The sequence below is a fragment of the Coregonus lavaretus genome, assembly GCF_964263955.1.
Source record: "Coregonus lavaretus genome assembly, contig: HAP1_SCAFFOLD_355, whole genome shotgun sequence".
NCBI classification, from domain to species: Eukaryota; Metazoa; Chordata; class Actinopteri; order Salmoniformes; family Salmonidae; genus Coregonus; species Coregonus lavaretus.
The window spans coordinates 1-124,571 of NW_028156546.1; the positions used below are offsets into that span (position 1 = coordinate 1).

The 124,571-nt window shown below is 44.8% G+C and overlaps 6 protein-coding genes across 7 annotated transcripts; 4 read left to right on the forward strand and 2 right to left on the reverse strand.

Moving 5' to 3' along the window:
* Nucleotides 1-2,488: 2,488 nt before the first annotated feature.
* Nucleotides 2,489-4,386, forward strand: LOC311126242 (acyl-CoA desaturase-like; the record flags this gene model as incomplete). The annotated part of the gene is made up of 3 exons (XM_084200260.1): nt 2,489-2,694; nt 3,477-3,709; nt 4,181-4,386. Coding segments are annotated over 3 exons (645 nt in total), but the record flags the coding sequence as incomplete, so codon positions are not given.
* Nucleotides 4,387-11,266: 6,880 nt separating this feature from the next.
* On the forward strand, nt 11,267-28,720 carry LOC311126244 (dnaJ homolog subfamily B member 12-like). Its single transcript, XM_084200262.1, has 10 exons — nt 11,267-11,458; nt 11,978-12,149; nt 12,511-12,656; nt 12,912-13,085; nt 13,284-13,351; nt 15,413-15,522; nt 24,160-24,332; nt 26,113-26,267; nt 27,894-28,154; nt 28,252-28,720. Exons 1-8 carry the CDS (start codon nt 11,326-11,328, stop codon nt 26,232-26,234), a joined length of 1,098 nt encoding a protein of 365 aa, XP_084056388.1. The 5' UTR covers nt 11,267-11,325; the 3' UTR covers nt 26,235-26,267; nt 27,894-28,154; nt 28,252-28,720.
* A 1,093-nt stretch (nt 28,721-29,813) lies between these two features.
* LOC311126245 (DNA damage-inducible transcript 4 protein-like) lies at nt 29,814-32,032 on the reverse strand. Its single transcript, XM_084200263.1, has 3 exons — nt 31,873-32,032; nt 31,318-31,588; nt 29,814-31,128 (listed from the first exon to the last, which is right to left on the reverse strand). The coding sequence occupies exons 2-3, from the start codon at nt 31,520-31,522 to the stop codon at nt 30,623-30,625; spliced, it is 711 nt and encodes a 236-aa protein (XP_084056389.1). The 5' UTR covers nt 31,523-31,588; nt 31,873-32,032; the 3' UTR covers nt 29,814-30,622.
* Nucleotides 32,033-50,199: 18,167 nt separating this feature from the next.
* LOC311126238 (anaphase-promoting complex subunit 16) lies at nt 50,200-53,886 on the reverse strand. The gene is made up of 4 exons (XM_084200254.1): nt 53,839-53,886; nt 53,357-53,503; nt 51,496-51,570; nt 50,200-51,228 (listed from the first exon to the last, which is right to left on the reverse strand). Exons 2-4 carry the CDS (start codon nt 53,496-53,498, stop codon nt 51,119-51,121), a joined length of 327 nt encoding a protein of 108 aa, XP_084056380.1. The 5' UTR covers nt 53,499-53,503; nt 53,839-53,886; the 3' UTR covers nt 50,200-51,118.
* Nucleotides 53,887-54,046: 160 nt separating this feature from the next.
* Nucleotides 54,047-94,190, forward strand: LOC311126239 (activating signal cointegrator 1 complex subunit 1-like). Of its 2 annotated transcripts, XM_084200255.1 has the most exons (10): nt 54,049-54,256; nt 54,546-54,651; nt 56,813-56,910; nt 57,419-57,597; nt 58,262-58,395; nt 58,738-58,857; nt 59,161-59,285; nt 66,011-66,078; nt 69,574-69,716; nt 93,726-94,190. In XM_084200255.1, the coding sequence occupies exons 1-9, from the start codon at nt 54,136-54,138 to the stop codon at nt 69,688-69,690; spliced, it is 1,068 nt and encodes a 355-aa protein (XP_084056381.1). In that variant the 5' UTR covers nt 54,049-54,135; the 3' UTR covers nt 69,691-69,716; nt 93,726-94,190. The 2 variants fall into 2 exon arrangements, with proteins under 2 accessions (XP_084056382.1, XP_084056381.1); XM_084200256.1 differs by lacking the exons at nt 69,574-69,716; nt 93,726-94,190 and adding an exon at nt 67,189-67,637 and having other exon boundaries at nt 54,047-54,256.
* An 8,085-nt stretch (nt 94,191-102,275) lies between these two features.
* LOC311126225 (NLR family CARD domain-containing protein 3-like) lies at nt 102,276-111,031 on the forward strand. The gene is made up of 7 exons (XM_084200237.1): nt 102,276-102,330; nt 102,471-102,699; nt 105,563-107,372; nt 107,609-107,782; nt 109,324-109,497; nt 110,253-110,299; nt 110,482-111,031. The coding sequence occupies exons 2-7, from the start codon at nt 102,663-102,665 to the stop codon at nt 111,021-111,023; spliced, it is 2,784 nt and encodes a 927-aa protein (XP_084056363.1). The 5' UTR covers nt 102,276-102,330; nt 102,471-102,662; the 3' UTR covers nt 111,024-111,031.
* The last annotated feature ends 13,540 nt before the right edge of the window (nt 111,032-124,571 follow it).

Below are 124,571 nucleotides of genomic sequence, written 5' to 3' on the forward strand. Positions count from 1 at the left end.
ACTTTTATTTAACCGGGTTAAACATCAGATGACAGATAGTATCGGTATACACACAAAACGTCTTCGTTTGATATGATGAACAAACTTTCCCCAAAGTATCATTCTGTTAGCCTGGTCAAGCAGACGGCTGCATGCGCTCAGAATGTGAGCTATCGCGAGATCAGGCTGTAATGTAGAATGTTCATTCAAATTATGCTAACTTACAGTGATGGGAAAAAAGTATTTGATCCCCTGCTGATTTTGTACGTTTGCCCACTGACAAAGAAATGATCAGTCTATAATTTTAATGGTAGGTTTATTTGAACAGTGAGAGACAGAATAACAACAAAAAAATCCAGAAAAACGCATGTTAAAAATGTTATAAATTCATTTGCATTTTAATGAGGGAAATAAGTATTTGACCCCCTCTCAATCAGAAAGATTTCTGGCTCCCAGGTGTCTTTTATACAGGTAACGAGCTGAGATTAGGAGCACACTCTTAAAGGGAGTGCTCCTAATCTCAGCTTGTTACCTGTATAAAAGACACCTGTCCACAGAAGCAATCAATCAATCAGATTCCAAACTCTCCACCATGGCCAAGACCAAAGAGCTCTCCAAGGATGTCAGGGACAAGATTGTAGACCTACACAAGGCTGGAATAGGCTACAAGACCATCGCCAAGCAGCTTGGTGAGAAGGTGAAAACAGTTGGTGTGATTATTCGCAAATGGAAGAAACACAAAATAACTGTCAATCTCCCTCGGCCTGGGGCTCCATGCAAGATCTCACCTCGTGGAGTTGCAATGATCATGAGAACGGCAAGGAATCAGCCCAGAACTACATGGGAGGATCTCAAGGCAGCTGGGACCATAGTCACCAAGAAAACAATTGGTAGCACACTACGCTGTGAAGGACTGAAATCCTGCAGTGCCCGCAAGGTCCCCCTGCTCAAAAAAGCACATATACATGCCCGTCTGAAGTTTGCCAATGAACATCTGAATGATTCAGAGAACTGGGTGAAAGTGTTGTGGTCAGATGAGACCAAAATGGAGCTCTTTGGCATCAACTCAACTCGCCGTGTTTGGAGGAGGAGGAATGCTGCCTATGACCCCAAGAACACCATCCCCACCGTCAAACATGGAGGTGGAAACATTATGCTTTGGGGGTGTTTTTCTGCTAAGGGGACAGGACAACTTCACCGCATCAAAGGGACGATGGACAGGGCCATGTACTGTCAAATCTTGGGTGAGAACCACCTTCCCTAAGCCAGGGCATTGAAAATGGGTCGTGGATGGGTTTTCCAGCATGACAATGACCCAAAACACATGGCCAAGGCAACAAAGGAGTGGCTCAAGAAGAAGCACATTAAGGTCCTGGAGTGGCCTAGCCAGTCTCCAGACCTTAATCCCATAGAAAATCTGTGGAGGGAGCTGAAGGTTCGAGTTGCCAAACGTCAACCTCAAAACCTTAATGACTTGGAGTAGATCTGCAAAGAGGAGTGGGACAAAATCCCTCCTGAGATGTGTGCAAACCTGGTGGCCAACTACATGAAACGTCTGACCTCTGTGATTGCCGACAAGGGTTTTGCCACCCAGTACTAAGTCATGTTTTGCAGAGGGGTCAAATACTTATTTCCCTCATTAAAATGCAAATCAATTCATAACATTTCTGACATGTGTTTTTCTGGATTTTTTTGTTGTTATTCTGTCTCTCACTGTTCAAATAAACCTACCATTAAAATTATAGACTGATCATGTCTTAGTCAGTGGGCAAACGTACAAAATCAGCAGGGGATCAAATACTTTTTTCCCCCTCACTGTATATGGCTCATGCAATGGGATGTATTTTCTGTAATGTCATTTGAGTTGACAACACAGCAAAGACTGAAGGCTACACTTCCTGCTTTTATTTCCTGGCATGCGTCTAGTTAGAAGATAACAAAGTTTATGCCAACGTAATAATTCCATGCAGAAGCGTTTGAAAAGAAACAAATTCATTGGACTAGCGCCGTTGCTGATTCTACAGGATTAGTGAGTAAAAATGACTGGAAGGGAATGTTAGCAGTACTGAAAGTTCGCCATGAAAGTGGAAAATAAACAAAATCGTAGTTAATTTCAGCTAACTACTCAGTAAGCACATAGAATAACTGTTGTACTGTCATTCTGGTCATTTCAACGTTTTCCAAATGATCTACATCCACTTTATTAGTTGGCGTTCCGACCGCTGGTCACGTTTTCAATGCTAATCCTGTAGAATCAGCAACGGCGTTGGTCCAATCAATTTGTTTCTTTTCGAATGCTCCGCATGGAATTATTCCGCTGTCTTGACCTGTATATTAACGACCTAGGCATGGGTACACTCAAAATGGCTGTATATTAACGACCTAGGCATGGGTACACTCAAAATGGCTGCCAGTCCACCCATTATGCCATCATTGACTTGAATGGGGAGGCCCATTCTATGGATTCTATTTCTGTGTATAAATCTTAGTCTTTGTGTCCCCATTACAGAATGACATCTTTGAATGGGCTCGGGACCACAGAGTTCACCACAAGTTTTCAGAGACCGATGCCGACCCCCACAACGCCATCCGAGGGTTCTTCTTCTCCCACATCGGTTGGCTCCTGGTGCGTAAACACCCAGACGTCATTGAGAAAGGGAAGAAGCTGGAGCTCAGTGACTTGAAGGCCGACAAAGTTGTCATGTTCCAGAGGAAGTATGTATTCCTTCCTGATGATCAATTCATACAGTATTGGTTGCATTTTCTCTTCCATAAATATTTCTGTTCACTCCATACTCTGTGATGGCACTAAACCTAGCTTAGTCATAGTTAGATCATCAATATGGCTCATAAGGTTTGAGAAGCTTCTTAACAATGGTAATTCCTAGTTTTTTAATGAAGATCAGGAACATCCATAACCTCATGGCATGTTATGTATTTGTAACTGAATAATGTGATAATCTGTCAAAGAAGAGCCTGCCAGCCGAGACCGTGTTGCTGTGTTGGGAGCTGTACAGATGGGTCTCTTAAACTGACAGTTTGAATAGACCTTTATCTTCTGTGCTGCCTCCATATGATGGGTATTTCAACATATCATGGAGGATATGTCTGTTCTCTTGTCTTCTCCACAGGTATTACAACATGTCATGGAGGATATGTCTGTTCTCTTGTCTTCTCCACAGGTATTTCAACATGTCATGGAGGATATGTCTGTTCTCTTGTCTTCTCCACAGGTATTACAACATATCATGGAGGATATGTCTGTTCTATTGTCTTCTCCACAGGTATTATAACATATCATGGAGGATATGTCTGTTCTCTTGTCTTCTCCACAGGTATTACAACATGTCATGGAGGATATGTCTGTTCTCTTGTCTTCTCCACAGGTATTACAACATGTCATGGAGGATATGTCTGTTCTCTTGTCTTCTCCACAGGTATTACAACATGTCATGGAGGATATGTCTCTGTACTATTGTTTTTTTTTTTATCCACAGGTATTACAAGATGTCAGTGCTGCTGATGTGTTTCGCAGTCCCCATGTTTGTTCCTTGGTGCCTGTGGGGAGAGAGCCTGTGGCTGGGCTACTTTGTGCCAGGCCTGCTGAGGTACACCCTGGTACTGAACGCTACCTGGCTGGTCAACAGTGCTGCCCACATGTGGGGCAACCGGCCCTACGACGCCAACATCAACCCCAGAGAGAACAAGTTTGTCACCCTTAGTGCCATAGGTATGTTACCTACCTCTTGCCATTTTAAAAGATCTTAAAACGTCATTAAGTTGCCCCCTTTTTATAACATTTAATTATATCGTAAAATGACTCTATACTCCACAGTTATCGCAGAACAGTAGCATTACATAACAAGCTTTGCCTTCTGTGCTTGTAATTACCTTCCTGAGTGATGCTGCACATGTTTAATATGTTTTACATGGTGTCCGTTTGCTTTGATTGCACCTGTTTGGGGGAAGAGATCAAAAGGGGATTGGTTATGCAATCATTGTAGAGAAGAGCAAGTTCATGCGGACCATGAATTTTAGGTTTCAGTTCCCAACTCTGTGCTCGACAGAAAATAATATGTGTATAGTAGCTCTTCTCAAACCATGTGTGGGCGTTCACATCTTACAAGATATCTTGAATATATTTATTATGTGTAAATGATGGTCACCCGTTACCCTAACGACGGTTTCCTGTCACTTTCAGGCGAAGGGTTCCATAACTATCACCACACCTTCCCTTATGATTACGCAACAAGTGAGTTTGGCTGTAAGCTGAACCTGACCACCTGTTTCATCGACTTGATGTGTTTCCTCGGCCTGGCAAAGGACTGCAAGAGAGTGTCCCCTGAAATAGTCCTGGCCCGGGCCCAGCGCACTGGGGATGGAAGCACCCGCAACCGGAGTGGCTAGGAGGTTTTCCCCCAATCTCAAAAAAGCTCCAAAACAAAACCAATGTAAAAAAAATATATAGATATATATAAAACCGACAAAAGTTTAGTTTGCAGTGTAATTTTGAGAGGCACTTCTCTATCTTGTAGCTACAATCACGGCGTCACTCTTCTCCCCTTTTGTGAGCTATACATTTCCTAAAGAGTTCTTAAAGATGAATGTTAGCTTTTGAAAAAGGGACTTTGATCACCTTGTTATGTTTTTACTGTTTCATTTCATCTTCGCTGCAGCCACTAGTCTGTTGTGTGGAATGGTCCAAATATGTCTGTTGCCAAAGCTGAATGCTGCCATTGGTCAAGTCTCCCTCAGTAGGCCGGATGAGGTATTCCTGAGCTGCGAATGCTTTTTTTCTGCTGCAGTGGTACATTTTGATGTTGCATAGGCAATCAATCAAGAGTTTCTTAAACTGCAGTCAAAGTATTAAAGGAGAGATTTGAAAAATACGGAAGCTGAAATGACATTTTAAACTGTTGTTGTGACACCTTTTTTAAATCTACATCTTGAAGTGAAGCTGTCAGTTTTGTCCGTAGATTTCATGTAATGTGGGTCATGTGACCAAAACAGATACTTTTCTATTTTTAAAGTAACTGTCCAGTGAAAATCAAACTTTTAAAAGTTCATATTCTGTTAACTCATACCCAAATAATCTTGCGAACTCGTCCTATACTCGTATTTGTGGCCAAAGCATAAATTGGAGAAAAAAAACCACTTCAAACAAAAATGCTTGCTCATAGATTATGATGTGCTGGCCAATCAGTGGTCTACTCGCATTAATATTTTTAATGACTGGTAAACGCCCACACCATTCCAACACAGAAAAGCTGCTTTTTAACATACTTAATTAAAAAAATTTGGAAGGAAAACTATTTCACTCATATTGTAATTAATTATAAGTCATATTTCATAAAAATCTGGAAACAGTGGACAATTACTTTCATGATTACTGGATATTAATAAGGAATAGAGTCCTGAAATGTGGAAAACCATGTTCCATTTCATAGAGTATATGTATTAGGTTTCAGCTGACTTGGTTCTTATTCAACGTTGTTACAGTTTACAGCAAATTGTTTAAAGTATACAGAAGGACTGTTGCTTTATTGAGAGGAATTGCAGGGGAACTGAATAAAGCACAGATATGACAGTACTGTCACAAACTGTTAAGAGATTAAATATTTTATACATTTTAGAAAACCAAATTGAGAATACATGCTCCCCCTCCCCAAAATGCCTTCATTTTCAACCAGGTTATAATAATTGTTACTTTTGGAAAATATAATAATAAATATGTTTAAATGTGCTAATGTTTCTTAAAAAAACCAGGGCCGGCTAACCGCATTTGGGGCCCTGGGCAAGAATATTTTGGAGGCCCCCCCCCCTCATGGCGGTGGAGCAAAAACATTTTTTTTAAAGCTAACTTCCTGCAATTCTACACATTTTGCCATGGGGCAGAGAGGAAAAATGTGCCGTCTTAAAGCTCAATTCCCAGTTGGTAATCCGGCCATGAATAGAGGCATATCAAGCCTCACATCAGTTAGGCCTATTTTCTCCAAATGGAAGCATTTCCCCTGTGAATCAGTTCTCTGCCCTATGCCTTGGGCATTATACCGTAGGCTGTGTGCACCCTTTCAAGCTATTTGTAGTCTACAGCCCTTTTTAATTGAATTGACAAAAAGACAACTCAATAAAAATGATTAGTTGATTTAAAGTAAACTAGTAAAAGGTCCATGTAAATGTAGTTGTTAGGATTATGGCCATGAAATGTACTTCTGAATCCCGTCTACCCTTGAAGAGGAACCTGCAGTATCATCATATTTTACTTATTTCTAACATGGTTATATAAGGAGTTAATACAAATTCAGTTTCAAACATTCGCCAACTACCATATGTTGTATTTCATCTCTGCCATAGCATGACAATGTGAGTAGATTTTCTCGTAGTATTTGATGATAAATCTATCTAAAGTTAACTGCCAAAAATAATTACACTTGAGTAAATGAGGGATGCAAAAGTGTATTGAAAGCAGGTGCTTCCACACAGGTGTGAATCCTGAGTTTAATTAAGCAATTAACATCCCATTATGCTTAGGGTCAAATGCTGGGCAGGTCATTATTTTGGCTACCATGGCTATGCCCCCATAGGATGACAATGCCACCCATCCCCAGGGCACGAGTGGTCACTGAATGGTTTGATGAGCATGAAAACGATGTAAACCATAAGCCATGGCCGTCTGTCACCAGACCTCAACCCAATTGAACGCTTATGGTAGATTCTGGAGCGGCACCGAGACAGCGTATTACACCTCGCCAACAAAACACCAAATTATGGATTTTTCTCCAGGAATAATGGTGTCACATCCCTCCAACAGAGTTCCAGAATCTATACCAAGGGGAAGCCGTTCTGGCTCGTGGTGGCCCTACGCCCTATTAAGACTATGTAGAATATATACCAAGGGGAAGCTGTTCTGGCTCGTGGTGGCCCTACGCCCTATTAAGACTATGTAGAATCTATACCAAGGGGAAGCCGTTCTGGCTCGTGGTGGCCCTACGCCCTATTAAGACTATGTAGAATCTATACCAAGGGGAAGCTGTTCTGGCTCGTGGTGGCCCTACGCCCTATTAAGACTATGTAGAATCTATACCAAGGGGAAGCTGTTCTGGCTCGTGGTGGCCCTACGCCCTATTAAGACTATGTAGAATCTATACCAAGGGGAAGCTGTTCTGGCTCGTGGTGGCCCTACGCCCTATTAAGACTATGTAGAATCTATACCAAGGGGAAGCTGTTCTGGCTCGTGGTGGCCCTACGCCCTATTAAGACTATGTAGAATCTATACCAAGGGGAAGCTGTTCTGGCTCGTGGTGGCCCTACGCCCTATTAAGACTATGTAGAATCTATATCAAGGGGAAGCTGTTCTGGCTCGTGGTGGCCCTACGCCCTATTAAGACTATGTTGGTGTTACTTTTATTTTGGCAGTTACCTCTATGTACCCATAATGTGCCATTTGATTGGACATGTCTAGTGCAGCCATACCATAGAGCCATTATTAGCCCGTTGTAGCAGGATAATGCTGTTTAGCAAGCTACTTAGGTCATAAGATTGTACAAGATTTTAAAACATTGAAACATTTTAGACATTTAGCGGACGCTCTCATCCAGAGCGACTTACAGGAGCAATTAGGGTTGAGTGCCTTGCTCAAGGGCACACCGACAGATTTTTCACCTAGTCAGCTCTGGGATTTGAACCAGTGACCTTTCGGTTACTGGGCCAACGCTTAAAAGTGTGGTCTTTGTCATAACCTAAACAACTGCCCTGATTTCCCTGACACTAGCTAAATTATGTCAGTTGTTACCTGAGACAGTCGTAAAGCACGCAAAAGATAACATTGACACTGAGGCAATCTTGTTGATATGTTTTCCTCAGTAAAGTAGTAACACATGCAGTAGACTCAGGTGTTATTTGGTCAATATAAGGTCCAGGGGCCTTTGGATGATCTACAGAGGCTCAGATTGTGACTTAGAGGAGATTGTTCAATAGGGGAGTTACTTTTTATTCAACTTGAAAGATTCTGTTTGTACGTTAACTTGACAAAATGTTCTGTATGCATTTATTGTCTTTTTTTTTTTGCCATTGTGGTTTTCATTTACTTGAAAAAAAATGTCATGAAAAAGTGTTGCTTCTAGTACTTTTTTCCTTTGGCAATTGCACAGGACTTCTAAAATGGACAGAATTATTAGGGCACCTTTTTTAAATGATTTTAAAAGTCCAATGCAGCTGTTTTTATAGAAATATCTAGCATTTTCTGGGTAACAATTAAGTACCTTACTGTGATTGTTTTCAATTAAAATGGCCAAAAAATAAACAAAAATAGCTTTGTAGCAAAGGGCAATTTCTCAAACAAGAATTTAGCTAGGACTGTCTGGGAGTGGTCTGACTGGGGAGGGGAGGAGGGGGAACTGAAAACTAGCTGTTATTGGCAGAGGGGTTTGGAACCCTCTTTCTTATTTATATATTAACTAATTTACCGCCTGGTGATGTCACCATGCAAGGCCAAAACTCCCTCGCCCAAAACAGGCTGACATTTCAGGCTCTTTTCAAACAGCTCTTACACTAAAAGGGAATTATCATAATTTTCTCAATTTCACAGTATTAGTCCAACGTCCATAGTGTGGAAATATGTAAAACACAGGAATCACATTTTCGACTGCACTGGGCCTTTTAAAAAGAGAATTTGAGCCAGGATACTCTACTACTGCCCAATGCCTTACGACTACTTACATTCATTCCTGATCCTTTTCTGTGTTCACATCACCATTCAGTTTTGTTGTTAAAAAGTGAAAGGCAGAAATGACACGTACCACAATGCAGATCTAAGTGTTTCAGTTCCTTCAGAGAGGAATCCATTGGTTGTTTTACTGCGCTTTAGTAGACAATGGCCTTGTGAGTCCGATAGACATGCCAACCTGTAGGAGGTACAGACACAGGACATGGCATCTGCATGGAACTTTTGAACAAAAAGGTGCTTTAACGTTAGCCTGGTCCCAGTCCCGGATCGGTTTGTGCTGTATATCAAAACAACTGCAGGAGTTGGCTATACAGCACACATTGATCTGGGAAACAGGCTACTTTAATGTGCAATGCTAGTGAGAGCTAATCATAGAGTTTACTGAACTCCTAATTATTACAACAAGTCATTTAAATACTTCCCTTGCTGTATTATTCAATGATCCCCAAATAAATATTGTTCATTCTGTCATGTTGAGGGAAGCGAAACCGTTATCATTCTTATGTTCTGGTATATGTAAAATATGAAATATATTCTGAAGTAAAATTCAGATATTTTCAATTAAACGTATAATTAAATGAATTGTTGTTGCTCTACCGTTTGCAGTGCAGTAATTTTTTCCAGTATTCTTGAAATGCCTTAGCAACAGTCTGACACATTTTGCGAGGAATGTTGTAATGCACTGTAAATAGAAGATTTTCTACAGGTGGGAAATATGCTGTGTTGAAGATACTGTATGTTCCTGCATTTAAATGCAACGTTGATTTGAATTAATATATTGTTCAAATGCCCAATCAAATAAAAATATATTGTACCCTTTGTTTAATCTATAAGTAAAGTTGTAAATATGATATAATAATACCAATAATAACAGAACTGATAATAAGCCAAAGCACAGTCAACACTTCAAAGATGAGGGTAAGTGAACTGGGTAGAACTGGGTCGTGTATTCATCAGTGCGCACTGTTTCAAAACCTTTTTTAACGAAAAAGGAAAACACGTTTCTTATTGGACAAGTTAAGGTAGATGATCCCTACCTGTTTCAGCACAACGTTAGGCAACGGTATCTAGGATTTCATAACAAGTCTCTGTTAGCTATCCCACCAGACTTTTCTCATCGGACCCGGGATTCGATCCTGCAACCCCTTATTATTTTATTAAGGTAATAATAAGGGATGCCGGTTCGAATCCCTGGACAAAGATACAGGTCAGTGTGCTGTCTCAGGTCAGATACAGGTCAGTGTGCTAATCTCGCCCTCGACATCTACAAAACGAAGGAGCTGATCGTGGACTACAGGAGATAGCAGAGAGACCAGGTCATGAGATCAGGAAAAACTCCAGGCCCCAGAAAGACACCTAAGAATTTTGCCACAACACTTTTGAACACGTGGTGCCACCTTTGGCTTGTTCTGATGTCTTAATATCTTGTTCTTTATTCTTTATTTATGTACTTTTGGATGATGTGTTGTTATTTGTATCGCTAGATATTGCTGCACTGTTGGAACTAGATACAGAAGCATTTCGCTGGACCTGCGATAAAATTGTGTACGCGACCAATAAACTTCGATTTGATTTGATTCCACTCAAAACATCATCTGGCTCCATCATGGGGCCCCATAAGGGCTATTCAATTCAATTCAAAGGGCTTTATTGTCATGGGAAACATATGTTAACATTGCCAAAGCAAGTGAAGTAGATAATAAATAAAAGGGAAATAAACAATGAACAGTAAACATTACACTCACAAACGTTCCAAAAGAATAGAGACATTTCAAATGTCATATTATGTCTATATACAGTGTTGTAACAATGTGCAAATAGTTAAAGTACAAAAGGAAAAATAAATAAACATAAATATGGGTTGTGTTTACACTGCTGTTTGTTCTTCACTGGTTGCCCTTTTCTTGTGGCAACAGGTCACAGATCTTGCTGCTGTGATGGCACACTGTGGTTTTTCACCCAGTACATATTGGTGTTTATCAAAATTGGATTGGTTTTCGAATTCTTTGTGGGTCTGTGTAATCTGAGGGAGATATGTGTCACTAATAATACATTTGGCAGGAGGTTAGGAAGTGCAGCTCAGTTTCCTCATTTTGTGGGCAGTGTACACATAGCCTGTCTTCTCCTGAGAGCCAGGTCTGCCTACGGCGGCCTTTCTCAATAGCAAGGCTATGCTCACTGAGTCTGTACATAGTCAAAGCTTTCCTTAAGTTTGGGTCAGTCACAGTGGTCAGGTATTCTGCCAATGTGTACTCTCTGTTTAGGGCCAAATAGCATTCTTGTTTGCTCTGTTTTTTTGTTAATTCTTTCCAATGTGACAAGTACTTATATTTTTGTTTTCTCATGATTTGGTTGAGTCTAATTGTGTTGCTGTCCTGGGGCTCTGTGGGCTCTGTTTGTGTTTGTGAACAGAGCCCCAGGACCAGCTTGCTTAGTGGACTCTTCTCCAGGTTCATCTCTCTGTAGGTGATGGCTTTGTTATGGAAGGTTTGGCTCTATCTAGTGGGCAACACCAGCATGACCCCACCACTTCTTCCAGACTTTAAACGTGACGTCATTAGAAAGCGCCGTACACGGCTATTAGCATAGTTTTTTTTATTTACCTCAAGCTGCGTTCCGCAATGGAAGTAAATAGAGACGAAGCAGAGCGTTGCATTGACATCGCAACTGCTGCATTAACAAACAATCAAGCAGAGAAGGCCGTCAGATTTCTAGAAAAGGCACAGAAACTTTTTCCGACGGATAAGGCGAGAGGTAAAGACCGCCGCTTGAGAAGCGACATGAATGCCAGCTAGCATCCAGGCTATCTTATCTTGGGAAATTGAGGGCCCGCTATAGTTGCAAAAATACGTTACCCATCTCACTGCTAGCTAGCTAATTATCGTAGATTTTTCATATAAAACAGTTAATCTTCCTCAATTTTGCATTGTCACTGTTGTATTTGGAAGTAGTTGAAGTAGACACAGTCCATTGCATTCATTGGATGCTGCTAGGTAAATTAGCTAGCTAGTTAGATACCTAACGTTAGCTATGTAGTCTGTGCATTCAGTTGCACCCAATCTCATATTGCTAGCTAAATACAAACTGTGTAGCTACATAGCTAACGGTCTTTGACGCTATTACTCAGAATAACTCACTCCAGGTGCTTCTGACTGCACAAGAGGGAGATGTCATCAGAGATTTGCCCCGATGAGCCTGCTCAGTGGGGACGTTTCTGGGGGAAACTACTATACTCTAATGTTGCTCTAAATGTTACTCTATCTGTATTTCCAGCACTGCTGGACTTGATTGCAAAAAATGGTTTCACCCCTGGTCATGGCAACCAGTCACGAAGCAGTGATGGCACTGGACCAAGGCAGCGAAGACCTGGGGAGGAGGACCAAGGAGAGAAAGCCTCCCAGACAGCCAAATCCTACACCTCAGACCAGCTGGACGCTGTCAAGAAGTAGGATGCGTCGATTTTAGTATCACTGCAATTATTATCATATAAAATGTAATTGGAAGGAAAAGGATACTTAGTCATTTGCACAACTGAGTACATTCAACCAAAATGTGTCTTCCGCATTTAACACGGGGAGGCTGCCTTAATTGTTGTTGTTGATAAAAGCGTCTGCTAAATGGCATGTTATATTGAAACTGCTTCAAAGGTTATAAAACATTAACATCAAACATCTGTCTAACTCCCACTCTCCACAATTAATCTTCCCTATCAGAACATTTGCCATGACTTGAAAATATCCTTATGTTCCTGAAACAATTTACTGTTTTCGATGGTTCTGTCTTATAGATGAAATCTTTATTTGCAGAATAAAACAGTGTAAAGACTACTATGAGATTCTTGGAGTGAAAAAAGATGCATCTGAAGATGATCTTAAAAAGTCATATAGAAAATTAGCTTTGAAATTCCATCCCGACAAAAACCATGCACCGGGTGCGACTGAGGCATTTAAAGGTAAACAGAAACCATACATATTTTCTTATGCCTATTTGAACGTGATAATGATTTCTTAAGAGTCAAGGGGCCGGTTTCCCAGACACAGATGTAGCCTAATCCTGGACTAAAAAGCGTGTTCAATGGAGAATCCCAATGGAGAATGCTTTCTGGTCCAGGATTAGGCTTAATCTGTCTCTGGGAAACCGCTCCAATTAATTGTATATCATTTAATGCCATTTGAAGGTACAAAAAAAGGTGTTTGTTTTCCCCCAGCTATTGGAAATGCTTATGCCTGCCTGAGTAATGCTGACAAGAGGAGACAGTATGACCAGTGTGGTGAGGAGAAGAGACATCCGTCAAGACAGGGCCAGACCAACGGAGACTTCCAGGCTGATATTTCACCAGAGGACCTCTTCAATATGTTCTTCGGAGGGGGTTTTCCAGCAAGTGAGTGACACACACACACACACACACACACACACACACACACACACACACACACACACACACACACACACACACAGTCATTAGAAACCATTGCATCTACATCTCTTTTACTTCATCAATGTGTATCATTGTACTGCTAAATACTGACAACTCCACTGCTAATGCTCTATCTATTGGTTGTCTGTTTTGCTTCTCAAGGCAATGTTCATGTATACAGAAATGGGCGGAATCAGAGGCCAGCAGGACAGCAGGGACAACAGAGAGAGGTATGCCAGGGATGTTTCTTCATTGCACATTTTGCAGTTCAGGTCATTAAGTAGATCAATTTAGCTACCATGATCTTCAGGGAGTCAGTCAAAACTAATTAATTATCCAATGTGCTGCATGGGCATTTTCTTAATTATTTTCTAGTGTACTTTGGCCTGCTGTACAGCAGGGGGAGTCCTTGAGTCGTTTTTGCGCTTAAAACTGAGAATGGCTTACTTGGGAGGGACTGTATTGTTAACCAACATGACCAGAAGTATGTGGACACCTGCTCATCGAACATCTCATTCCAAAATCATGGGCATTAATATGGAGTTGGTCCCCCTTTTGCTGCTAAAACAGCCTCTACTCTTCTGGGAAGGCTTTCCACTAGATGTTGGAACATTGCTGCGGGGAAATGCTTCCATTCAGCCAAGAGTATTAGTGAGGTTGGGCACTGATGTTGGGTGATTAGGCCTGGCTCGCAGTCGGCGTTCCAATTAATCCCAAAGGTGTTCGATGGGGTTGAGGTCAGGGCTCTGCAGGCCAGTCAAGTTCTTCCACACCGATCTTGACAAACCATTTCTGTATGGATCTCGCTTTGTGCACAGGGGCATTGTCATGCTGAAACAGGAAAGGGCCTTCCCCAAACTGTTGCCACAAGTCGGAAGCACAGAATCGTCTAGAATGTCATTGTATGCTGTAGCGTTAGGATTTCCCTTCACTTGAACTAAGGGGCCTAGCCCGAACCATGAAAAACAGCCCCAGACCATTATTCCTCCTCCACCAAACTTTACAGTTGGCACTATGCATTGGGGCAGGTAGCGTTATCCTGGCATCTACCAAAACCAGATTAGTCCGTCGGACTGCCAGATGGTGAAGCGTGATTCATCACTTCAGAGAACGCGTTTCCACTTCTCCAGAGTCCAATGGCGGCGAGTTTTACACCACTCCAGCCGCCGCTTGGCATTGCGCATGGTGATCTTAGGCTTATGTGCGGCAGCTTGGCCATGGAAACCAGTTTCATGAAGCTCCCGACGAACAGTTCTTGTGCTGACGTTTCTTCCCGAGTGGCGCAGTGGTCTAAGGCACTGCATCGCAGTGCTAGCTGTGCCACTAGAGATCCTGGTTCGAATCCAGGCTCTGTCGTAGCTGGCCGTGACCGGGAGACCCATGGGGCGGCGCACAATTGGCCCAGCGTCGTCTAGGGGAGGGAATGGCCAGCAGGGATGTAGTTCAGTTGGTAGAGCATGGCGTTTGCAACGCCAGGGTTGTGGGTTCGATTCCCACGGGGGGCCAGTATGAAAAATAAAAAAATAAAAAAACCAAGGTATGCACTCACTAACTGTAAGTCGCTCTGGATAAGAGCGTCTGCTAAATGACTAAAATGTAAATGTAGAGGCAGTTTGGAACACGGTAGTGAGTGTTGCAACCGAGGACAGACGATTCATCACCCAGTGGTCCCGTTCTGTGAGCTTGTGTGGTCTACCACTTTGCGGCTGAGCCGTTGTTGCTCATAGACATTTCCACTTCACAATAACAGCACTTACAGTTGACCGGGGCAGCTCTAGCAGGTTAGAAATTTGACGAACTGACTTGTTGGAAAGGTGGCATCCTATGATGGTGCCATGTTGAAAGTCACTGAGCTCTTCAGTAAGGCTATTGTAATGCCAATGTTTGTCTATGGAGATTGCATGGCTGTGTGCTCGGTTTTATACACCTGTCAGCAACGGGTGTGGCTGAAATAGCCGAATCCACTAATTTGATGGGATGTCCACATGCTTTTGTATATATATATATATATCAGTGTTATCAGTTAACTCACACAAACCTGTATAGTCTACCCTATCAGTTTGTCATTGTTGTGTCTAACAAACCTGTATAGTCTACCCGATCAGTTTGTTATTGTTGTGTCTAACAAACCTGTATAGTCTACCCGATCAGTTTGTCATTGTTGTGTCTAACACACCTGTATAGTCTACCCGATCAGTTTGTTATTGTTGTGTCTAACAAACCTGTATAGTCTACCCGATCAGTTTGTCATTGTTGTGTCTAACAAACCTGTGTGTTTTTGTGATTTGCAGGGAGGCTTTGCGCTCTTCGTCCAGCTGCTGCCCATCGTCATCCTGGTGGTTGTGTCAGCTCTCAGTCAGATGATGGTCTCCACTGCCCCCTACAGCCTCAGCTTCAGGCCGTGAGTCTGACCCCTGACCCCCCCCTCCACCTGGATCATAACCTCGTGGAGAAGCCAGGTCCTATGCTTCTGCTCTCCTGATTCTGGGAATGTTCCAACCAGGATTTCTGGAAACATTTTGAATTTCTTGATATTTGGAAAAGTTACCGGAATTTTGCAACCCTAGTTATGCTGTCTTAAACTCATATAGTCATATATTTGACTATGATATATTATGAAGCACCTTCCCCCAAAATAATGCAATCATTTTATGGTTCTTCTTTCCTTGTATTACAAAATGCTGAACTGCCTTTGATGGGACGGATTATTCCCCAATTGCACACTTATCCTGCTATGACAAAGTATTTCACAATTTGGTAATCCTCTAGTAATGATTATTTCTGGAAATTGTTTGGAAATGTGGTTTTCAGCAGTTTCTTTGTGTTGCTAGCTGCATTAGTTTGACTGAGGTGGAGAGATGGTCATCTACTGTGTCCCAAATGGCACCCTATTCCCTATATAGTACACTATTCCCTATTGGCCCTGGTCAAAAGTAGTACACTAAATAGGGAATAGGGTGCCATTTGGGAGGCATCCTGGTAGTCTTTAGGGAGGGTACAGGTCATAGATTGACTTTAGGGGAAAGTAGTCATAAGGGGTCTTTGGTCCATCGTTAAGACCTGATGAGGGTCGGTCCATGGTTAAGACCTGATGAGGATCGGTCCATGGTTAAGACCTGATGAGGGTCGGTCCATGGTTAAGACCTGATGAGGGTTGGTCCATGGTTAAGACCTGATGAGGGTTGGTCCATGGTTAAGACCTGATGAGGGTTGGTCCATGGTTAAGACCTGATGAGGGTCGGTCCATGGTTAAGACCTGATGAGGGTTGGTCCATGGTTAAGACCTGATGAGGGTTGGTCCATGGTTAAGACCTGATGATGGTTGGTCCATGGTTAAGACCTGATGAGGGTTGGTCCATGGTTAAGACCTGATGAGGGTCGGTCCATGGTTAAGACCTGATGAGGGTCGGTCCATGGTTAAGACCTGATGAGGGTCGGTCCATGGTTAAGACCTGATGAGGGTCGGTCCATGGTTAAGACCTGATGAGGGTCGGTCCATGCTTAAGACCTGATGAGGGTCGGTCCATGCTTAAGACCTGATGAGGGTTGGTCCATGGTTAAGACATGATGAGGGTTGGTCCATGGTTAAGACATGATGAGGGTTGGTCCATGGTTAAGATCTGATGAGGGTTGGTTCATGGTTAAGACATGATGAGGGTCGGTCCATGGTTAAGACATGATGAGGGTTGGTTCATGGTTAAGACATGATGATGGTTGGTCCATGGTTAGGACATGATGATGGTTGGTTCATGGTTAAGACCTGATGAGGGTTGGTCCATGGTTAAGACATGATGATGGTTGGTAGGCTTGGGCGGTATACCAGGGTATTTGAAAAAGCTACAGGATGTTTTTTCAATACCGTCAACTATTTATTTGTAATTTTTCAATAAATGTGAATATTTGTAGCTACCTATTAAGTTAATACCTGCAGTCAACTTGTGCAATGCATTGGGGGATAAAGCAGATTGCGTTCTTCATTTCACCTGTCACATTATTTTACATTATGAAGCTTACCATAGTTCCCCAGAACAGTTGAGCCAGTCACATGTTTGTTTGTAAATAGCACAATGAGAGAAAGTGGGAGCTGGTGAGTCCATAGCGTTCTATACTATCGGCAAGTCTCTGTTGTGCAGCACATGAGGTGATGAAGTTACACTTGTGCGCAATTCACTACTAAATGTTTGTCATCAGATATCTTATAATGGCTTTCTGCCAGAAGTCAGAGAGCTCTGGATGAGTTCTGGACAGTGGCCATTTTGTCCCTGTGCTTCCTACTAGCGTTTCTTTCCTCCTCTGTTCTTCTCCCCTCTGCTCCGTGTTCACATGTTGTTCTTCTCCCCTCTGCTCCGTGTTCACATGTTGTTCTTCTCCCCTCTGCTCCGTGTTCACATGTTGTTCTTCTCCCCTCTGCTCCGTGTTCACATGTTGTTCTTCTCCCCTCTGCTCCGTGTTCACATGTTGTTCTTCTCCCCTCTGCTCCGTGTTCACATGTTGTTCTTCTCCCCTCTGCTCCGTGTTCACATGTTGTTCTTCTCCCCTCTGCTCCGTGTTCACATGTTGTTCTTCTCCCCTCTGCTCCGTGTTCACATGTTGTTCTTCTCCCCTCTGCTCCGTGTTCACATGTTGTTCTTCTCCCCTCTGCTCCGTGTTCACATGTTGTTCTTCTCCCCTCTTCTCCGTGTTCACATGTTGTTCTTCTCCCCTCTGCTCCGTGTTCACATGTTGTTCTTCCTTCAGAAAAGCATGCATCACAACTTTGTTCATTTGCACAATTTCTCTCGTTGACTTTCGCCTGTAAATGGTCCCACTCTCCGAAAAGGACATTCGGTAGCTACTATCTATGCTTGTATAACTTTATGAGCTGGATTTGTCTGTCTTTGCTCGTTAGCATTTAGCTAACAGTGTCTATGTGATTTCGCTATTAGTTTGTGCTAATTTATGCTAATTAAGGCCCAATGGGCTTTTCTTGCATATTTAGCGCCCCATTGTGTGCTATGCCGGTAATACGTAATCCCCCAGATGAGAAAAGGATTGTATGACAATATGAAAATCTGGATACAGCCCAAGCCTAATGGTTGGGACATTAGGTCCATGTTAAGATATGATGATGGTTGGGACATTAGGTCCATGGTTAAGATATGATGATGGTTGGGACATTAGGTCCATGGTTAAGACATGATGATGGTTGGGACATTAGGTCCATGGTTAAGACACGATGATGGTTGGGACATTAGGTCCATAGTTAAGACATGATGATGGTTGGGACATTAGGTCCATGTTAAGATATGATGATGGTTGGGACATTTGGTCCATGTTAAGACATGATGATGGTTGGGACATTTGGTCCATGGTTAAGACGTGATGGTTGGTCCATGGTTAAGACATGGTTGTGACATTTGGTCCATGGTTAAGACGTGATGATGGTTGTGACATTTGGTTTGCCAATCCAGTATTGGCTGATGGGTTCAACCTAGAACAGATAGTAAATAATGCCTTGGCCCAGGGCAGGATTAAGAAATCATAGGCCCCAGGGCTTTGTTTTTTCATAGCCCCCCCCCCATAATATTAGCCAACCATAGAAATATAATCTATAGATGGCAGTTCCCATTCAAGTCAGGACTAGCAGCCATTGCTAGTGTACCCAAGAGTTTAATAGTCAAATTGTCAGGGCTATAGGTTCCAAAGCCCTTCTATGGATTATATGTCTATGGCCACAAGGCAACGGGCTGTAGCCTATAGTTGATACGCATGCTGCCCAAACTGCAGCCTATAGTTGATACGCATGCTGCCCAAACTGCAGCCTATAGTTGATACGCATGCTGCCCAAACTGCAGCCTATAGTTGATACGCATGCTGCCCAAACTGCAGCCTATAGTTGATATGCATGCTGCCCAAACTGCAGCCTATAGTTGATACGCATGCTGCCCAAACTGCAGCCTATAGTTGATACGCATGCTGCCCAAACTGCAGCCTATAGTTGATACGCATGCTGCCCAAACTGCAGCCTATAGTTGATACGCATGCTGCCCAAACTGCAGCCTATAGTTGATACGCATGCTGCCCAAACTGCAGCCTATAGTTGATACGCATGCTGCCCAAACTGCAGCCTATAGTTGATACGCATGCTGCCCAAACTGCAGCCTATAGTTGATACGCATGCTGCCCAAACTGCAGCCTATAGTTGATACGCATGCTGCCCAAACTGCAGCCTATAGTTGATACGCATGCTGCCCAAACTGCAGCCTATAGTTGATACGCATGCTGCCCAAACTGCAGCCTATAGTTGATACGCATGCTGCCCAAACTGCAGCCTATAGTTGATACGCATGCTGCCCAAACTGCAGCCTATAATTGATACGCATGTTGCCCAAACTGCAGCCTTCCAGACGGTTCTACATGAAGCACTGTAAACCCCTGTATTACTCTGGCCCTCTCTACACCTACCATCCTAATCTTGTTCTACTGCTAAAGAGCAGGCTATCAGTTTTCAAGTCACCATAGCCAGGAATAGCAACATTTTCTCATTTCATTTTAACCTTCTACAATATCGTATGTGGCTTGATGTGTGTTTTTGCTTTCTTGATAATACCGTCTTGTTATACAGTGAGGGGAAAAAAGTATTTGATCCCCTGTTGATTTTGTACGTTTGCCCACTGACAAAGACATGATCAGTCTATAATTTTAATGTTAGGTTTATTTGAACAGTGAGAGACAGAATGACAACAAAAAAATCCAGAAAAACGCATGTCAGAAATGTTATGAATTGATTTGCATTTTAATGAGGGAAATAAGTATTTGACCCCCTCTCAATCAGAAAGATTTCTGGCTCCCAGGTGTGACCCCTCTGCAAAACATGACTTAGTACTTGGTGGCAAAACCCTTGTTGGCAATCACAGAGGTCAGACGTTTCTTGTAGTTTGCCACCAGGTTTGCACACATCTCAGGAGGGATTTTGTTCCACTCCTCTTTGCAGATCTTCTCCAAGTCATTAAGGTTTCGAGGCTGACGTTTGGCAACTCTAACCTTCAGCTCCCTCCACAGATTTTCTATGGGATTAAGGTCTGGAGACTGGCTAGGCCACTCCAGGACCTTAATGTGCTTCTTCTTGAGCCACTCCTTTGTTGCCTTGGCCGTGTGTTTTGGGTCATTGTCATGCTGGAAAACCCATCCACGACCCATTTTCAATGCCCTGGCTGAGGGAAGGAGGTTCTCACCCAAGATTTGACGGTACATGGCCCCGTCCATCGTCCCTTTGATGCGGTGAAGTTGTCCTGTTCCCTTAGCAGAAAAACACCCCCAAAGCATAATGTTTCCACCTCCATGTTTGACGGTGGGGATGGTGTTCTTGGGGTCATAGGCAGCATTCCTCCTCCTCCAAACACGGCGTGTTGAGTTAATGCCAAAGAGCTCGATTTTGGTCTCATCTGACCACAACACTTTCACCCAGTTCTCCTCTGAATCATTCAGATGTTCAATGGCAAACTTCAGACGGGCCTGTATATGTGCTTTCTTGAGCAGTGGGACCTTGCAGGCGCTGCAGGATTTCAGTCCTTCACGGCGTACTGTGTTACCAATTGTTTTCTTGGTGACTATGGTCCCAGCTGCCTTGAAATAATTGACAAGATCCTCCCGTGTAGTTCTGGGCTGATTCCTCACCGTTCTCATGATCCTTGCAACTCCACAAGGTGAGATCTTGCAGGGAGCCCCAGGCCGAGGGAGATTGACAGTTATTTTGTGTTTCTTCCATTTGCGAATAATCGCACCAACTGTTGTCACCTTCTCACCAAGCTACTTGGCAATGGTCTTGTAGCCCATTCCAGCCTTGTGTAGGTCTACAATCTTGTCCCTGACATCCTTGGAGAGCTCTTTGGTCTTGGCCATGGTGGAGAGTTTGGAATCTGATTGATTGCTTCTGTGGACAGGTGTCTTTTATACAGGTAACAAGCTGAGATTAGGAGCACTCCCTTTAAGAGTGTGCTCCTAATCTCAGCTCGTTACCTGTATAAAAGACACCTGGGAGCCAGAAATCTTTCTGATTGAGAAGGGGTCAAATACTTATTTCCCTCATTAAAATGCAAATCAATTTATAACATTTTTGACATGCGTTTTTCTGGATTTTGTTGTTGTTATTCTGTCTCTCACTGTTCAAATAAACCTACCATTAAAATTATAGACTGATCATGTCTTTGTCAGTGGGCAAACGTAGAAAATCAGCAGGGGATCAAATACTTTTTTCCCTCACTGTAACTCAAAATCTTATCTTTCTTGATAATACCGTCTTGTTATAACTCAAAATATATATTTTACTGAGCGTGTTACTGCTCCCTCAGAAAACCTTTCTCTATCCCTCTAGTCACGGTGTTGGTTACTAGATGTCTGGCCTCTTATCTCTGAATCCTCATAGAGACACCGCAGGTGGTCGGCTGGCTGGCAGGCAGGAACACAGAGCCCTCTACTTCTGTCTGTCTGTTATCACCACCATTACCCTACTCCTCTGTCTGTCTGTTATCACCACCATTACCCTACTCCTCTGTCTGTCTGTTATCACCACCATTACCCTACTCCTCTGTCTGTCTGTTATCACCACCATTACCCTACTCCTCTGTCTGTCTGTTATCACCACCATTACCCTACTCTTCTGTCTGTCTGTTATCAACACCATTACCCTACTCCTCTGTCTGTCTGTTATCACCACCATTACCCTACTCCTCTGTCTGTCTGTTATCATTACCCTACTCCTCTGTCTGTCTGTTATCATCACCATTACCCTACTCCTCTGTCTGTCTGTCTGTTATCACACCATTACCCTACTCCCCTGTCTGTCTGTTATCACCACCATTACCCTACTCCTCTGTCTGTCTGTTATCACCACCATTACCCTACTCCTCTGTCTGTTATCAACACCATTACCCTACTCCTCTGTCTGTCTGTTATCACCACCATTACCCTACTCCTCTGTCTGTCTGTTATCACCACCATTACCCTACTCCTCTGTCTGTTATCACCACCATTACCCTACTCCTCTGTTTGTCTGTTATCACCACCATTACCCTACTCCTCTGTCTGTCTGTTATCACCACCATTACCCTACTCCTCTGTCTGTCTGATATCACCACCATTACCCTACTCCTCTGTCTGTCTGTTATCACCACCATTACCCTACTCCTCTGTCTGTCTGTTATCACCACCATTACCCTACTCCTCTGTCTGTCTGTCTGTTATCAACACCATTACCCTACTCCTCTGTCTGTCTGTTATCACCACCATTACCCTACTCCTCTGTCTGTCTGTTATCACCACCATTACCCTACTCCTCTGTCTGTCTGTTATCACCACCATTACCCTACTCCTCTGTCTGTCTGTTATCACCACCATTACCCTACTCCTCTGTCTGTCTGTTATCTACACCATTACCCTACTCCTCTGTCTGTCTGTTATCACCACCATTACCCTACTCCTCTGTCTGTCTGTTATCACCACCATTACCCTACTCCTCTGTCTGTCTGTTATCTACACCATTACCCTACTCCTCTGTCTGTCTGTTATCAACACCATTACCCTACTCCTCTGTCTGTCTGTTATCAACACCATTACCCTACTCCTCTGTCTGTCTGTTATCACCACCATTACCCTACTCCTCTGTCTGTCTGTTATCACCACCATTACCCTACTCCTCTGTCTGTCTGTTATCACCACCATTACCCTACTCCTCTTAGTGTTATCACCACCATTACCCTACTCCTCTGAGTGTTATCAACACCATTACCCTACTCCTCTGTCTGTCTGTTATCACCACCATTACCCTACTCCTCTGTCTGTCTGTTATCACCACCATTACCCTACTCTTCTGTCTGTCTGTTATCACCACCATTACCCTACTCCTCTGTCTGTCTGTTATCACCACCATTACCCTACTCCTCTGTCTGTCTGTTATCACCACCATTACCCTACTCCTCTGTCTGTCTGTTATCACCACCATTACACTACTCCTCTGTCTGTCTGTTATCACCACCATTACCCTACTCCACTGTCTGTCTGTTATCACCACCATTACCCTACTCCTCTGTCTGTCTGTTATCAACACCATTACCCTACTCCTCTGTCTGTCTGTTATCACCACCATTACCCTACTCCTCTGTCTGTTATCATCACCATTACCCTACTCCTCTGTCTGTCTGTTATCACCACCATTACCCTACTCCTCTGTCTGTCTGTTATCACCACCATTACCCTACTCCACTGTCTGTCTGTTATCACCACCATTACCCTACTCCTCTGTCTGTCTGTTATCAACACCATTACCCTACTCCTCTGTCTGTCTGTTATCACCACCATTACCCTACTCCTCTGTCTGTTATCACCACCATTACCCTACTCCTCTGAGTGTTATCACCACCATTACCCTACTCCTCTGAGTGTTATCAGCACCATTACCCTACTCCTCTGTCTGTTATCACCACCATTACCCTACTCCTCTGAGTGTTATCACCACCATTACCCTACTCCTCTGTCTGTTATCACCACCATTACCCTACTCCTCTGTCTGTTATCACCACCATTACCCTACTCCTCTGTCTGTCTGTTATCACCACCATTACCCTACTCCTCTGTCTGTCTGTTATCACCACCATTACCCTACTCCTCTGTCTGTCTGTTATCACCACCATTACCCTACTCCTCTGTCTGTCTGTTATCACCACCATTACCCTACTCCTCTGTCTGTCTGTTATCACCACCATTACCCTACTCCTCTGTCTGTTATCACCACCATTACCCTACTCCTCTGTCTGTTATCACCACCATTACCCTACTCCTCTGAGTGTTATCACCACCATTACCCTACTCCTCTGAGTGTTATCACCACTGTTACGGTAGTGTGGGAGACTATACTGATTGTTCCAGAGAGTAGTCCACTGTCATGTCCCACGATAAAGGGATTGGTGTTGGTGGGTTTGATCATGTGAAGCTGCTTCACTCACTGTTCTCTCTCCTTTCTTTTCTCTCTCTTTCTCTCTCTCCCTCCATCCATCAAATTCAGGTCGGTTGGTCACACACACAAGAGGTACACAGAGACCTTGAGGGTGCCGTACTATGTGGGAGACCACTTCTCCAGGGAGTACAACGGACTGAATCTGAAGACTGTGGAGAGGAGTGTGGAGGATGATTACATCTCCAACCTCAGAAACAACTGCTGGAAGGAGAAACAACAGAGTAGGTTCAATTAATAATATGAGAATAACATGGTGATTTAGCAGACACTCCCATCCAAAAACGCTTACAGAACTGTCAGCATTGACAGTGACACCTATTCAGTATGTGGCCCATGTGGGAATCGAACCCGCAACCCTGACGTTGCCGGCATCATACTCATAACTCCAACTGCTGGAAGCAGAAGTAGGTTCACTTTCAAAGAAGCTCTTCTTCGTTGACCTTTGTCTGTCTTTGGATGATGAAGTTGTTCTATTGATTCATCAATATTCTCCACATTAGTCAATTCCAAGTGGCTGGCTACTTTAAAATTTATGTATACTGGAGGAGTGTTTTAATGATTTAGTTTGGACGCTTCAGGTTTTCTGATCCTACCTAAACCGGTTTGTGTTCTGTTTGTCTGGCTGTTTCAAACAGACCGACTGTTTGCTATTACGTAAGATTGATAACACAGTACCAGAAAGTGATATCCTCTGCAAAGAAATAGCACTACTTCACATGCAGAGGAGGCTGTTGAGGGGAGGACGGCTCATAATAATGTCTGGAATGGAATGTAAGGGCCCTATAAAATTAGGTATTTTTTTTTGCATGATTCAGTTTTTTATCAAATTCAATTTTCTCCATTTTGTTTTTCCAGGATTCCATTTCCCCCCAGTTTTCTTTAGGGTTTCGCTCTCAAAATCACACTTTTTAAAATAGATAAAAACAACTAAATGTTCTAAGTCCACTACATCACTTAAACCACACCAGGAGACCACTTTTGAGGTTCTGGGAAAACGGATAAATTAGGAGTTTTTGGGGGGTAGTTACCATTTAATTCCAGTGTACACCTAGCAAGAGGCTGTTTCGAGGTGTTTTTGTAGCACACGTGATGGTAGAGTTTACCAAACAATTACCCACAACAATCACTGTATCGTTCTGCCAGGTTAGCATAGCCTACTATGTAGTTAACATTTCATTGAGAAGGTTTTTGGGAAAGCCTTTCCATATCCAGAAGATTTTTCATTAGCATCGATGCTAACGGCTACATAAAGTGGTAGATGCCAGCACCACACATGCACAGACAGGGAATTCTTGTTGCCTCTTCGGAGAGTTGCAGGAAATACGAATCACTGATGCATTTTGTTCAGGTCTCATGATAAACTTCATTTTCAATGAATTTGGTTGATTTCCCTACTAATAAGTTCAATACATTTTTTGAATATTGTTGAATTCCATTTTTAATGCCAGGATTCCGTGATTCCGTCCTCATTCTCCACATTGCGGATTGTCTAGGGCCCTAGGAATGGTACCATTCCATTTATTCTGTTCCAGACATTACTATGAGCCCGTCCTCCTATTTAAAGTGCCAGCCACCACCGTTTCACATGGCAGGGGAAGGCACATAGCAGTTTTACATTACAACACATTATCATTCAGATGATTGGTTGTCTGGGCAAAATGCAAAGGCTAGGATAAACTATTTTTGGCCTTTCTCTTGTACTTCCTGTTTATCTTATTTAACTTGTATTGTAATGTACAGCCACGCCCAAGTAGGCCCAGTCTGTCTGCTCTACAGGGAAAAGCCATTCTGTTTGCCTTAGGCTTTCGTCACAATTCTGCTCCCTTCTCCCAAAGTGTACACTTGCACACTTTCTTGCATGGATTTAACAACAGTGGAAACTCACTCCAGCCGATGCTTACGACAATCACGTGCTTTTAAATCCACGACAGGGAGTGCACACTTCTGGAAAAGAATGGAGTGTTGTGACTGAGCCATTGTACTTTTGTTGTTGTGTTCCAGAGGAGGGCCTGCTGTATCGAGCTCGGTATTTTGGAGACAATGAGTTGTACCAGAGGGCTCAGAAGATGGGGACACCGAGCTGCTCCAGGCTGTCTGACATCTCTGTTTCCTTAGGAGGTTAAATCAAGGAAGGCTGCTGATCGCCACACTGATAGGTAAGAGCTCAACACTAAAACTGTTGAAACCCAAATGGCACCCTATTCCCTATATAGTGCACTACTTTTGACCAGGGCCTGCAGTGCACTGTGTAGGGAATAGGGTGCCATTTGGGACTCAGTCAGGCACAGTCTCTGTCTCCATATAGGGCTCCATTGTTGTAGTGTACCTATTGGTTTATGGAAGTTATGAAGTCCTGCTGAACTACAGTGCCTTTGGAAAGTATTCAGACCCTTTGACGTTTTCCACATGTTACGTTACAGCCTTATTCTAAAATGGATTACATTTGAATGTTTTTCCTCATCAATCTTCACACAATACCCCATAATGACAAAGCGAAAACAGGTTTTTAGAAATGTTTGCTATGAGACTCGAAATTGAGCTCAGAATGCATCCTGTTTCCATTTAACATCCTTGAGATGTTTCTACAACTTGATTGGAGTCCACCTGTGGTAAACTAAATTGGTTGGACATGATTTGGAAAGGCACACACCTGTCTATAGAAGGTACCACAGTTGACAGTGCATGTCAGAGCAAAAACCAAGCCATGAGGTCGAAGGAATCTGGGGAAGGGTACCAAAAGATTCCTGCAGCATTTGAAGGTCCCCAAGGACACAGTGGCCTCCATCATTCTGAAATGGAAGAAGTTTGGAACCACCAAGACTCTTCCTATAGGTGGCCGCCCGGCCAAACTGAGCAATCGGGGGGAGAAGGGCCTTGGTCAGGGAGGTGACCAAGAACCTGACGGTCACTCTGACAGAGCTCCAGAGTTCACCTTCCAACAGGACAATGACCCTAAGCACAAAGCCAAGACAACGCAGCAGTGGCTTCGGGACAAGTCTCTGAATGTCCTTCAGTGGCCCAGCCAGAGCCCGGACTTGAACCCGATCTAACATCTCTGGAGAGACCTGAAAATAGCTGTGCAGCGACGCTCCCCATACAACCTGACAGAGCTTGAGAGGATCTGCAGAGAAGAATGGGGAGAAACTCCCCAAATACAGGTGTGCCAAGCTTGTAGCGTCATACCCAAGAAGAATCAAGGCTGTAATCACTACCAAAGGTGCTTCAACAAAGTACTGAGTAAAGGGTCTGAATACTTATGTAAATGTGATATTTCCATTTTTTTATTTTAATAAATTGGCAAACATTTCTAAAAACCTGTTTTTGCTTTGTCATTATGGGGTATTGTGTGTAGATTGATGAGGGGGATAAACACCATTTTAGAATAAGGCTGTAATGTAACAAAATGTGGAAAAGTCCCACTGAACTATGTATGTTACGAAGTCCCACTGAACTCTTAGAAAAAACAGAGTGCACATGTTGCCACACGATGTCTCTTTGTAAAAATCTGAGCTGGCCTTTTTTTTACTATTATCAAATGTTATTGGTCACACACACATATTGAGCAGATGTTATTGCGGGTGTAGTGAAATGCTTGTGTTCCTATTTCCACCAACAGTGCAGTAGTATCTAACAATTCACAACAATACACACAAATCGAAAAGTAAAATAATGGAATTAAGAAATATATAAATATTAGGACGAGCAATGCTTTTAACTTCATTATAATGATTCAATCTTTAATCTGTGGATTGAAACTGAATTGTTTTTGCTCTCTCTTTCAGATAATTATCCAAATCCGCAAAAACTATTTTATCGGCTGTAAATATGTACGCTTTTCAACATTCGGGACTGTGACTTCACTGCTCACCAAAAATCAGACAGACTCTCTCCTTGAGTTGGAGACCTCTATGGCGAAGAAGAGGAGGAGAATTACCTAAACTCTTGTTGAGGAAGAATGAATGCCCTCTTTGTTGATCATGGTGATGTCATGAAGTGACTGCTCTGTTTTTAAGCTGACTGTTATGGATACCTGCTTTTACCCTGTACCTCCCAAATGGCACCCTATTTCCTATATAGTGCACTATTTTTACCAGGATCCATATGGCTCTGGTCAAAAGTAGTGCACCATATAGGGAATAGGGTGCCATTTGGGACGAATATCAAGTCAGATTATGTAAGGGCGGTTTTAAAATCAGGAAATACTCCGATCAGAAGTGGTTTATTATAGATGTCCTCCTTTAGCAATTGATACTACTGAGATATTCATTTTATTTCAATATGGTCAAAACATTGAAGAACGGTGAAGACCAATTGAAGCTGATGGCAGTTAGTTTCCTGATTTTACTTTATATGTAGATTATGATTTTTACTATGCAGGGATTATATTTCTATATTCTCCTATCAGAGCCAGTAAGGTAAACATACACCTATCAAGGCATGTACTGAGCAATTTTGATTTTGCAGACCTATGTATTTAAAATGAGTGAACCAGTGACTGAGAAAGTAATTTATTTATTGTTGAAATTCTAAAAATATAAAATGTTTTTATTCAAGATTTCTTCTTCATTAGAACACAACGTCTATCTAATAAAGTAGGTCTTGCTCACGATGACACGTTGTCCATATTATGTTTTTACTCAAACAGGGAAAATAAACATTCTACGTGCCCCATCTGTCCTCCTTTCTCCCTGTGTGTGTGTGTGTGTGTGTGTGAGGGAGGAGGGAGGAGGGAGGAGGAGAGAGTTGGACAAGGGCCCAGACAAGTCGGTGCATTACTCATCAAAAAAATTGGCTTGCACAACAGTGACTAGCTGCAGCAAAGACACGAAGATGTGCACGTTTTCGATGAGATGTGCTGTTGTGCACGTTTTCAGGAACTGCGTCATTCCACAAGACTTTAGTAGCTACGTGACAAAATTACAATATGTATTTAAAACCACAAGCAAATCAGTGGTGGGGAACTAGACGTACTGCTGTAATAATAATAATAATAATGAACATCTACCCTGGGGCTGGTTGGCAGTTTTAGTTGGCACTATCTCACTGATACGCTACAGTCTTCTTTATATGCTTGTTTCAGAACTTCACTGCCCCGTTCGGAACAAAGCTAATAGAACAGATGTCTTCCAAGGAAATCTGTCTGTCAAGGGTGTACTCATATCCAGAGGCCATTGCTTGGGATACTGCAATATATTTATCAGTTTATGGAAACACCTGTAGTTTACTTGCTGTATCGCTAGAGGGCGCTGACTCATGAAAAACCAGTCAGAAAAACAAGTGGTGGAGCTCAGACAAAGGCCCTGCAATGAATGGAAAAAAACTGTGCCTGTGTCGCAAAGAACCCTAGTATCTATAGCTTTGTTGCTTCATGTTCCTTCAGAACTAATCGTGTTACAATTAATCTAATGATTATAAGCCTTTCCCATTCTGGCTGCTTTTACACAATACACTGGCAGCCCAATTTGGATCTTTTTGCACAATTATTGGCAAAGATCTGATCTAATTGGTCAAAAGTCAAGCCCAATCAGTGGGGGGGGGATCTGAATTTTGCTGCCTGTGTGAAACGCAGCCAGCAGTGTGCAACAACATATAGTGACTGACTCAATGAGGTAAAGTGGAGTTTCATTCAGCGCTAGGTATCACAATACACTATACCCACTCATAAGACATTCTGAAAGGTTTGGTCAAAGCAACAATGACAATGAGTTTTGTAAAAAATAATTTATTATCTGAAGTTCCTTAAATGAAAAGTATCAAGACAGTGTGGATATTTGAATATCAAATAAAATGATGCACAGATGAGTATGCAGGAGGACAAACCGGTCTAAACTGGAAATAAAGAATCAAGTAAACTGACCTGTGGTTCACAGAATGGACGCTACAGACGGAGAAGCAAGTGCTGGTAAGTAATCTTGGTCTCTGACCAAACATGTCAATCTGGTCCCCTTACCATGGTGTACAACGAATTGCCATGAAGAAAAAAAATATATATATAAACACAATAGTTTCAAAATGGCCCCATACATTACCATACAGCTAGCTGCCATAGTCTGGTTTCAATAGAAACAGGTAAACATTTTTAGCAATAAAATGGAAAACCAAACCACCCATCTTTTATAAAATGGATATTAGTGGTTTACAATTTGCAAAAGTGCCAGAAACTTCATTTTCAGTGTTTGAGTTAGCTCCATTCTCTTAAGCACAATAAACTTGTCACGTACCATTTACTGTGGGCTCCCCGCTCCATTCTCTTAAGCACAATTGGTGTTCGCTTATAAACTTGTCACGTACCATTTACTGTGGCTCCCCTACACTGGGACACCAATCCGCAAATAATGTAAATGTACATAGCAATGTAATCTTAACAGTTAAGAAAATGTCCTAGAAAATCATACATTTGACTAGAATCCCAAATGTTGATTACTAGGGCTCTGATGAGCGTTGTAGGTAGGACACTTGGTACAACAAGGTTTATTGGAAAAATATCTAAAGAAAGTCTCTTTGGTTTCTTTCAGCACTCTTCGATGAGCAACTCTTCAGAGCTGTACAGTTTCTTCTTGATCACTCTGAAGCCCGTGCTCAGTCTAATCGCCTGTCTCTTTACGGGACTGGATGGAGACTTTGTGGAGAAAAGCCCTTGGATTTTGGGCCACAGTCCTCCAGAATCGAGCCTCAGCACCAGTGTGAGCTGGAAGGTAGGGACGAGGTATGGGTCCACAGCGATCTGTTCCATACTCTGGCACACCTCCCCCTGTTCCACACAGAGGTCTATGAGAGCCCCCCTCAGGCCGCAGGGCTCGCTGGCTGCCAGGTGGAGAAGCTCTTGGCCTATGTGCTCTAGAAGCTTCTCAGGGATGAGTAGTTTGGAACATCTCAGGGCACCATCTTTGGCTTCCCTTAAACTACAGGCAATTAGGTCCACAAGTTCTTTCAGAAGGGTCTCCTCCATTGAGTGGAGATCATCGTATAACACGTTGCCGAAGTCGTCAGATGAGGAGATAGAGGGAAAGTCAAACCCTGGAAGATAGAGGGCGGTTTTAGTCATACAGAACATCAGATAGATCGACCTTGTCAACAGTTGTCAAACTAGCAATAGTAGCATGGTCCCAGATCTGTATGTTTCTATATTGCCAACTCCCATCATCAACAAGACAGCACAAACAGATCCGGGGACCAGGCGAGGTCGAGCTATTGTTAAATATTTACCTGAGTCTGAGAGGTCAGTCCTGCTGCCATTGTCTGAGTCGGAGTCTATGCTGTGACGGCTGGTGTTGCCGGCTCCACTGAAGTCGGTTAACTTCTGCACCAGTTTCCCCCATGACGACCGTCTGGCGGTGGCGTCCATCGGAGAAGGGGGTGAGCTGGAGCAGTCTATGTCAGGGACCATCATGGTTGTAGGAAGTGCAGGCATGATTTCCAGTGGTCAAGTGTTCAACTTTCTTGTAACTTTCAAGTCTCAGGGATCATAGATCAGGTTCTGTTGAGAAACAACGGCAAAGATAAGAACACTGAATTTTAAATGAAGAGAATAGCTAGCTAGCTACAGTAACTAGCTAGACCTTACATCTCAGACAACCTTAACAATACAGCTAGCGATTCAGTGACTGACATAACTAGTTATCTATTCTAGAAAACGTTGATCGAGTCGAGAAAAGTCAGTTGGCTAGCTAGCTAGCTAGCGTTATCGTTTCATTCCCTGTTTAAAGTTGACGCTCGAGACAATACATTGAAATGATAGCCAGTGACAGTAATGATACTTACAAAGATATGTTGCTAACGTGGAAATGTTCTTTCAGTTGTAATCCAGTTAAAGTCAGTGAATTTATTTTTTGCTGAGATTGGAGGACAAAGGCTTCCCAGTCAATCCGAGCCGACTGTGTTTCTACGTGTAGCTTCCCGTTACTCAGCTGCTCAGCTCTGCAGATATTCTGCAACAACAAAGCCGTTTAAATAGCCCTTCTGCAGACTGGAGGAGAGCACGCCCATTTCTCACTTTTCAGCCAATCAGAGGCAGGGGCACGTCATCGACGTTCTATCTTGCCTGGTAACACGCGGCTGTACAGATGGGGTAGAAGGAAGGAATTAAAGAGGGGGGCTGGGACCCCCAAATGTCATTTTCGCTCGGAAAAACACCAGCCACGGTCTTTGTTGCACGTAGTACTAGCCCGGACATAGCCCGAACATCTTAAAACTCCATACACTTGTTCAATTTCCCAAAATAATTGGATGCAATATATTGACAAAGAAAAAAGTGTAACATTACGTCATGGATTTGGAACAATGTATCTGATACAAGCTAAGCGCATTACATTGTAGCAGCAGAGTAGGCATAGTCCACTGTTTCCTACACTAGACATAGTTCTAGACACAACATGCATTTTACCTGATACCCTAAAAAAAAGAACTTACAACAGCAGTGTAATCAATTTGGTGGCGCGTGGTTATGATTTTACTTGCAATAAGAACTGTCGAAAATGTTGTTTTGTCATCCCATATCGCCCCACCCCCCCTTCCAAAGCACAAGCAATAGGCATAGAAACTATTATCCAAAGACAAACAAAAGAGCCGCAGACAATGGGCACACTTCTGGTTATAATATAGCTTGACTTTATATGTTTTTATGTTGCCTTTATATTATGTCAATTCATGAGTTGGTTATAGTAACAGTTCTTTTATGTTATTCGGTGTACTCCAAGTATGATGCAATGTTACAATGTTATATGCTCAGCTGCTGTTAAGAGTACATACTGTATATCGTAACTTTGCATCTTCCACTTCCCACAGGATAGAAGATTCTCTGTTACCATTTATATCGCAAGGAAGAGCATTTACAGGAATACTGATAATTTATCAACAAATCACATTATAAATGTCAGACACATTGCTGAACTGTCTGTAATACCTTATCTGTTTAGATCATGTTGTTGATGTTATCACAAAAGGATAACATGATGACTAATGAGTGTGAGGAACTGTTTCAGGAAGTATGGTAATTGGGTTAGGACATTATCTTCATGTACTGAACAGCATGTTCTGAATGCAGGTAAACAAATGTGTTGGTTTTGTGTTTGGAGGATGCAGGGACACATTTTGCATAGTTCTGTGTTTATTTTATTGTCACACACACACTGGATTAGGTGCAGTGAAAAGTGAAATGTGTTGTTTTACAGGGTCAGCCATAGTAGTATGATAGGTGCAGTGTAATGTGTTGTTTACAGGGTCAGCCATAGTAGTATGATAGGTGCAGTGTAATGTGTTGTTTTACAGGGTCAGCCATAGTAGTATGATAGGTGCAGTGAAATGTGTTGTTTTAAAGGGTCAGCCATAGTAGTATGATAGGTGCAGTGAAATGTGTTGTTTTACAGGGTCAGCCATAGTAGTATGATAGGTGCAGTGTAATGTGTTGTTTTACAGGGTCAGCCATAGTAGTATGATAGGTGCAGTGTAATGTGTTGTTTTACAGGGTCAGCCATAGTAGTATGATAGGTGCAGTGAAATGTGTTGTTTTACAGGGTCAGCCATAGTAGTATGATAGGTGCAGTGTAATGTGTTGTTTTACAGGGTCAGCCATAGTAGTATGATAGGTGCAGTGTAATGTGTTGTTTTACAGGGTCAGCCATAGTAGTATGATAGGTGCAGTGAAATGTGTTGTTTTACAGGGTCAGCCATAGTAGTATGATAGGTGCAGTGAAATGTGTTGTTTTACAGGGTCAGCCATAGTAGTATGATAGGTGCAGTGTAATGTGTTGTTTTACAGGGTCAGCCATAGTAGTATGATAGGTGCAGTGTAATGTGTTGTTTTACAGGGTCAGCCATAGTAGTATGATAGGTGCAGTGAAATGTGTTGTTTTACAGGGTCAGCAATAGTAGTACAGCACCCCTGACGCAAATGTGGGTTAAGTGCCTTGCTCAAGGGCACATCGACTGATTTTTCACCTTGTCGGCTCAGGTATTTGAACCAGCGACCTTTCGGTTACTGGACCAACTCTCTAACCGCTAGGCTACCTGCCATGTTGCATAGTACTGAGACTAGAGTCTCGTTTTCAGATGAGCCCTGCATAAATACATCAAACATACAGTGGGGAAAAAAAGTATTTAGTCAGCCACCAATTGTGCAAGTTCTCCCACTTAAAAAGATGAGAGAGGCCTGTAATTTTCATCATAGGTACACGTCAACTATGACAGACAAAATGAGGAAAAAAAATCCAGAAAATCACATTGTATGATTTTTTATGAATTTATTTGCAAATTATGGTGGAAAATAAGTATTTGGTCAATAACAAAAGTTTCTCAATACTTTGTTATATACCCTTTGTTGGCAATGACACAGGTCAAACGTTTTCTGTAAGTCTTCACAAGGTTTTCACACACTGTTGCTGGTATTTTGGCCCATTCCTCCATGCAGATCTCCTCTAGAGCAGTGATGTTTTGGGGCTGTCGCTGGGCAACACGGACTTTCAACTCCCTCCAAAGATTTTCTATGGGGTTGAGATCTGGAGACTGGCTAGGCCATTCCAGGACCTTGAAATGCTTCTTACGAAGCCACTCCTTCGTTGCCCGGGCGGTGTGTTTGGGATCATTGTCATACTGAAAGACCCAGCCACGTTTCATCTTCAATGCCCTTGCTGATGGAAGGAGGTTTTCACTCAAAATCTCACGATACATGGCCCCATTCATTCTTTCCTTTACACGAATCAGTCGTCCTGGTCCCTTGCAGAAAAACAGCCCCAAAGCATGATGTTTCCACCCCCATGCTTCAAAGTAGGTATGGTGTTCTTTGGATGCAACTCAGCATTCTTTGTCCTCCAAACACGACGAGTTGAGTTTTTACCAAAAAGTTCTATTTTGGTTTCATCTGACCATATGACATTCTCCCAATCCTCTTCTGGATCATCCAAATGCACTCTAGCACGGGCCTGGACATGTACTGGCTTAAGCAGGGGGACACGTCTGGCACTGCAGGATTTAAGTCCCTGGCGGCGTAGTGTGTTACTGATGGTAGGCTTTGTTACTTTGGTCCCAGCTCTCTGCAGGTCATTCACTAGGTCCCCCCGTGTGGTTCTGGGAATTTTGCTCACCGGTCTTGTGATCATTTTGACCCCACGGGGTGAGATCTTTCGTGGAGCCCCAGATCGAGGGAGATTATCAGTGGTCTTGTATGCCTTCCATTTCCTAATAATTGCTCCCACAGTTGATTTCTTCAAACCAAGCTGCTTACCTATTGCAGATTCAGTCTTCCCAGCCTGGTGCAGGTCTACAATTTTGTTTCTGGTGTCCTTTGACAGCTCTTTGGTCTTGGCCATAGTGGAGTTTGGAGTGTGACTGTTTGAGCTTGTGGGCAGGTGTCTTTTATACTGATAACAAGTTCAAACAGGTGCCATTAATACAGGTAACGAGTGGAGGACAGAGGAGCCTCTTAAAGAAGAAGTTACAGGTCTGTGAGAGCCAGAAATCTTGCTTGTTTGTAGGTGACCAAATACTTATTTTCCACCATAATTTGCAAATAAATTCATTAAAAATCCTACAATGTGATTTTCTGGAATTTTTTTCCTCAATTTGTCTGTCATAGTTGACGTGTACCTATGATGAAAATTACAGGCCTCTCTCATCTTTTTAAGTGGGAGAACTTGCACAATTGGTGGCTGACTAAATACTTTTTTCCCCCACTGTATATACAAAATATATTAAGAAAAACATCATTACTCTGAACTGACCAACGAGGACTAGAACATCTCATTTCAGAGAGCTCTGTGATTTGTTCCACATAAAGGGAGCAAAACCCCCCCTAAAAGCAGCTTTACCCAACTGTGTGGAGACCGAAGGGGCCTCCAGTGTTATCCAAGCCTGTGAACGGGTTTGGTCATTTGTAAGTCTAAATGTAATTAATGACGATAGATACATAGGACTTTTCTGCATGAGTACTTTGTAAATAAACACAAGAGAATGTTGCTCTCTCCTTACATAGGAAGATGCCCAACCCACTTTTTGATACAAAACACCATGGTGAGTTCTAGAACCATCACCAGTAATAAACCTAAGGGCACAATGGAAAACAGCATCTAGTGGTTTAGATGCTGCTGAATGCCTATAGATAATATCCCCAGAATCTAAAATAGACATAAAAGTGTCCTGGACAATTTCCTTCCTATTAACAAGTCAGACATGTTTTGTAATAATAATAATAATATGCCATTTAGCAGACGCTTTTCTCCAAAGAGACTTACAGTCATGTGTGCATACATTTTTACGTATGGGTGGTCTGTAAAATACACCATCCTTGAACTTCAACTTCTTCACCAGCTCAGTGACATGTTTATTTTTTATTTTTTTATTACAGTTTGTCATCAAGGCAGATAACAAGATATTTGTTGGAAGGAACTCGTTCAATTTGTGTACCGTTCACACTAGTCATTACAAATTCATTTAAATAATCTGGGTTATGGGACCTAGAAAAAAAGCATGCATTTGTAGTTTCTTTGCATTTAGCACTAACTTCAGATCCAGTAGTGAACTCTGCAGTGCTAGCACATCTGATTTCTGATTTGAAAAGGCTTGGCCAACTGATGGAGCAATGGAATACAACGCTATTGTCTGCATACAAATTATTATTATTTTTAAAAAAATTACAGCAGTATCAATGTTATTTATATAGATTGTAAACAGTAGTGGGCCTAGTATGTAACTCAAGGAACTCAGATGTGACCCCATCTACAGTGAGGGAAAAAATTATTTGATCCCCTGCTGATTTTGTATGTTTGCCCACTGACAAAGACATGATCAGTCTATAATGTTAATGGTAGGTTTATTTGAACAGTGAGAGACAGAATAACAACAAAAAAATCCTGAAAAACGCATGTCAGAAATGATATACAGTGGGGAAAAAAAGTATTTAGTCAGCCACCAATTGTGCAAGTTCTCCCACTTAAAAAGATGAGAGGCCTGTAATTTTCATCATAGGTACACGTCAACTAAGACAGACAAATTGAGGGAAAAAAATCCAGAAAATCACATTGTATGATTTTTTATGAATTTATTTGCAAATTATGGTGGAAAATAAGTATTTGGTCACCTACAAACAAGCAAGATTTTTGGCTCTCACAGACCTGTAACTTCTTCTTTAAGAGGCTCCTCTGTCCTCCACTCATTACCTGTATTAATGGCACCTGTTTGAACTTGTTATCAGTATAAAAGACACCTGTCCACAACCTCAAACAGTCACACTCCAAACTCCACTATGGCCAAGACCAAAGAGCTGTCAAAGGACACCAGAAACAAAATTGTAGACCTGCACCAGGCTGGGGAGACTGAATCTGCAATAGGTAAGCAGCTTGGTTTGAAGAAATCAACTGTGGAAGCAATTATTAGGAAATGGAAGACATACAAGACCACTGATAATCTCCCTCGATCTGGGGCTCCACGCAAGATCTCACCCCGTGGGGTCAAAATGATCACAAGAACGGTGAGCAAAAATCCCAGAACCACACGGGGGGACCTAGTGAATGACCTGCAGAGAGCTGGGACCAAAGTAACAAAGCCTACCATCAGTAACACACTACGCCGCCAGGGACTCAAATCCTGCAGTGCCAGACGTGTCCCCCTGCTTAAGCCAGTACATGTCCAGGCCCGTCTGAAGTTTGCTAGAGTGCATTTGGATGATCCAGAAGAGGATTGGGAGAATGTCATATGGTCAGATGAAACCAAAATATAACTTTTTGGTAAAAACTCAACTTGTCGTGTTTGGAGGACAAAGAATGCTGAGTTGCATCCAAAGAACACCATACCTACTGTGAAGCATGGGGGTGGAAACATCATGCTTTGGGGCTGTTTTTCTGCAAAGGGACCAGGACGACTGATCCGTGTAAAGGAAAGAATGAATGGGGCCATGTATCGTGAGATTTTGAGTGAAAACCTCCTTCCATCAGCAAGGGCATTGAAGATGAAACGTGGCTGGGTCTTTCAGCATGACAATGATCCCAAACACACCGCCCGGGCAACGAAGGAGTGGCTTCGTAAGAAGCATTTCAAGGTCCTGGAGTGGCCTAGCCAGTCTCCAGATCTCAACCCCATAGAAAATCTTTGGAGGTGTCACGATCGTCTAAAACAGAAGACCAAGGCACAGCGTTGCGAGTGAACATGATGACTTTAATGATAAAGCACGTAAATACAAAACAAAAGACGATAGTGAAGTCCAACAGTGACTATGACTGAAACGGAACAAAAACCCACAACCCCAAGGTGAAAACACACAGTATAAATATGGCTCCCAATCAGAGACAACGAGCCGACAGCTGACACTCGTTACCTCCGATTGGGAGTCATTGACCAAACATAGAAAACAACAACCTAGACACCCAACATAGAACATAAACACATAGACTGCACACACCCTGGCTCAACAATAATGAGTCCCAGAACCAGGGTGTGACAGTACCCCCCCCTAAAGGCGCGGACTGCGACCGCGCCTCAAAACCCCCAAACAGGGGAGGGCTGGGCGGGCATACCTCCTCGGTGGCGGTTCTGGCTCCGGCCTAGACCACCACCCCACCATAGTCACTACCCGCTTACGTAGCCTCCTCCAAATGACCACCCTCCACCTTAACCCCACTAGATTAAGGGCCAGCACCGGACTAAGGGGCAGCACCAGGCTAAGGGGCAGCACCGGACTAAGGGACAGCACCGGACTAAGGGGCAGCACCGGACTAAGGGGCAGCACCGGACTTAAGAGCAGCACCGGACTGAATGGCAAATCCTGGCTGGCTGAAGGCTCTGGCTGATCCTGTCTGGCGGAAGGCTCTGGCTGATCCTGTCTGGCGGAAGGCTCTAGCGGCTCCTGTCTGGCGGAAGGCTTTAGCGGCTCCGGTCTGGCGGACGGCTCTGAAGGCTCATGGCCGACGGGCGGCTTATGCAGCGCTTGGCAGACGGACAGTTCAGACGGCGTTGGGCAGACAGGCAGTTCAGGCCCCGTTGGGCAGACGGCAGACTCTGGCCGTCTGAGGCGCACTATAGGCCTGGTGCGTGGTGCCGGAACTGGTGGTCCCGTGCTGAGGACACGCATCTCAGGGCTAGTGCGGGGAGAAGGAACAGGCCGGACCGGGCTGGCGACGCGCACCGTCAGTTTGGTGCGAGTGGCAGGAACAGGCCGGGTCGGGCTGGCGACGCGCACCGTAGACTTGGTGCGGGTGGCAGGAACAGGCCGGACCGGGCTGGCGACGCGCACCGTCAGTTTGGTGCGAGTGGCAGGAACAGGCCGGGTCGGGCTGGCGACGCGCACCGTAGACTTGGTGCGGGTGGCAGGAACAGGCCGGGTCGGGCTGGCGACGCGCACCGTAGACTTGGTGCGGGTGGCAGGAACAGGCCGGACCGGGCTGGCGACGCGCACCGTAGGTTTGGTGCGAGTGGCAGGAACAGGCCGGGTCGGGCTGGCGACGTACACCGTAGGCTTAGTACGTGGAGCAGGAACTGGCCGGGCTGGGCTGGCGACGCACACCGTAGGTTCTGTGCGTGGAGCAGGAACAGGCCGGGCTGGGCTGGCGACGCACACCGTAGGTTCTGTGCGTGGAGCAGGAACAGGCCGGGCTGGGCTGGCAACGCACACCGTAGGCCTTGTGCGAGAGGCAGGAACAGGTCGGACCGGGCTGGAGACGCGCACCGTCCCTTTGGTGCGAGGGGCCGTACCAGGCCGGACCGTACTGGGGACACACACCACTGGCTCTACCCCGGGAACTGGAACGGGCCGGACCGGACTGGATACACACCTCAGTCTCTCACGCCGTGCCTCTACATCTCCTTTCCCTCCTTTAACCAGTAGCCCCCGTAACCTGGTGGCCTCTTGAATTCGCCCCTTCTCTGCCTCCGTTAGCCCCGTCGTCCAAGCCATGTGCCCCCCCCCAAAAACTTTTTGGGGTTGCCTCTCGTCCTTCCAACGATGATGGCCCTGCTGACGCCGTTGCTCCTCTCTCGCCAGGGCCTTGATCTTCCCCCAAGGTCCCTTGCCCCCGAGCATGTCCTCCCAGGACCACGATTTGCCCACCTGGGCCATCGCCAGCCTCTCGATCTCTTTACCAGGCGCTTCCTCCCATGTCCAGCTGTCTTGCTCCTGGACACGCTGCTTGGTCCTTCTATGGTGGGTTTTTCTGTCACGATCGTCTAAAACAGGAGACCAAGGCGCATGATGACTTTAATGATAAAGCACGTAAATACAAAACAAAAGACGATAGTGAAGTCCAACAGTGACTATGACTGAAACGGAACAAAAACCCACAACCCCAAGGTGAAAACACACAGTATAAATATGGCTCCCAATCAGAGATAACGAGCCGACAGCTGACACTCGTTACCTCCGATTGGGAGTCATTGACCAAACATAGAAAACAACAACCTAGACACCCAACATAGAACATAAACACATAGACTGCACACACCCTGGCTCAACAATAATGAGTCCCAGAACCAGGGTGTGACAGGAGGGAGTTGAAAGTCCGTGTTGCCCAGCGACAGCCCCAAAACATCACTGCTCTAGAGGAGATCTGCATGGAGGAATGGGCCAAAATACCAGCAACAGTGTGTGAAAACCTTGTGAAGACTTACAGAAAACGTTTGACCTGTGTCATTGCCAACAAAGGGTATATAACAAAGTATTGAGAAACTTTTGTTATTGACCAAATACTTATTTTCCACCATAATTTGCAAATAAATTCATAAAAAATCCTACAATGTGATTTTCGGGATTTATTTTTCTCATTTTGTCTGTCATATTTGACGTGTACCTATGATGAAAATTACAGGCCTCTCTCATCTTTTTAAGTGGGAGAACTTGCACAATTGGTGGCTGACTAAATACTTTTTTCCCCCACTGTATATTGATTTGCATTTTAATGAGGGAAATAATATTTGACCCCTCTGCAAAACATGACTTAGTACTTGGTGGCAAAACCCTTGTTGGCAATCACAGAGGTCAGACGTTTCTTGTAGTTGGCCACCAGGTTTGCACACATCTCAGGAGGGATTCTGTTCCACTCCTCTTTGCAGATCTTCTCCAAGTCATTAAAGGTTTCGAGGCTGACGTTTGGCAACTCGAACCTTCAGCTCCCTCCACAGAATTTCTATGGGATTAAGGTCTGGAGACTGGCTAGGCCACTACAGGACCTTAATGTGCTTCTTCTTGAGCCACTCCTTTGTTGCCTTGGCCGGGGGTTTTGGGTCATTGTCATGCTGGAATACCCATCCACGACCCATTTTCAATGCCCTGGCTGAGGGAAGGAGGTACTCACCCAAGATTTGACGGTACATGGCCCCGTCCATTGTCTCTTTGATGCGGTGAAGTTGTCCTGTCCACTTCGCAGAAAAAAAAACCCAAAGCATAATGTTTCCACCTCCATGTTTGACGGTGGGGATGGTGTTCTTGGGGTCTTAGGCAGCATTCCTCCTCCTCCAAACACGTCGAGTTGAGTTGATGCCAAAGAGCTCCATTTTGGTCTCATCTGACCACAACACTTTCACCCAGTTCTCCTCTGAATCATTCAGATGTTATATAATAATAATATAATATGCCATTTATCCAAAGCAACTTACAGTCATGTGTGCATACATTTTTGCGTATGGGTGGTCCCGGGGATCGAACCCACTACCCTGGCGTTACAAGCACCATGCTCTACCAATTGAGCTACAGAGGATCACAATGTTCATTGGCAAACTTCAGACGGGCCTGTATATGTGCTTTCTTGAGCAGGGGGACCTTGCGGGCTCTGCAGGATTTCAGTTCTTCATGGCGTAGTGTGTTACCAATTGTTTTCTTGGTGACTATGGTCCCAGCTGCCTTGAGATAATTGACAAGATCCTCCCGTGTAGTTCTGGGCTGATTCCTCACCGTTCTCATGATCATTGCAACTCCACAAGGTGAGATCTTGCATGGAGCCCCAGGCCGAGGGAATTATTCCATTTGCGAATAATCACACCAACTGTTGTCACCTTCTCACCAAGCTGCTTGGCGATGGTCTTGTAACCCATTCCAGCCTTGTGTAGGTCTACAATCTTGTCCCTGACATCCTTGGAGAGCTCTTTGGTCTTGGCCATGGTGGAGAGTTTGGAATCTGATTGATTGATTGCTTCTGTGGACAGGTGTCTTTTATACAGGTAACAAGCTGAGATTAGGAGCACTCCCTTTAAGAGTGTGCTCCTAATCTCAGCTCGTTACCTATATAAAAGACACCTGGGAGCCAGAAATCTTTCTGATTGAGAGGGGGTCAAATACTTATTTCCCTCATTAAAATGCAAATCAATTTCTAAAATTTCTGACATGCGTTTTTCTGGATTTTGTTGTTGTTATTCTGTCTCTCACTGTTCAAATAAACCTACCATTAAAATTATAGACTGATAATTTCTTTGTCAGTGGGCAAACGTACAAAATCAGCAGGGGATCAAATACTTTTTTTCCTCACAGTACCCTGATGGCCTGAGCTCTGTCATTGAGATAATTATGAAGTCATTGGCAAGCATCAGTACCCAACCCTATCGAGGACAGCTTATTCAACAGAATAACATGGTCTACAGTATCAGTACCCAACCCTATCGAGGACAGCTTATTCAACAAAATAACATGGTCTACAGTATCAGTACCCAACCCTATCGAGGACAGCTTATTCAACAAAATAACATGGTCTACAGTATCAGTACCCAACCCTATCGAGGACAGCTTATTCAACAAAATAACATGGTCTACAGTATCAGTACCCAACCCTATCGAGGACAGCTTATTCAACAAAATAACATGGTCTACAGTATCAGTACCCAACCCTATCGAGGACAGCTTATTCAACAGAATAACATGGTCTACAGTATCAGTACCCAACCCTATCGAGGACAGCTTATTCAACAGAATAACATGGTCTACAGTATCAGTACCCAACCCTATCGAGGACAGCTTATTCAACAAAATAACATGGTCTACAGTATCAGTACCCAACCCTATCGAGGACAGCTTATTCAACAAAATAACATGGTCTACAGTATCAGTACCCAACCCTATCGAGGACAGCTTATTCAACAAAATAACATGGTCTACAGTATCAGTACCCAACCCTATCGAGGACAGCTTATTCAACAAAATAACATGGTCTACAGTATCAGTACCCAACCCTATCGAGGACAGCTTATTCAACAGAATAACATGGTCTACAGTATCAGTACCCAACCCTATCGAGGACAGCTTATTCAACAGAATAACATGGTCTACAGTATCAGTACCCAACCCTATCGAGGACAGCTTATTCAACAAAATAACATGGTCTACAGTATCAGTACCCAACCCTATCGAGGACAGCTTATTCAACAAAATAACATGGTCTACAGTATCAGTACCCAACCCTATCGAGGACAGCTTATTCAACAAAATAACATGGTCTACAGTATCAGTACCCAACCCTATCGAGGACAGCTTATTCAACAAAATAACATGGTCTACAGTATCAGTACCCACCCCTATCGAGGACAGCTTATTCAACAGAATAACATGGTCTACAGTACCAGTACCCAACCCTAACCCTAACCCTATCGGTCTACAGTACCAGTACCCAACCCTAACCCTAACCCTATCGGTCTACAGTACCAGTACCCAACCCTAACCCTAACCCTATCGGTCTACAGTACCAGTACCCAACCCTAACCCTAACCCTATCGGTCTACAGTACCAGTACCCAACCCTAACCCTAACCCTATCGGTCTACAGTACCAGTACCCAACCCTAACCCTAACCCTATCGGTCTACAGTACCAGTACCCAACCCTAACCCTAACCCTATCGGTCTACAGTACCAGTACCCAACCCTAACCCTATCGGTCTACAGTACCAGTACCCAACCCTAACCCTAACCCTATCGGTCTACAGTACCAGTACCCAACCCTAACCCTAACCCTATCGGTCTACAGTACCAGTACCCAACCCTAACCCTATCGGTCTACAGTACCAGTACCCAACCCTAACCCTAACCCTATCGGTCTACAGTACCAGTACCCAACCCTAACCCTAACCCTATCGGTCTACAGTACCAGTACCCAACCCTAACCCTATCGGTCTACAGTACCAGTACCCAACCCTAACCCTAACCCTATCGGTCTACAGTACCAGTACCCAACCCTAACCCTAACCCTATCGGTCTACAGTACCAGTACCCAACCCTAACCCTAACCCTATCGGTCTACAGTATCAAAAGCTTTTAACAAGTCTACAAACATGGCTGCACAATTCTTTCTATCAAACAAGACAACTGCAATTAAATTTACAACAAGCATAGCACCACTATGGCTACCATCTAAACCCCATTAGGCCTTAGTCATATGTTTAAAGTACTTCTGCCATCCTCCACATTTACACTATACATGCTACTTGAAAACAAAGTATGAAAAATCATAAACTATTGGACTGACAAATAGACCTACTGATTAGTAACTAACTTAACTTGTGTTTCATCAGCTCAGTAAAGTCACTTTATATTGTTCAAAACACGGGCAAAATAAAGTGATTGGCTGGTAAACGACTGTGCTCCGTATCAGGCCTTACTGCTGGTTGGAGAACACATTCTCTACCAGGCTTTTGTGGTCTGGCTGGAGAGAGAAAAAAACAAGGTTTTTGGATGGCAGCCAGCTATCACATATGCAGTGTAACAACACATGAGGAGAGATGGACGGACTGTACTAGCCAAGGAGATTGGACTGCTAGACAACACACTGCAGCAAGGCACACAATCTGCTGTCATGAAATGATTTGAAGGCTACACCTTCAACACCCTTTGTCTCCATCTGATCAGGCATGTAGATAGGCTACCGAAATCAGTAGAGGCAAGTTGATTGTTTGAAATAACTTTTATGATATGATTTCATGATTCTGATGTTCAATATTGACTTTGTAAAATACAAATCTACCGACTTACACACCAGAGTCACAAAGAGTAAAGAAACAGGAGCTTGGTTAAAAACAAGTTTTAACTGGACTAACTTTAGGACCCAGAGGTGTTCCTCTCGGTTAGTTACACCCTTTTATGAAAAAAAAGATGAAGAAAAAACACAGTCTGTAAACTAGGACAGTACATTCTGTACAGTCAACCAACCACTGAGCTTCCCCACTGCTCATTCAACTGGAAAACATTCATTCATTGGTGGAGTCACAAAGTACCGCACATTTCCTGACTTTAGATTAAAAAAAGACCAGGGTCAAAGAGACTGGATCTCTGCCAGGGCCACGCTCAGTAGGCAAACATTGTGGAGGAACACTGCAGATAGAAACGCCATTAGAATAGAGCTGACATTTTAAGATTCTCTATTCTACTGGACAATACAGACAACATATATGTTCGACGATACCTTTCTATCTGAATATCCTGTAACGTTTGATCAGACCCCTAGTAAACAATAGTCTGTCCCTGGACTGTACTGACCAGATCCCTGGTAAACAATAGTCTGTCCCTGGACTGTACAGACCAGACCCCTGGTAAACAATAGTCTGTCCCTGGACTGTACAGACCAGATCCCTGGTAAACAATAGTCTGTCCCTGGACTGTACAGACCAGATCCCTGGTAAACAATAGTCTGTCCCTGGACTGTACTGACCAGATCCCTGGTAAACAATAGTCTGTCCCTGGACTGTACTTACAAGACCCCTGGTAAACAATAGTCTGTCCCTGGACTGTACAGACCAGATCCCTGGTAAACAATAGTCTGTCCCTGGACTGTACAGACCAGACCCCTGGTAAACAATAGTCTGTCCCTGGACTGTACAGACCAGATCCCTGGTAAACAATAGTCTGTCCCTGGACTGTACTGACCATACCCCTGGTAAACAATAGTCTGTCCCTGGACTGTACAGACCAGACCCCTAGTAAACAATAGTCTGTCCCTGGACTGTACAGACCAGATCCCTGGTAAACAATAGTCTGTCCCTGGACTGTACAGACCAGATCCCTGGTAAACAATAGTCTGTCCCTGGACTGTACTGACCAGATCCCTGGTAAATAATAGTCTGTCCCTGGACTGTACTGACCAGATCCCTGGTAAACAATAGTCTGTCCCTGGACTGTACTGACCAGATCCCTGGTAAACAATAGTCTGTCCCTGGACTGTACTGACCAGATCCCTGGTAAACAATAGTCTGTCCCTGGACTGTACTGACCAGATCCCTGGTAAATAATAGTCTGTCCCTGGACTGTACAGACCAGATCCCTGGTAAACAATAGTCTGTCCCTGGACTGTACTGACCAGATCCCTGGTAAATAATAGTCTGTCCTTGGACTCTACTCGACAAGGCAAAGAGGAGAAACTGAAAGAAAATAAAGTGCAGGCACACAATGCACTTAAATATAAATCTGCATAATATACTGTATCCCTGCATAATATATCCCTTAATAATAGATCATAGCACAGGGATGTAAGAGGCTGCCGAGCTGAACAACTACAGCCATGGTAGTTTAGACAGAACATCTACCCCCCTGGTAATGTAGACAGAACAACTACAGCCATGGTAGTTTAGACAGAACATCTACCCCCCTGGTAATGTAGACAGAACATTTACCCCCCTGGTAATGTAGACAGAACATCTACCCCCCTGGTAATGTAGACAGAACATCTACCCCCCTGGTAATGTAGACAGAACATCTACCCCCCTGGTAATGTAGACAGAACATCTACCCCCCTGGTAATGTAGACAGAACATCTACCCCCCTGGTAATGTAGACAGAACATCTACCCCCTGGTAATGTAGACAGAACAACTACCCCCTGGTAATGTAGACAGAACATCTACCCCCCTGGTAATGTAGACAGAACATCTACCCCCCTGGTAATGTAGACAGAACATCTACCCCCCTGGTAATGTAGACAGAACATCTACCCCCCTGGTAATGTAGACAGAACATCTACCCCCCTGGTAATGTAGACAGAACAACTACCCCCCTGGTAATGTAGGCAGAACAACTACAGCCATGGTAGTTTAGACAGAACATCTACCCCCCTGGTAATGTAGACAGAACATCTACACCCCTGGTAATGTAGACAGAACAACTACAGCCCTGGTAGTTTAGACAGAACATCTACACCCCTGGTAATGTAGACAGAACAACTACAGCCATGGTAGTTTAGACAGAACATCCACCCCCCTGGTAATGTAGACAGAACATCTACCCCCCTGGTAATGTAGACAGAACATCTACCCCCCTGGTAATGTAGACAGAACATCTACCCCCCTGGTAATGTAGACAGAACATCTACACCCCTGGTAATGTAGACAGAACAACTACAGCCATGGTAGTTTAGACAGAACATCTACACCCCTGGTAATGTAGACAGAACATCTACACCCCTGGTAATGTAGACAGAACATCTACCCCCCTGGTAATGTAGACAGAACATCTACACCCCTGGTAATGTACAGTCGTGGTCAAAAGTTTTGAGAATGACACAAGTATTGGTCTTCACAAAGTTCGCTGCTTCAGTGTTATGAGATATTTTTGTCAGCTGTTACTATGGTATACTGAAGTATAATTACAAGCATTCCATAAGTGTCAAAGGCTTTTATTGACAATTACATGAAGTTTATGCAAAGAGTCAATATTTCCAGTGTTGACCCTTCTTTTTCAAGACCTCTGCAATCCGCCCTGGCATGCTGTCAATTAACTTCTGGGCCACATCCTGACTGATGGCAGCCCATTCTTGCATAATCAATGCTTGGAGTTTGTGGGTTTTTGTTTGTCCACCCGCCTCTTGAGGATCAACCACAAGTTCTCAATGGGATTAAGGTCTGGGGAGTTTCCTGGCCATGGACCCAAAATGTTGATGTTTTGTTCCCCGAGCCACTTAGTTATCACTTTTGCCTTATGGCAAAGTGCTCCATCATGCTGGAAAAGGCATTGGTCGTCACCAAACTGTTCTTGGATGGTTGAGAGAAGTTGCTCTCGGAGGATGTGTTGGTACCATTCTTTATTCATGGCTGTGTTCTTAGGCAAAATTGTGAGTGAGCCCACTCCCTTGGCTGAGAAGCAACCCCACACATGAATAGTCTCAGGATGCTTTACTGTTGGCATGACACAGGACTGATGGTAGCGCTCACCTTGTCTTCTCCGGACAAGGTGTTTTCCGGATGCCCCAAACAATCGGAAAGGGGATTCATCAGAGAAAATGACTTTACCCCAGTCCTCAGCGGTCCAATCCCTGTACCTTTTGCAGAATATCAGTCTGTCCCTGATGTTTTTCCTGGAGAGAAGTGGCTTCTTTGCTGACCTTCTTGACACCAGGCCATCCTCCAAAAGTCTTTGCCTCACTGTGCGTGCAGATGCACTCACACCTGCCTGCTGCCATTCCTGAGCAAGCTCTGCACTGGTGGTGCCCCGATCCCACAGCTGAATCAACTTTAGGAGACGGTCCTGGCGCTTGCTGGACTTTCTTGGGCGCCCTGATGCCTTCTACACAACAATTGAACCTCTCTCCTTGAAGTTCTTGATGATCCGATAAATGGTTGATTTAGGTGCAATAATAATAATAATAATAATAATAATATGCCATTTAGCAGACGCTTTTATCAAAAGCGACTTACAGTCATGCGTGCATACATTTTTGTGTATGGGTGGTCCCGGGGATCGAACCCACTACCTTGGCGTTACAAGCGCCGTGCTCTACCAGCTGAGCTACAGAGGACCACAATCTTACTAGCAGAAATATCGTTGCCTGTGAAGCCCTTTTTGTGCAAAGCAATGATGACAGCACGTGTTTCCTTGCAGGTAACCATGGTTAACAGAGGAAGAACAATGATTTCAAGCACCACCCTCCTTTTAAAGCTTCCAGTCTGCTTTTCTAACTCAATCAGCATGACAGAGTGATCTCCAGCCTTGTCCTCGTCAACACTCTCAACTGTGTTAACGAGAGAACCACTGACATGATGGCAGCTGGTCCTTTTGTTGCAGGGCTGAAATTCAGTGGAAATGTTTTTTTGGGATTAAGTTCATTTTCATGGCAAAGAGGGACTTTGCAATTAATTGCAATTCATCTGATCACTCTTCATGACATTCTGGAGTATATGCAAATTGCCATCATCAAAACTGAGGCAGCAGACTTTGTGAAAATTTATATTTGTGTTATTCTCAAAACCTTTGACCACGACTGTAGACAGAACATCTACAGCCCCGGTAATGTAGACAGAACATCTACAGCCCCGGTAGTGTAGACAGAACATCTACAGCCCCGGTAGTGTAGACAGAACATCTACAGCCCCGGTAATGTAGACAGAACATCTACAGCCCCGGTAGTGTAGACAGAACATCTACAGCCCCGGTAGTGTAGACAGAACATCTACAGCCCCGGTAGTGTAGACAGAACATCTACATCCCCGGTAGTGTAGACAGAACATCTACAGCCCCGGTAGTCTAGACAGAACATCTACAGCCCCGGTAGTCTAGACAGAACATCTACAGCCCCGGTAGTGTAGACAGAACATCTACAGCCCCGGTAGTCTAGACAGAACATCTACAGCCCGGTAGTGTAGACAGAACATCTACAGCCCCGGTAGTGTAGATAGCCACTGACCCAAGAATGGTGGTGATTTTAATTAACAAAACCTATTTGTTCTTTCCCCTGTCTTTTGGTGACTGACTGACTGACTGACTGATGTTATTGTGTGTGTGTGTGTGTGTGTGTGTGTGTGTGTGTGTGTGTGTGTGTATGTGTGTGTGTGTGTGTGTGAATGTGTGTATGTGTGTGTGTGTTAGTGTGTGTGTGTGTGTGTGTGTGTGTGTGTGTGTGTGTGTGTGTGTGTGTGTGTGTGTGTGTGTGTGTGTGTGTGTCTTATTGAGAGCAGCTGTGAGGGCATAGACACATTGATATCCTAGTACTGTCATTCAGAACATCAGCCTGGTCACACTATAGAGTGTGTGTGGAATATCAACCCTTGGCTGTTGCTGCAGGATGTTACTGGGTCGCCCTGGATTCCCATTGACCGTGGTATTTACAGTGGAGTAATACAATTAGCCTGGTTCTATTGTTTTCAACTGGGTGATCAATAATCCATTGCAATAATTTCATTACAGGCTATAAATGGTAAATAACTTCAAGACAAATGATTATGTATATTTTAATTTAAATATTTAATAAATGGTAACCCAAGTACAAAGTAAGTACGTCATGCTTTCATTTTAATACATACAAAGATGATTCCATCTTAAAATCATTAATTTTCCCACTATGGCATGATTAATTACTCAATGAATAATGAATAGCTGTGATAAAGGTTTTTAGGTCACAACATTGGCTAGCTCTGGTCCAGTGCTAGCACTAACCACGACCTGGACCAGAGCTAAACATTGGCTAGCTCTGGTCCAGTGCTAGCACTAACCACGACCTGGACCAGAGCTAAACATTGGCTAGCTCTGGTCCAGTGCTAGCACTAACCACGACCTGGACCAGAGCTAAACATTGGCTAGCTCTGGTCCAGTGCTAGCACTAACCACGACCTGGACCAGAGCTAAACATTGGCTAGCTCTGGTCCAGTGCTAGCACTAACCACGACCTGGACCAGAGCTAAACATTGGCTAGCTCTGGTCCAGTGCTAGCACTAACCACGACCTGGACCAGAGCTAAACATTGGCTAGCTCTGGTCCAGTGCTAGCACTAACCACGACCTGGACCAGAGCTAAACATTGGCTAGCTCTGGTACAGTGCTAGCACTAACCACGACCTGGACCAGAGCTAAACATTGGCTAGCTCTGGTCCAGTGCTAGCACTAACCACGACCTGGACCAGAGCTAAACATTGGCTAGCTCTGGTCCAGTGCTAGCACTAACCACGACCTGGACCAGAGCTAAACATTGGCCAATTTCTAATGTAACAGAGAATGCCAGGCAGGAACATCCTTCCCTGTGAGAATGACAAATAAATGACAATAAACAAATGTGTTGGAAATAAAGTAGTCTTCTGCAGCCAATACGTTCCTCCAGTGGTAACTAGCTAGTGGCTACTGAGCAGGTCTTTATTTAAACGTTAAGACGGAGTAAATCCCAAAAGCTGTTCGATTGGTTTGTAACGCCACTCATCTGCTTCCAGCTCTTCAACCAAACTGGCCAGTTTCTCCATTCTAGATACCTGTTGATCTAAAAACAAAATCAGTGAAATATGCTGTTATATCAAGTACTGCGTATTTTGTATCCCTTACCAGAGTACCTTTCCCTAAACAACAAATGCATCCCAAATAGCACCCTATTCCCTATACAGTGGACTACTTTTGACCAGGCCCACAGGGCGCTGGTCGAATGTAGTTCACTATATATAGGGAATAGGGTGCTATTTGGGGCACACCCGTAGGTATTTTTCAAAAGACAATTGCAATAAAATAATTGAATTAAGAGAGATGGACTTACCATGCTTCACCTGTTTCAGTGTTGATGCCACCTGGTAGCTGAATACAGACTCACACAGAAATCTGTCTGAGCCATCTGAAGACACAGAGTCCATGTTCAATATCACATCAACTACTGTTACGCTTTCAGGAACTATCACATTTACAAAATGCTGTAGTGGTAGTCAACACAAGTTAGCCCTTAAATAGGCTAAAGAAGAAGAACAGAAATGTGTATTTTTACTCACACACGATCTATAAACTATTAGGCTATAGATCTATTATATAATGTATTGTGGTACAAACTATTTAATACCTAATCCGCCGGGCGTAATTACTGAGTAAGTACAGGAGTTAGCTAAAACATGATTTAACTCCTGACATAATGCCAACATGTGCCACCATTCAGTTTCTATGATTGAAAAGTTAAAACTGGAAACAAAGACTACCCCAGATAATCAACTAGAACACAAAATGGCACCCTATTCCCTAGATAGGGCAATACTGTTTACCATGGCCATATGATATCAGGGCCCTATGTAGGGCTAGGTTCTCCAACTGGCGGCCCACGGACCGAATTTGGCCCGCAGGTGATTTTATTATTTGGTGAATTTTCATTGATGGCCAAAAGACTAAAAACACCAGGAAATCAGCTGCAGGTGAATTTTGTTCTGTTAAAGTATTCTTATGCATAAATTAGAGACACATCTGATCATATACAGTATAAATGTAAGCAAGGTTTGAAATGTTTTAGTCAAATATTATATCTGTTTGGGCTTCTTGCGGTCAATTTGCAGTCTTACAAATGATTTGTAATTATATTCAGCCCCCCCCCCCGACCTTCCACTCAAGTAAAAACAAAAATCGTCCCCCGTCTGAAATCTAGTTGACGATCCCTGGTGTAGGGAACAGGGGTGCCATTAGGGACAAGGGACCCCAAAAACAAAGAGGAGTAGAACCCCAACCCTGGCCACCAGCTTCACTGCTGTCCCACTTAGACCTCGGAACACCCAGTGCTTTCCAGCACAACGATCCAAACTAACACATTAATTAGTACAGCGTGTTTGATTTGGGGTCTATGAGGTAACAAAGGAGGGGCACCCTATCCCAACATAGCGTACTACTTTGGCCCATAAGGCTCTGGTCAAAAGTAGTGCACAATGCAGGAAATAGGGTGTCATTTGGTACGCACAAAGCAGGGGCAAGGAGCCAGATGGCCCTTTGGGTTCAAACAAACAGATCCTCTTGTGTGATGTGACAAACTGGTGCTGGGTGTTGTGGGCTGACCCCTTGGCAGAGCACTGACTACTCGCTGGTACCCACGCACGTCCTGTTGGATGAAGATCCAACTATGATTCAAAGGATCACTAACTACATTTGACTTGAAGCTAGATTGAGTGGGGCACACTGGCAATGCTTGTTGGGGCAGAGCATTGCCTGTCGTTGTTAGAAGCGCACGTCCTCCTGGAGGAAGATCCAACTATGACGCATGGTAGCTAGGTTTTTAAGGGAACAGTGAAAAAGTTCCAGGGACACATTGTTTATCTTCTGGGTAAAATTGGGACAAGCTACACTTGACTTGAAGCCAGATAGAATAGTTGTAAGAGAAGTGTGGCTAGGCAGACGTACAGAAGGGGCTTGTATTAAAGAACCACATACATGTACATTAGCTAACCAGACAGACAGAAGCATGAATCTAGCTGAAGCACACAGCATCACTGTGTATGGGATATGAGCAGAATACTATTGTAATCAGAGCCAAGAACACGTTCAGAATGTTGCAGGTAGAATGTACAGAACAGACAAAGGTTTTCTACAATTCCAAAGAATCCTCATCAACGTTCTGTCTCTTGCAACGTTCTGAACCAATATTAAAAGCCTACCTTCCATCATCTCCCCGGCTCCTTTGGGATAAGTGTAGAGGACCTTACGCGGGGGGATGAGTTCTGAAGCGCTGAATCCAGAGCCAGTCACGGAGCTCCCACTAACCCCTCCGGCAGAGGAGGATGAGGAGGAGGCTGCCATTCCAACTGAGGAAGAGGAACACAACGACAAATCAATGATCACCAAGTTCAGAGTCGTGTATTGCGGATAAATACAGTCCCAAATGAGTAGCAATATTTCTTCAAATTAAATTTAGCTTGCTGTGCAGCATTAGCACAGATAGAACAAGTTATACAAATCTTTAGCAATACATTAGCATGGCTAGCTAGCTAACGTTGGCTAACAACACAAGGCTAACAACGTTATGTATTATAAACTGACAAAGGTAGCTAGCTACATGAAGCATAGCGCATTTAATACTAATGCAAACTTTCCGCATAATAAATCAGACATAAGATTCTTATTGAAGTGCTAAACCTACCACTGGTGATGGAGAGGACAGCAGGCTCACTTTTGTTTCTGTTTCTGGTTAGCTATCCCAACAATAGCCCCGCTTTACGGTTTAGGCGATATATAAATAAAATGTTGATATTGGCGCATCATTAACTTGTTGATTGTCTATCCCTGCTGTTTAGAGATCAGCGACTACGGAATCAGCTGGTTACTTTACTTCAAACTGCCGTATGTCGCAAAACAGCCTAAGCGCCTACACGTAGCTGACAGCTACTATTCACTACAGTTTATATCGTTTTATTTACTATTCAAGGTAACTGCTACAATGGAAATCTTACGTCCATCATTGATCAACATAAGTGGAAGAATATACAGAAGAAATACCATCAAAGAAGACCAGTACGAAGAGGCGGAAGAGGAGGACTCTTCCTACGTGGGACCACCAGGTAGCTAGGTCCTCAGTGCTAGCCATTATACCTCAGTGGTGCTAGCTCCTTACAACCCCAGCTAACTATAGCTAGCTAGATAAGAAAGATAGCTACAATACTGTACTACCAGATCATTGACTTTATTCTACTGAGACCTAGATAGCTATAGCAGACCAATTGACCACCACAATGTGTTGTGGGATGCTTGTCTCCTCTAAATGTAGCTATCTCATTTGTCCCTGCACCTACAATGGAATGCCAAAATCTTCTTGCCAATCTCACAAATACATTTTGTTGTTTCGATTAGCAAGTGAACAGTTTGAGGAAGAACAAGAGTTCTGTGACAGCCACGCCATAGAACAGACTGACAAAGGTTTCCGCTGTGCCATTGATGTCCCAAGTGTTCTTTACAAGTGAGTTACTAACACCATGTAGGCCATACGTCCTAAATGGTACCCCTATTCACTATATAGTGCACTACTTTTGACCAGACCCCTATGGGAATAGGGTGCCATTTGGGACTCACTTCATGAGTCGATGACTGCGTTATGAGGTGTTAGTCCCTTTTTAGAATCCGAGAGTGGAAGACTTACTCTCTCGTCTCTAACATGTGGGCTCAACATTTCCAAACTGTCCCATTGCAGGTCAGAATGTTGAATAAGCTTCATTTGGACTAACTTTACCTGTTGTCCACGTGGAAGTGTTTTTAGCCTGACTTTCAGTACGCTGGTCTGTATATGGTTCAGTCGGTTTGTAGTTTCGATACTGACTCAATTCGCATGCAACGTAAACACTTTGCACAATATGTAAACAATGGCCAAGCGTATCCGAACCACAGACCGAACGATGCCGATTTTTTTGTTGTTGTTGTAGTAAGACGCAAGCACTTCCAGCTGATTGCGAGGAAATGTGGTTTGGTTGACAATGTTTGGGTATGTTCGGCTACGTGCAATGCGTCAGGAGATTGAAAATACATACACACTTTGCCCGGGCTCATTTCACATACACTATATCTACAACAGTATGTGGACATCCCTTCAAATTAGTGGATTCGGCTATTTCAGCCACACCCGTTGCTGACAGGTGTATAAAATCGAGCACACCGCCATGCAATCTCCATAGACAAACATTGGCAGTAGAATGGCCCGTACTGAAGAGCTCAGTGACTTTCAACGTGGCACCGTCATAGGATGCCACCTTTCCAACAAGTCAGTTCATCAAATTACTGCCCTGCTAGAGCGGCCCGGTCAACTGTAAGTGCTGTTATTGTGAAGTGGAAACATCTAGGAGCAACAACGGCTCAGCTGCGAAGTGGTAGACCACACAAGCTCACAGAACGGGACCACTGAGGTGCGTATCGCGTAAAAATCGTCTGTCCTCGGTTGCAACACTCACTAGTTCCAAACTTCCTCTGGAAGCAACGTCAGCACAAGAACTGTTCGTCGGGAGCTTCATGAAACGGGTTTCCATGGCCGAGCAAGCCTAAGATCAACATGCGCAATGCCAAGCGGCGGCTGGAGTGGTGTAAAACTCGCCGCCATTGGACTCTGGAGCAGTGGAAATGCGTTCTCTGGAGTGAGGAATCACGCTTCACCATCTGGCAGTCCGATGGACTAATCAGGGTTTGGCGAAAGCCAGGAGAACGCTACCTGCCCGAATGCATAGTGCCAACTGTAAAGTTTGGTGGAGGAGGAGGAATAATGGTCTGGGGCTGTTTTTCATGGTTCGGGCTTGGCCCCTTGGTTCCAGTGAAGGGAAATCTTAACGCTACAGCATACAATTACATTCTAGACGATTCTGTGCTTCCAACTTTGTGGCAACAGTTTGGGGAAGGCCCTTTTCTGTTTCAGCATGACAATGCCCCCGTGCACAAAGCGAGGTCCATACAGAAATGCTTTGTCGAGATCGGTGTGTAAGAACTTGGCTGGCCTGCACAGTGCCCTGACCTCAACCACATCGAACACCTTTGGGATGAATTGGAACACCGACTGCGTGCCAGGCCTAATCGCCCAACATCAGTGCCCGACCTCACTAATGTTCTTGTTACTGAATGGAAGCAAGTCCCCGCAGTAATGTTCCAACATCTAGTGGAAAGCCTTCCCAGAAGAGTGGAGGCTGGTATAGCAGCAAAGGGGGGGGGACCAACTCCATATTAATGCCCATGATTTTGGAATGAGATGTTCGACGAGCAGGTGTCCACATACGTTTGGCCATGCAGTGTACCAGGAATACAAGCTGACAGAGCCATACAGACCAGCGGCCCAGAAAGTTGGGTTAATAATACTTTCCTGTGGGAATTCTATCTCCACTTCCTATCATCAAAAGGACCAACAGCACGGACAACCGGTAAAGTACATTTACATATCATCGTATTCAACATTCTGGCTTGTAGAGACTTCTTTCAGACTGAATATCCATGGGGTAACCATGGTAACATTCTGATGTATTAGGTGTGTGTGTGTGTGTGTGTGTGTGTGTGTTATTATGGTCAGTAGCCCTATGTGTACATCTTCAACTGAAATCAAGGTTAAGACCCAAGGTGTACTAACCAGAGAAGTGTGTTGTTGTTAACAGATACATCATCGGAAGGAAAGGAGAGACCCGTAGAAGGCTAGAGTCAGACACAAAGACATCCATCAACATTCCAAAACAAGGAGTGGAAGGGCAGATCGGTGAGTGGCCTTTTTATTAGCGGAGAGACCAGTAGCTCTGGTCCAGGGCTTGAGCCTTATTCAGCCTTCTTGAAGAAGGCTCAAGCCGCACGTAACGCCCTGGACCAGAGCTAGGAGACCAGCCCAAACCAGAGGTCCATAGTACAGATAATGGTGCAACACTGTAGCCTGGTCCCATATTGTGACTGTTTGTCCTGTCTCACCAACTCCTATGGTCAGAATAACAAGACAATGACTATTGGAGTTGGCTATGCAAGCACAAACAGATCTGGGACCAGTCTAGCAAAACTCTCCTTTCTCTACCTCTGGTGGTTTCAGTGATTTGCTGTCAGCAGTCAACTCATATTTAATGAGTTTAGTGATAAAAGTGAGCCAAGAACGTGTGTCCTGCAACCACTCCAAACTCAAGACTGAAGCATTATCCATGAACCTCTTCTCCCAAGGGCTAGAATAATGGGATATCAAAATAAAAGTCTCACATTACAATAACACACTCACATTGTGCTAGTGATCACTGGCTCCCAGAAGGCCGCGGTGTCCTCTGCCGTGACTCGTGTCGAGCTCCTGGTGGAGAGCTTTCGCAGGAAGCAACCGTTCACCCACTTCCTGTCGTTCGCTCTGAACCACCCTCAAGTTCAGGACGGATTCCTGAGGTTTAAAGAGGAGGTGTTGGAGCAGTGTTCTCAGGTAAGGAAGAGTGTGTGTGTGTGTGTGTGTGTGTGTGTGTGTGTGTGTGTGTGTGTGTGTGTGTGTGTGTGTGTGTGTGTGTGTGTGTGTGTGTGTGTGTGTGTGTGTGTGTGTGTGTGTGTGTGTGTGTGTGTGTGTGTGTGTGTGTGTGTGTGTGTGTGTGTGTGCGTGTGTGTGTGTGTGTGCGTGTGTGTGTGTGTGTGTGTGTGTGTGTGCGTGTGCGCAAAACGGACATAAGATCAGTGTCTAGGGGCAACTTCACCCTACAGCATTTCTCTGTGCGGTCAGTTCAAATACACCTTATGGAACAGCGGGGACTATGAAGCAACACAAACATAGACACATGCCTACAAACACACGATAACATACACACTACACACACTATACACACTACACACACTATACACACTACACACACTATACACACTACACACATGGATTTTATGTTATAGATATGTGGTAGTAGAGTAGAGGCCTGAGGGCACACACTTAATATGTTGTGAAATCTGTTATGAATGTATTGTAATGTTTTTAAAAAATGTATAACTGCCTTAATTTAGCTGGACCCCAGGAAGAGTAGCTGCTGCCTTGGCGGGAACTAATGGGGATCCATACTAAATACAAATCCAAATCTCAGGTCTCTCTCCTCTCCTCTCTTGTTAAGGACCATGGAGTAGATGGAAGCATCTTCCAGAACCCTGCTAAACTCCATCTAACAGTCGGCACCCTGGCTCTGCTGAACGACCTGGAAGTGACCAGAGCATGTGACCAACTCCAGCACTGTGAGGACTTTATCAAGTAGGTATCTGACTGACAACTGGGTCATGTTCATTAGGAATCAAACAGGAGAAAACGGACTGAAACAGGGAGGGACTATCCCTATCTAGACGTCCAATAAGAAATGCTCATTTTCGTTTTTCCGTTTTAAAATCGTTTTCTGTCGCATTTCTGAATGAATATGACCCTGGATAATTGTAGGGATTGTATAAAGACTTGGAGCCAGAAACACACATTATGTCATGTTATGTCATGTTATGTCATGTTATGTATGTCATGTAACACACATCATGTTATGTCATGTTGTGTCATGTTATGTTCTGTCATGTAACACACATTATGTTATGTGATGTTATGTTTCAGGACCATCACAGAAGGGAAGCCTCTCCCGCTGGAGGTGACAGGGATTGAGTACATGAACGATGACCCAGCGATGGTGGATGTCCTGTACGCCAAGGTCCACGTGAAAGACGGCTCGGATAAGTAAGAGTTTGGTTACTTCTCTTGAGGGTTGGATCCCCTTGTTTTCCTTTCTTTTACCACAGTTTGGACCACAGTAAAGTGACTCTGTCTCCTTGAAAGCGTTATATAAATACTGTGTATTATTATTATTATTATTATTATTATTATTATTATATTTACAGTTTACCTTTTTTTTAAATGACAGATTGAGCGATTTACAATTAGTACATTCAAATGATGTTGATCATTAGTATGTCAATAGTGTGAGAGTGTTGCTTCCCAGGTAAGAACAACTAAGTCTTGTGTTGACTGTCTGTTGTGCAGGCTGCAGGCCATTGTGGAGCGGCTGGTGGACCACTTTGTTTCCTCAGGGCTGATGGTCAGAGAATGGGACAGAGTGAAACTGCACGGCACAGTCATGAACACTCTGTTCAGGAAGGTTGCTTCAGGTAGGAAGAAGAAGGTGGTTTTGTCTATGGCCATCGCTGATGTGTGTTCACCTGATGTGTATTGGAGCTTCAGCCTGAAAACAAGGACAATTACCAGAGGACACGCACATACTTGAAAAAAAAAAAGCAAAATAAGTGTCACTGTTCTCTTAAAGCAGGCTTTCCACTGTCTGAACTGACCCATAGTAACCTCCTAATAATTTAAGTCAGAGTCACTGGACACGGAGTCAGTCAGCATAAAGATGGGCTTTAAGTCAGAGTCACTGGGCACTGAGTCAGTCAGCATAAAGATGGGCTTTAAGTCAGAGTCACTGGACACTGAGTCAGTCAGCATAAAGATGGGCTTTAAGTCAGAGTCACTGGACACGGAGTCAGTCAGCATAAAGATGGGCTTTAAGTCAGTCACTGGACACTGAGTCAGTCAGCATAAAGATGGGCTTTAAGTCAGAGTCACTGGACACTGAGTCAGTCAGCATAAAGATGGGCTTTAAGTCAGAGTCACTGGACACTGAGTCAGTCAGCATAAAGATGGGCTTTAAGTCAGTCACTGGACACTGAGTCAGTCAGCATAAAGATGGGCTTTAAGTCAGTCACTGGGCACTGAGTCAGTCAGCATAAAGATGGGCTTTAAGTCAGTCACTGGGCACTGAGTCAGTCAGCATAAAGATGGGCTTTAAGTCAGTCACTGGACACTGAGTCAGTCAGCATAAAGATGGGCTTTAAGTCAGAGTCACTGGACACGGAGTCAGTCAGCATAAAGATGGGCTTTAAGTCAGAGTCACTGGACACAGAGTCAGTCAGCATAAAGATGGGCTTTAAGTCAGTCACTGGACACAGAGTCAGTCAGCATAAAGATGGGCTTTAAGTCAGAGTCACTGGACACGGAGTCAGTCAGCATAAAGATGGGCTTTAAGTCAGAGTCACTGGACACGGAGTCAGTCAGCATAAAGATGGGCTTTAAGTCAGAGTCACTGGACACTGAGTCAGTCAGCATAAAGATGGGCTTTAAGTCAGAGTCACTGGACACTGAGTCAGTCAGCATAAAGATGGGCTTTAAGTCAGAGTCACTGGACACGGAGTCAGTCAGCATAAAGATGGGCTTTAAGTCAGTCACTGGACACGGAGTCAGTCAGCATAAAGATGGGCTTTAAGTCAGTCACTGGACACGGAGTCAGTCAGCATAAAGATGGGCTTTAAGTCAGAGTCACTGGACACGGAGTCAGTCAGCATAAAGATGGGCTTTAAGTCAGAGTCACTGGACACCGAGTCAGTCAGCATAAAGATGGGCTTTAAGTCAGAGTCACTGGACACCGAGTCAGTCAGCATAAAGATGGGCTTTAAGTCAGAGTCACTGGACACAGAGTCAGTCAGCATAAAGATGGGCTTTAAGTCAGAGTCACTGGACACTGAGTCAGTCAGCATAAAGATGGGCTTTAAGTCAGAGTCACTGGACACGGAGTCAGTCAGCATAAAGATGGGCTTTAAGTCAGAGTCACTGGGCACAGAGTCAGTCAGCATAAAGATGGGCTTTAAGTCAGAGTCACTGGACACTGAGTCAGTCAGCATAAAGATGGGCTTTAAGTCAGAGTCACTGGACACGGAGTCAGTCAGCATAAAGATGGGCTTTAAGTCAGTCACTGGACACTGAGTCAGTCAGCATAAAGATGGGCTTTAAGTCAGAGTCACTGGACACTGAGTCAGTCAGCATAAAGATGGGCTTTAAGTCAGAGTCACTGGACACTGAGTCAGTCAGCATAAAGATGGGCTTTAAGTCAGTCACTGGACACTGAGTCAGTCAGCATAAAGATGGGCTTTAAGTCAGTCACTGGGCACTGAGTCAGTCAGCATAAAGATGGGCTTTAAGTCAGTCACTGGGCACTGAGTCAGTCAGCATAAAGATGGGCTTTAAGTCAGTCACTGGACACTGAGTCAGTCAGCATAAAGATGGGCTTTAAGTCAGAGTCACTGGACACGGAGTCAGTCAGCATAAAGATGGGCTTTAAGTCAGAGTCACTGGACACAGAGTCAGTCAGCATAAAGATGGGCTTTAAGTCAGTCACTGGACACAGAGTCAGTCAGCTTAAAGATGGGCTTTAAGTCAGAGTCACTGGACACGGAGTCAGTCAGCATAAAGATGGGCTTTAAGTCAGAGTCACTGGACACGGAGTCAGTCAGCATAAAGATGGGCTTTAAGTCAGAGTCACTGGACACTGAGTCAGTCAGCATAAAGATGGGCTTTAAGTCAGAGTCACTGGACACTGAGTCAGTCAGCATAAAGATGGGCTTTAAGTCAGAGTCACTGGACACGGAGTCAGTCAGCATAAAGATGGGCTTTAAGTCAGTCACTGGACACGGAGTCAGTCAGCATAAAGATGGGCTTTAAGTCAGTCACTGGACACGGAGTCAGTCAGCATAAAGATGGGCTTTAAGTCAGAGTCACTGGACACGGAGTCAGTCAGCATAAAGATGGGCTTTAAGTCAGAGTCACTGGACACCGAGTCAGTCAGCATAAAGATGGGCTTTAAGTCAGAGTCACTGGACACAGAGTCAGTCAGCATAAAGATGGGCTTTAAGTCAGTCACTGGACACAGAGTCAGTCAGCATAAAGATGGGCTTTAAGTCAGAGTCACTGGACACGGAGTCAGTCAGCATAAAGATGGGCTTTAAGTCAGAGTCACTGGACACGGAGTCAGTCAGCATAAAGATGGGCTTTAAGTCAGAGTCACTGGACACTGAGTCAGTCAGCATAAAGATGGGCTTTAAGTCAGAGTCACTGGACACTGAGTCAGTCAGCATAAAGATGGGCTTTAAGTCAGAGTCACTGGACACGGAGTCAGTCAGCATAAAGATGGGCTTTAAGTCAGAGTCACTGGACACGGAGTCAGTCAGCATAAAGATGGGCTTTAAGTCAGAGTCACTGGGCACAGAGTCAGTCAGCATAAAGATGGGCTTTAAGTCAGAGTCACTGGACACGGAGTCAGTCAGCATAAAGATGGGCTTTAAGTCAGAGTCACTGGACACAGAGTCAGTCAGCATAAAGATGGGCTTTAAGTCAGTCACTGGACACGGAGTCAGTCAGCATAAAGATGGGCTTTAAGTCAGTCACTGGACACTGAGTCAGTCAGCATAAAGATGGGCTTTAAGTCAGTCACTGGACACGGAGTCAGTCAGCATAAAGATGGGCTTTAAGTCAGTCACTGGACACAGAGTCAGTCAGCATAAAGATGGGCTTTAAGTCAGTCACTGGACACAGAGTCAGTCAGCATAAAGATGGGCTTTAAGTCAGTCACTGGACACGGAGTCAGTCAGCATAAAGATGGGCTTTAAGTCAGTCACTGGACACGGAGTCAGTCAGCATAAAGATGGGCTTTAAGTCAGAGTCACTGGACACGGAGTCAGTCAGCATAAAGATGGGCTTTAAGTCAGTCACTGGACACGGAGTCAGTCAGCATAAAGATGGGCTTTAAGTCAGAGTCACTGGACACGGAGTCAGTCAGCATAAAGATGGGCTTTAAGTCAGAGTCACTGGACACGGAGTCAGTCAGCATAAAGATGGGCTTTAAGTCAGAGTCACTGGACACGGAGTCAGTCAGCATAAAGATGGGCTTTAAGTCAGTCACTGGACACGGAGTCAGTCAGCATAAAGATGGGCTTTAAGTCAGAGTCACTGGACACGGAGTCAGTCAGCATAAAGATGGGCTTTAAGTCAGTCACTGGACACGGAGTCAGTCAGCATAAAGATGGGCTTTAAGTCAGAGTCACTGGACACGGAGTCAGTCAGCATAAAGATGGGCTTTAAGTCAGTCACTGGACACGGAGTCAGTCAGCATAAAGATGGGCTTTAAGTCAGAGTCACTGGGCACTGAGTCAGTCAGCATAAAGATGGGCTTTAAGTCAGAGTCACTGGACACGGAGTCAGTCAGCATAAAGATGGGCTTTAAGTCAGAGTCACTGGGCACTGAGTCAGTCAGCATAAAGGCATTAGTGAAACACACTACCCCCATGTCAACAACACGGATGTAGCGACAACAACAACAACAACAACGACAACAACAACAACAACAACAACAACGACAATAGCATTCCCTAGATTTGAACAGTCTCTGTTCCTAAAGTGGTACAGAGTTTTAGTGGACGCTCTTGGACCGACCCCTCTCTTTATCCTGTGTTGTTGGACCGACCCCTCCCTTTATCCTGTGTTGTTGGACCGACCCCTCTCTTTATCCTGTGTTGTTGGCCAGACTCCTCCCTTTGTCCTGTGTTGTTGGCCAGACCCCTCCCTTTGTCCTGTGTTGTTGGACCGACCCCTCCCTTTGTCCTGTGTTGTTGGCCAATTCTCCCTTTGTCCTGTGTTGTTGGCCAATTCTCCCTTTGTCCTGTGTTGTTGGACCGACCCCTCCCTTTTTCCTGTGTTGTTGGACAGACCCCTCCCTTTGTCCTGTGTTGTTGGCCAATTTTCCCTTTGTCCTGTGTTGTTGGCCAATTCTCCCTTTGTCCTGTGTTGTTGGCCAGATCTCCCTTTGTCCTGTGTTGTTGGCCAGATCTCCCTTTGTCCTGTGTTGTTGGCCAGACCCCTCCCTTTGTCCTGTGTTGTTGGCCAATTCTCCCTTTGTCCTGTGTTGTTGGCCAATTCTCCCTTTGTCCTGTGTTGTTGGACCGACCCCTCCCTTTTTCCTGTGTTGTTGGACAGACCCCTCCCTTTGTCCTGTGTTGTTGGCAAATTCTCCCTTTGTCCTGTGTTGTTGGCCAATTCTCCCTTTGTCCTGTGTTGTTGGCCAGACCCCTCCCTTTGTCCTGTGTTGTTGGCCAGACCCCTCCCTGTGTCCTGTGTTGTTGGCCAGACCCCTCCCTTTGTCCTGTGTTGTTGGCCAGACCCCTCCCTTTGTCCTGTGTTGTTGGCCAGTCTCTCAGCTGGCCAGCCTTGTGTTGTTGGCCTGTCTCTGGCCAGCCCTGTGTAAACTCATGCTTGAAAGAACTAGGGCTGGACTTGATCCACGGCCAACTGAATGAAACCCCTTGTCACTGCTGTTGGAAAACACTCTGCCCTGTTGCACACAAACAGAGCTGTGGCCAAAGAGAGAGTGAGGGAAGGCTGCTGTTGGTTCTGCTCTTGTTGTTGACTAGTGGAATTGCTCAGAATGCAGTCTTTTAGTTCCGTCACTGCTGCATACCAGATGAATGGTCATCATTATGTTAGAATCACAGCTATTAGATTTAGACAGGGTCATTGACAAATAAAGGTGGTGGTGGTGAGGCTGTCATTTGTTTAGTGTTTTTCAGAGAGAGGCTCATTTAGAATCATATCTCCCAGTACAGTTCATAGTGAGATCCACCTGGTTTGAACAGTGTGTTGTAATAAGCAGTGTGGTTGAGGGTAAACTCCACTATATAAATAGGGTTGTCCACCTATTACAATAGATAAGTGTTTTGTTCATTAGGGTCAAAGGACAAGTTTACCTTTTTGTTAATCAAATGTGTATTTAGGATGTAAATGACATGTTATAGGTGTCCACTGGGTTTTGAGAACCAGACCCCACCAGTGATGAACTTCCTGCTGCTCGTTCTGCAGAGGCACAGATAAAACATGAACACAGGCTCCAAAAACACCCAAATACATCCTTTTAGAAACGACAACGCTCTCAGTATCAGAGTTTACCCACAGTGCTCAGGGTTTACCCACTGTGCTCAGGGTTTACCCATGGTGCTCAGGGTTTACCCACGGTGCTCAGGGTTTACCTATACGGTGCTCAGGGTTTACCCACTGTGCTCAGGGTTTACCCACTGTGCTCAGGGTTTACCCACAGTGCTCAGGGTTTACCCACAGTGCTCAGGGTTTACCTATACGGTGCTCAGGGTTTACCTATACGGTGCTCAGGGTTTACCCACTGTGCTCAGGGTTTACCCACAGTGCTCAGGGTTTACCCACAGTGCTCAGGGTTTACCTATACGGTGCTCAGGGTTTACCTATACGGTGCTCAGGGTTTACCCACAGTGCTCAGGGTTTACCCATGGTGCTCAGGGTTTACCCACGGTGCTCAGGGTTTACCCACGGTGCTCAGGGTTTACCCACGGTGCTCAGGGTTTACCCACAGTGCTCAGGGTTTACCCACGGTGCTCAGGGTTTACCTATACAGTGCTCAGGGTTTACCTATACGGTGCTCAGGGTTTACCCACGGTGCTCAGGGTTTACCTATACGGTGCTCAGGGTTTACCCACGGTGCTCAGGGTTTACCCACGGTGCTCAGGGTTTACCCACAGTGCTCAGGGTTTACCCACGGTGCTCAGGGTTTACCCACGGTGCTCAGGGTTTACCTATACGGTGCTCAGGGTTTACCTATACGGTGCTCAGGGTTTACCTATACGGTGCTCAGGGTTTACCCACGGTGCTCAGGGTTTACCCACTGTGCTCAGGGTTTACCCACGGTGCTCAGGGTTTACCTATACGGTGCTCAGGGTTTACCCATGGTGCTCAGGGTTTATCCACGGTGCTCAGGGTTTACCCACGGTGCTCAGGGTTTACCCATGGTGCTCAGGGTTTACCCATGGTGCTCAGGGTTTACCCACGGTGCTCAGGGTTTACCCATGGTGCTCAGGGTTTACCCACGGTGCTCAGGGTTTACCCACGGTGCTCAGGGTTTACCCACGGTGCTCAGGGTTTACCCACGGTGCTCAGGGTTTACCCATGGTGCTCAGGGTTTACCCACGGTGCTTTTTGTGTTTTCTAGCCGAAGCCGCAGGAGGAAGGCACAACATGAAGGAGCGGGAGGCCTTCGATGCCAGGAACATATTAAAGGTAAGAGGTCAAACACACCAAACAAATAAACATCCTGGTGGTGCCTTCACCTGAGTCTATTGTCTGGACAACAATACAACCTTAGGTCTGTCTCATAGCAGATCATTTCTCTCCTATATTGAGCAACAGTATATTTTTGTTGGTTATCTTTACTCTTGGCTATTTTAGTTAGTTACACCCATAATATTTTGTGTGGAACGATTATTCACAGAAGGAATAGGAACATTCCAGGAAAACATTAAGCCTTCCGGGTTTACATAATACAGTAAGATTTAGCACACTCACTCACTCACTGAGATTTATTTAGCATACTCATTCAGTCAGCAAGATGGTAGCCAGTTCATTCAGTCAGCAAGATGGTAGCCAGTTCATTCAGTCAGCAAGATGGTAGCCAGTTCATTCAGTCAGTAAAGATGGTAGCCAGTTCATTCAGTCAGCAAGATGGTAGCCAGTTCATTCAGTCAGCAAGATGGTAGCCAGTTCATTCAGTCAGCAAGATGGTAGCCAGTTCATTCAGTCAGCAAGATGGTAGCCAGTTCATTCAGTCAGCAAGATGGTAGCCAGTTCATTCAGTCAGCAAGATGGTAGCCAGTTCATTCAGTCAGCAAGATGGTAGCCAGTTCATTCAGTCAGCAAGATGGTAGCCAGTTCATTCAGTCAGCAAGATGGTAGCCAGTTCATTCAGTCAGTAAGATGGTAGCCAGTCAGGTAGGTGGTGCAACAATACCTCTGGCTCTGTTCTACGTGGATCAGCTGCCATCTGGTGGTGAAACATTAGAACTACAAAAGTATATTCCTGGTGCGGTCTGTCTGAATAGAGCAGTGCTCTAGTCCTGGGCCCAGTTTTTTCTAAAGTGATCTATCTATCTGGAGTTAGCCTATGGGATAGGATTAAATGCTTAGAATGAATAGAACTATTGAATAATTGACTTGCATGGTGACTGTTCATTCCATTTCTATGCTTTAAATCCTATCCGGTAGGCGAAATCCAGATCACTTTAGAAAAACTGGCCCTTGGGGACCCAACGGGGTACACAATTACATTTTTGCCCTAGCACTACACACCTGATTCCACTGATCGGCTTATCATCAAACCCTTTGGATCCCCAGGACCATGATTTAAGAAACACTGGAATAGAGTGTTGATTGGACTTGGAATATATTCCTGACAGACACCCTAAAGTCCCAGCCAACCCAACACACTGGATTTGATCCCTCCAACCAACCATACCTGAAAATATCAATTACTTTTCATTAGACCTAAGAATTTAGAATGTTATGAATGTTGTTAGTGAGAATCAGCCTCCATATCCTCATTGGGTCCAATGATCAGTACAGTACAGCGTCTTCACCAAGTATTCACACCTGTTGACTTTATCCATGTTTTGTTGTGTGTACAGTCTGAATTTAAAATGGATTCAATTGAGATTTTTTTTTGACCCTGCTATACACACAATACCCCATAATGTCAAAGTGGAATTATGTTTTTATAAATGTTTACGAATTAATTAAAAATGAAACGCTGAAATGTCTTGAGTCAATAAAGTATTCAACCCCTTTATTATGGCAAGCCTTAACTTCAGGATAGAAAATGTGCTAAACAAGTCACATAATAAGTTGCATGGACTCACTCTGTCTGCAATAATAGTGTTTTACATGATTTTTAAATGACTACCTCATCTCTGTAACCCACACATACAATTATCTGTAAGGTCCCTCAGTCGAGCAGTGAATTTCAAACAGATTAAACCACAAAGACCAGGGAGGTTTTCCAATGCCTCGCAAAGAAGGGCACCTATTGGTAGATATACATTGAATATCTCTTTGAGCATGGTGAAGTTATTCATTACACTTTGGATGGTGTATCAATACACCCAGTCACTAAAAAGATACAGGCTTCCTTCCTAACTCAGTTGCTGGAGAGGAAGGAAACTGCTCAGGGATTTCACCATGAGGCCAATGGTGACTTTAAAACAGTTACAGAGTTTAATGGCTGTGCTAAAAAAAAAATGACATAGGAGAAAACTGAGGATGGATCAACTTTGTAGTTACTCCACAATACTAACCTAGTTGACAGCGTGAAAAGAAGGAAACCTGTATAAAATAAAAAATATTCCAAAACATGCATGCTGTTTGCGACAAGGCAATAAAGTAAAACTGCAAAAAATGTGGATAGAAATTAACTTTTTGTCCTGAATACAAATCGTTATGTTTGGGGCAAATCCAACACAACACATCCCTGAGTACCACTCTTCATATTTTCAAGCATGGTGGTGGCTGCATCATGTTATGGGTATGGTTGTCATCGGCAACGACTAGGGAGTTTTTTTTTTATGATAAAAAGAAACGGAATAGAGCTAAGCACAGGCAAAATCCTAGAGTGAAACCTGGTTCAGATTCACCTTTGTGAATCCTCTGTAGCTCATTTGGTAGAGCATGGCGCTTGTAACGCCAGGGTAGTGGGTTCAATCCCCGGGACCACCCATACGTAAAAATGTATGCACACATGACTGTAAGTCGCTTTGGATAAAAGCGTCTGCTAAATGGCATATTATATTATTATACTTTTCAGCAGGACAATAACCTAAAACACAAGGCCAAATCTACACAGGAGTTGCTTACCAAGACGACATTGAATGTTCCCGAGTGGCCTATTTACTGTTTAGTCTAAAATCGGCTTGAAAATCTATGGCAAAACTTGACAGAGCTTGAAGACTTTTAAAAATAATAATGTGCAAATGTTGTACAATCCAGGTTTGCAAAGCTCTTAGTGAATTACCCAGAAAGACTCCCAGCTGTAATCGCTGCCAAAGGTGATTCTAACCTGTAGGGATTCAGGGGGTGGAATACTTATCTAATCAAGATACCGTTTTATTTTTACAAATGTTAGAATTTTTCTTCCATTTTGACATTACAGAGTATTTTGTGTAGATCATTGACAAAAAAATACAATTAAATCAATTTTAATCCCACTTTGTAACACAACAAAATGTGGAAAATGTCAAGGGGGTGTGAATACTTTGTGAAGGCACTGTGTATATATAGAGGATAAATCAGCATGGCACCCTATAGAGTGTTTTCATACAGACGCATCAGAACTGGATTCACCTTGGGGGTGCTCCCAGTGTTTAGATAGGACAAACTGGGCCTTCAGCGCAGTAGCGTCTGTCATTATACAGTGTGCGTACCAAATGGCAGCCTATTCCCTATATAGTGCACTTCTTTTAACCAGATCCCTATGGGCCCTAGTCAAAAGTAGTGCAGGGAATAGGGTGCCGTTTGTGAAGCAACCTGATAAGAATGTCACCGGAGAGTCTCTGGCAGTGCCATGTGTTCCGTTGGCAGTTGTCCCAAATGGCACCCTATTCACTATATAGTGCACTACTTCTGTTCAAAAGTGGTGCAATATATAGGGAATAGGGTGCCATTTGGGACGCAACCTAGAACTCGGATTAACAGTACTGTTCAAACTCTCTTGTTTTGTTCTTAATGTAGAGCTTTGGGTCGTACCAGTTTGGGGAGTTTGATCTGAATGCCGTCCAGATTTCCCAGAGGTATTCTACCGACTGCACCGGCTTCTACACCCCAGCTGGCGTTCTGAACTTCTCCTGAGATCTCTCCCCTCAACGTTGACTCGGGTACAGTGGAGCTTGAGAGAGAGAGAACACAACAGTGGTTTTTACACTGATTCCTTTCCAGAACACTGATTACCTTTCCTGTAAATTGTTAAGTTGTCCTTTTACAGTCATTTGCAACTTTTTTGACAGACGAGAAAATATGGTTAATTTCCTCAGATATCAGAAGCGTAAAGCCCTCTTCATGCAGGACATCAAAGCAACTCTACTGTTGGCCAGCAGAGGGCTCTATCATGCCTTACTATACTATAGAGGAGGCAGAGAGCACTCTCACTTCAATCTGTGTGTGTGTGTGTGTGTGTGTGTGTGTGTGTGTGTGTGTGTGTGTGTGTGTGTGTGTGTGTGTGTGTGTGTGTGTGTGTGTGTGTGTGTGTGTGTGTGTGTGTGTGAATGCAGTCATTTTGAGCGACAGGGACACTATTGTCTGTCTGTACTGCTGTTTGTCACATCCAGCTCAGCTAGCCTGTCCTGCCCAAATAGGGAGACGTGTGGTTGTCTGTCCCCCTGTCAGTACTGTTGTCTGTACCCCCTGTCAGTACTGTTGTCTGTCCCCCCTGTCAGTACTGTTGTCTGTCCCCTGGCAGTCCTGTTGTCTGTCCCCCCTGTCAGTACTGTTGTCTGTCCCCACTGTCAGTACTGTTGTCTGTCCCCCCTGTCAGTACTGTTGTCTGTGCCCCCTGTCAGTACTGTTGTCTGTCCCCCCTGTCAGTCCTGTTGTCTGTCCCCCCTGTCAGTCCTGTTGTCTGTCCCCCCTGTCAGTACTGTTGTCTGTCCCCACTGTCAGTACTGTTGTCTGTGCCCCCTGTCAGTACTGTTGTCTGTCCCCCCTGTCAGTCCTGTTGTCTGTCCCCCCTGTCAGTACTGTTGTCTGTGCCCCCTGTCAGTACTGTTGTCTGTCCCCCCTGTCAGTCCTGTTGTCTGTGCCCCCTGTCAGTACTGTTGTCTGTGCCCCCTGTCAGTACTGTTGTCTGTGCCCCCTGTCAGTACTGTTGTCTGTGCCCCCATGTCACTACTGTTGTCTGTCCCCACTGTCAGTACTGTTGTTCTGCCCCGTCCTGCCCCCAGAGAGATGTTCTGTCCCGTCCTGCCCTCAGAGAGATGTTCTGCCCCATCCTGCCCTCAGAGAGATGTTCTGCCGCCCTCTGCTTGCTTGGCATGCCATGCAGGAGGGCGATATCTGCCACCGAGTGGCGCTCGGCAAGCTTTGTCTGTCAGCTCAAAGACACTCATTACTAGCATACTGTAGCAGCTCACACACACACACACACACACACACACACACACACACACACACACACATTTGTCTTCCTTCCTGGAGTCTTGTCAACAGCAGCGATTAGACAGGATATGTAAATGCTCCCAGCCAACACAGCCATCCTACCGAGCATCAGAGCAGTGATTGTGGCTCTGTCTTGTGTCTGTAGACTCTATCTGCTCAACCCTCCTCCTTGGCACGCAGCGGCCTCCGAGACAGGGAGGAGTTACGTCCCAAATGGCACCCTATTCCCCATATAGGGCACTTCTTTTGACCAGGCCCATAGGGTGCCACTGCCTATCTCCTGAGAGCGACTGACTGCCTGCCTGACAGAGAGAGAATGATCTCAGTGCCATGTACTCAGACAGTAGAACATGCCATGGCGTATTTACCAAAGCAGCAAATGACTTGTCTAGTTTTAAGGCTTGTTACTGTCAGGAAGGGAGAAAGTAAAACCGCAGGCTCAGGTAAACCGTCAAGAGCTTGCCTTATTCCTTCTTGGAAACATCAATAATACCTCTCCTAGTAAATACAGGGACGGGGAAAGGGCCTCATAATTAATTTATTCAGGACTGCAACACTCTATTTTCTTTTGGCAGAGAGAGATGTCATTCAGGATGTAATGTACTGGGCAAAGGTTTCCAGGAATGACTAGACCACATGTCAGGAGTCAGGACACTACAACATAGACCACATGTCAGGAGTCAGGACACTACAACATAGACCACATGTCAGGAGTCAGGACACTACAACATAGACCACATGTCAGGAGTCAGGACACTACAACATAGACCATATGTCAGGAGTCAGGACACTACAACATAGACCACATGTCAGGAGTCAGGACACTACAACATAGACCACATGTCAGGACACTACAACATAGACCACATGTCAGGACACTACAACATAGACCACATGTCAGGAGTCAGGACACTACAACATAGACCACATGTCAGGAGTCAGGACACTACAACATAGACCATATGTCAGGAGTCAGGACACTACAACATAGACCACATGTCAGGAGTCAGGACACTACAACATAGACCACATGTCAGGACACTACAACATAGACCACATGTCAGGAGTCAGGACACTACAACAGACCACATGTCAGGACACTACAACATAGACCACATGTCAGGAGTCAGGACACTACAACATATACCACATGTCAGGAGTCAGGACACTACAACATAGACCACATGTCAGGAGTCAGGACACTACAACATAGACCACATGTCAGGAGTCAGGACAGTACAACATAGACCACATGTCAGGACACTACAACATAGACCACATGTCAGGACACTACAACATAGACCACATGTCAGGAGTCAGGACACTACAACATAGACCACATGTCAGGAGTCAGGACACTACAACATAGACCACATGTCAGGAGTCAGGACACTACAACATAGACCACATGTCAGGAGTCAGGACACTACAACATAGACCACATGTCAGGACACTACAACATAGACCATATGTCAGGAGTCAGGACACTACAACATAGACCACATGTCAGGAGTCAGGACACTACAGCATAGACCACATGTCAGGAGTCAGGACACTACAACATAGACCACATGTCAGGAGTCAGGACACTACAACATAGACCATATGTCAGGACACTACAACATAGACCACATGTCAGGAGTCAGGACACTACAACATAGACCACATGTCAGGAGTCAGGACACTACAACATAGACCACATGTCAGGAATCAGGACACTACAACATAGACCACATGTCAGGAGTCAGGACACTACAACATAGACCACATGTCAGGACACTACAACATAGACCACATGTCAGGAGTCAGGACACTACAACCTAGACCACATATCAGGACACTACAACATAGACCACATGTCAGGACACTACAACATAGACCACATGTCAGGAGTCAGGACACTACAACATAGACCACATGTCAGGACACTACAACATAGACCACATGTCAGGAGTCAGGACACTACAACATAGACCACATGTCAGGACACTACAACATAGACCACATGTCAGGACACTACAACATAGACCACATGTCAGGAGTCAGGACACTACAACATAGACCACATGTCAGGAGTCAGGACACTACAACATAGACCACATGTCAGGACACTACAACATAGACCACATGTCAGGAGTCAGGACACTACAACATAGACCACATGTCAGGAGTCAGGACACTACAACATAGACCACATGTCAGGACACTACAACATAGACCATATGTCAGGAGTCAGGACACTACAACATAGACCACATGTCAGGAGTCAGGACACTACAGCATAGACCACATGTCAGGAGTCAGGACACTACAACATAGACCACATGTCAGGAGTCAGGACACTACAACATAGACCATATGTCAGGACACTACAACATAGACCACATGTCAGGAGTCAGGACACTACAACATAGACCACATGTCAGGAGTCAGGACACTACAACATAGACCACATGTCAGGAGTCAGGACACTACAACATAGACCACATGTCAGGAGTCAGGACACTACAACATAGACCACATGTCAAGAGTCAGGACACTACAACATAGACCACATGTCAGGACACTACAACATAGACCACATGTCAGGAGTCAGGACACTACAACATAGACCACATGTCAGGACACTACAACATAGACCACATGTCAGGAGTCAGGACACTACAACATAGACCACATGTCAGGAGTCAGGACACTACAACATAGACCATATGTCAGGAGTCAGGACACTACAACATAGACCACATGTCAGGACACTACAACATAGACCACATGTCAGGACACTACAACATAGACCACATGTCAGGAGTCAGGACACTACAACATAGACCACATGTCAGGACACTACAACATAGACCACATGTCAGGACACTACAACATAGACCACATGTCAGGAGTCAGGACACTACAACATAGACCACATGTCAGGACACTACAACATAGACCACATGTCAGGAGTCAGGACACTACAACATAGACCACATGTCAGGAGTCAGGACACTACAACATAGACCACATGTCAAGAGTCAGGACACTACAACATAGACCACATGTCAGGACACTACAACATAGACCACATGTCAGGAGTCAGGACACTACAACATAGACCACATGTCAGGACACTACAACATAGACCACATGTCAGGAGTCAGGACACTACAACATAGACCATATGTCAGGAGTCAGGACACTACAACATAGACCACATGTCAGGACACTACAACATAGACCACATGTCAGGACACTACAACATAGACCACATGTCAGGAGTCAGGACACTACAACATAGACCACATGTCAGGACACTACAACATAGACCACATGTCTGGAGTCAGGACACTACAACATAGACCACATGTCAGGAGTCAGGACACTACAACATAGACCACATGTCAGGACTCAGGACACTACAACAGACCATATGTCAGGAGTCAGGACACTACAACATAGACCACATGTCAGGAGTCAGGACACTACAACATAGACCACATGTCAGGAGTCAGGACACTACAACATAGACCACATGTCAGGACACTACAACATAGACCACATGTCAGGAGTCAGGACACTACAACATAGACCACATGTCAGGAGTCAGGACACTACAACATAGACCACATGTCAGGACACTACAACATAGACCACATGTCAGGAGTCAGGACACTACAACATAGACCACATGTCAGGAGTCAGGACACTACAACATAGACCACATGTCAGGACACTACAACATAGACCACATGTCAGGAGTCAGGACACTACAACATAGACCACATGTCAGGACACTATAAGTCATGTACAGATGTATGTTGAGGGTGAGGTGGGGTTAAAATAGGCCTGTCGTGTTGGTGGTTGATTCAGCTCCATGCTACGGTAGACTTGTGTGCCAGCAGGTCTCTCTCTCTCTCTCTCTCTCTCTCTCTCTCTCTCTCTCTCTCTCTCTCTCTCTCTCTCTCTTATCTCTCTCTCCTTATCTCTCTCTCCTTATCTCTCTCTCCTTATCTCTCTCTCCCTTATCTCTCTCTCCCCCATCTCTCTTTCTCTCTTTCTCTCTTTCTCTCTCTCTCTCTCTCTCTCTCTCTCTCTCTCTCTCTCTCTCTCTCTCTCTCTCTCTCTCTCTCTCTCTCTTTCTTTCTTTCTTTCTTTCTCTCTCTCTCTCTCTCTCTCTCTCTCTCTGATGCTATATATGCCTCCAATGGAGAAACTTCTAGTTCCTACAGGACATGTCGAACAGGACAGACGTCAACAGATCTGCTGATGGGGAGTAAACAGCCTTTCTTTCCCCAGGAGATGAGGAATCTTCCTCTATCCGTTGACAGCTCTCCCTTTCTGCTTAGGAGAGCAGAGGGAAACCAATGGGGTTTTAAAAATAGTGATGTGGTCCTCTGTAGCTCAATTGGTAGAGCATGGCGCTTGTAACGCCAGGGTAGTGGGTTCGATCCCCGGGACCACCAATACGTAAAAATGTATGCGCACATGACTGTAAGTCGCTTTGGATAAAAGCGTCTGCTAAATGGCTTATTATTATTATTTTATAAATCAATCACCTATCCTTCTTTAAGACTAGGATCATTACAAATATTGCACTAAACTATCAAAGATTAAATCCGCTTCTTCTGATATTCATTTAGAATGGAAAACCCAATATAAGATGAATGTCTTCATCAAATTCGAACACGTATTCCATCTATTTTAGTTTCTGAAGTCTTGTCTTTGAATGTCCCCAAAGCACTATCTAAATATTGTTATGTACCCAATTTACATATTTAATTTCATGCCATGTTAGGAGAAGTAGCATATTATTCTTATCCACATGTTGAAATCGGTCAATCCGCTGAGAGGCCTTCTAGCTTTTCATCCCCTAATGTTTAGGATATTGGGATTCAAAACCATCGTGTACAATTTCTGACATTGTAATTAGAAAGTTCTGCATCTCATTGAAGACTGTAGAACTGGTTCTAACTTGAAGCACGTAGGAAGGAAAAAGGCAGAAGACGTTTGAAAGACGTTTAACCTTTTGAGAAGTGCAGATATAATTAGATTTGCATGCTTCAAGTGGCTGGAGAAGCACACAGGAAATTCATTTAGCCGTTAATCAGTTTTTAAGGTCAGAGGAACTTTTCCCATGAAGTGGTCGGTCCTACCTTTTAAACTGCTAATGGCTTCAGGTTAATTAAACACCCCAGATTTTACACTTTGTGCAATTAAGAGAGAGAGAGAGAGCGATAGAGAGCATTTTAAAAAATAATTCAGGAACAAAGCATTGCTGACATCGTTTTAGTTGCACGTCATACTTCTCAAAGTCAGGTTGTAACATGACATTAACCTGCTTAAATGATGCAATATTTTTGTGTTTGTTTTTTATGGAGTTTGACTGTTAAACTTGAAAGCGTCTTTGTAGAGCTCTGTGGATTGATTGTTAGATGGTTCCTCAAAGTGCGAGACGGGCACACGGCAACGACAGCTGCTGCTGTCATGAAGAAAGGAGGAAGGGAAACGTCTCGTGGCGTTTGTTAAGACATCATTACCTGTGGAATATGACACAGTGCACCTTCCTCCCCTCTGTTCAGCGATGTTGTTTTGATGTGTTTTATGTGACATTCAGCTAGGGGACACTCTCATTTACATCTCTAACCAATCACAGTGTCGTTAAAAAGCCTAAAGACACGTGATGTGATGGACGTTCGATGCAAACTAACAGAAGTGTGCATGCGCACACACAGAGAGAGAGAAACCGACCACTCACACACACACACACACACAGAGAAACCGACCACTCACACACACAGAGAGAGAGAAACCGACCACTCACACACACACAGAGAGAGAAACCGACCACTCACACACAGAGAGAGAGAGGAACAGACCACACACACTGAGAGGTAGCTGAGGCAGGCAGGTGACATGCAGTCTCCCTCCCTCCCTCCAGCAGGCAGCTCTTCACCGTGCTGAGTGCTGAGTGAGTCTGGAGGGGATCTGCTGCTGTCAATGTCTGTTTACCCTGCAATCCATCCACACAGAGAGTAAAGAAGCATGTTTACCCTGCAATCCATCCACACAGAGAGTAAAGAAGCATGTTTACCCTGCAATCAGTCCACACAGAGAGTAAAGAACCATGTTTACCCTGCAATCAGTCCACACAGAGAGTAAAGAACCATGTTTACCCTGCAATCAGTCCACACAGAGAGTAAAGAACCATGTTTACCCTGCAATCCATCCACACAGAGAGTAAAGAACCATGTTTACCCTGCAATCAGTCCACACAGAGAGTAAAGAACCATGTTTACCCTGCAATCAGTCCACACAGAGAGTAAAGAACCATGTTTACCCTGCAATCAGTCCACACAGAGAGTAAAGAACCATGTTTACCCTGCAATCAGTCCACACAGAGAGTAAAGAACCATGTTTACCCTGCAATCAGTCCACACAGAGAGTAAAGAACCATGTTTACCCTGCAATCAGTCCACACAGAGAGTAAATAAGCATGTTTATCCTGCAATCAGTCCACACAGAGAGTAAATAAGCATGTTTACCCTGCAATCAGTCCACACAGAGAGTAAAGAACCAACAGTTGTGTCAAGTTGGCTGGATGTCCTTTGGGTGGTGGACCATTCTTGATACACACGGGAAACTGTTGAGCGTGAAAAACCCAGCAGCGTTGCAGTTCTTGACACAAACCGGTGCACCTACAACCATACCCCGTTCAAAGGCAGTTAAATATTTTGTCTTGCCCATTCACCCTCTGAATGGCACACATACACAATCCATGTCTCAATTGTCTCAAGGCTTAAAAATCCTTCTTTAACCTGTCTCTCCCCCTTCATCTACACTGATTGACGTGGATTTAACAAGAGACATCAAGAAGGGATCACAGCTTTCACTTGGTCAGTCTGTCATGGAAAGAGGTGTTCTTAATGTTTTGTACACTCAGTGTATGTCTGCATTGTGTACAATCTATCCCCACAGTCCACACAGTCCACACAGTCCACACAGTACCACAGTCCACACAGTACATTTACATTTACATTTTAGTCATTTAGCAGACGCTCTTATCCAGAGCGACTTACAGTTAGTGAGTGCATAAATTTTTCATACTGTTAGTTGTCTGTTTACTTTCACTCATTCTGGAAGTGGTCTTCTGAGGACGGCTAATCAGTGTGGATGATCCCCAGTGGGGTGATGAGAGCAGTGTAGTAGACGATGGTTTGAAGAGAGGAACGGGATGGTCCCACTTAAATTCACCTTCTTAGAGACAGTCCTTAGAACAGCTACTCAGCCGTAACGTTGATTGTTTGAGAGGCCACTTTGTCGTCTTCACCTCGTGTTGATTTTCTGGGTCGTAACCAATGGAGACCTAAGCTGCAGCTTGAGTCCGTCTGGTATGGTATGTTAATTCTTAACTCAATCTTTTATACCCTCGGGCGTGGCTAGTTACGAAGCAAAATATCATCATCACTATGATCTTGTTAGAAAGCTAAAATCACATTCCTATCTTCAGGAAAACATTGTCTTCCTCCTTGATAGTTTCTACACAAGGTAAAGGATGTAAATCTGATATCCACAGTGTAAAAGCTCTTCAAGTCACAATGTTTTCCTTATAACGCCTTTATACCATTTTTAATGACATCACAAAATATACATTAATTTTCCATATTCCATTTCCCATCATTCCCAACATTCGGATGTTGAAATATATTGCCCCAGTGTTCATTGTTGGATGTTGAAGTTTCTGGGCGGCAAAACCTTCTGTAACAAAGGGATAGTTATAGTACCACAGTACCACAGTCCACACAGTATCACAGTCCATACAGTATCACAGTCCACACAGTACCACAGTACCACACAGTATCACAGTACCACAGTCCACACAGTCCCACAGTCCCACAGTCCCACAGTACCACAGTCCACACAGTACCACAGTCCACACAGTACCACAGTCCACATAATATCACAGTCCACACAGTATCACAGTCCACACAGTACCACAGTCCACACAGTACCACAGTCCACACAGTACCACAGTCCACACAGTCCACACAGTCCCACAGTCCCACAGTCCCACAATCCACACAGTCCCACAGTCCCACAATCCACACAGTATCACAGTACCACAGTCCACACAGTACCACAGTGCCACAGTCCACACAGTACCACAGTCCACACAGTACCACAGTCCACACAGTATCACAATCCACACAGTACCACAGTACCACAGTCCACACAGTACCACAGTCCACACAGTACCACAGTCCACATAATATCACAGTCCACACAGTATCACAGTCCACACAGTACCACAGTCCACACAGTATCACAGTCCACACAGTACCACAGTCCACACAGTCCACACAGTCCCACAGTCCCCACAGTTCCACACAGTATCACAGTCCACACAGTACCACAGTCCACACAGTATCACAGTCCACACAGTGCCACAGTCCACACAGTCCACACAGTCCCACAGTCCCCACAGTTCCACACAGTATCACAGTCCACACAGTACCACAGTCCACACAGTATCACAGTCCACACAGTACCACAGTCCACACTGTACCACAGTACCACAGTCCACACAGTACCACAGTCCCCACAGTACCACAGTCCCCACAGTACCACACAGTACCACAGTCCCCACAGTACCACAGTCCACACAGTACCACAGTCCCCACAGTACCACACAGTACCACACAGTACCACAGTACCACAGTACCAGAGAACCAGAGCCCTACCATGTGTGTTTCCTGTTTGGGGCATTGTGCTGCAGTATACATGGTGTCCTTGACCCAGTCCAACACTACAGGACATCTGTGGACAAAACATTACAGTGACAAAGGAGTGAATGAAAAACCAAGCAATCCTTCATTCTGTCTGAACTAGTTGTAGACTGAATCCATCAGTCTTCCATGGTGAACCTCCTCAGACGTTCTATTATTCATCACTGCTTTGACAAAACAGTCAGAAATAGATCTAGACTACATCCCAAATGGTACCCTATTCCCATAGGGCTCTGGTCAAAAGTAGTGCACTATATAGTGAATAGGGTGCCATTTGGGATGGATGCATAGCTGTGGCTCTTCACTACTGTAAATGACAGTTGTGATGTGATGGAGAGCAGAATGCAGTCAGACTGGATTCCTCTCCTCTGCTCTCTAACTTCAGACTGGATTCCTCTCTGCTCTCTAACTTCAGACTGGATTCCTCTCCTCTGCTCTCTAACTTCAGACTGGATTCCTCTCCTCTGCTCTCTAACTTCAGACTGGATTCCAACTCTCTCCTCTCTAACTTCAGACTGGATTCCTCCTCTCTCCTCTCTAACTTCAGACTGGATTCCTCTCCTCTGCTCTCTAACTTCAGACTGGCTTCCTCTCCTCTGCTCTCTAACTTCAGACTGGATTCCTCTCCTCTGCTCTCTAACTTCAGACTGGATTCCTCCTCTCTCCTCTCTAACTTCAGACTGGATTCCTCTCCTCTGCTCTCTAACTTCAGACTGGCTTCCTCTCCTCTGCTCTCTAACTTCAGACTGGATTCCTCTCCTCTGCTCTCTAACTTCAGACTGGATTCCTCTCCTCTGCTCTCTAACTTCAGACTGGATTCCTCTCCTCTGCTCTCTAACTTCAGACTGGATTCCTCTCCTCTGCTCTCTAACTTCAGACTGGCTTCCTCTCCTCTGCTCTCTAACTTCAGACTGGATTCCTCTCCTCTGCTCTCTAACTTCAGACTGGATTCCTCTCCTCTGCTCTCTAACTTCAGACTGGATTCCTCTCCTCTGCTCTCTAACTTCAGACTGGCTTCCTCTGCTCTCTAACTTCAGACTGGATTCCTCTCCTCTGCTCTCTAACTTCAGACTGGCTTCCTCTCCTCTGCTCTCTAACTTCAGACTGGATTCCTCTCCTCTGCTCTCTAACTTCAGACTGGATTCCTCTCCTCTGCTCTCTAACTTCAGACTGGCTTCCTCTGCTCTGCTCTCTAACTTCAGACTGGCTTCCTCTGCTCTCTAACTTCAGACTGGATTCCTCTCCTCTGCTCTCTAACTTCAGACTGGCTTCCTCTCCTCTGCCCTCTAACTTCAGACTGGATTCCTCTCCTCTGCTCTCTAACTTCAGACTGGATTCCTCTGCTCTCTAACTTCAGACTGGATTCCTCTCCTCTGCTCTCTAACTTCAGACTGGCTTCCTCTCCTCTGCTCTCTAACTTCAGACTGGATTCCTCTCCTCTGCTCTCTAACTTCAGACTGGCTTCCTCTCCTCTGCCCTCTAACTTCAGACTGGATTCCTCTGCTCTCTAACTTCAGACTGGATTCCTCTGCTCTCTAACTTCAGACTGGATTCCTCTCCTCTGCTCTCTAACTTCAGACTGGCTTCCTCTCCTCTGCTCTCTAACTTCAGACTGGATTCCTCTCCTCTGCTCTCCAACTTCAGACTGGATTCCTCTCCTCTGCCTTCTAACTTCAGACTGGCTTCCTCTCCTCTGCTCTCTAACTTCAGACTGGATTCCTGTCCTCTGCTCTCTAACTTCAGACTGGATTCCTCTCCTCTGCCTTCTAACTTCAGACTGGCTTCCTCTCCTCTGCCCTCTAACTTCAGACTGGCTTCCTCTGCTCTGCTCTCTAACTTCAGACTGGATTCCTCTCCTCTGCTCTCTAACTTCAGACTGGATTCCTCTCCTCTGCTCTCCAACTTCAGACTGGATTCCTCTCCTCTGCCTTCTAACTTCAGACTGGATTCCTCTCCTCTGCTCTCTAACTTCAGACTGGCTTCCTCTGCTCTGCTCTCTAACTTCAGACTGGATTCCTCTCTGCTCTCTAACTTCAGACTGGATTCCTCTCCTCTGCTCTCTAACTTCAGACTAGCTTCCTCTCCTCTGCTCTCTAACTTCAGACTGGCTTCCTCTGCTCTGCTCTCTAACTTCAGACTGGATTCCTCTCTGCTCTCTAACTTCAGACTGGATTCCTCTGCTCTCTAACTTCAGACTGGATTCCTCTGCTCTCTAACTTCAGACTGGCTTCCTCTCCTCTGCTCTCTAACTTCAGACTGGCTTCCTCTGCTCTCTAACTTCAGACTGGATTCCTCTCCTCTGCCCTCTAACTTCAGACTGGCTTCCTCTCTGCTCTCTAACTTCAGACTGGATTCCTCTCCTCTGCTCTCTAACTTCAGACTGGCTTCCTCTCTGCTCTCTAACTTCAGACTGGATTCCTCTCCTCTGCTCTCTAACTTCAGACTGGATTCCTCTCCTCTGCTCTCTAACTTCAGACTGGAGACCTCTCCTCTGCTCTCTAACTTCAGCCTGGATTCCTCTCTGCTCTCTAACTTCAGACTGGATTCCTCTCCTCTGCCCTCTAACTTCAGACTGGCTTCCTCTGCTCTGCCCTCTAACTTCAGACTGGATTCCTCTCCTCTGCTCTCTAACTTCAGACTGGATTCCTCTCCTCTGCTCTCTAACTTCAGACTGGCTTCCTCTCCTCTGCTCTCTAACTTCAGACTGGATTCCTCTCCTCTGCCCTCTAACTTCAGACTGGCTTCCTCTCCTCTGCCCTCTAACTTCAGACTGGATTCCTCTCCTCTGCTCTCTAACATCAGACTGGCTTCCTCTCCTCTGCTCTCTAACTTCAGACTGGCTTCCTCTCCTCTGCTCTCTAACTTCAGACTGGATTCCTCTCCTCTGCTCTCTAACCAGACTGGATTCCTCTCCTCTGCCCTCTAACTTCAGACTGGATTCCTCTCCTCTGCTCTCTAACTTCAGACTGGATTCCTCTCCTCTGCTCTCTAACTTCAGACTGGCTTCCTCTCCTCTGCCCTCTAACTTCAGACTGGATTCCTCTCCTCTGCTCTCTAACTTCAGACTGGATTCCTCTCCTCTGCCCTCTAACTTCAGACTGGCTTCCTCTCCTCTGCTCTCTAACTTCAGACTGGATTCCTCTCCTCTGCTCTCTAACTTCAGACTGGCTTCCTCTGCTCTGCTCTCTAACTTCAGACTGGCTTCCTCTGCTCTCTAACTTCAGACTGGATTCCTCTCCTCTGCTCTCTAACTTCAGACTGGCTTCCTCTGCTCTCTAACTTCAGACTGGATTCCTCTCCTCTGCTCTCTAACTTCAGACTGGCTTCCTCTCCTCTGCTCTCTAACTTCAGACTGGATTCCTCTCCTCTGCTCTCTAACTTCAGACTGGATTCCTCTCCTCTGCTCTCTAACTTCAGACTGGATTCCTCTCCTCTGCCCTCTAACTTCAGACTGGCTTCCTCTCCTCTGCTCTCTAACTTCAGACTGGATTCCTCTCCTCTGCTCTCTAACTTCAGACTGGATTCCTCTCCTCTGCCCTCTAACTTCAGACTGGATTCCTCTCCTCTGCTCTCTAACTTCAGACTGGCTTCCTCTCCTCTGCTCTCTAACTTCAGACTGGATTCCTCTCCTCTGCCCTCTAACTTCAGACTGGCTTCCTCTCCTCTGCTCTCTAACTTCAGACTGGATTCCTCTCTGCTCTCTAACTTCAGACTGGCTTCCTCTCCTCTGCTCTCTAACTTCAGACTGGATTCCTCTCCTCTGCTCTCTAACTTCAGACTGGCTTCCTCTCCTCTGCTCTCTAACTTCAGACTGGATTCCTCTCCTCTGCCCTCTAACTTCAGACTGGCTTCCTCTCCTCTGCCCTCTAACTTCAGACTGGCTTCCTCTCCTCTGCTCTCTAACTTCAGACTGGATTCCTCTCCTCTGCTCTCTAACTTCAGGCTGGATTCCTCTCCTCTCTAACTTCAGACTGGATTCCTCTCTCCTCTCTAACTTCAGACTGGCTTCCTCTCCTCTGCCCTCTAACTTCAGACTGGATTCCTCTCCTCTCCTCTCTAACTTCAGACTGGATTCCTCTCCTCTGCTCTCTAACTTCAGACTGGATGCCTCTCCTCTGCTCTCTAACATCAGACTGGCTTCCTCTCCTCTGCTCTCTAACATCAGACTGGATTCCTCTCCTCTCCTCTCTAACTTCAGACTGGATTCCTCTCCTCTGCTCTCTAATTTCAGACTGGCTTCCTCTCCTCTGCTCTCTAACATCAGACTGGCTTCCTCTCCTCTGCTCTCTAACTTCAGACTGGCTTCCTCTCCTCTGTCCTCTAACTTCAGACTGGATTCCTCTGCCCTCTAACTTCAGACTGGCTTCCTCTGCTCTGTCCTCTAACTTCAGACTGGCTTCCTCTCCTCTGCTCTCTAACATCAGACTGGCTTCCTCTGCTCTGCTCTCTAACTTCAGACTGGCTTCCTCTCCTCTCCTCTCTAACTTCAGACTGGCTTCCTCTCCTCTGCCCTCTAACTTCAGACTGGATTCCTCTGCTCTCTAACTTCAGACTGGATTCCTCTCCTCTGCTCTCTAACTTCAGACTGGATTCCTCTCCTCTGCTCTCTAATTTCAGACTGGCTTCCTCTCCTCTGCTCTCTAACATCAGACTGGCTTCCTCTCCTCTGCTCTCTAACTTCAGACTGGCTTCCTCTCCTCTGTCCTCTAACTTCAGACTGGATTCCTCTGCCCTCTAACTTCAGACTGGCTTCCTCTGCTCTCTAACTTCAGACTGGCTTCCTCTCCTCTGCTCTCTAACATCAGACTGGCTTCCTCTCCTCTGCCCTCTAACTTCAGACTGGCTTCCTCTCCTCTCTAACTTCAGACTGGCTTCCTCTCCTCTGCTCTCTAACTTCAGACTGGATTCCTCTCCTCTGCCCTCTAACTTCAGACTGGATTCCTCTCCTCTCCTCTCTAACTTCAGACTGGCTTCCTCTCCTCTGCCCTCTAACTTCAGACTGGCTTCCTCTGCTCTCTAACTTCAGACTGGCTTCCTCTCCTCTGCTCTCTAACTTCAGACTGGATTCCTCTCCTCTGCCCTCTAACTTCAGACTGGATTCCTCTCCTCTCCTCTCTAACTTCAGACTGGCTTCCTCTCCTCTGCCCTCTAACTTCAGACTGGATTCCTCTGCTCTCTAACTTCAGACTGGATTCCTCTCCTCTGCTCTGTAACTTCAGACTGGCTTCCTCTCCTCTGCTCTCTAACTTCAGACTGGCTTCCTCTCCTCTGCTCTCTAACTTCAGACTGGATTCCTCTCCTCTGCTCTCTAACTTCAGACTGGCTTCCTCTCCTCTGCTCTCTAACTTCAGACTGGATTCCTCTCCTCTGCTCTCTAACTTCAGACTGGATTCCTCTCCTCTGCTCTCTAACTTCAGACTGGATTCCTCTCCTCTGCTCTCTAACTTCAGACTGGCTTCCTCTCCTCTGCTCTCTAACTTCAGACTGGATTCCTCTCCTCTGCTCTCTAACTTCAGACTGGATTCCTCTCCTCTGCTCTCTAACTTCAGACTGGATTCCTCTCCTCTGCCCTCTAACTTCAGACTGGCTTCCTCTGCTCTCTAACATCAGACTGGCTTCCTCTCCTCTCCTCTCTAACTTCAGACTGGATTCCTCTCTGCTCTCTAACTTCAGACTGGATTCCTCTCCTCTGCTCTCTAACTTCAGACTGGATTCCTCTCCTCTGCTCTCTAACTTCAGACTGGCTTCCTCTCCTCTGCTCTCTAACTTCAGACTGGCTTCCTCTCCTCTGCCCTCTAACTTCAGACTGGCTTCCTCTGCTCTCTAACATCAGACTGGATTCCTCTCCTCTGCTCTCTAACTTCAGACTGGCTTCCTCTGCTCTGCTCTCTAACTTCAGACTGGATTCCTCTCTGCTCTCTAACATCAGATTGGCTTCCTCTGCTCTGCTCTCTAACTTCAGACTGGATTCCTCTCCTCTGCTCTCTAACTTCAGACTGGATTCCTCTCTGCTCTCTAACATCAGATTGGCTTCCTCTGCTCTGCTCTCTAACTTCAGACTGGATTCCTCTCTGCTCTCTAACTTCAGACTGGATTCCTCTCTGCTCTCTAACTTCAGACTGGCTTCCTCTGCTCTCTAATTTCAGACTGGCTTCCTCTCCTCTGCTCTCTAACTTCAGACTGGCTTCCTCTGCTCTGCTCTCTAACTTCAGACTGGATTCCTCTCTGCTCTCTAACTTCAGACTGGATTCCTCTCTGCTCTCTAACTTCAGACTGGCTTCCTCTGCTCTCTAATTTCAGACTGGCTTCCTCTCCTCTGCTCTCTAACTTCAGACTGGATTCCTCTCCTCTGCTCTCTAACTTCAGACTGGCTTCCTCTCCTCTGCTCTCTAACTTCAGACTGGATTCCTCTCCTCTGCTCTCTAACTTCAGACTGGCTTCCTCTCCTCTGCTCTCTAACTTCAGACTGGATTCCTCTCCTCTGCTCTCTAACTTCAGGCTGGATTCCTCTCCTCTCTAACTTCAGACTGGATTCCTCTCTCCTCTCTAACTTCAGACTGGCTTCCTCTCCTCTGCCCTCTAACTTCAGACTGGATTCCTCTCCTCTCCTCTCTAACTTCAGACTGGATTCCTCTCCTCTGCTCTCTAACTTCAGACTGGATGCCTCTCCTCTGCTCTCTAACATCAGACTGGCTTCCTCTCCTCTGCTCTCTAACATCAGACTGGATTCCTCTCCTCTCCTCTCTAACTTCAGACTGGATTCCTCTCCTCTGCTCTCTAATTTCAGACTGGCTTCCTCTCCTCTGCTCTCTAACATCAGACTGGCTTCCTCTCCTCTGCTCTCTAACTTCAGACTGGCTTCCTCTCCTCTGTCCTCTAACTTCAGACTGGATTCCTCTGCCCTCTAACTTCAGACTGGCTTCCTCTGCTCTGTCCTCTAACTTCAGACTGGCTTCCTCTCCTCTGCTCTCTAACATCAGACTGGCTTCCTCTGCTCTGCTCTCTAACTTCAGACTGGCTTCCTCTCCTCTCCTCTCTAACTTCAGACTGGCTTCCTCTCCTCTGCCCTCTAACTTCAGACTGGATTCCTCTGCTCTCTAACTTCAGACTGGATTCCTCTCCTCTGCTCTCTAACTTCAGACTGGATTCCTCTCCTCTGCTCTCTAATTTCAGACTGGCTTCCTCTCCTCTGCTCTCTAACATCAGACTGGCTTCCTCTCCTCTGCTCTCTAACTTCAGACTGGCTTCCTCTCCTCTGTCCTCTAACTTCAGACTGGATTCCTCTGCCCTCTAACTTCAGACTGGCTTCCTCTGCTCTCTAACTTCAGACTGGCTTCCTCTCCTCTGCTCTCTAACATCAGACTGGCTTCCTCTCCTCTGCCCTCTAACTTCAGACTGGCTTCCTCTCCTCTCTAACTTCAGACTGGCTTCCTCTCCTCTGCTCTCTAACTTCAGACTGGATTCCTCTCCTCTGCCCTCTAACTTCAGACTGGATTCCTCTCCTCTCCTCTCTAACTTCAGACTGGCTTCCTCTCCTCTGCCCTCTAACTTCAGACTGGCTTCCTCTGCTCTCTAACTTCAGACTGGCTTCCTCTCCTCTGCTCTCTAACTTCAGACTGGATTCCTCTCCTCTGCCCTCTAACTTCAGACTGGATTCCTCTCCTCTCCTCTCTAACTTCAGACTGGCTTCCTCTCCTCTGCCCTCTAACTTCAGACTGGATTCCTCTGCTCTCTAACTTCAGACTGGATTCCTCTCCTCTGCTCTGTAACTTCAGACTGGCTTCCTCTCCTCTGCTCTCTAACTTCAGACTGGCTTCCTCTCCTCTGCTCTCTAACTTCAGACTGGATTCCTCTCCTCTGCTCTCTAACTTCAGACTGGCTTCCTCTCCTCTGCTCTCTAACTTCAGACTGGATTCCTCTCCTCTGCTCTCTAACTTCAGACTGGATTCCTCTCCTCTGCTCTCTAACTTCAGACTGGATTCCTCTCCTCTGCTCTCTAACTTCAGACTGGCTTCCTCTCCTCTGCTCTCTAACTTCAGACTGGATTCCTCTCCTCTGCTCTCTAACTTCAGACTGGATTCCTCTCCTCTGCTCTCTAACTTCAGACTGGATTCCTCTCCTCTGCCCTCTAACTTCAGACTGGCTTCCTCTGCTCTCTAACATCAGACTGGCTTCCTCTCCTCTCCTCTCTAACTTCAGACTGGATTCCTCTCTGCTCTCTAACTTCAGACTGGATTCCTCTCCTCTGCTCTCTAACTTCAGACTGGATTCCTCTCCTCTGCTCTCTAACTTCAGACTGGCTTCCTCTCCTCTGCTCTCTAACTTCAGACTGGATTCCTCTCCTCTGCTCTCTAACTTCAGACTGGCTTCCTCTCCTCTGCTCTCTAACTTCAGACTGGCTTCCTCTCCTCTGCCCTCTAACTTCAGACTGGCTTCCTCTGCTCTCTAACATCAGACTGGATTCCTCTCCTCTGCTCTCTAACTTCAGACTGGCTTCCTCTGCTCTGCTCTCTAACTTCAGACTGGATTCCTCTCTGCTCTCTAACATCAGATTGGCTTCCTCTGCTCTGCTCTCTAACTTCAGACTGGATTCCTCTCCTCTGCTCTCTAACTTCAGACTGGATTCCTCTCTGCTCTCTAACATCAGATTGGCTTCCTCTGCTCTGCTCTCTAACTTCAGACTGGATTCCTCTCTGCTCTCTAACTTCAGACTGGATTCCTCTCTGCTCTCTAACTTCAGACTGGCTTCCTCTGCTCTCTAATTTCAGACTGGCTTCCTCTCCTCTGCTCTCTAACTTCAGACTGGCTTCCTCTGCTCTGCTCTCTAACTTCAGACTGGATTCCTCTCTGCTCTCTAACTTCAGACTGGATTCCTCTCTGCTCTCTAACTTCAGACTGGCTTCCTCTGCTCTCTAATTTCAGACTGGCTTCCTCTCCTCTGCTCTCTAACTTCAGACTGGATTCCTCTCCTCTGCTCTCTAACTTCAGACTGGCTTCCTCTCCTCTGCTCTCTAACTTCAGACTGGATTCCTCTCCTCTGCTCTCTAACTTCAGACTGGCTTCCTCTCCTCTGCCCTCTAACTTCAGACTGGATTCCTCTCCTCTGCTCTCTAACTTCAGACTGGATTCCTCTCCTCTGCCCTCTAACTTCAGACTGGATTCCTCTCCTCTGCCCTCTAACTTCAGACTGGCTTCCTCTGCTCTCTAACTTCAGACTGGATTCCTCTCCTCTGCTCTCTAACTTCAGACTGGATTCCTCTCCTCTGCTCTCTAACTTCAGACTGGATTCCTCTCCTCTGCTCTCTAACTTCAGACTGGATTCCTCTCCTCTGCCCTCTAACTTCAGACTGGATTCCTCTCCTCTGCCCTCTAACTTCAGACTGGATTCCTCTCCTCTGTCCTCTAACTTCAGACTGGCTTCCTCTCCTCTGCTCTCTAACTTCAGACTGGATTCCTCTCCTCTGCTCTCTAACTTCAGACTGGCTTCCTGTCCTCTAACTTCAGACTGGATTCCTCTCCTCTGTCCTCTAACTTCAGACTGGATTCCTCTCCTCTGCTCTCTAACTTCAGACTGGATTCCTCTCCTCTGCTCTCTAACTTCAGACTGGATTCCTCTCCTCTGCTCTCTAACTTCAGACTGGCTTCCTCTGCTCTCTAACTTCAGACTGGATTCCTCTCCTCTGCTCTCTAACTTCAGACTGGCTTCCTCTGCTCTCTAACTTCAGACTGGATTCCTCTCCTCTCTAACTTCAGACTGGATTCCTCTCCTCTCCTCTGCTCTCTAACTTCAGACTGGATTCCTCTCCTCTGCTCTCTAACTTCAGACTGGATTCCTCTCCTCTGCTCTCTAACTTCAGACTGGCTTCCTCTCCTCTGCTCTCTAACTTCAGACTGGCTTCCTCTCCTCTGCTCTCTAACTTCAGACTGGATTCCTCTCCTCTGCTCTCTAACTTCAGACTGGCTTCCTCTCCTCTGTCCTCTAACTTCAGACTGGCTTCCTCTCCTCTGCTCTCTAACTTCAGACTGGATTCCTCTCCTCTGCTCTCTAACTTCAGACTGGCTTCCTCTCCTCTGCTCTCTAACTTCAGACTGGATTCCTCTCCTCTGCTCTCTAACTTCAGACTGGCTTCCTCTCCTCTGCCCTCTAACTTCAGACTGGATTCCTCTGCCCTCTAACTTCAGACTGGATTCCTCTCCTCTGCTCTCTAACTTCAGACTGGCTTCCTCTCCTCTGCTCTCTAACTTCAGGCTGGATTCCTTTCCTCTCTAACTTCAGACTGGATTCCTCTCTCCTCTCTAACTTCAGACTGGATTCCTCTCCTCTCCTCTCTAACTTCAGACTGGATTCCTCTCCTCTGCTCTCTAACTTCAGACTGGATTCCTCTCCTCTGCCCTCTAACTTCAGACTGGATTCCTCTCTGCTCTCTAACTTCAGACTGGATTCCTCTCCTCTGCCCTCTAACTTCAGACTGGATTCCTCTCTGCCCTCTAACTTCAGACTGGATTCCTCTCCTCTGCCCTCTAACTTCAGACTGGATTCCTCTCCTCTGCTCTCTATCTTCAGACTGGATTCCTCTCCTCTGCTCTCTAACTTCAGACTGGATTCCTCTCCTCTGCTCTCTAACTTCAGACTGGCTTCCTCTCCTCTGCTCTCTAACTTCAGACTGGATTCCTCTCCTCTGCTCTCTAACATCAGACTGGCTTCCTCTCCTCTGCTCTCTAACTTCAGACTGGCTTCCTCTCCTCTGCTCTCTAACTTCAGACTGGATTCCTCTCCTCTGCTCTCTAACTTCAGGCTGGATTCCTCTCCTCTCTAACTTCAGACTGGATTCCTCTCTCCTCTCTAACTTCAGACTGGCTTCCTCTCCTCTGCCCTCTAACTTCAGACTGGATTCCTCTCCTCTCCTCTCTAACTTCAGACTGGATTCCTCTCCTCTGCTCTCTAACTTCAGACTGGATGCCTCTCCTCTGCTCTCTAACATCAGACTGGCTTCCTCTCCTCTGCTCTCTAACATCAGACTGGATTCCTCTCCTCTCCTCTCTAACTTCAGACTGGATTCCTCTCCTCTGCTCTCTAATTTCAGACTGGCTTCCTCTCCTCTGCTCTCTAACATCAGACTGGCTTCCTCTCCTCTGCTCTCTAACTTCAGACTGGCTTCCTCTCCTCTGTCCTCTAACTTCAGACTGGATTCCTCTGCCCTCTAACTTCAGACTGGCTTCCTCTGCTCTCTAACTTCAGACTGGCTTCCTCTCCTCTGCTCTCTAACTTCAGACTGGCTTCCTCTCCTCTCCTCTCTAACTTCAGACTGGATTCCTCTCCTCTGCTCTCTAACATCAGACTGGCTTCCTCTGCTCTGCTCTCTAACTTCAGACTGGCTTCCTCTCCTCTCCTCTCTAACTTCAGACTGGCTTCCTCTCCTCTGCCCTCTAACTTCAGACTGGATTCCTCTGCTCTCTAACTTCAGACTGGATTCCTCTCCTCTGCTCTCTAACTTCAGACTGGATTCCTCTCCTCTGCTCTCTAACTTCAGACTGGCTTCCTCTCCTCTGCTCTCTAACTTCAGACTGGATTCCTCTCCTCTGCTCTCTAACTTCAGACTGGCTTCCTCTCCTCTGCTCTCTAACTTCAGACTGGATTCCTCTCCTCTGCTCTCTAACTTCAGACTGGATTCCTCTCCTCTGCTCTCTAACTTCAGACTGGATTCCTCTCCTCTGCTCTCTAACTTCAGACTGGATTCCTCTCCTCTGCTCTGTAACTTCAGACTGGCTTCCTCTCCTCTGCTCTCTAACTTCAGACTGGATTCCTCTCCTCTGCTCTCTAACTTCAGACTGGATTCCTCTCCTCTGCCCTCTAACTTCAGACTGGCTTCCTCTGCTCTCTAACATCAGACTGGCTTCCTCTCCTCTGCTCTCTAACATCAGACTGGCTTCCTCTCCTCTCCTCTCTAACTTCAGACTGGATTCCTCTCTGCTCTCTAACTTCAGACTGGATTCCTCTCCTCTGCTCTCTAACATCAGACTGGATTCCTCTCCTCTGCTCTCTAACTTCAGACTGGCTTCCTCTCCTCTGCTCTCTAACTTCAGACTGGCTTCCTCTCCTCTGCTCTCTAACTTCAGACTGGATTCCTCTCCTCTGCTCTCTAACTTCAGACTGGATTCCTCTCCTCTGCTCTCTAACTTCAGACTGGCTTCCTCTCCTCTGCTCTCTAACTTCAGACTGGATTCCTCTCCTCTGCTCTCTAACTTCAGACTGGCTTCCTCTCCTCTGCCCTCTAACTTCAGACTGGCTTCCTCTGCTCTCTAACATCAGACTGGATTCCTCTCCTCTGCTCTCTAACTTCAGACTGGCTTCCTCTCCTCTGCTCTCTAACTTCAGACTGGATTCCTCTCCTCTGCTCTCTAACTTCAGACTGGCTTCCTCTCCTCTGTCCTCTAACTTCAGACTGGATTCCTCTCCTCTGCTCTCTAACTTCAGACTGGATTCCTCTCCTCTGCTCTCTAACTTCAGACTGGATTCCTCTCCTCTGCCCTCTAACTTCAGACTGGATTCCTCTCCTCTGCCCTCTAACTTCAGACTGGCTTCCTCTCCTCTGCTCTCTAACTTCAGACTGGCTTCCTCTCCTCTGCTCTCTAACTTCAGACTGGATTCCTCTCCTCTGCTCTCTAACTTCAGACTGGATTCCTCTCCTCTGCTCTCTAACTTCAGACTGGATTCCTCTCCTCTGCTCTCTAACTTCAGACTGGATTCCTCTCCTCTGCTCTCTAACTTCAGACTGGATTCCTCTCCTCTGCTCTCTAACTTCAGACTGGATTCCTCTCCTCTGCTCTCTAACTTCAGACTGGATTCCTCTCCTCTGCTCTCTAACTTCAGACTGGATTCCTCTCCTCTGCTCTCTAACTTCAGACTGGATTCCTCTCCTCTGCCCTCTAACTTCAGACTGGCTTCCTCTCTGCTCTCTAACTTCAGACTGGATTCCTCTCCTCTGCTCTCTAACTTCAGACTGGATTCCTCTCCTCTGCTCTCTAACTTCAGACTGGATTCCTCTCCTCTGCTCTCTAACTTCAGACTGGATTCCTCTCCTCTGCTCTCTAACTTCAGACTGGATTCCTCTCCTCTGCTCTCTAACTTCAGACTGGATTCCTCTCCTCTGCTCTCTAACTTCAGACTGGATTCCTCTCTGCTCTCTAACTTCAGACTGGATTCCTCTGCTCTCTAACTTCAGACTGGATTCCTCTCCTCTGCTCTCTAACTTCAGACTGGCTTCCTCTCCTCTGCTCTCTAACTTCAGACTGGATTCCTCTCCTCTGCTCTCTAACTTCAGACTGGATTCCTCTCTGCTCTCTAACTTCAGACTGGATTCCTCTCCTTTGCTCTCTAACTTCAGACTGGATTCCTCTCTGCTCTCTAACTTCAGACTGGATTCCTCTCCTTTGCTCTCTAACTTCAGACTGGATTCCTCTCCTCTGTCCTCTAACTTGGCAATTCTAATAGCCGTGTGACCCAGTTTGAATCCAATTGAATTAAATCACCATATTTAGAGTAACCCCCACTTACAGCCGGTAAGCCAGTTGAGATGACTTATTAGACTCAGTATTCTCCCTCTGACTAGAATATGAAAACAGCATTGGTTGGTTTTCCACCACAGCCCAGCAGCATTATGAATCAATGAGGTTACGCTCCAAATGGCCACCCTATTCCCTATATAGTGCACTACTTTTGACCAGGGCCTATAGCATAGGGATCATAGGACCATAGGTGCTATGGTCACAAGTAGTGCACTATATAGGGAATAGGGTGTCATTTGGGACAAAGCCACTGATTTTATTTCTCATTTGCAGTGGAGCCCACTCAGAGCCATTGTGTGAGCTAGCAATGTTAAACTTTAATGTTGAGTCCATTAATGTTGTCTCAGCATCTTTGTTATTCTGTTCAAAGACGATGTTGATTATGTCTTGCAGGTCAGAGGTGAACGATGAAGCTTCAATGTGGACTGGACTTGTAGAGAGGTGAATAACAGGGTTACAAAGGTGGACACGTCAGAAACTCTCTGAGTCCCCGTCACCGTGGACTTGGCTGCAGGCGTGGAAATGCCAATCGTGTTGTGTCATAAAAGTCCATCACACATTTCTATGGGACACCGTGCTCCAACTCCCCCCAGTCAAGTGCTATCGGTTAAAAAAAACACATTGTGTTCCTGAAGTGTTTTCATTTCAACTGGAGTTGAAGGCCTGAAAACAACGTGATTGGATTACTGACATTGGATTAATGATACATTGGATTAATGATACATTGGAGTAATGATACTTTGTCTTAACATTTGGGTTGTATATTTTTTTCCCCTCTATGGCATAAGGTTCCACTATTGTGATATGGGATTCATCTGTAAAAAAAAAATATTTTAAGAATAAACAGACAAATTATTCAAACTTGTGCATGTGAATCTTTTCGTTATGAATTGCCTGGCTGACATTTTAGTTTTTTGTATACGGACTCAACGTTTGTTATTAGGTGTGGCCTTCCATAGACAATGTGTGTTTACTATGACAAGAGAAAGCAAATGAGGTTACACTAAATTCATTTATGATATGACATGCTTGCCATCACATCTTCAGTACTATCAATAGGATGGTGGTTTTAATGTACACTGCTCAAAAAAATAAAGGGAACACTAAAATAACACATCCTAGATCTGAATGAATGAAATAATCTTATTGAATACTTTTTTCTTTACATAGTTGAATGTGCTGACAACAAAATCACACAAAAATGATCAATGGAAATCAAATTTATCAACCCATGGAGGTCTGGATTTGGAGTCACCCTCAAAATTAAAGTGGAAAACCACACTACAGGCTGATCCAACTTTGATGTAATGTCCTTAAAACAAGTCAAAATGAGGCTCAGTAGTGTGTGTGGCCTCCACGTGCCTGTATGACCTCCCTACAACGCCTGGGCATGCTCCTGATGAGGTGGCGGATGGTCTCCTGAGGGATCTCCTCCCAGACCTGGACTAAAGCATCCGCCAACTCCTGGACAGTCTGTGGTGCAACGTGGCGTTGGTGGATGGAGCGAGACATGATGTCCCAGATGTGCTCAATTGGATTCAGGTCTGGGGAACGGGCGGGCCAGTCCATAGCATCAATGCCTTCCTCTTGCAGGAACTGTTGACACACTCCAGCCACATGAGGTCTAGCATTGTCTTGCATTAGGAGGAACCCAGGGCCAACCGCACCAGCATATGGTCTCACAAGGGGTCTGAGGATCTCATCTCGGTACCTAATGGCAGTCAGGCTACCTCTGGCGAGCACATGGAGGGCTGTGCGGCCCCCCAAAGAAATGCCACCCCACACCATGACTGACCCACCGCCAAACCGGTCATGCTGGAGGATGTTGCAGGCAGCAGAACGTTATCCACGGCGTCTCCAGACTCTGTCACGTCTGTCACGTGCTCAGTGTAAACCTGCTTTCATCTGTGAAGAGCACAGGGCGCCAGTGGCGAATTTGCCAATCTTGGTGTTCTCTGGCAAATGCCAAACGTCCTGCACGGTGTTGGGCTGTAAGCGCAACCCCCACCTGTGGACGTCTGGCCCTCATTTTTTTTTTTTTTTTTTTTTATTTCACCTTTATTTAACCAGGTAAGCCAGTTGAGAACAGGTTCTCATTTACAACTGCGACCTGGCCAAGATAAAGCAAAGTAGTGCAATAAAAACAACAGAGTTACATAAGGGGTAAAAAAAAAACACAAAGTCAGAAATACAACATAAAATATATATACAGTGTGTGCAAATGTAGCAAGTTATGGAGGTAAGGCAATAAATAGGCTATAGTGCAGAATAATTACAATAGTATTAACACTGGAATGCTAGATGTGCAAGAGATTATGTGCAAATAGAGATACTGGGGTGCAAAAGAGCAAAATAAATAACAATATAGGGATGAGGTAGTTGGGTGGGCTAATTTCGGATGGGCTGTGTACAGGTGCAGTGATCGGTAAGGTGCTCTGACAACTGATGCTTAAAGTTATTGAGGGAGATAAGAGTCTCCAGCTTCAGAGATTTTTGCAATTCGTTCCAGTCATTGGCAGCAGAGAACTGGAAGGAATGGCGGCCAAAGGAGGTGTTGGCTTTGGGAATGACCAGTGAGATATACCTGCTGGAGCGCAGACTACGGGTGGGTGCTGCTATGGTGACCAATGAGCTAAGATAAGGCGGGGATTTGCCTAGCAGTGATTTATAGATGGCCTGGAGCCAGTGGGTTTGACGACGAACATGTAGTGAGGACCAGCCAACAAGAGCGTACAGGTCACAGTGGTGGGTAGTGTATGGGGCTTTGGAGACAAAACGGATGGCACTGTGATAGACTACATCCAATTTGCTGAGTAGAGTGTTGGAGGCTATTTTGTAAATTACATCGCCGAAGTCAAGGATCGGTAGGATAGTCAGTTTTACGAGGGCATGTTTGGCAGCATGAGTGAAGGAGGCTTTATTGCGAAATAGGAAGCCGATTCTAGATTTAACTTTGGATTGGAGATTCTTTATGTGAGTCTGGAAGTTGAGTTTACAGTCTAACCAGACACCTAGGTATTTGTAGTTGTCCACATACTCTAGGTCAGACCCGTCGAGAGTGGTGATTCTAGTCGGGTGGGCGGGTGCCAGCAGCGTTCGATTGAAAAGCATGCATTTAGTTTTACTAGTGTTTAAGAGCAGTTGGAGGCTCATACCACCCTCATGGAGTCTGTTTCTGACCGTTTGAGCAGACACATGCACATTTGTGGCCTGCTGGAGGTCATTTTGCAGGGCTCTGGCAGTGCTCCTCCTGCTCCTCCTTGCACAAAGGCGGAGGTAGCAGTCCTGCTGCTGGGTTGTTGCCCTCCTACGGCCTCATTCACGTCTCCTGATGTACTGGCCTGTCTCCTGGTAGCGCCTCCATGCTCTGGACACTACGCTGACAGACACAGCAAACCTTCTTGCCACAGCTCGCATTGATGTGCCATTCTGGATGAGCTGCACTACCTGAGCCACTTGTGTGGGTTGTAGACTCCGTCTCATGCTACCACTAGAGTGAAAGCACCGCCAGTATTCAAAAGTGACCAAAACATCAGCCAGGAAGCATAGGAACTGAGAAGTGGTCTGTGGTCACCACCTGCAAAACCAGTCCTTTATTGGGGGTGTCTTGCTAATTGCCTATAATTTCCACCTGTTGCCTATTCCATTTGCACAACAGCATGTGAAATGTATTGTCAATCAGTGTTGCTTCCTAAGTGGACAGTTTGATTTCACAGAAGTGTGATTGACTTGGAGTTACATTGTGTTGTTTAAGTGTTCCCTTTGTGTGTTCCGCAGTGTATTTAAATTTTTGCAGATCATTCCATTTTAAAGTGTGTAGTCAGTCTTGCAGTGTTATTCAAATGAAGTATTTCTCCCCTCGACTTGGTGCTTTAGATTGGTGATTAGATTACTTTCATTATGGTTATATCTACACAAGGGAGAGAGAGACAGAAGAGAGATAAGGGAGGGGGGGAGAGAGAGAGAGAAGGAAGGAAGAGAGAGAAGGAAGGGAGAGAAGGAAGGGGGAGAAAGAGAGAGAAGGAAGGGAGAGAGAAGAAAGGGAGAGAGAAGGAAGGGAGAGAGAGAGAAGAGAGAAGGGAGGGAGAGAGAGACAGAAGAGAGAGAAGGAAGGGGGAGAGAGACAGAGAAGAGAGAGAAGGAAGGGGGAGAGAGAGAGAAGGAAGGAAGGAAGAGAGAGAAGGAAGGGAGAGAGAAGGAAGGGAGAGAGAGAAGCGAGAAGGAAGAGAGAGAGAGAAGAGAGAGAAGGAAGGGAGAGAGAGAAGAGAGAGAGAAGGAAGGGAGAGAGAGATGGAAGAGGGAGGGAGACAGAAGTCAGAGAGTGCGAGAGAGAGAGAGATGACATCAGTTAATCCAGCGTTTCAGTTAAACCCATCAGCTCTTCCACAGCTCACCTTAAGAGACTGAAACGATAAAAGTGCTAAATAAAATACATTTCTTCCTGGAAGGGTGTCCCTCTGGCAAGAAATAATTGACTGAACCTACATTTATGGCCGGGGTTTTGTACATCATTTTAAGTGCAGCATCTCACCTGATTATTCCACTTTCGTCCCAAATGCTGCTCTATTCCCTTTATAAAGCAGTGCTTTTGACCTTATGTCATCATTCGACATTGGCTAGAATATTCGTTGTGCATTTAGATTTCAAGAAAATGTATAGCTAAGAAAATCCTTTTTCACTCTCCCACTGACTTCCCAAACCCCGGGCTGGCTTGTTTAATCTGCTTCTCATAAGTGTCGGCCACTTGGAACTCTGGGTTTAAAAACTCTGCTGTGGCCTAGGGCAGGTGTTATCACCTGAGTGGTTGGAACTCTGCTGTGGCCTAGGGCAGGTGTTATCACCTGAGTGGTTGGAACTCTGCTGTGGCCTAGGGCAGGTGTTATCACCTGAGTGGTTGGAACTCTGCTGTGGCCTAGGGTGTGTTCTCACCTGTGGTTGGAACTCTGCTGTGGCCTAGGGCAGGTGTTATCACCTGAGTGGTTGGAACTCTGCTGTGGCCTAGGGTGTGTTCTCACCTGTGGTTGGAACTCTGCTGTGGCCTAGGGCAGGTGTTATCACCTGAGTGGTTGGAACTCTGCTGTGGCCTAGGGCAGGTGTTCTCACCTGAGTGGTTGGAACTCTGCTGTGGCCTAGGGCAGGTGTTATCACCTGAGTGGTTGGAACTCTGCTGTGGCCTAGGGTGTGTTCTCACCTGTGGTTGGAACTCTGCTGTGGCCTAGGGTGTGTTATCACCTGAGTGGTTGGAACTCTGCTGTGGCCTAGGGCAGGTGTTATCACCTGAGTGGTTGGAACTCTGCTGTGGCCTAGGGCAGGTGTTACCACCTGAGTGGTTGGAACTCTGCTGTGGCCTAGGGCAGGTGTTATCACCTGAGTGGTTGGAACTCTGCTGTGGCCTAGGGCAGGTGTTATCACCTGAGTGGTTGGAACTCTGCTGTGGCCTAGGGCAGGTGTTATCACCTGAGTGGTTGGAACTCTGCTGTGGCCTAGGGCAGGTGTTATCACCTGAGTGGTTGGAACTCTGCTGTGGCCTAGGGCAGGTGTTATCACCTGAGTGGTTGGAACTCTGCTGTGGCCTAGGGCAGGTGTTATCACCTGAGTGGTTGGAACTCTGCTGTGGCCTAGGGTGTGTTCTCACCTGTGGTTGGAACTCTGCTGTGGCCTAGGGCAGGTGTTATCACCTGAGTGGTTGGAACTCTGCTGTGGCCTAGGGCAGGTGTTATCACCTGAGTGGTTGGAACTCTGCTGTGGCCTAGGGCAGGTGTTATCACCTGAGTGGTTGGAACTCTGCTGTGGCCTAGGGTGTGTTCTCACCTGTGGTTGGAACTCTGCTGTGGCCTAGGGCAGGTGTTATCACCTGTGGTTGGAACTCTGCTGTGGCCTAGGGCAGGTGTTATCACTTGAGTGGTTGGAACTCTGCTGTGGCCTAGGGCAGGTGTTATCACCTGAGTGGTTGGAACTCTGCTGTGGCCTAGGGCAGGTGTTATCACCTGAGTGGTTGGAACTCTGCTGTGGCCTAGGGCAGGTGTTATCACCTGAGTGGTTGGAACTCAGCTGTGGCCTAGGGTGTGTTCTCACCTGTGGTTGGAACTCTGCTGTGGCCTAGGGCAGGTGTTATCACCTGAGTGGTTGGAACTCTGCTGTGGCCTAGGGCAGGTGTTATCACCTGAGTGGTTGGAACTCTGCTGTGGCCTAGGGCAGGTGTTATCACCTGAGTGGTTGGAACTCTTCTGTGGCCTAGGGTGTGTTCTCACCTGTGGTTGGAACTCTGCTGTGGCCTAGGGCAGGTGTTATCACCTGTGGTTGGAACTCTGCTGTGGCCTAGGGCAGGTGTTATCACTTGAGTGGTTGGAACTCTGCTGTGGCCTAGGGCAGGTGTTATCACCTGAGTGGTTGGAACTCTGCTGTGGCCTAGGGTGTGTTCTCACCTGTGGTTGGAACTCTGCTGTGGCCTAGGGCAGGTGTTATCACCTGAGTGGTTGGAACTCTGCTGTGGCCTAGGGCAGGTGTTATCACCTGAGTGGTTGGAACTCTGCTGTGGCCTAGGGCAGGTGTTATCACCTGAGTGGTTGGAACTCTGCTGTGGCCTAGGGTGTGTTCTCACCTGTGGTTGGAACTCTGCTGTGGCCTAGGGTGTGTTATCACCTGAGTGGTTGGAACTCTGCTGTGGCCTAGGGCAGGTGTTCTCACCTGAGTGGTTGGAACTCTGCTGTGGCCTAGGGTGTGTTCTCACCTGTGGTTGGAACTCTGCTGTGGCCTAGGGCAGGTGTTATCACCTGAGTGGTTGGAACTCTGCTGTGGCCTAGGGCAGATGTTATCACCTGAGTGGTTGGAACTCTGCTGTGGCCTAGGGCAGGTGTTATCACCTGAGTGGTTGGAACTCTGCTGTGGCCTAGGGCAGGTGTTATCACCTGAGTGGTTGGAACTCTGCTGTGGCCTAGGGTGTGTTCTCACCTGTGGTTGGAACTCTGCTGTGGCCTAGGGTGTGTTATCACCTGAGTGGTTGGAACTCTGCTGTGGCCTAGGGCATGTGTTATCACCTGTGGTTGGAACTCTGCTGTGGCCTAGGGCAGGTGTTCTCAAAGTGGGGTCCACAGACCCCTGTTTTTTATTAATTTTTTACATTATAAAAAAAGAAAGAATATTACTAACAACAACATTAATTAAACAGATTTTGGATATTCTTACTCCCGGGCAACATGGACCTGGGAGGCTCACAGGGATATTGGTATCCACAGTACTCCATCAATTATACATTTGTCAACTCAATAAAAACATTTTTTTTTTTTTTACATGAATGCACTGTAATTTAAGCTTTTAAACTTCTACGTTTTCTCTCTACCTTATCGCCAAAAAATTTGAATTGCTAAAAATCAAATAGTTCCCCTAATTTCAGTTTGTGGGCATGTTATAACATGAGTGGTTGAAACTCTGCTGTGGTTGAACTTTAATCCCATGAGGAAGTCAGAAAACAATTGAAACGTTTCACAAGTGAAAATAAGCTTTACCCGCCCTGACAGGAGGTAAGGTACACACACTAATCAAGGTAAGGTCTCTCTTGGTTTCTAACACTTTCATGTCAAAATAACGTTTGATTCATATTGTAAAAAAGCTATTGTAGCTAAAGTCAAGACCTACCTAAGTAGAAGACAACTTTAGTGTCCATTTTTCATTCAGATCACAGAAATTAAAGAATAGCTTGAAAAATGAAAAGTTGTCATTTTTACATCATGGACTATCAGTCATTACATTCATAGCGCCATCTAAGCATTTTAGAGTGGTTGAACTTCTCCGTTTCGTCTGTTTTGCAAACCTAGTGGCAGGGCTGCCGTTTGGCTGAAAAACAAATAAGGATTGTGCCTTTAAATGAGCAGGATTGGGAAGATTGTCAAGTCATGCTGGGCGATCATAGGCATCAGTAAAATGAGTACTTGTTTTATGTCAGTTCAAAGTCCCCCTGGAACAACAGGTGAACAATACATGCTTATGGCAACCATAAAGGTGATAACGTTCAAATACTTTTAAGTACTTTTAACGGGTTGAGTGAACCCCATTTGAAGCTCTTTTTTGTTTGTAATTTTTTCCAGATCTTTGCCAGCTAAAATGAGTCTCCTTGGGGAGAGAGAGGAGGATGGCACTGCCTCTAAAATGAGCCTCCTTGGGGAGAGAGAGGAGGACGGAACTGCCTCTAAAATGAGTCTCCTTGGGGAGAGAGAGGAGGATGGTACTGCCTCTAAAATGAGTCTCTGTGGGGAGAGAGAGGAGGACGGTACTGCCTCTAAAATGAGTCTCTGTGGGGAGAGAGAGGAGGACGGTACTGCCTCTAAAATGAGTCTCTGTGGGGAGAGAGAGGAGGACGGTACTGCCTCTAAAATGAGTCTCCTTGGGGAGAGAGAGGAGGACGGCACTGACTCTAAAATGAGTCTATCTGGGAAACCTGACTCCAGTAATGGAAATGGAAGGTGATTTGAAGAGAGATGATGTGCTTGTGCTCAACTATCTGTCTTATTTTAGCATGTTATTGTATAGCTCATCATTATCATCATTAGGTAGAATAGTTTACAGACTTAGTTCTGTCTCTGTTGTGTTGAAGCTCATTCCAGGAGGACAGACCAGCCTCTCCTGTACCCAGATGTATGTCCATGAAGAGTGACAGGTCTATGAAAAGCCCAATTATGTTTAAAGACAGAGACTTTACCACTGAACAAAGGTGAGTGTCTCATGGTTTTCTCTTAATTCCTTGATTTCTGTAGTTCCTTAGTTCAATGATTGAATACATTAATTTCATATTTCACCACTTGAATTAGCTGTGACTTCATGTAACAGAGTTGTGATGTAGGGCTTATCTCCCTCGTAACATAGATGAGTTGGCCAATTAAAAAAACTGGATTGTTTCTGACTTAGAGTTTTTACATCATGCTTTGTTCACAGAGACCAACAGGAAAGGTCAAAGATTCAGTCTGCCCAGATTGACCAAACAGACCCAGCCTCCATATTCAGGGTGAGCTGTCTTTTCTCAGTTTTTCCAGTGAAGGGAACAATTTAACTTTTCAAATAACACATTTGTAAATCTGCTTTCATTTGAATTGTATTATTCTTACTTTGTCTTCCTCAGTCTAAATATACAGAATTTGTTTTCAGTTGCTTCAAGGCCGCGTCTTCGCTTTGGTAAAAAGTGAGTTGAAGAAGTTTAAGAGGATTCTTTGTCCAGATCTCCCAAAAGGCTTTGAGAGTCAGAGGGGGGGTGAGGAAGTGGTGGATGCTGAAGAAGAGAAGCAGGAGAGCAGTGCCAGAGAGGGGGCTCTGAAGATCACACTGCATGTCCTGAGGACCATGAACCAGAAGGAGCTTGCTGTCACACTGGAGAAAAGTAAGAGAAAAGTATGCTTCATTCACTCAGCAGAGATTTCTAGATATACTTTCTGTTATTTGATGTACATTGCATTCGGAAAGTATTCAGATCCCTTGACTTTTTCCACATTTTGTTACGTTACAGCCTTATTCTAAAATTTATTAAATAGTGTTTTCCCCTCATCAATCTACACACAATATCCCATAATGACAAAGCAAAAATGGGTTTTTAGACATTTGTGCAAATTTCAAAAAAATAAAAACTGAAATATGACATTTACATAAGTATTCAGACCCTTTACTCATTACTTTGTTGAAGCACCTTTGACAGCGATTACAGTCTCGAGTCTTCTTGGGTATGACGCTACAAGCTTGGCAAACCTGTATTTGGGGAGTTTCTCCCATTCTTCTCTGCAGATACTCTCAAGCTCTGTGAGGTTGGATGGGGAGCGTTGCTGCACAGCTATTTTCAGGTCTCTCCAGAGATGTTCGATTGGGTTCAAGTCCGGGCTCTGGCTGGGCCACTCAAGGACATTCAGAGACTTGTCCCGAAGCCACTCCTGCGTTGTCTTGGCTGTGTGCTTAGGGTCGTTGTCCTGTTGGAAGGTGACCCTTCGCCCTAGCCTGAGGTCCTGAGTGCTCTGGAGCAGGTTTTCGTCAACGATCTCTCTGTATTTTGCTCCGTTCATCTTTCCCTCGATCCTAACTAGTCTCCCAGTACCTGCCGCTGAAAAACATCCCCACAGCATGATGCTGCCACCACCATGCTTCACCGTAGGGATGGAGCCAGGTTTCCTCCAGACGTGACGCTTTGCATTCAGGCCAAAGAGTTCAGTCTTGGTTTCATCAGACCAGAGTTTGCCTTTTACTCCAAGCGGGCTGTCGTGCCTTTTACTGAGGAGTTGCTTCCGTCTGGCCACTCTACCATAAAGGCCTGATTGGTGGAGTGCTGCAGAGATGGTTGTCCTTCTGGAAGGTTCTCCCATCCCCACAGAGGAAGTCTGGAGCCCTGTCAGAGTGATAATTGGGTTCTTGGTCCCCTCCCTGACCAAGGCCCTTCTCAACCGATTGCTCAGATTGGCTGGGCGGCCAGCTCTAGGAAGAGACTTGGTGGTTCCAAACTTCTTCCATTTAAGAATGATGGAGGCCACTGTGTTCTTGAGGACCTTCAATGCTGCATACATTTTTTGGTACCCTTCCCCAGATCTGTGCCTCGACACAATCCTGTCTCGGAGCTCTACGGACAATTTCTTCGACCTCATGGCTTGGTTTTTGCTCTGACATGCACTGTCAACTGTGGGACCTTATACAGACAGGTGTGTGCCTTTCCAAATCATGTCCAATCAATTGAATTTACCACAGGTGGACTCCAATCAAGTTGTAGACACATCTCAAGGATGACTCATAGCAAAACTTATGTAAATAAGGTATTTCAGTTTTTTATTTTTAATACATTTGCTAACATTTCTAAAAACCTGTTTTCGCTTTGTCATTATGGGGTATTGTGTGTAGATTGTTGAGAAAAAAATTGTATTTAGTCCAGTTTAGAATAAGGCTGTGACGTAATCTTTTTTTGAAAAAGGGAAGGGGTCTGAATACTTTCCGAATGCCTTGCAAAAGTATTCAGACCCCTTGGATTTCATCACATTTTATTGTGTTACAAAGTGGGATTAAAATGGTTGTAATTGTCTTTCTTTTTTTTCTACACAAAAAGAAAGACAAATTTTTTTCAAATTCTTTTCAAATTCTTCAAGCTCTGTCAAGATGTTGAGGATCATGGCTATTGTGGTAATCTGAGTGATGGGTTAGTTCTAGAACCAGAGTGATGGGTTAGTTCTAGAACCAGAGTGATGGGTTAGTTCTAGAACCAGATTGATGGGTTAGTTCTAGATGGAGTTGCCGATGAGGCAGTAAGGGACTCAACACTGTAAAACAGGAAATAAAGCAGTTCAGATTTACCTTAAGAGGGAGTCCATATGCCTAGCTTTGAGTCTGGTCAAGTTTATAATAGCTATACAGCAATTTTCAAAACTTGCCATAGATTTTCAAGCAGATTTAACTCAAAACGGTAACTTGGCCACTCATGAACATTCACTGTCGTCTAGGTAAGCAACTCCAGTGTAGATGTGGCCTTGTGTTGTAGGTTATTGTCCTGCTGAAAGGTGGATTCCTCTCCCAGTGTCTGGTGGAAAGCAGACTGAAGCAGGTTTTCCTCTAGGATTTTGCCTGTGCTTAGCTCCATCCTCTTTATTATCATCCTGAAAAACTCCCCAGTATTTTCTGATGTCAAGCATACCCATAACATGTTGTTAAGCCAAATTTTACTCATGAACTCATTTAGGCTTGCCTAAAGAAAGGGCTGAATACTCAACTATATTTTTGTTATGAATTCTTTATTTATATTTGAAAATATATTTTTTCTTCCACTTTGACATTACAGAGTATTTTGTGTAGATTTTTGACCAAAACAATGACAATCACATCCATTTTAATCCCACTTTTTAACACAATAAAATGTGAAGAAATCCAAGGGGTCTGAATACTTTTGCAAGGCCCTGCATAGAGATATATAATAGGTATACATTACATTAAGTAACCCTTTATTTTACAGTCCAATTACCATTTTATAATATGAAATTGTATCCGTACTTTCTAGTTAGTAGTTTCTAGTATTTGTTACATTGAACGGAACCGAGAAGTAATGACAGAGTAAAAATTCTTAGGGAAAAGTTACGTAATTATACTGTAATGTATAGTTTCTTATGTAAATTCAATGTCATTAGTGGACCGTAAAAATAAAGCAAAACCGCAAATACATATTTGAGACTAAATTGACCATACTGTAGTAAAACATTAACATAAGTCATATTTTGTATTGTCAGGTATTTCAGGTGAACTTGCTGTCTGTCAACGTGAACTCAAATCCAACTTAAGGAGGAAGTGTGAAAGTGTGTTTGATGGAATAGCAAAGCAAGAAAACCCAACACTCCTCAATGAGATCTACACAGAGCTCTACATCACAGAGGGGGGAAGTGGGGAGGTCAATAATGAACATGAGGTGAGACAGATCGAGGCTGCATCCAGGAGAACAGCAACACAAGAGACACCAATCAAATGCAATGACATCTTTCGACCTTTACCTGGACAGGACAAAAAAATCAGAACAGTGCTGACAAAGGGAGTCGCTGGCATCGGAAAAACAATCTCTGTGCAGAAATTCATTCTGGATTGGGCTGAAGGAAAAGCAAATCATGATGTCCAATTAATTTTCTCTCTGCCTTTTCGGGAGCTTAATTTGATGAAAGGGAAAAAATACAGCCTGATGGAACTTCTTCATCACTTTTTCATGGAAACCAAAGAATCAGGAATTTCCAACTTTGACAAGTACAAGGTTCTGTTTGTCTTTGATGGTCTGGATGAGTGCCGACTGCCTCTAGACTTCAAGACAAATGAGAGCTGGTGTGATGTCACAGAATCAACCTCAGTGGATGTGTTGCTGACTAACCTCATCAAGGGGAATCTGCTTCCCTCTGCTCTCCTCTGGATAACCTCTCGACCTGCAGCAGCCAATCAGATCCCTCCTAAGTGTGTTGACCAGGTGACAGAGGTGCGAGGGTTCAACGACCCTCAGAAGGAGCAGTACTTCAGGAAAATAATCAGTGATGAGAAACTGGCCAACAGAATCCTCACACACATCAAGTCATCAAGGAGCCTCTACATCATGTGCCACATACCAATATTCAGTTCCATATCGGCCACTGTTTTACAGGGAATCTTGCTTCAAGCAGAGAGTCGAGAGATGCCCAGGACTCTGACTCAAATGTACGAACACTTTCTCATCCATAACATTCTGATAAAAAATCAGAAATTCTCAGAGGGAACCGAGAAAGCGGAGACATATTCACAGATGAATTCAGATAAAGAGATGATTCTGAAACTGGGGAAGTTGGCTTTTCAACAGCTGGAGAACGGCAATCTGATATTCTATGAGGAAGATCTGAGAGAGTGTGGCATTGATGTCACAGACACCTCAGTGTACTCAGGAGTGTGCACACAGATCTTCCGAAAGGACTGTGGGCTGTACCTGGAGAAGGTGTACTGCTTTTTGCATCTGACCATTCAGGAGTTTCTGGCTGCTTTATATGTATTCCACACATTCATCTGCGACAAATTAAATCTCATGGCTAAAGAAGAAACCAACAGAAATCTTCAAATGTCTGAAGATACTCCTGCAACCATCCTCTATAGAAGTGCCGTTGACAAGGCCTTACAGAGTGAGAATGGACACCTGGATCTGTTCCTCCGCTTCCTTCTGGGCCTCTCACTGGAGTCCAATCAGACTCTCCTACAAAACCTCCTGACACAGACAGGAAGCAGCTCACAGACCAATGAAGAAACAGTCAAGTACATCAAGGAGAAGATCACAGAGAATCCTTCTCCAGAGAGGTGCATGAATCTGTTCCACTGTTTGAATGAGCTGAACGACCATTCTGTAGTGAAGGAGATGCAGAGCTACTTAAACAAAAGTAGTCTGTCCGAAGCCAAACTGTCACCTGCACAGTGGTCAGCTCTGGCCTTTATGTTGCTGACTTCAGAAGAGGAGATGGATGTGTTTGACCTGAAGAAATATTCCAGATCAGAGGAAGCTCTTCAGAGGCTGCTGCCAGTGGTCAAATCTTCCAAAATTGCTTTGTATGTATCAAGATAACTAATTGCACTGTTTTGAAATGGACATATACACTGAGTGTACAAAACAACTCAATATTAGGAAGGTGTTCTTAATGTTTTGTATTTAATCTAGGGTGCTAATTGAGTCCATTGCTAAAAATGTCTGGATATATCTGGTTTTGGTTCCTAATTGATGAAGTTTTGGAAAATTATTATTTTATTTTTAACTATATGTGAACTATTCTATCCCCACTTTGAAGGCTGAATGAATGTAACCTCACAGGGAGAAGTTGTGAGGTGTTGGCCTCAGCTCTCAGCTCAAAATCCTCCCAGCTGAAAGAGCTGGACCTGAGTGACAACGACCTGCAGGATTCAGGAGTGAAACTGCTCTCTGCTGGACTGGGGAATCAACATTGCAAACTGGAGAAACTAAGGTCAGTATTTTCCCCTTTTGTGTGTAAACTGAATGTGACATTGGAGTAAGAAACCAATTAATAGCCTACTGATTTTGCTGCACTCATTATGTCTAGAGGTCTTAGGCCTGGTTACATGGTATGTAACCTGACTCATTATGTCTAGAGGTCTTAGTCCTAGTTACATGGTCTGTAACCTGACTCATTATGTCTAGGGGTCTTAGGCCTGGCTACATGGTCTGTAACCTGACTCATTATGTCTAGGGGTCTTAGTACTAGTTACATGGTCTGTAACCTGACTCATTATGTACATTTACATTTACATTTACATTTACATTTACATTTATTATTATGTCTAGGGGTCTTAGGCCTGGTTACATGGTCTGTAACCTGACTCATTATGTCTAGAGGTCTTAGTCCTAGTTACATGGTCTGTACCCTGAGTTAATGTGTGCGTTAATATGAGAAGTAATTTTATGTGACCAGCTGTTGACCGCTTGTACCCAGGAGACAGCGACGTTACCTCGGTCCAGGGTCCGCTCTGTCTCGCTTGACCTCGTGGTCGGCCAGCACAAACTGATTACTGTTGTTCAGTTGGTAGTGACGGAAATCAATATATACAAAACGGAAACTATTACTGAACTGAAATATAAGCGCAACATGCAACAATTTCTAAGATTTTACTGAGTTACAGTTCATATAAGGAAATCAGTAAATTGAAATAAATTCATTAGGACCTAATTTATGGATTTCACATGACTGGAAATACAGATACGCATCTTTTGGTCACAAAGTTAGGGCCGTTGATCAGAAAACCAGTCAGTATCTAGTGTGACCACCATTTGCCTCATGCAGCGTGACACATCTTCTTCACATACAGTTGATTAGGCTGTTGACTGTGGCCTGTGGAATGTTGTCCCACTCCTATTTAATGGCTGTGCGAAGTTGCTGGATATTGACAGGAACTGGAACAACGATGTCTGGTGAGTATGCAGGCCATGGAAGAACTGGGACATTTTCAGCTTCCAGGAATTGTGTACAGATCCTTGCAACATGGGGCCGTGCATTATCATGCTGAAACATGAGGTGATGGCGGCGGATTAATGGCACTACAATGGGCCTCAGGATCTCATCACGGCATCTCTGTGCATTCAAATTGCCATCGATAAAATGCAATTGTGTTCGCTGTCTGTAACCTTTTGCCTGTCCATGACATAACCCCACCGCCACCACGGGTCACTCTGTTCACAACGTTGACATCAGCAAACCGCTTACCCACACCATACACGTGGTCTGCGGTTGTGAGGCAGGTTGGACGTACTGCCAAATTCTCTAAAACGACGTTGGAGGCGGCTTATGGTAGAGAAATGTACATTCAATTCTCTGGCAACAGCTCTGGTGGACATTCCTGCAGTCAGCATGCCAATTGCTTGAGACATCTGTGACATTGTGTTGTGTGACAAAACGGCACATATCATAACACATGGCAGTATGGGTAGTAGTTGTGATAAGTGTATTTCCACCAATAAAGTATATTTCTGAGAATGAAATCCGCTCTGCAGGTTGTCATTCTGTGGAGTCACAGAGGAAGGCTGTGGTTTTCTGGCATCAGCTCTAAAGTCAAACCCCTCCCACCTGAGAGAGCTGGATCTGAGCTACAATTACCCAGAAGACACAGGGGTGAAGCTGCTTTCTGCTGTACTGGAGGATCCACGTTGTAAACTGGAGAAACTCCGGTAGGAACACAACAGATGTTACCCATTTACTGTAACTAAACCTGGTCCTTTTTTTTTTACTGAATCAAATCTTGTGTCTCGAACCCTAAAATGCAGGTTGATGTTTATTGTCATGAATCCTGTTCTGGAGGCAGGACTGAGTGGTTTCTGCTAGATGGGCCAGCTGCAAAGTCAAAATTGGCTATATTGTAAAAATTCATGAAAACAAACATTAATTTAAGTTGAGGGTTAGGCGTTAGGGTTAAGGTTCCAGTCGAAGCTCACATCCACTACAAGACGCATGGTACTTGCCTACGGAGCAGCAAGAGGAACTGCCCCACCCTTCTTTCAGGCTATGCTCAAACCCTACACCCAACCCGAGTACTCCGTTCTGCCACCTCAGGTCTCTTAGCCCTCCAGCTCCCACTCAGCCCAGTCCAAGCTCTTCTCTGTCCTGGCACCCCAATGGTGGATCCAGCTTCCCCCTGAAGCTAGGACAGCAGAGTCCCTGCCCATCTTCCGAAAACATCTGAAACCCTACCTCTTCTAAGAGTATCTTAAATAACCCCCCCCCCCCCCCACACCTCACCCGACCCCCCCCTGCTTTATTGAGGAAAAATGGACTTACTATGACTGAGATATATGGTTGTCCCACTTGGATGATTTTGTGGCTGTGCTAGCTAGTGACCACTCTGCCGAGCTGCCTCCAGAACAAGATTCATGAGGAAAAACACTAACCTGCCCCTAAAACGCTGCATGTTTCTGCTTTCTCATAGTGTGGACCATAGTGAAGAGTGTTGGACAAAATCAGCACTTAAGAAATGTAAGTCTTGGATGCAGTGAAGACCAAACTTGTAATGTTTAAGTCTTGAACTTTTGGCCCAAGTCTACTTCAGCTTACCTTGTCCAAACAAATACTAGCTCTAGAGCCAGACTTGAGGTGCAAACAGGTATGTACTGTATGTTGTCTTAACTTAAATAATGATAAGTATTTGTCTCCATCAGATGCCTGTGAGCTCACTTTGGACCCAAATACAGCACACAATCTGCTCTCTCTGTCTGAGGACGACAGAAAGATGACAGGGGTGATAGAGGCGCAGCCGTATCCTGATCACTCAGAGAGATTTGACTTCTGGCAACAAGCGTTGTGTAGAGAGGGTCTGACTGGGCGCTGTTACTGGGAGGTGGAGTGGAATGGGCCTGAGGCACATATTGCAGTGACATACAGTGGAATTCGCAGGCAAGGAGAAGGTCATGATTGTGGGCTGGGATTTAATGACAAGTCCTGGAGTCTCAGTTGTTATAAAGACTATTTCAATACCAGACACAATAACATGCCCACCACCAGACCGGTCCCTTCCTCCTCCTCCTCCCGCAGAGTTGGTGTGTATCTGGACTGGCCGGCCGGCACTCTGTCCTTCTACAGCGTCTCCCTTGGCACGCTGACCCACCTTCACACATTCCACACCAGATTTACTGAGCCCATCCACGCAGGGTTTAGAATCTGGAGTGTTGACGCCTCAGTGTCACTGAGCAAGGTAGAATAGCCTCCTGTTCCTTTATGATGGTCGCTCACGAAAGATGTACATACGTGTTTGACGATGACATCTGATCTATTATAATGTTTCATTATCATTACTCTATCATTACTGCATATCAAGCAGACTAGAGACACCATTCACTTTCCATTCTCATAATTTGTTGTGCCTGCCCTCCAAACGATAATGAGTCATTAGGACGTTCCCAGGACGTCAGGACGCTGTGTCATGGTCCCCTGGAGGTTTTGTCTAGTTCCTGGTTTGTCCCGGGGGCCGTCACCTGATGGTCTAGTTCCCGGTTTGTCCCGGGGATGTCACCTGATGGTCTAGTTCCTGGTTTGTCCCGGGGATGTCACCTGATGGTCTAGTTCCTGGTTTGTCCCGGGGATGTCACCTGATGGTCTAGTTCCTGGTTTGTCCCGGGGATGTCACCTGATGGTCTAGTTCCTGGTTTGTCCCGGGGATGTCACCTGATGGTCTAGTTCCCGGTTTGTCCCAGAGCCGTCACCTGATGGTCTAGTTCCTGGTTTGTCCCGGGGATGTCACCTGATGGTCTAGTTCCCGGTTTGTCCCGGGGATGTCACCTGATGGTCTAGTTCCCGGTTTGTCCCGGGGATGTCACCTGATGGTCTAGTTCCTGGTTTGTCCCGGGGATGTCACCTGATGGTCTAGTTCCTGGTTTGTCCCGGGGATGTCACCTGATGGTCTAGTTCCCGGTTTGTCCCGGGGATGTCACCTGATGGTCTAGTTCCCGGTTTGTCCCGGGGATGTCACCTGATGGTCTAGTTCCTGGTTTGTCCCGGGGATGTCACCTGATGGTCTAGTTCCCGGTTTGTCCCGGGGATGTCACCTAATGGACTAGTTCCTGGTTTGTCCCGGGGATGTCACCTGATGGACTAGTTCCTGGTTTGTCACAGGGATGTCACCTGATGGTCTAGTTCCTGGTTTGTCCCAGAGCCGTCACCTGATGGTCTAGTTCCTGGTTTGTCCCGGGGATGTCACCTGATGGTCTAGTTCCCGGTTTGTCCGGGAAATACTTATTTCCCTCATTAAAATGCAAATCAATTTATAACATTTTTTAAATGCGTTTTTCTGGATTTTTTTGTTGTTATTCTGTCTCTCACTGTTCAAATAAACCTACCATTAAAATGATAGACTGATAATTTCTTTGTCAGTGGGCAAACGTACAAAATCAGCAGGGGATCAAATACTTTTTTCCCTCACTGTAACATTGAGTGCGGTTACATGCACACAATTATGCGATTATTGTGGATAGTCAGATTAATATAATAGTTCGATTAAAATGTTTAAATGCTTTGCAAGAAGAACGATTTCCCTAATAATCCTGTTTACATGGACACATCTGAAATCAGGCTACCTGAAGCAGTGGAGGCTGGTGGGAGGAGCTATAGGAGGATGGGCTCATTTGTAATGGCTGAAATGGATTAAATGGAACGCATTCATTATGTTGTTTGCTAAATCACTTCACTCATGCTAAAGAGGAAGGCTCGCTCGGCTGGTGCTAGCACATGCGCAGATCAAATACACCGCTGGAACACCGATTAAGGTGTTTACATGTCCTAACAATTAAAAAGATTGCTCAGAAAACCAGGTGTTTTACAGCTCACGCCCTGTCGTAAATCAACAAAGAAGGCCAGGATCTACCTCTCAAGATCCCCCAAAGGAATGTCTTTGTTTAACAGACTTTTTCCGGCTGAAACTTTTAAACACGTTCAAAAGCGAATACTGGAACAATGTTTCTAACATAGAACGTGGGGAATGGTCGGAGGCGATCTATAGAACACTAATGTCATTTGGTTTGTTATTTTGTGATGTCTTTAGAAATGTTTTAAAGGAAATACTGTAATTTGGAAAGTATACCCACTACATGTAGGAAGTTTCCATCCTATACGTGGTGCATGTAATACGAAAAATGATGGAAGAGAGGGATGCGATTTGAGAACACTATAAGAGATAATTGTTTTCCATTAGCTTTGCACAGTAAGCTCAGAGTGAGGTCAGAGAGCGGAACCGGCCCTTTCGAGCAGAGTGTATAAAAGGATGGGTTACGAATGAACACATCAGACCAGAAAAGGTGAAGCGCCGCTACACGTTGAGAACGGTTGGAACTTTGAATCTCAACACGAGGTGGAGAGAATAAACTCCCCTCCCGGACAATCACTGGTACGGCTGATATCACTGGTACGGCTGATATCACTAGTACGGCTGATATCACTGGTACGGCTGATATCACTGGTACGGCTGATATCACTGGTACGGCTGATATCACTGGTACGGCTGATATCACTGGTACGGCTGATTAACTGTCCTAAGTAAAGTATCTTCGAAAGCTAATTTAAGTAGGCCCATCCCATAACTCTGCTCTCCCGGTCGTGGCCGGCTACGGCAGTGCCTGGATTCGAACCAAGATCTCTAGTGGCACAGCCTTAGACCACTGCGCCACTTGGGAGGTCCAAGCACTTTGAGATTCTATGTTGTAACGATTTATGAAATACTACTAGTTTAATCAAATATTATTTGCTTAATACTAGTTAACGGCTACAAGATTATAATGCTGTCACAAAAAATAAAAATAAACATCACTGTAATCTCTACTTCACATGTTAGTGCTGTTACTAGTCCCTCCACATCACTGTAATCTCTACTTCATATGTTAGTGCTGTTACTAGTCCCTCCACATCACTGTAATCTCTACTTCACATGTTAGTGCTGTTACTAGTCCCTCCACGTCACTGTAATCTCTACTTCACATGTTAGTGCTGTTACTAGTCCCTCCACATCACTGTAATCTCTACTTCACATGTTAGTGCTGTTACTAGTCCCTCCACATCACTGTAATCTCTACTTCACATGTTAGTGCTGTTACTAGTCCCTCCACGTCACTGTAATCTCTACTTCACATGTTAGTGCTGTTACTAGTCCCTCCACATCACTGTAATCTCTACTTCACATGTTAGTGCTGTTACTAGTCCCTCCACATCACTGTAATCTCTACTACATATGTTAGTGCTGTTACTAGTCCCTCCACATCACTGTAATCTCTACTTCACATGTTAGTGCTGTTACTAGTCCCTCCACATCACTGTAATCTCTACTTCACATGTTAGTGCTGTTACTAGTCCCTCCACATCACTGTAATCTCTACTTCACATGTTAGTGCTGTTACTAGTCCCTCCACATCACTGTAATCTCTACTTCACATGTTAGTGCTGTTACTAGTCCCTCCACATCACTGTGTAATCTCTACTTCACATGTTAGTGCTGTTACTAGTCCCTCCACATCACTGTAATATCTACTTCACATGTTAGTGCTGTTACTAGTCCCTCCACATCACTGTAATCTCTACTTCACATGTTAGTGCTGTTACTAGTCCCTCCTCATCACTGTAATCTCTACTTCACATGTTAGTGCTGTTACTAGTCCCTCCACATCACTGTAATCTCTACTTCATATGTTAGTGCTGTTACTAGTCCCTCCACATCACTGTAATCTCTACTTCACATGTTAGTGCTGTTACTAGTCCCTCCACGTCACTGTAATCTCTACTTCACATGTTAGTGCTGTTACTAGTCCCTCCACATCACTGTAATCTCTACTTCACATGTTAGTGCTGTTACTAGTCCCTCCACGTCACTGTAATCTCTACTTCACATGTTAGTGCTGTTACTAGTCCCTCCACATCATTGTAATCTCTACTTCACATGTTAGTGCTGTTACTAGTCCCTCCACATCACTGTAATCTCTACTTCATATGTTAGTGCTGTTACTAGTCCCTCCACATCACTGTAATCTCTACTTCACATGTTAGTGCTGTTACTAGTCCCTCCACATCACTGTAATCTCTACTTCACATGTTAGTGCTGTTACTAGTCCCTCCACATCACTGTAATCTCTACTTCACATGTTAGTGCTGTTACTAGTCCCTCCACATCACTGTAATCTCTACTTCACATGTTAGTGCTGTTACTAGTCCCTCCACATCACTGTAATCTCTACTTCACATGTTAGTGCTGTTACTAGTCCCTCCACATCACTGTAATCTCTACTTCACATGTTAGTGCTGTTACTAGTCCCTCCACATCACTGTAATCTCTACTTCACATGTTAGTGCTGTTACTAGTCCCTCCACATCACTGTAATATCTACTTCACATGTTAGTGCTGTTACTAGTCCCTCCACGTCACTGTAATCCCTACTTCACATGTTAGTGCTGTTACTAGTCCCTCCACGTCACTGTAATCTCTACTTCACATGTTAGTGCTGTTACTAGTCCCTGCACATCACTGTAATCTCTACTTCACATGTTAGTGCTGTTACTAGTCCCTCCACGTCACTGTAATCTCTACTTCACATGTTAGTGCTGTTACTAGTCCCTCCACGTCACTGTAATCTCTACTTCATATGTTAGTGCTGTTACTAGTCCCTCCACATCACTGTAATCTCTACTTCATATGTTAGTGCTGTTACTAGTCCCTGCACATCACTGTAATCTCTACTTCACATGTTAGTGCTGTTACTAGTCCCTCCACATCACTGTAATCTCTACTTCACATGTTAGTGCTGTTACTAGTCCCTCCACATCACTGTAATCTCTACTTCATATGTTAGTGCTGTTACTAGTCCCTCCACATCACTGTAATCTCTACTTCACATGTTAGTGCTGTTACTAGTCCCTCAACATCACTGTAATCTCTACTTCACATGTTAGTGCTGTTACTAGTCCCTCCACATCACTGTAATCTCTACTTCACATGTTAGTGCTGTTACTAGTCCCTCCACATCACTGTAATCTCTACTTCACATGTTAGTGCTGTTACTAGTCCCTCCACGTCACTGTAATCTCTACTTCACATGTTAGTGCTGTTACTAGTCCCTCCACGTCACTGTAATCTCTACTTCACATGTTAGTGCTGTTACTAGTCCCTCCACATCACTGTAATCTCTACTTCACATGTTAGTGCTGTTACTAGTCCCTCCACATCACTGTAATCTCTACTTCACATGTTAGTGCTGTTACTAGTCCCTCCACATCACTGTAATCTCTACTTCACATGTTAGTGCTGTTACTAGTCCCTCCACATCACTGTAATCTCTACTTCACATGTTAGTGCTGTTACTAGTCCCTCCACATCACTGTAATCTCTACTTCATATGTTAGTGCTGTTACTAGTCCCTCCACATCACTGTAATATCTACTTCACATGTTAGTGCTGTTACTAGTCCCTCCACGTCACTGTAATCCCTACTTCACATGTTAGTGCTGTTACTAGTCCCTCCACGTCACTGTAATCTCTACTTCACATGTTAGTGCTGTTACTAGTCCCTGCACATCACTGTAATCTCTACTTCACATGTTAGTGCTGTTACTAGTCCCTCCACGTCACTGTAATCTCTACTTCACATGTTAGTGCTGTTACTAGTCCCTCCACGTCACTGTAATCTCTACTTCATATGTTAGTGCTGTTACTAGTCCCTCCACATCACTGTAATCTCTACTTCATATGTTAGTGCTGTTACTAGTCCCTGCACATCACTGTAATCTCTACTTCACATGTTAGTGCTGTTACTAGTCCCTCCACATCACTGTAATCTCTACTTCACATGTTAGTGCTGTTACTAGTCCCTCCACATCACTGTAATCTCTACTTCATATGTTAGTGCTGTTACTAGTCCCTCCACATCACTGTAATCTCTACTTCACATGTTAGTGCTGTTACTAGTCCCTCAACATCACTGTAATCTCTACTTCACATGTTAGTGCTGTTACTAGTCCCTCCACATCACTGTAATCTCTACTTCACATGTTAGTGCTGTTACTAGTCCCTCCACGTCACTGTAATCTCTACTTCACATGTTAGTGCTGTTACTAGTCCCTCCACGTCACTGTAATCTCTACTTCACATGTTAGTGCTGTTACTAGTCCCTCCACGTCACTGTAATCTCTACTTCACATGTTAGTGCTGTTACTAGTCCCTCCACATCACTGTAATCTCTACTTCACATGTTAGTGCTGTTACTAGTCCCTCCACATCACTGTAATCTCTACTTCACATGTTAGTGCTGTTACTAGTCCCTCCACATCACTGTAATCTCTACTTCACATGTTAGTGCTGTTACTAGTCCCTCCACATCACTGTAATCTCTACTTCACATGTTAGTGCTGTTACTAGTCCCTCCACATCACTGTAATCTCTACTTCACATGTTAGTGCTGTTACTAGTCCCTCCACATCACTGTAATCTCTACTTCATATGTTAGTGCTGTTACTAGTCCCTCCACATCACTGTAATCTCTACTTCACATGTTAGTGCTGTTACTAGTCCCTCCACGTCACTGTAATCTCTACTTCACATGTTAGTGCTGTTACTAGTCCCTCCACATCACTGTAATCTCTACTTCACATGTTAGTGCTGTTACTAGTCCCTCCACATCACTGTAATCTCTACTTCACATGTTAGTGCTGTTACTAGTCCCTCCACATCACTGTAATCTCTACTTCATATGTTAGTGCTGTTACTAGTCCCTCCACATCACTGTAATCTCTACTTCACATGTTAGTGCTGTTACTAGTCCCTCCACGTCACTGTAATCTCTACTTCACATGTTAGTGCTGTTACTAGTCCCTCCACGTCACTGTAATCTCTACTTCACATGTTAGTGCTGTTACTAGTCCCTCCACATCACTGTAATCTCTACTTCACATGTTAGTGCTGTTACTAGTCCCTCCACATCACTGTAATCTCTACTTCATATGTTAGTGCTGTTACTAGTCCCTCCACATCACTGTAATCTCTACTTCACATGTTAGTGCTGTTACTAGTCCCTCCACATCACTGTAATCTCTACTTCACATGTTAGTGCTGTTACTAGTCCCTCCACATCACTGTAATCTCTACTTCACATGTTAGTGCTGTTACTAGTCCCTCCACATCACTGTAATCTCTACTGCACATGTTAGTGCTGTTACTAGTCCCTCCACGTCACTGTAATCTCTACTTCACATGTTAGTGCTGTTACTAGTCCCTCCACGTCACTGTAATCTCTACTTCACATGTTAGTGCTGTTACTAGTCCCTCCACATCACTGTAATCTCTACTTCACATGTTAGTGCTGTTACTAGTCCCTCCACATCACTGTAATCTCTACTTCACATGTTAGTGCTGTTACTAGTCCCTCCACATCACTGTAATCTCTACTTCACATGTTAATGCTGTTACTAGTCCCTCCACATCACTGTAATCTCTACTTCACATGTTAGTGCTGTTACTAGTCCCTCCACATCACTGTAATCTCTACTTCACATGTTAGTGCTGTTACTAGTCCCTCCACATCACTGTAATCTCTACTTCACATGTTAGTGCTGTTACTAGTCCCTCCACATCACTGTAATCTCTACTTCACATGTTAGTGCTGTTACTAGTCCCTCCACATCACTGTAATCTCTACTTCACATGTTAGTGCTGTTACTAGTCCCTCCACATCACTGTAATCTCTACTTCATATGTTAGTGCTGTTACTAGTCCCTCCACATCACTGTAATCTCTACTTCACATGTTAGTGCTGTTACTAGTCCCTCCACATCACTGTAATCTCTACTTCACATGTTAGTGCTGTTACTAGTCCCTCCACATCACTGTAATCTCTACTTCACATGTTAGTGCTGTTACTAGTCCCTCCACATCACTGTAATCTCTACTTCACATGTTAGTGCTGTTACTAGTCCCTCCACATCACTGTAATCTCTACTTCACATGTTAGTGCTGTTACTAGTCCCTCCACATCACTGTAATCTCTACTTCACATGTTAGTGCTGTTACTAGTCCCTCCACATCACTGTAATATCTACTTCACATGTTAGTGCTGTTACTAGTCCCTCCACGTCACTGTAATCCCTACTTCACATGTTAGTGCTGTTACTAGTCCCTCCACGTCACTGTAATCTCTACTTCACATGTTAGTGCTGTTACTAGTCCCTGCACATCACTGTAATCTCTACTTCACATGTTAGTGCTGTTACTAGTCCCTCCACATCACTGTAATCTCTACTTCACATGTTAGTGCTGTTACTAGTCCCTCCACGTCACTGTAATCTCTACTTCACATGTTAGTGCTGTTACTAGTCCCTCCACATCACTGTAATCTCTACTTCACATGTTAGTGCTGTTACTAGTCCCTGCACATCACTGTAATCTCTACTTCACATGTTAGTGCTGTTACTAGTCCCTCCACATCACTGTAATCTCTACTTCACATGTTAGTGCTGTTACTAGTCCCTCCACATCACTGTAATCTCTACTTCACATGTTAGTGCTGTTACTAGTCCCTCCACATCACTGTAATCTCTACTTCACATGTTAGTGCTGTTACTAGTCCCTCACATCACTGTAATCTCTACTTCACATGTTAGTGCTGTTACTAGTCCCTCCACATCACTGTAATCTCTACTTCACATGTTAGTGCTGTTACTAGTCCCTCCACATCACTGTAATCTCTACTTCACATGTTAGTGCTGTTACTAGTCCCTCCACGTCACTGTAATCTCTACTTCACATGTTAGTGCTGTTACTAGTCCCTCCACGTCACTGTAATCTCTACTTCACATGTTAGTGCTGTTACTAGTCCCTCCACATCACTGTAATCTCTACTTCACATGTTAGTGCTGTTACTAGTCCCTCCACATCACTGTAATCTCTACTTCACATGTTAGTGCTGTTACTAGTCCCTCCACATCACTGTAATCTCTACTTCACATGTTAGTGCTGTTACTAGTCCCTCCACATCACTGTAATCTCTACTTCACATGTTAGTGCTGTTACTAGTCCCTCCACATCACTGTAATCTCTACTTCACATGTTAGTGCTGTTACTAGTCCCTCCACATCACTGTAATCTCTACTTCATATGTTAGTGCTGTTACTAGTCCCTCCACATCACTGTAATCTCTACTTCACATGTTAGTGCTGTTACTAGTCCCTCCACATCACTGTAATCTCTACTTCACATGTTAGTGCTGTTACTAGTCCCTCCACATCACTGTAATCTCTACTTCACATGTTAGTGCTGTTACTAGTCCCTCCACATCACTGTAATCTCTACTTCACATGTTAGTGCTGTTACTAGTCCCTCCACATCACTGTAATCTCTACTTCACATGTTAGTGCTGTTACTAGTCCCTCCACATCACTGTAATCTCTACTTCACATGTTAGTGCTGTTACTAGTCCCTCCACATCACTGTAATCTCTACTTCACATGTTAGTGCTGTTACTAGTCCCTCCACATCACTGTAATCTCTACTTCACATGTTAGTGCTGTTACTAGTCCCTCCACATCACTGTAATCTCTACTTCATATGTTAGTGCTGTTACTAGTCCCTCCACGTCACTGTAATCTCTACTTCACATGTTAGTGCTGTTACTAGTCCCTCCACGTCACTGTAATCTCTACTTCACATGTTAGTGCTGTTACTAGTCCCTCCACATCACTGTAATCTCTACTTCACATGTTAGTGCTGTTACTAGTCCCTCCACATCACTGTAATCTCTACTTCATATGTTAGTGCTGTTACTAGTCCCTCCACATCACTGTAATCTCTACTTCACATGTTAGTGCTGTTACTAGTCCCTCCACATCACTGTAATCTCTACTTCACATGTTAGTGCTGTTACTAGTCCCTCCACATCAGTGTAATCTCTACTTCACATGTTAGTGCTGTTACTAGTCCCTCCACGTCACTGTAATCTCTACTGCACATGTTAGTGCTGTTACTAGTCCCTCCACGTCACTGTAATCTCTACTTCACATGTTAGTGCTGTTACTAGTCCCTCCACGTCACTGTAATCTCTACTTCACATGTTAGTGCTGTTACTAGTCCCTCCACATCACTGTAATCTCTACTTCACATGTTAGTGCTGTTACTAGTCCCTCCACATCACTGTAATCTCTACTTCACATGTTAGTGCTGTTACTAGTCCCTCCACATCACTGTAATCTCTACTTCACATGTTAGTGCTGTTACTAGTCCCTCCACATCACTGTAATCTCTACTTCACATGTTAGTGCTGTTACTAGTCCCTCCACATCACTGTAATCTCTACTTCACATGTTAGTGCTGTTACTAGTCCCTCCACATCACTGTAATCTCTACTTCACATGTTAGTGCTGTTACTAGTCCCTCCACATCACTGTAATCTCTACTTCACATGTTAGTGCTGTTACTAGTCCCTCCACGTCACTGTAATCTCTACTTCACATGTTAGTGCTGTTACTAGTCCCTCCACATCACTGTAATCTCTACTTCACATGTTAGTGCTGTTACTAGTCCCTCCACATCACTGTAATCTCTACTTCACATGTTAGTGCTGTTACTAGTCCCTCCACATCACTGTAATCTCTACTTCACATGTTAGTGCTGTTACTAGTCCCTCCACATCACTGTAATCTCTACTTCACATGTTAGTGCTGTTACTAGTCCCTCCACATCACTGTAATCTCTACTTCACATGTTAGTGCTGTTACTAGTCCCTCCACATCACTGTAATCTCTACTTCACATGTTAGTGCTGTTACTAGTCCCTCCACATCACTGTAATCTCTACTTCACATGTTAGTGCTGTTACTAGTCCCTCCACATCACTGTAATCTCTACTTCACATGTTAGTGCTGTTACTAGTCCCTCCACATCACTGTAATCTCTACTTCACATGTTAGTGCTGTTACTAGTCCCTCCACATCACTGTAATCTCTACTTCACATGTTAGTGCTGTTACTAGTCCCTCCACATCACTGTAATCTCTACTTCACATGTTAGTGCTGTTACTAGTCCCTCCACATCACTGTAATCTCTACTTCACATGTTAGTGCTGTTACTAGTCCCTCCACATCACTGTAATCTCTACTTCACATGTTAGTGCTGTTACTAGTCCCTCCACATCACTGTAATCTCTACTTCACATGTTAGTGCTGTTACTAGTCCCTCCACATCACTGTAATCTCTACTTCACATGTTAGTGCTGTTACTAGTCCCTCCACATCACTGTAATCTCTACTTCACATGTTAGTGCTGTTACTAGTCCCTCCACATCACTGTAATCTCTACTTCACATGTTAGTGCTGTTACTAGTCCCTCCACATCACTGTAATCTCTACTTCACATGTTAGTGCTGTTACTAGTCCCTCCACATCACTGTAATCTCTACTTCACATGTTAGTGCTGTTACTAGTCCCTCCACGTCACTGTAATCTCTACTTCACATGTTAGTGCTGTTACTAGTCCCTCCACATCACTGTAATCTCTACTTCACATGTTAGTGCTGTTACTAGTCCCTCCACATCACTGTAATCTCTACTTCACATGTTAGTGCTGTTACTAGTCCCTCCACATCACTGTAATCTCTACTTCACATGTTAGTGCTGTTACTAGTCCCTCCACATCACTGTAATCTCTACTTCACATGTTAGTGCTGTTACTAGTCCCTCCACATCACTGTAATCTCTACTTCACATGTTAGTGCTGTTACTAGTCCCTCCACATCACTGTAATCTCTACTTCACATGTTAGTGCTGTTACTAGTCCCTCCACATCACTGTAATCTCTACTTCACATGTTAGTGCTGTTACTAGTCCCTCCACATCACTGTAATCTCTACTTCACATGTTAGTGCTGTTACTAGTCCCTCCACATCACTGTAATCTCTACTTCACATGTTAGTGCTGTTACTAGTCCCTCCACATCACTGTAATCTCTACTTCACATGTTAGTGCTGTTACTAGTCCCTCCACATCACTGTAATCTCTACTTCACATGTTAGTGCTGTTACTAGTCCCTCCACATCACTGTAATCTCTACTTCACATGTTAGTGCTGTTACTAGTCCCTCCACATCACTGTAATCTCTACTTCACATGTTAGTGCTGTTACTAGTCCCTCCACATCACTGTAATCTCTACTTCACATGTTAGTGCTGTTACTAGTCCCTCCACATCACTGTAATCTCTACTTCACATGTTAGTGCTGTTACTAGTCCCTCCACATCACTGTAATCTCTACTTCACATGTTAGTGCTGTTACTAGTCCCTCCACATCACTGTAATCTCTACTTCACATGTTAGTGCTGTTACTAGTCCCTCCACATCACTGTAATCTCTACTTCACATGTTAGTGCTGTTACTAGTCCCTCCACATCACTGTAATCTCTACTTCACATGTTAGTGCTGTTACTAGTCCCTCCACATCACTGTAATCTCTACTTCACATGTTAGTGCTGTTACTAGTCCCTCCACATCACTGTAATCTCTACTTCACATGTTAGTGCTGTTACTAGTCCCTCCACATCACTGTAATCTCTACTTCACATGTTAGTGCTGTTACTAGTCCCTCCACGTCACTGTAATCTCTACTTCACATGTTAGTGCTGTTACTAGTCCCTCCACATCACTGTAATCTCTACTTCACATGTTAGTGCTGTTACTAGTCCCTCCACATCACTGTAATCTCTACTTCACATGTTAGTGCTGTTACTAGTCCCTCCACATCACTGTAATCTCTACTTCACATGTTAGTGCTGTTACTAGTCCCTCCACATCACTGTAATCTCTACTTCACATGTTAGTGCTGTTACTAGTCCCTCCACATCACTGTAATCTCTACTTCACATGTTAGTGCTGTTACTAGTCCCTCCACATCACTGTAATCTCTACTTCACATGTTAGTGCTGTTACTAGTCCCTCCACATCACTGTAATCTCTACTTCACATGTTAGTGCTGTTACTAGTCCCTCCACATCACTGTAATCTCTACTTCACATGTTAGTGCTGTTACTAGTCCCTCCACATCACTGTAATCTCTACTTCACATGTTAGTGCTGTTACTAGTCCCTCCACATCACTGTAATCTCTACTTCACATGTTAGTGCTGTTACTAGTCCCTCCACATCACTGTAATCTCTACTTCACATGTTAGTGCTGTTACTAGTCCCTCCACATCACTGTAATCTCTACTTCACATGTTAGTGCTGTTACTAGTCCCTCCACATCACTGTAATCTCTACTTCACATGTTAGTGCTGTTACTAGTCCCTCCACATCACTGTAATCTCTACTTCACATGTTAGTGCTGTTACTAGTCCCTCCACATCACTGTAATCTCTACTTCACATGTTAGTGCTGTTACTAGTCCCTCCACATCACTGTAATCTCTACTTCACATGTTAGTGCTGTTACTAGTCCCTCCACATCACTGTAATCTCTACTTCACATGTTAGTGCTGTTACTAGTCCCTCCACATCACTGTAATCTCCTACTTCACATGTTAGTGCTGTTACTAGTCCCTCCACATCACTGTAATCTCTACTTCACATGTTAGTGCTGTTACTAGTCCCTCCACATCACTGTAATCTCTACTTCACATGTTAGTGCTGTTACTAGTCCCTCCACATCACTGTAATCTCTACTTCACATGTTAGTGCTGTTACTAGTCCCTCCACATCACTGTAATCTCTACTTCACATGTTAGTGCTGTTACTAGTCCCTCCACGTCACT

Bases quoted from the DNA above. Each gene is read 5' to 3' on its own strand.
- LOC311126244 (XM_084200262.1), top strand. From the start codon at position 11,326: ATGGAAGTAAATAGAGACGAAGCAGAGCGTTGCATTGACATCGCAACT. The intron at 12,657-12,911 runs GTAAACAGAAAC...GTTTTCCCCCAG, and splicing joins TGCGACTGAGGCATTTAAAG to CTATTGGAAATGCTTATGCC. The intron at 24,333-26,112 runs GTAGGTTCAATT...GTTGTGTTCCAG, and splicing joins CTGGAAGGAGAAACAACAGA to AGGAGGGCCTGCTGTATCGA.
- LOC311126245 (XM_084200263.1), bottom strand. From the start codon at position 31,522: ATGCCTGCACTTCCTACAACCATGATGGTCCCTGACATAGACTGCTCC. The intron at 31,129-31,317 runs GTAAATATTTAA...TCTATCTTCCAG, and splicing joins GACTGACCTCTCAGACTCAG to GGTTTGACTTTCCCTCTATC.
- LOC311126238 (XM_084200254.1), bottom strand. From the start codon at position 53,498: ATGGCAGCCTCCTCCTCATCCTCCTCTGCCGGAGGGGTTAGTGGGAGC. The intron at 51,571-53,356 runs GTAGGCTTTTAA...CTGTGTCTTCAG, and splicing joins AGCCGGGGAGATGATGGAAG to ATGGCTCAGACAGATTTCTG. The intron at 51,229-51,495 runs GTAAGTCCATCT...TTTTGTTTTTAG, and splicing joins ACTGAAACAGGTGAAGCATG to ATCAACAGGTATCTAGAATG.
- LOC311126239 (XM_084200255.1), top strand. From the start codon at position 54,136: ATGGAAATCTTACGTCCATCATTGATCAACATAAGTGGAAGAATATAC. The intron at 57,598-58,261 runs GTAAGGAAGAGT...TCTCTTGTTAAG, and splicing joins TGTTGGAGCAGTGTTCTCAG to GACCATGGAGTAGATGGAAG. The intron at 58,858-59,160 runs GTAAGAGTTTGG...TCTGTTGTGCAG, and splicing joins GTGAAAGACGGCTCGGATAA to GCTGCAGGCCATTGTGGAGC.
- LOC311126225 (XM_084200237.1), top strand. From the start codon at position 102,663: ATGAACCAGAAGGAGCTTGCTGTCACACTGGAGAAAA. The intron at 107,783-109,323 runs GTCAGTATTTTC...TCCGCTCTGCAG, and splicing joins TGCAAACTGGAGAAACTAAG to GTTGTCATTCTGTGGAGTCA. The intron at 110,300-110,481 runs GTAAGTCTTGGA...TGTCTCCATCAG, and splicing joins AAAATCAGCACTTAAGAAAT to ATGCCTGTGAGCTCACTTTG.